A 144,179-nucleotide genomic window follows, 5' to 3' on the forward strand; every position below is an offset into this window, starting at 1 on the left:
AGCTTCTGCAATACAAACTACACGTGATTTCTGGCAACATTGGGGGTCATTCCGAGTTCATTGCTCGCTGCCGTTTTTCGCAGCGCAGCGATCAGGTTACTACTGCGCATGCCCATGCTCCGCAATGCGCAGGCGCGTCGTACGGGTACAAAGCGAATCGTTGTTGGGCGATGGATTTAACAAAGAATCCATTTGCACAGCCGATCGCAAGGAGGTTGACAGGAAGAGGGCGTTTGTGGGTGGCAACTGACCGTTTTCAGGGAGTGTTTAGCAAAACGCAGGCGTGTCCAAGCACTTGCAGGGCGGGTATCTGATGTCAATTTTGGGACCAAAAAGACTGAAGTGATCGCAGCGGCTGAGTAAGTCCTTGGCTACTCAGAAACTGCAAAAAACTTCTTCGTCCCGCTCAGCTGCATAAGTGTTTGCACACTTGCAAAATGAAAATATACTCCCCCGTGGGCGGCGACTATATGTTTGTACGGCTGCAAAAAGTAGCTAGCGAGCGATCAACTCGGAGTGAGGGCCATAGGGGGTCATTTCGAGTTGGTCGCTCACTAGCAGTTTTTAGCAGCCGAGCAAACGCATTGTCACCGCCCACTGGGGAGTGTATTTTAGCTTTGCAGAAGTGCGAACGCTTGTGCCGCAGTGCGCCTACAAAATGGTTTTGTGCAAAACAAGAGTAGCCCTGTAGTTACTCTTCGCGTACGTTGATTCTAACGATGGAGGGACGGCTTTTAACATCACACACCCGCCCAGCAAACGCCCAGCCATACCTGCGTTTTTTCAGCCACGCCTGCGTCAGTTGACACCCAGAAATGCCCACGTCATGTCAATCTTCCTGCGTTCGGCGGTGCGACAGGAATGTTCATTAGACTCTGTGCAAACCCACGATGCTCATTGTACCTGTATGACGCGCCTGCACATTGCGGTGCATACGCATGTGCAGAAATGCATATTTTTAGCCTGATTGCTGCGCTGCGAACAACGGCAGCTAGCGATCAACTCGAAATGACCCCCATAATGGCAACACTGCCCACTACATGTTATAACATGCAATACCAACTACAAACATCAGGTGGCAGTGCACTGTCAACAATGACAGCAGCTTGTGATGAGTTGCTGCAATACCAGCTACAGAGGAATGGTGGCAGTGTAACATCGACTCTGATAACTGCACATCCTTTTACACTTACTGCTATCAGCACTTAAGCTTTCCTGGCAACATGAACGGGTGAGAGGATTCCTGATCCGAATTCCTGATCCAGATTCACCTGCAGGTCCCCGGCAGATCGCTGCAGCTGACCGCAGCCCCCTGGCAGATCACTGATGCGGAGGCCCCAAGCACCCCCATGCCGGAAGGATCTCTGCAGCAGCTGCAGTAACCCTCCTTCTACTCGCAGCATAGGGAATGTCGCAGCCGAGTTCCCCCTGGTCCGGGTCTCTCATGTGTCTCTCTGACAGCAGCGGCACCCCATCTCTCCTGCACAAGCTGCCGTGTAAATGGTAAATTCAGGAACTGTTCGCTGTTTCACTTTCAAACTCCGAAAATAAAGTATTTTTGGAGTTTGATGAATGTCACAATTTCTACACCCCCTGGGGAGTGTAGAAATTGTGACATTTAAAGGGTAATGAATATGCTCCTAGGTGTGTGCGAAGTGGGCACTGCACATAGCAGTGCAGGATAGGGGGCGCCAGGGGTTAAAGTGAGCTGGAACGGGGCGGAACTGCGTTCCGTCAGTTCCACTTGGAGATGGAACGCAGTTCCGCCTCCTCCGGCTCACCTAACCCGATGTGTGCCCGGCACCGCAGGGAGGTGCTGGGCGCCCGGCTCTCTCTCCACAGCGGAAGCCGTCAGGAAGGAGCTCACTACTGAGCTCCAGCTTCTGGTTCTGTCTGTGCGTGCTATGGGAGAGACATCATGACTTCTCTCCCATAGTGCCGAGGAGCGGACGCCGGAAGGACCACAGCGGTCGGACGCAGGAGCGGAGCTTGGTGAGTATGGTGTGTTGTGGTTTTCTTTTTTTTAATGTGTGAGTGCTTCCACTGGGGGCAAACTACAAGGGGGCAAGCTACTGGGGGCAAACTACAAGGGGGCAAACTACTGGGGGCAAGTTACAAGGGGGCAAACTACAGGGGAGCATTACTACTGGGGGCATAACTACTTGGGGGCAAACTACAGGGGGGCTAAACTACTGGGGGCATAACTACTGAGGGCATTACTACAGGGGGGCTAAACTACAGGGGGCATTACTACTGGGGGCATTACTACAAGGGGGCTAAACTACTAGGGGCTAAACTACTGGGGCATCACTACTTGGGGGCATATCTACAGGGGCTAAACTACTGGGGGCATAACTACAGGGGCTAAACCACACATGACACACAGGCTGATTACTGTCCCCTCTGCGCTGCACCCTGTCAGGATTCTGCGGCTGGCCGGGAGCTACTCATCGCTGCCCTGAGTCAGAGGCAATCGCAAGGCAATGACAGCCTCGGCTGTCAGCCATGCACCAGCGCACTGCGGTGCCAGCGCATGCGCAGTTCAGACCTGATTGCTGCGCTGGGATGAACTGCAGCAAGTGATCAGGTCAGCATGACCCCCATAGGACGCTGCAGTAAAAGGTTGTTTCTCTAACGTCCTAGTGGATGCTGGGAACTCCGTAAGGACCATGGGGAATAGCGGGCTCCGAAGGAGGCTGGGCACTCTAAAAAGATCTTAGACTACCTGGTGTGCACTGGCCCCTCCCACTATGACCCTCCTCCAAGCCTCAGTTAGATTTCGTGCCCGGCCGAGGTTGGATGCACACTAGGGGCTCTCCTGAGCTCTTAGAAAGTTATAGTCTTAGAATTTGTTATTTTCAGTGAGACCTGCTGGCAACAGGCTCACTGCAGCGAGGGACTAAGGGGAGAAGAAGCGAACTCGCCTGCTTGCAGCCGGATTGGGCTTCTTAGGCTACTGGACACCATTAGCTCCAGAGGGATCGACCGCAGGCCCAGCCTTGATGTTCGGTCCCGGAGCCGCGCCGCCGTCCCCCTTACAGAGCCAGAAGCAAGAAGATGGTCCGGAAAATCGGCGGCATGAAGACTCTGTCTTCACCAAGGTAGCGCACAGCACTGCAGCTGTGCGCCATTGCTCCTCTCACACACTTCACACTCCGGTCACTGAGGGTGCAGGGCGCTGGGGGGGGCGCCCTGAGGCAGCAATAAAAACACCTTGGCTGGCTAAAATACCTCAATATATGGCCCCAGGGGCTATATATGAGGTAAATACCCCTGCCAGAATTCCATAAAAAACGGGAGAATAGGCCGCGAAAAAGGGGCGGAGCCTATCTCCTCAGCACACTGGCGCCATTTTTCCCTCACAGCTCGGCTGGAGGGAAGCTCCCTGGCTCTTCCCTGCAATTCTACAGTACAGTAAGAGGGAAAAGAGAGGGGGGGGGCATTAAAATTGGCACTGTATACAGTATATTATATAAAAGCTATTAGGGACATAACTCAGTTAGTCCCTGTATATATATAGCGCTCTGGTGTGTGCTGGCATACTCTTACTCTGTCCCCCCAAAGGGCTTTTGTGGGTCCTGTCCTCGTTTAGAGCATTCCCTGTGTGTCTGCGGTGTGTCGGTACGGCTGTGTCGACATGTTGAATGAGGAGGCTTATATGGTGACAGAACAGAGGCCGATATATGTGATGTCGCCCCCTGTGGGGCCGACACCAGAGTGGATGGATAGGTGAAAGGTATTAACCGACAGTGTCAACTCCTTACATAAAAGGGTGGATGACATAACAGCTGTGGGACAGCCGGCTTCGCAGCCCGCGCTTGCCCAGGCGTCTCAAAGGCCTTCAAACGCCCGCTCTCTCAGATGGCAGACACAGATGTCGACACGGAGTCTGACTCCAGTGTCGACAAGGTGGAGACATATACACAATCCACTAGGAACATCCGTGACGTGATCCCGGCAATAAAAAATGTGTTATACATTTCTGACTTTAACCCAAGCACCACTAAAAATGGGTATTAGGTTTGGGGAGAAAAAACAGGCAGTGTTTTGTTCCCCCATCAGATGAATAAATGAAGTGTGTGAAAGCGTGGGTTCCCCCGTTAAGAAACTGGTAATTTATAAAAAGTTACTGATGGCGTACCCTTTCCCGCCAGGTGGATAAGTTACGCTGGGAGATATCCCCTAGGGTGGATAAGGCGCTCACACGTTTGTCAAAAAAGGTGGCACTGCCGTCTTAGGATACGGCCACTTTAATAGGTACCTGTTGATAAAAAACAGGAGGCTATCCTGAAGTCTGTATTTACACACTCAGGTACTAGACTGAGACCTGCAGATAGTGCTGCTGCAGCGTGGTCGGTGACCCTGTCAAACAGGGATACTAGTTGGAAAACATAAAAACATATTAAAGACGTCGTCTTATATATGGGGGATGCACAGAGGGATATTTTGCCGGCTGGCATCCAAAATAAATGTAATGTCCATTCTGTCAGGAGGGTATTAGAGACCTGTCACTGGACAGGTGATGCTGACTTAAAAAGCGCATAGAGAGCCTTATAAGGGTGAGGAATTATTTGGGGATGGTCTCTGGGACCTCGTATCCACAGCAACTGCTGGGAAGAAATAATTTTACCTCAGGTTTCCTCACAGACAAAGGTACAGTCCTTTCGGCTTCAGAAAAGCAAGCTGGTCAAATGGCGCTTCCTTTCTGTACAGAGACAAGGGTAGAGGGAAAAAAGCTGCACCAGTCAGCCTGTTCCCAGAATCAAGATTCTTCCCCCGCCTCCTGTGAGGCCACACCATGACGCGGGTGCTCCACAGGTGTAGCCAGGTACGGTGGGGGGCCGTCTCAAAAATTTCAGCAATTAGTGGGCTCGCTCACAGGTGGATCCCTGTTTCTTTCAAGTAGTATTTCAGGGGTACAAGCTGGAATTCGAGATGTCTCCCCCCAGCCGTTTCCTAAAATATGCCTTGCTGACAACTCCCTCAGGCAGGGAGGCTGTGCTAGAGGCAATTAATAAGCGGTATTCCCAGCAGGTAATACTCAAGGTGCCCCTACTTCAACAAGGACGGGGTTACTATTCCACACGGGTTGGGGTACCGAAACCGCATGGTTCGGTGTGACCCATTTTATATTTAAAATCCTTGAACACAAAAATCGAGTTCAAGATGGAATCGCTCAGGGCGGTTATTCCAAGCCTGGACGAGGGGGATTACATGGTATCCTGGGACATCAAGGATGCTTACCTGCATGTCCCCATTTACCATCCTCGCCAGGAGTACCTCAGATTTGTGGTACAGGATTACCATTACCAAGTCCAGACACTGCCGTTTGGACTGTACATGGCACCGAGGGTGTTTTATCAAGGTAATGGCCGAAATGTTGATACTCCTTCAAAAAAAAAAAAAAAGGGAGTTGTAATTATCCCGTACTTGGATAATCTCGTTATAAGGGCGAGGTCCAAGGAGCAGTTGGTAGTCGGGGTAGCACTATTTTGGAAAGTGCTACAACAGCATGGTTGGATTCTAAACAGTCCAAAGTCACAGCTGGTTCCTATGACACGTCTACTGTTCCTGGGGATGGTTCTGGACATAAACCAGAAATAGTGTTTCTCCCGGAGGAGAAAGCCAAGGAGTTGTCATCTCTAGTCAGAGACCTCCTGAAGCCAAAATAGGTAGCGGTGCATCATTGCACGCGAGTCCTGGGAAAAATGGTAGCTTCCTACGAAGCAATCCCATTAGGCAGGTTCCATACAAGAACTTTTCAGAGGGACCTGTTGGACAAGTAGTCCGGATCGCATCTTCCGATGCATAGGCTGATAACCCTGTCTCCAAGGACCAGGGTATCTCTACGGTGGTGGCTGCAGAGTGCCCATCTTCAAGAGGGCCGCAGGTTCGGCATACAGGACTAGGTCCTAGTGACCATGGATTCCAGCCTTTGAGGCTGGGAGGCAGTCACACAGGGAAGAAATTTCCAGGGACTTTGGTCAAGTCAGGTTATTTCCCTACACATAAATATTCTGGACCTGAGGGCCATTTACAATGCCCTGAGGCCGGCAAGGCCTCTGCTTCAAAACCAGCCGGTACTGATCCAATCAGACAACATCACGGCAGTCGCCCATGTAAACCAACAGGGCGGCACAAGAAGCAGGATGGCGATGGCAGAAGCCACAAGGATTCTCCGATAGGCGGAAAATCATGTGTTAGCACTGTCAGCAGTGTTCATTCCCGGAGTGGACAACTGGGAAGCAGATCTTCTCAACAGACACGACCTCCACCCGGGAGAATGGGGATTTCCTCCAGAAGTCTTCCAATAGGATTGTACACCATTGGGAAAGGCCACAGGTGGACATGATGGCGTCCCGCCTCAACAAAAAGCTATAAAAGATATTGCATCGGGTCAAGGGACCCTCAGGCGATAGCTATGGACGCTCTGGTAACACCGTGGGTGTACCAGTCGGTTTATGTGTTCTCCCCTCTGCCTCTCATACCAAAGGTACTGAGAATAATAAGAAGGCGAGGAGTAAGAACGATACTCGTGGATGGCCAAGAAGAGCTTGGTACCCAGAACTTCAAGAATTTATATCAGAGGACCCATGGCCTCTGCCACTCAGACAGGACCTGCGGCAGCAGGGGCCCTGTCTGTTCCAAGACTTACCGCGGCTGCGTTTGTCGGCATGGCGGTTGAACGCCGGATCCTGAAGGAAAAGGGCATTCCGGAGGAAGTCATTCCTACGCTTACTAAAGCCAGGAAAGAGGTTACAGCAACTCATTATCACCGCATATGGCGAAAATATGTTGCATGGTGTGAGGCCGAAAGGGCCCCAACAGAGGAATTTCAACTAGGTCGATTTCTGCATTTCCTGCAAGCAGGAGTGACTATGGGCCTTAAATTGGGTTCCATTAAGGTACAGATCTCGGCTCTGTCGATTTTCTTTCAAAAAGAACTAGCTTCAGTACCTGAAGTTCAGACATTTATAAAAGGAGTGCTGCAGAGTCAGCCCCCGTTTGTGCCTCCTATGGCACCTTGGGATCTCAACGTGGTGTTGAGTTTCTTAAAATCACATTGGTTTGAACCACTAAAAACCGTGGATCTGAAATATCTCACGTGGAAGGTGGTTATGTTATTGGCCTTGGCTTCTGCCAGGCGAGTATCAAAATTGGCGGCTTTGTCTTGTAAAAGCCCTTATTTGAGATTTTCCATATGGATAGGGCAGAATTGAGGACTCGTCCCCAGTTTCTCCCAAAGGTGGTGTCAGCGTTTCACCTGAACCAGCCTATTGTGGTGCCTAGGCTACTAGGGACTTGGAGGACTCCAAGTTGCTAGACGTTGTCAGGGCACTGAAAATATATGTTTCCAGAACGGCTAGAGTCAGAAAATCTGACTCGCTGTTTATCCTATATGCACCTAACAAGCTGGGTGCTCCTGCTTCTAAGCAGACTATTGCTCGTTGGATTTGTAGTACAATTCAGCTTGCACATACTGTGGCAGGCCTGCCACAGCCAAAATCTGTCAATGCCCATTCCACAAGGAAGGTGGGCTCATCTTGGGCGGCTGCCCGAGAGGTCTCGGCTTTACAATTTTGCCGAGCAGCTACTTGGTCAGGGGCAAACACGTTTGCAAAAATTCTACAAATTTGATACCCTGGCTGAGGAGGACCTGGAGTTCTCGCATTCAGTGCTGCAGAGTCATCCGCACTCTCCCGCCCATTTGGGAGCTTTGGTATAATCCCCATGGTCCTTACGGAGTTCCCAGCATCCACTAGGACGTTAGAGAAAATAAGAATTTACTCACCGGTAATTCTATTTCTCGTAGTCCGTAGTGGATGCTGGGCGCCCATCCCAAGTGCGGTTTATCTGCAATACTTGTACATAGTTATGGTTAACTAAATCGGGTTATTGTTGAGCCATCTGTTGAGAGGCTCTATTGTTTCATACTGTTAACTGTGTTTCATATCACGAGTTGTACGGTGTGATTGGTGTGGCTGGTATGAGTCTTACCCGGGATTCAAAATCCTTCCTTATTGTGTACGCTCGTCCGGGCACAGTACCTAACTGAGGCTTGGAGGAGGGTCATAGTGGGAGGGGCCAGTGCACACCAGGTAGTCTAAGATCTTTCTAGAGTGCCCAGCCTCCTTCGGAGCCCGCTATTCCCCATGGTCCTTACGGAGTTCCCAGCATCCACTACGGACTACGAGAAATAGAATTACCGGTGAGTAAATTCTTATTTTTTTCCCCCCCTATCTACAGCGCAGAAACTTGCTGCAGATGCAGTGGCATACTCACCAGCTGGGCCTTTTTGGCAGGTACAGTACCTTTTTTTTATGGTCTGTACCGATGTTTGGCTCTCCAATCTTCCATTGAAAGTATAGGAAAAGGGGCGTGGCCACGCCACTGTTCCCGTGGCCACGCCCCTTTTCGAATTTGACCCGATTTTTATGTGTAAATTGTTGGAGGATATGTTGCTGCAGATGCAGTGGGCCTATTTTGTGGTGTGGAGCTGGAGCTGGAGCTCCATCAGCCCCATTGTTAATCCTGCTCTGGGAACACACAAACTTCAGCCTCGTCAGCAGCCAAAGGGTAGAGCCTCCCATTGGATGTAACCTGTGTGGGAGAGCATTTCTTGCCCAATCAGCTGTGGACTGGGTGTGATAGACCTGCTGCTAAACCAATGAGAGCTCCTTGCCACTCCCAGCGTTATCCACACAGTCACAGAGTGACTGTGACAGATCTGGGCAATTATATAGGAGATATATACACATACATGCACACAGCCAGAAAACACACAGAAAATAACATTGTGTGTGCATGTCTTTATAATATACTAGCTGGAGTACCCGGCGTTGCCCGGGATTTTAAGAATGTCTGTTTACAAAAAATAAATGTAAATATTATACAGACAGTATAAATAACATTGTAGATAGCTGAATACCCGTGCTTTGCTACGGGATCATGATGGTAAATTAGAATGACAGTTGTTTGTTAATTTACGTTGGTTGGAGATCTAGTATATAGGCATATCCTGCTTCCCTGACACACTTTGAGTAGTGTCCGGACCCGTTTTTGGTCCCCCAAGGGACCCTGCTCTTCCCACTATACAACTCTCAGTCTGTGGCTTCCTGCTGCCTCCATTCCCCTCCTCACATCATGTCAGTGCCCCTGTGAAATTATCAATTTATTTACAGTTTCTTATATAGCACAGCACACTATGTATCTCCTGATATACTCTGTGCTGCTGGGGGACCGTGCTACTTCCACTATATAACTCTCAGTGTGTGGGTTCGTGCTACCTCCATTCCCCTCCTCACATCATGTCACATGCAGCCCTGTCATCACTGACATATCATGCATGTCCTGATATAGTCTGTGCTGCTGGGCCACCCCTAGGGGTGCTAGTGGTGTGTTACCCCCACAGTGTTTGTTCCCAGAGTGTAAGTAATATGTGTAGCAAGTTTGGTGAAATTGCTCCAGGCATTCCAGAGTTATGCTGTCTGCTGAAAAACTCTGTGCTGCTGCCTCACCCCTAGGGGTACTAGGGGTGTCTTACCCCCACAGTGTTTGTTCCCAGCTTGTAAGTGATATGTGTACCAAATTTGTTGTAAATTGGTCTAGCCATTCGGGAGTTATGCTGTCTCCTGAAATACTCTGTGCTGCTGTCCCACCGCTAGGGGTGTCTAACTCCCACAGAGTTGTTCCAAGATTGTAAGTGAGATGTGTACAAAGTTAGATGTAAATTGCTCCAGGCCTTCTACAGTTTGCTGTCTCCTGAAAAACTCTGTGCTGCTGTCCCACCCCTAGGGGTGCTAGGGGTGTCTAACCCCCACAGAGTTTGTCCCCAGATTTTAAGTCATATGTGTACCAAGTGTGTTGTAAATTGCTCCAGGCCGTCCACAGTTTTGCTGTCTGCTGACATACTCTGTGCTGCTGTCCCACCCCTAGGGGTGCTAGGGGTGTCTGACCCACACAGTGTTTGTTTCCCGAGTGTAAGTCATATGTGTACCAAGTTTGATGTAAATTGGTGTAGCCAGTCGGGACTTATGCTGTTTCCTGAAATACTCTGTGCTGCTGTCCCACCCCTAGGGGTGTCTCACCCCCATAGAGTTTGTTCCCAGATTTAAGTCAGATGTGTACCAAGTTTGGTATACATTTCTCCAGGCCTTCCACAGTTTTGCTGTCTGCTGACATACTCAGTGCTGCTGACTCACCCCTAGGGGTGCTAGGGGTGTCTTCCTCCCACAGTGTTTGTTGCCAGATTGTAAGGCATAAGTGTACCAATTTTTTAGTATATTGCTTCAGCAATTCCGGAGTTATGCTGTCTCCTGATATACTCTGTGCAGCTGTCTGCCCCTCTAGGGGTGGTAGGGACTTCTAATTGTTTTAGTTGCCTCCGCCGTGTTAATACGCTTGTCTGTTAAATTTCATGATCTTCGCTTGTGAACTGTGGATTTGTATAGAAAGACAGAAGGACAGACAAATTTTCATTTTTATATATTAGATGTATAATTTTATATTTCTTCCATAAAGTCATGTTGTCCTTACACATATATACTGTATATATATATATATATATATATATGTCTGTGATCTGTGCTTGAAAATGCAGCATGCCCATATGCCCTCCAGCACAGGGAAGTACAAAGCAGCAAAAGCTGGCTCATGGGGGTCATTCCGAGTTGATCGCTCGCTGCCGATTTTCGCAGTGCAGCGTTTAAGTGAAAAAACTGCAAAAATGCGCATGCGCATTGTACGCAGCGCGCATGCGCTAAGTACTTTCACACAAAACTTTGTAGATTTACACAAGCTCGAGCAACGTTTTTTCTTCGCTCGAGTGATCGTAGTGTGATTGACAGGAAGTGGGTGTTTCTGGGCGGAAACTGGCCGTTTTCAGGGAGTGTACTAAAAAACGCAGGCGTGCCAGGTAAAAACGCAGGAGTGGCTGGAGAAATAGGGGAGTGGCTGGACGAACGCAGGGCGTGTTTGTGACGTCAAACCAGGAACTAAACGGACTGAGGTGATCGCAGTCTAGGAGTAGGTCTGGAGCTACTCAGAAACTGCAAGGAATTATTTAGTAGCAGGTCTGCTAATCTTTCGTTCGCACTTCTGCTAAGCTAAGATACACTCCCAGAGGGCGGCAGCCTAGCGTTTGCAATGCTGCTAAAAGCAGCTAGCGAGCGAACAACTCAGAATGAGGGCCCATGAGTCTTAATATACTGTGGTCGGTGTGCAAACACTCACAGTGGGCTTTCAAAATCTCCTATATAATAGCCCAGATCTGTGACTCTGCCTGTGTATGGTAGCGTCTAGTTTACCTTCGTGGAGAGGACCTTTCCCATAACCCCTTGGGTCCATGTCACAATCTATTTGGAATGGTAAAGTGTGGCGAGCGAAGCGGAGCGAGACACCGAGCCCGAAGCGTGGTGAGTCCGTGAGGGTCCAATGCTGCATAGAATTATTTTTTTTACCCCAAACAAACGGAGAATGAAGAAAACATTTAGGTGCTGTAAGGGTGGAAGTTCTCTCCTGCCCTCTCCTTTTGTCACTTCCAGGTCCAGAGTGCGAAGGTAACATAGACACAACCCTGTGTGGGTTGATACTAGATTCAAGTGGCCTAAGGGACCTTTTACGTCAGGGGAGGAGCCACGACACAAGGGGGAGGAGCTAGGCCAGCGGGATAGTTCCTCTACTATCCACACCACCAACTATTACCTTTAGTAATCAGGTGGTGAGCGAAGCGGATCGAGCCACCGAGCCCGAAGCGTGATGAGCGAAGTGAGCCCGCGAGGGTACTTTTCGGGTACCCTGTTCGGTCGTAGCTCCTCCCCCTGGTGAAGTGTCTCCTCCCCTAGTGACGTCAGAAGGTCCCTTCTCCCACTCCGATATAGAACCAACCATTAACAATGGGGTCGATCGAGCTGCAGCTCCAGGCCCACACCCCAAAATAGGCCCACTGCATCTGCAGCAACATACCCTCCAATAATTTACACATAAAAATCGGTACAAATTGGGTACAGTGGCATGGCCACACCCCTTTTCTATACTTTCAATGGAAATTTGGAGAGCCAGAAATCGGTACAGACCATAAAAAAAAGGTACTGTATCTGCCAAAAAGGTGCAGCTGGAGGGTATGCCACTGCATCTGCAGCAAGTCTCTGTGCTGTAGATAGGGAAAAAAATCAATTTACTGCCGCATCCTATGTCCTGCTGCCAGTCCGCCTGCCCCCTCCGGCATCAACAATCCCCACTCCCTAGCCGCGGCGCAGGTGGAACAAAAGCTGCTATGGACACCGGCATAGATGTGTATGAAAGCGGTGCAGCGGAAGGCTTTCATAGCCCTCCCTGCGCTGCATACTCTCTGAGCCCCGGAGCTTCCTCTGCGTGTGATGTCACAGAAGTGCCTCCCCGCCATAGCCACGCCCAGATTCCCAGAGGCCCTGACTCCGCAACACAGTACCTGGGCTGCCGGCCTGGAAGCCCCGAGATGGCTAATGTAATCGATAGAGTGGGTGATATCACGGAGGGTAATGTCTGGACGCTGAATCAATGTAAACGGTAACAGTGCACTGCACAGCACTCTCACCTTTTACATTGATTCAACAAGTCAGTCAATTCTGCCAGCCAGTCACTATTGTTAGCGCCGGTGTCCTAACGTGCAGCATTACAGGGAAGTAGACACACTAAATAAACTAGAGCTCTCAGCAGCCCTTAGCGCCAAGCGCCGAAGCATTCCGGCGCTAAGGCCTGCTGGGGGCTGTAGTTTATTGAGTGCATCTTCTTTCCTGTAATGCGGCGCGTTGAGACACTGGCGCTAACAATAGGGACTGGCTGTTTAGCTGCTGTGCGAGTCTCCAGGAGAGCCACTGCCAAAGGGATGACAGCAGCTTAGCTGCTTCCAGGAGGAAAAGCATTACCCGCCCCTCCCCCGCTCTCAGTACCTCCGAGCCCCATCTGCGGCACCCCCCCCCCCCTCCACCACCCACAGTGGCTCCGGAAAACACCTCCCCCACCCACAGCATCTTTGCAAAGAGCTACGAGGCTACGACGCCTTAACCATCGCACGCCCTTTGTCCGTGCAATATTTAACCACTTACACAATTATGATTGCAGGTAATACTCATATAATACAAGTATTACACACCACAAGGGTGTGCAAGGGTTAAGGGGGCGTAGCCCCTTACAATGATATGAAGAGCGCAATGAATTAACTAGTTCATATAAGAATTTTAATTTTGTTGCGGCCTGCACGCTCTTAGGGGTATATGCAATTGCGGTCGAATTCCCGAAATTGTTGAATTTCGGGAATTTTTCGCCAAAAAAAAACAAAAACGACAATGCAATTCAGTACTTTCCGACAAAAAAACGGACTTTCAAAATTTGACTTTTTGAAATTCGACTTTTGACAAATTCGACTTTTTTGCAAAGATACACATGCTGCAATTCGACCAAAGTCTATTCAATGGAAGTTTGGAAATTCGACAACAGTGCTTTTAGACAGTAAATTCGTCATTTTCAATCCGCCACACTTTGGTGGGTGAAACTAATAAAAAAAAATTAAAACATGTTTTTTTTGTGTTTTTTTTTCTTGGTAATATCATATCTATTTATATTAGAAGGGATTAGGTACTTGGTTTGTCTTTTTTGGAGGCACAAGTATTATTTATATATTTTAAAATTTATTTTTATTTTTATTTTTTTATTTTTATGGAATGGTAAAATCCCTGAAAAAAATGGCGTGGGGTCCCCCCTCCAAAGCATAACCAGCCTCGGGCTCTTCGAGCTGGTCCTGGTTCTAAAAATGCGGGGGGGGAAATTGACAGGGGTTCCCCCATATTTTTAAAACCAGCACCGGGCTCTGCGCCTGGTGCTGGTGCAAAAAATACGGGGGACAAAAAGAGTAGGGGTCCCCCGTATTTTTTACACCAGCATCGGGCTCCACTAGCTGGACAGATAATGCCACAGTCGGGGGTCACTTTTATACAGTGCCTTGCGGCCGTGGCATTAAATATCCAACTAGTCACCCCTGGCCGGGGTACCCTGGGGGAGTGGGGACCCCTTCAATCAAGGGGTCCCCCCCCCCCAGCCACCCAAGGGCCAGGGGTGAAGCCCGAGGCTGTCCCCCCCATCCAAGGGCTGCGGATGGGAGGCTGATAGCCTTGAGAAAAATGACAGAATATTGGTTTTTCCAGTAGTACTACAAGTCCCAGCAAGCCTCCCCCGCAAGCTGGTACTTGGAGAACCACAAGTACCAGCATGCGGGAGAAAAACGGGCCCGCTGGTACCTGTAGTTCTACTAGAAAAAAATACCCAAATAAAAACAGGAGACAGACATTGTGAAAGTAAAACTTTATTTCATACGTCGACCCACTTACCTATGTTCACACGCCGACATCGGTCCTCTTCTCCAAGTAGAATCCAGGGGTACCTGAAAAGAAAAGATAAATACACTCACCTTATCCATGTCCAGAGGTAAATCCACGAACTTGTCAAAAAAACAAACCAGACACCCGTACCACACGGACTGAAAGGGGTCACATGTTGACACATGGGACCCCTTTCCACGAATGCAGAGAGACCCCCCCGTGACAGCTGTCACTGAAAGGTCTCGTAAGCCAATCAGCGAGCGCAACGTCCTTGCACTCTGCTGATTGGCTCTGTGCGCGTCTGAGCTGACAGCGCATCGCAAAGCCTCTCCATTATATTCAATGGTGGGAACTTTGCGGCTAGCGGTGGGGTCACCCGCCGGTCAGCGGCTGACCGCGGGTAACCCCACCGCTGACGGCAAAGTTCCCACCATTGAAAGTAATGGAGAGGCTTTGCGATGCGCTGTCTGAGGTCACACGCGCACAGCCAATCAGGTGAGCGCCACGGAAGTAGCGCTTCCTGATTGGCTGAAGGGACCTCAGTGACAGGAGTCACGTGGTGTCCCGGCATTCGGGGAAAGGGGTCTGATGTGTAAACATGGGACCCCTTTCAGTCCGGCATGGTACGGGTGTTCGTGTTTTTTTTTTAACAAGTACGTGGATTATCTCCCGGACACTGGATTGAGGTGAGTCTAATTTTTTTCACAGGTACCTCGGATCGTCGGAGACTGTGGCAGTCGGCGTGTCAACATAGGTAAGTATGTGTGTGTCGGCAGTGTGTAATAAAGTTGTACTTGTCAAGGTGTGTGTCTCCTGTTTTTATTTGGGTATTTTTTTCCAGTAGTACTACAGGTACCAGCGGGCCCGTTTTTCTCCCGCATGCTGGTACTTGTGGTTCTCCAAGTACCAGCTTGCGGGGGAGGCTTGCTGGGACTTGTAGTACTACTGTAAAAAACAATATTCTGTCATTTTACTCAAGGCTATCAGCCTCCCATCCGCAGCCCTTGGATGGGGGGGACAGCCTCGGGCTTCACCCCTGGCCCTTGGGTGGCTGGGGGGGGGGACCCCTTGATTGAAGGGGTCCCCACTCCCCCAGGGTACCCCGGCCAGGGGTGACTAGTTGGATATTTAATGCCACGGCCGCAAGGCACTGTATAAAAGTGACCCCCGGCTCTGGCATTATCTGTCCAGCTAGTGGAGCCCGATGCTGGTGTATAAAATACGGGGGACCCCTACTCTTTTAGTCCCCCGTATTTTTTGCACCAGCATCAGGCGCAGAGCCCGGTGCTGGTTTTAAAAATACGGGGGATCCCATGTCAATTTTGTCCCCGCATTTTTAGAACCAGGACCAGCTCGAAGAGCCCGAGGCTGGTTATGCTTTGGAGGGGGGACCCCACGCCATTTTTTTCCGGGTTTTTTCCCATTTTTTTAATTCGCGGAAAAATCCGGCAAATCGGCCGTTTTTCGCCCGCGGGAATTTCGAATCCGTTTTTCATTGAATATGGTGAATTCCGGCAGCCACCTGCCGGAATTCACCTGTCGAATTGTGTCGAATTAAAAAACGGCGATAATTTGCCGCGATTTGCCGTGAATTGCATATACCCCTTAGACTTTGTCTATACAGCCCATTTGGGATTTTGAGTTTGACATGCCTGTTGCAGTTCTGTGTGGCACAAGTAGTATGTAGTGAGTTGTTCTGATCTGTATGCAAACCCTATGCTTCGCGCACATCTTTGATGGTGCGCATGGGCAGAACGGGTCCTGTGGATCGCATGCAGTGCCCTCTAATGGTGCATACACACTGGAGGTTTTGCCCAGCGTGTATGCAGAGCGATGATGTGAACATTGCTGGGCGGAAAATCGCACAGTGCATACACACTGAGCGATTTTCACCCGGCCCATCAATGTTCACGAGGGTGAACCACTTTCCACAGTAGGAGACTGTGGAAAGTGGTTCACTCGGCCGGTAAAACAGGCTGACCGACGGCGGCGGCCATTGATGATGCGGGAGTGCGCATCAGCGCTCATCACCCGGCCATACACACTAGGAGATTTTGAGCTCAAAGTAGCTCAAAATGCCAGAAGTGAGCTATTCTGAGCTCAAAATCGCCTAGTGTGTATGGGCCTTAAGACGCAGCCAGACTGACAGATGGCTAGCGTTTGAGGGCTGGAGGTGGACGGAGCTGGCCGGCATTTCCATGTCGCCACGTTTCCTGGGAGTGCCGAGGCCAGGGTCTGACTTCAGCAAAGCAATTCTGCTAGTCATTCTGAGTAAGCTTTGACTTACTCAGATGACCGATGCTGCCAACATTACGACCGATGGTTGTGCTAGTGATCCGATGCTGTGCCTTCATCCAAAGACGCAGCAGCAATGCGTTCTATGCTCATCTCTGAATAAGGCCCATAGCACATAGTTGCCGTACCCTCCCTCATTCTGCAGGAGACTCCCTGAAATAGCAGCATTCTCCCTCACTCCCTGAAAACTCCAGCAATCTCCTGATTGCACCTTAACCCCAATATGCAGCTGTTACATTCTTGGGGAAAAATAGAAAAATCAGAGACCCATTCATTCAAATGGGCTCATCAGTGCCATTTCCCTGCATTGGCTACATGCATTTTAAATAAGGTTTCTTGCGGCCACTTACAGTATATGGAACCTCTTGATAAACACAATACCTGAGCAAATTCAGCAAAATATCAGTGTCTTTTCTTCAACAAGTGGATCTTACTAACTTTGGGGCTCATTTACATTTGGATGTAAGTCATTTTCATGACACGACTCTCCGATGTAGCGGTACACGTCCACACTGATAGGTGTTACTTTCACGGTCTCCCTGAAATGCTTTTTCAAAAGTAGGCAAGTATGTTATAGCGTATATTCTAAGCGTTCTGTCCAGGTGGTGTAGTATATACTATGTTGTGCTGGTCTTTGTGGTGGGTGTAGTATGGCTGCTGTTCTGTCCAGGTGGTGTAGTATATATTGTGTTATGCTGGTCTTTGTAGTGGGTGTAGTTTGGGTGCTGTTTTGTCCAGGTGGTGTAATAGATATTGTGTTGTGCTGATCTTTGTGGTAGGTGTAGTTTGGCTGCTATTCTGTGCAGGTGGTGTAGTATATACTAGAGATGTGCACTTGAAATTTTTCGGGTTTTGGTTTTGGGTTCGGTTCCGCGGCCGTGTTTTGGGTTCGACCGCGTTTTGGCAAAACCTCACCGAATTTTTTTTGTCGGATTCGGGTGTGTTTTGGATTCGGGTGTTTTTTTCAAAAAACACTAAAAAACAGCTTAAATCATAGAATTTGGGGGTCATTTTGATCCCAAAGTATTATTAACCTCAAAAACCATAATTTCCACTCATTTTCAGTCTATTCTGAACACCTCACACCTCACAATATTATTTTTAGTCCTAAAATTTGCACCGAGGTCGCTGGATGACTAAGCTAAGCGACCCTAGTGGCCGACACAAACACCTGGCCCATCTAGGAGTGGCACTGCAGTGTCACGCAGGATGGCCCTTCCAAAAAACACTCCCCAAACAGCACATGACGCAAAGAAAAAAAGAGGCGCAATGAGGTAGCTGTGTGAGTAAGCTAAGCGACCCTAGTGGCCGACACAAACACCTGGCCCATCTAGGAGTGGCACTGCAGTGTCACGCAGGATGGCCCTTCCAAAAAATACTCCCCAAACAGCACATGACGCAAAGAAAAAAAGAGGCGCAATGAGGTAGCTGTGTGAGTAAGATAAGTGACCCTAGTGGCCGACACAAACACCTGGCCCATCTAGGAGTGGCACTGCAGTGTCACGCAGGATGGCCCTTCCAAAAAACACTCCCCAAACAGCACATGACGCAAAGAAAAAAAGAGGCGCAATGAGGTAGCTGTGTGAGTAAGCTAAGCGACCCTAGTGGCCGACACAAACACCTGGCCCATCTAGGAGTGGCACTGCAGTGTCACGCAGGATGGCCCTTCCAAAAAACACTCCCCAAACAGCACATGACGCAAAGAAAAATGAAAGAAAAAAGAGGTGCAAGATGGAATTGTCCTTGGGCCCTCCCATCCACCCTTATGTTGTATAAACAGGACATGCACACTTTAACCAACCCATCATTTCAGTGACAGGGTCTGCCACACGACTGTGACTGAAATGACGGGTTGGTTTGGACCCCCACCAAAAAAGAAGCAATTAATCTCTCCTTGCACAAACTGGCTCTACAGAGGCAAGATGTCCACCTCATCATCATCCTCCGATATATCACCGTGTACATCCCCCTCCTCACAGATTATCAATTCGTCCCCACTGGAATCCACCATCTCAGCTCCCTGTGTACTTTGTGGAGGCAATTGCTGCTGGTCAATGTCTCCACGGAGGAATTGATTATAATTCATTTTAATGAACATCATCTTCTCCACATTTTCTGGAAGTAACCTCGTACGCCGATTGCTGACAAGGTGAGCGGCGGCACTAAACACTCTTTCGGAGTACACACTTGTGGGAGGGCAACTTAGGTAGAATAAAGCCAGTTTGTGCAAGGGCCTCCAAATTGCCTCTTTTTCCTGCCAGTATAAGTACGGACTGTCTGACGTGCCTACTTGGATGCGGTCACTCATATAATCCTCCACCATTCTTTCAATGGGGAGAGAATCATATGCAGTGACAGTAGACGACATGTCCGTAATCGTTGTCAGGTCCTTCAGTCCGGACCAGATGTCAGCATCAGCAGTCGCTCCAGACTGCCCTGCATCACCGCCAGCAGGTGGGCTCGGAATTCTGAGCCTTTTCCTCGCACCCCCAGTTGCGGGAGAATGTGAAGGAGGAGATGTTGACAGGTCGCGTTCCGCTTGACTTGACAATTTTCTCACCAGCAGGTCTTTGAACCCCAGCAGACTTGTGTGTGCCGGAAAGAGAGATCCAAGGTAGGTTTTAAATCTAGGATCGAGCACGGTGGCCAAAATGTAGTGCTCTGATTTCAACAGATTGACCACCCGTGAATCCTTGTTAAGCGAATTAAGGGCTCCATCCACAAGTCCCACATGCCTAGCGGAATCGCTCTGTGTTAGCTCCTCCTTCAATGTCTCCAGCTTCTTCTGCAAAAGCCTGATGAGGGGAATGACCTGACTCAGGCTGGCAGTGTCTGAACTGACTTCACGTGTGGCAAGTTCAAAAGGTTGCAGAACCTTGCACAACGTTGAAATCATTCTCCACTGCGCTTGAGACAGGTGCATTCCACCTCCTATATCGTGCTCAATTGTATAGGCTTGAATGGCCTTTTGCTGCTCCTCCAACCTCTGAAGCATATATAGGGTTGAATTCCACCTCGTTACCACTTCTTGCTTCAGATGATGGCAGGGCAGGTTCAGGCGTTTTTGGTGGTGCTCCAGTCTTCTGTACGTGGTGCCTGTACGCCGAAAGTGTCCCGCAATTCTTCTGGCCACCGACAGCATCTCTTGCACGCCCCTCTCGTTTTTTAAATAATTCTGCACCACCAAATTCAAAGTATGTGCAAAACATGGGACATGCTGGAATTTGCCCAGATTTAATGCACACACAATATTGCTGGCGTTGTCCGATGCCACAAATCCACAGGAGAGTCCAATTGGGGTAAGCCATTCCGCGATGATCTTCCTCAGTTGCCGTAAGAGGTTTTCAGCTGTGTGCGTATTCTGGAAACCGGTGATACAAAGCGTAGCCTGCCTAGGAAAGAGTTGGCGTTTGCGAGATGCTGCTACTGGTGCCGCCGCTGCTGTTCTTGCGGCGGGAGTCCATACATCTACCCAGTGGGCTGTCACAGTCATATAGTCCTGACCCTGCCCTGCTCCACTTGTCCACATGTCCGTGGTTAAGTGGACATTGGGTACAACTGCATTTTTTAGGACACTGGTGAGTCTTTTTCTGACGTCCGTGTACATTCTCGGTATCGCCTGCCTAGAGAAGTGGAACCTAGATGGTATTTGGTAACGGGGGCACACTACCTCAAGAAATTGTCTAGTTCCCTGTGAACTAGCGGCGGATACCGGACGCACGTCTAACACCAACATAGTTGTCAAGGCCTCAGTTATCCGCTTTGCAACAGGATGACTGCTGTGATATTTCATCTTCCTCGCAAAGGACTGTTGGACAGTCAATTGCTTGGTGGAAGTAGTAAAAGTGGGCTTACGACTTCCCTCTGGGATGACCATCGACTCCCAGCAGCAACAACAGCAGCGCCAGCAGCAGTAGGCGTTACACGCAAGGATGCATCGGAGGAATCCCAGGCAGGAGAGGACTCGTCAGAATTGCCAGTGACATGGCCTGCAGGACTATTGGCATTCCTGGGGAAGGAGGAAATTGACACTGAGGGAGTTGGTGGGGTGGTTTGCGTGAGCTTGGTTACAAGAGGAAGGGATTTACTGGTCAGTGGACTGCTTCCGCTGTCGCCCAAAGTTTTTGAACTTGTCACTGACTTATTATGAATGCGCTGCAGGTGACGTATAAGGGAGGATGTTCCGAGGTGGTTAACGTCCTTACCCCTACTTATTACAGCTTGACAAAGGCAACACACGGCTTGACAAATGTTGTCCGCATTTCTGTTGAAATACTTCCACACCGAAGAGCTGATTTTTTTGGTATTTTCACCAGGCATGTCAATGGCCATATTCCTCCCACGGACAACAGGTGTCTCCCCGGGTGCCTGACTTAAACAAACCACCTCACCATCAGAATCCTCCTTGTCAATTTCCTCCCCAGCGCCAGCAACACCCATATCCACCTCATCCTGGTGTACTTCAACACTGACATCTTCAATCTGACTATCAGGAACTGGACTGCGGGTGCTCCTTCCAGCACTTGCAGGGGGCGTGCAAATGGTGGAAGGCGCATGCTCTTCACGTCCAGTGTTGGGAAGGTCAGGCATCGCAACCGACACAATTGGACTCTCCTTGTGGATTTGGGATTTCGAAGAACGCACAGTTCTTTGCTGTGCTTTTGCCAGCTTGAGTCTTTTCATTTTTCTAGCGAGAGGCTGAGTGCTTCCATCCTCATGTGAAGCTGAACCACTAGCCATGAACATAGGCCAGGGCCTCAGCCGTTCCTTGCCACTCCGTGTGGTAAATGGCATATTGGCAAGTTTACGCTTCTCCTCCGACAATTTTATTTTAGATTTTTGAGTCCTTTTTTTACTGATATTTGGTGTTTTGGATTTTACATGCTCTGTACTATGACATTGGGCATCGGCCTTGGCAGACGACGTTGCTGGCATTTCATCGTCTCGGCCATGACTAGTGGCAGCAGCTTCAGCACGAGGTGGAAGTCGATCTTGATCTTTCCCTATTTTTGGAACCTCAACATTTTTGTTCTCCATATTTTAATAGGCACAACTAAAAGGCACCTCAGGTAAACAATGGAGATGGATGGATACTAGTATACTTATGGATGACGAGCGACTGCCGACACAGAGGTAGCTACAGCCGTGGACTACCGTACTGTGTCTGCTGCTAATATAGACTGGATGATAATGAGATAAAATTAAAATATATATATATATATCACACTAGTACTGCAGCCGGACAGGTATATACTATGTAATGACGGACCTGCTGGACACTGTCTGTCAGACTCAGCACTGCAGACTCCTAAAGTAAGCTACTAGTATCAAGAAGATAGAAAAAAAAAACACCACGGGTAGGTGGTATACAATTATGGATGGACGAGCGACTGCCGACACAGAGGTAGCTACAACCGTGGACTACCGTACTGTGTCTGCTGCTAATATAGACTGGATGATAATGAGATAAAATTAAAATATATATATATATCACACTAGTACTGCAGCCGGACAGGTATATATTATGTAATGACGGACCTGCTGGACACTGTCTGTCAGCACTGCAGACTCCTAAAGTAAGCTACTAGTATCAAGAAGATAGAAAAAAAAAAACCACGGGTAGGTGGTATACAATTATGGATGGACGAGCGACTGCCGACACAGAGGTAGCTACAGCCGTGGACTACTGTACTGTGTCTGCTGCTAATATAGACTGGATGATAATGAGATAAAATTAAAATATATATATATATCACACTAGTACTGCAGCCGGACAGGTATATATTATGTAATGACGGACCTGCTGGACACTGTCTGTCAGACTCAGCACTGCAGACTCCTAAAGTAAGCTACTAGTATCAAGAAGATAGAAAAAAAAAACCACGGGTAGGTGGCATACAATTATGGATGGACGAGCGACTGCCGACACAGAGGTAGCTACAGCCGTGGACTACCGTACTGTGTCTGCTGCTAATATAGACTGGATGATAATGAGATAAAATTAAAATATATATATATCACACTAGTACTGCAGCCGGACAGGTATATATTATGTAATGACGGACCTGCTGGACACTGTCTGCAGAATGAGTTTATAAAAACACCACACGACGAGTGTTTAACTTTTTCAGGCAGACAATCACAATATACTGGTGGTCAGCAGACAATCACAATACTGGTGGTCAGTGGTCACTGGTCAGTCACACTGGCAGTGGCACTCTGGCAGCAAAAGTGTGCACTGTACTTAAAATATGTACTCCTGCTATAACTGCTCCCCAGTCTCCCCCACAATTAAGCTGTGTGAGCAGTGAGCACTCAGCACAGTCAGATAATGATAATATACAGTATTACATATGATGCAGCACACTGGGCTGAGCACAGATATGGTATGTGACTATCGTTTTTTTTCAGGCAGAGAACGGATTAATTAAACTGGTGGTCAGTGGTCACTGGTCACACTATCAGCAGCAAGTAGTACTCCTCCTAATAATATGCTCCCCAAAATTTGTGTCTCTCTCTAGTACTCTAGTCAAACGGAGAGGACGCCAGCCACGTCCTCTCCCTATCAATCTCAATGCACGTGTGAAAATGGCGGCGACGCGCGGCTCCTTATATAGAATCCGAGTCTCGCGATAGAATCCGAGCCTCGCGAGAATCCGACAGCGGGATGATGACGTTCGGGCGCGCTCGGGTTAACCGAGCAAGGCGGGAAGATCCGAGTCGCTCGGACCCGTGTAAAAAAACCTGAAGTTCGGGCGGGTTCGGATTCCGAGGAACCGAACCCGCTCATCTCTAGTATATACTGTGTTGTGCTGGTCATTGTGATGGGTGTAGTGTGGCTGCTGTTCTATCCAGGTGGTGTAGTATATACTGAGTTGTGCTGATCTATGTGATGGGTGTAGTGTGGGTGCTGTTCTGTCCAGGTGGTGTAGTATATATTGTGTTGTGCTGGTCTCTGTGGCGGGTGAAGGGACCTCAGTGACAGGAGTCACGTGGTGTCCCGGCATTCGGGGAAAGGGGTCTGATGTGTAAACATGGGACCCCTTTCAGTCCGGCATGGTACGGGTGTTCGTGTTTTTTTTTTTTAACAAGTACGTGGATTATCTCCCGGACACTGGATTGAGGTGAGTCTAATTTTTTTCACAGGTACCTCGGATCGTCGGAGACTGTGGCAGTCGGCGTGTCAACATAGGTAAGTATGTGTGTGTCGGCAGTGTGTAATAAAGTTGTACTTGTCAAGGTGTGTGTCTCCTGTTTTTATTTGGGTATTTTTTTTCCAGTAGTACTACAGGTACCAGCGGGCCCGTTTTTCTCCCGCATGCTGGTACTTGTGGTTCTCCAAGTACCAGCTTGCGGGGGAGGTTTGCTGGGACTTGTAGTACTACTGTAAAAAACAATATTCTGTCATTTTACTCAAGGCTATCAGCCTCCCATCCGCAGCCCTTGGATGGGGGGGGACAGCCTCGGGCTTCACCCCTGGCCCTTGGGTGGCTGGGGGGGGGACCCCTTGATTGAAGGGGTCCCCACTCCCCCAGGGTACCCCGGCCAGGGCTGACTAGTTGGATATTTAATGCCACGGCCGCAAGGCACTGTATAAAAGTGACCCCCGGCTGTGGCATTATCTGTCCAGCTAGTGGAGCCCGATGCTGATGTATAAAATACGGGGGACCCCTACTCTTTTAGTCCCCCGTATTTTTTGCACCAGCATCAGGCGCAGAGCCCGGTGCTGGTTTTAAAAATACGGGGGATCCCATGTCAATTTTGTCCCCGCATTTTTAGAACCAGGACCAGCTCGAAGAGCCCGAGGCTGGTTATGCTTTGGAGGGGGGACCCCACGCCATTTTTTTCCGGGTTTTTCCCGTTTTTTCCCATTTTTTTAATTTGCGGCAAAATCCGGCAAATCGGACGTTTTTCGCCCGCGGGAATGTCGAATCCGTTTTTCATTGAATATGGGCCCTCATTCCGAGTTGTTCGCTCGGTATTTTTCATCGCATCGCAGTGAAAATCCGCTTAGTACGCATGCGCAATGTTCGCACTGCGACTGCGCCAAGTAACTTTACTATGATGAAAGTATTTTTACTCACGGCTTTTTCTTCGCTCCGGCGATCGTAATGTGATTGACAGGAAATGGGTGTTACTGGGCGGAAACACAGCGTTTCAGGGGCGTGTGGCTGAAAACGCTACCGTTTCCGGAAAAAACGCAGGAGTGGCCGGAGAAACGGTGGGAGTGCCTGGGCGAACGCTGGGTGTGTTTGTGACGTCAACCAGGAACGACAAGCACTGAAATGATCGCACAGGCAGAGTAAGTCTGGAGCTACTCTGAAACTGCTAAGTAGTTAGTAATCGCAATATTGCGAATACATCGTTCGCAATTTTAAGAAGCTAAGATTCACTCCCAGTAGGCGGCGGCTTAGCGTGTGTAACTCTGCTAAATTCGCCTTGCGACCGATCAACTCGGAATGAGGGCCATGGTGAATTCCGGCAGCCACCTGCCGGAATTCACCTGTCGAATTGTGTCGAATTAAAAAACGGCGATAATTTGCCGCGATTCGCTGTGAATTGCATATACCCCTTAGACTTTGACTATACAGCCCATTTGGGATTTTGAGTTTGACATGCCTGTTGCAGTTCTGTGTGGCACAAGTAGTATGTAGTGAGTTGTTCTGATCTGTATGCAAACCCTATGCTTCGCGCACATCTTTGATGGTGCGCATGGGCAGAACGGGTCCTGTGGATCGCATGCAGTGCCCTCTAATGGTGCATACACACTGGAGGTTTTGCCCAGCGTGTATGCAGAGCGATGATGTGAACATTGCTGGGCGGAAAATCGCACAGTGCATACACACTGAGCGATTTTCACCCGGCCCATCAATGTTCACGAGGGTGAACCACTTTCCACAGTAGGAGACTGTGGAAAGTGGTTCACTCGGCCGGTAAAACAGGCTGACCGACGGCGGCGGCCATTGATGATGCGGGAGTGCGCACCAGCGCTCATCACCCGGCCATACACACTAGGAGATTTTGAGCTCAAAGTAGCTCAAAATGCCAGAAGTGAGCTATTCTGAGCTCAAAATCGCCTAGTGTGTATGGGCCTTAAGACGCAGCCAGACTGACAGATGGCTAGCGTTTGAGGGCTGGAGGTGGACGGAGCTGGCCGGCATTCCCATGTCGCCACATTTCCTGGGAGTGCCGAGGCCAGGGTCTGACCCCAGCAAAGCAATTCTGCTAGTCATTCTGAGTAAGCTTTGACTTACTCAGATGACCGATGCTGCCAACATTACGACCGATGGTTGTGCTAGTGATCCGATGCGGACGTGAAAGTAAAACTTTATTTCATACGTCGACACACACATACTTACCTATGTTCACACGCCGACATCGGTCCTCTTCTCCAAGTAGAATCCAGGGGTACCTGAAAAGAAAAGATAAATACACTCACCTTATCCATGTCCAGAGGTAAATCCACGAACTTGTCAAAAAAACAAACCAGACACCCGTACCACACGGACTGAAAGGGGTCCCATGTTGACACATGGGACCCCTTTCCACGAATGCAGAGAGACCCCCCCCCCCGTGACAGCTGTCACTGAAAGGTCTCGTAAGCCAATCAGCGAGCGCAACGTCCTTGCACTCTGCTGATTGGCTCTGTGCGCGTCTGAGCTGACAGCGCATCGCAAAGCCTCTCCATTATATTCAATGGTGGGAACTTTGCGGCTAGCGGTGGGGTCACCCGCCGGTCAGCGGCTGACCGCGGGTAACCCCACCGCTGACGGCAAAGTTCCCACCATTGAAAGTAATGGAGAGGCTTTGCGATGCGCTGTCTGAGGTCACACGCGCACAGCCAATCAGGTGAGCGCCACGGAAGTAGCGCTTCCTGATTGGCTGAAGGGACCTCAGTGACAGGAGTCACGTGGTGTCCCGGCATTCGGGGAAAGGGGTCTGATGTGTAAACATGGGACCCCTTTCAGTCCGGCATGGTACGGGTGTTCGTGTTTTTTTTTTAACAAGTACGTGGATTATCTCCCGGACACTGGATTGAGGTGAGTCTAATTTTTTTCACAGGTACCTCGGATCGTCGGAGACTGTGGCAGTCGGCGTGTCAACATAGGTAAGTATGTGTGTGTCGGCAGTGTGTAATAAAGTTGTACTTGTCAAGGTGTGTGTCTCCTGTTTTTATTTGGGTATTTTTTTCAGTAGTACTACAGGTACCAGCGGGCCCGTTTTTCTCCCGCATGCTGGTACTTGTGGTTCTCCAAGTACCAGCTTGCGGGGGAGGCTTGCTGGGACTTGTAGTACTACTGTAAAAAACAATATTCTGTCATTTTACTCAAGGCTATCAGCCTCCCATCCGCAGCCCTTGGATGGGGGGGACAGCCTCGGGCTTCACCCCTGGCCCTTGGGTGGCTGGGGGGGGGGACCCCTTGATTGAAGGGGTCCCCACTCCCCCAGGGTACCCCGGCCAGGGGTGACTAGTTGGATATTTAATGCCACGGCCGCAAGGCACTGTATAAAAGTGACCCCCGGCTCTGGCATTATCTGTCCAGCTAGTGGAGCCCGATGCTGGTGTATAAAATACGGGGGACCCCTACTCTTTTAGTCCCCCGTATTTTTTGCACCAGCATCAGGCGCAGAGCCCGGTGCTGGTTTTAAAAATACGGCGGATCCCATGTCAATTTTGTCCCCGCATTTTTAGAACCAGGACCAGCTCGAAGAGCCCGAGGCTGGTTATGCTTTGGAGGGGGGATCCCACGCCATTTTTTTCCGGGTTTTTTCTAGTGATGAGCGGGTTCGGTTTCTCGGAAACCGAACCCCCCTGAACTTCACGCTTTTTACACGGGTCCGAGGCAGACTCGGATCTTCCCGCCTTGCTCGGTTAACCCGAGCGCGCCCGAACGTCATCATCCCGCTGTCGGATTCTCGCGAGGCTCGGATTCTATCGCGAGACTCGGATTCTATATAAGGAGCCGCGCGTCGCCGCCATTTTCACACGTGCATTGAGATTGATAGGGAGAGGACGTGGCTGGCGTCCTCTCCGTTTAGAGTAGACTAGAGAGTAGTAGAGACACTTGATTTACTAATTTTGGGGAGCATATTAGGAGTACTACTTGCTGATAGTGTGACCAGTGACCACCAGTTTAATTAATCCGTTCTCTGCCTGAAAAAAAACGATACACAGTGTGACACAGTCACATACCATATCTGTGCTCAGCCTCAGTGTGCCCTCAGTGTGCTGCATCATCTATGTAATACTGTATATCTGACTGTGCTGAGTGCTCACTGCTCACACAGCTTAATTGTGGGGGAGACTGGGGAGCAGTTATAGCAGGAGTACATATTTTAACAGTGCACACTTTTGCTGCCAGAGTGCCACTGCCAGTGTGACTGACCAGTGACCACTGACCACCAGTATATTGTGATTGTCTGCCTGAAAAAGTTAAACACTCGTCGTGTGGTGTTTTTATTCTATAAACGCATTCTGCTGATAGTGTCCAGCAGGTCCGTCATTATATAATATATACCTGTCCGGCTGCAGTAGTGATATATATATATTTTTTATATCATTATCATCCAGTCTATATTAGCACTGCAGCAGACGCAGTACGGTAGTCCACGGCTGTAGCTACCTCTGTGTCGGCAGTCGCTCGTCCATCCATAATTGTATACCACCTACCCGTGGTGTTTTTTTTTTTTTCTATCTTCTTGATACTAGTAGCTTACTTTAGGAGTCTGCAGTGCTGAGCTGACAGTGTCCAGCAGGTCCGTCATTATATAATATATACCTGTCCGGCTGCAGTAGTGATATATATATATTTTTTATATCATTATCATCCAGTCTATATTAGCAGCAGACGCAGTACGGTAGTCCACGGCTGTAGCTACCTCTGTGTCGGCAGTCGCTCGTCCATCTATAATTGTATACCACCTACCCGTGGTGTTTTTTTTTTTTTTCTATCTTCTTGATACTAGTAGCTTACTTTAGGAGTCTGCAGTGCTGAGCTGACAGTGTCCAGCAGGTCCGTCATTATATAATATATACCTGTCCGGCTGCAGTAGTGATATATATATATTTTATATCTCATTATCATCCAGTCTATATTAGCAGCAGACGCAGTACGGTAGTCCACGGCTGTAGCTACCTCTGTGTCGGCAGTCGCTCGTCCATCCATAATTGTATACCACCTAACCGTGGTGTTTTTTTTTTTTTCTATCTTCTTGATACTAGTAGCTTACTTTAGGAGTCTGCAGTGCTGAGCTGACAGTGTCCAGCAGGTCCGTCATTATATAATATATACCTGTCCGGCTGCAGTAGTGATATATATATATTTTATATCTCATTATCATCCAGTCTATATTAGCAGCAGACGCAGTACGGTAGTCCACGGCTGTAGCTACCTCTGTGTCGGCAGTCGCTCATCCATCCATAATTGTATACCACCTACCCGTGGTGTTTTTTTTTTTTCTATCTTCTTGATACTAGTAGCTTACTTTAGGAGTCTGCAGTGCTGAGCTGACAGTGTCCAGCAGGTCCGTCATTATATGATATATACCTGTCCGGCTGCAGTAGTGATATATATATATTTTATATCTCATTATCATCCAGTCTATATTAGCAGCAGACGCAGTACGGTAGTCCACGGCTGTAGCTACCACTGTGTCGGCAGTCGCTCGTCCATCCATAATTGTATACCACCTACCTGTGGTGTGTGTTTTTTTTCTATCTTCTTGATACTACTAGTAGCTTACTTTAGGAGTCTGCAGTGCTGAGCTGACAGTGTCCAGCAGGTCCGTCATTATATAATATATACCTGTCCGGCTGCAGTAGTGATATATATATATTTTATATCTCATTATCATCCAGTCTATATTAGCAGCAGACGCAGTACGGTAGTCCACGGCTATAGCTACCTCTGTGTCGGCAGTCGCTCGTCCATCCATAATTGTATACCACCTACCCGTGGTGTTTTTTTTTTCTATCTTCTTGATACTAGTAGCTTACTTTAGGAGTCTGCAGTGCTGAGCTGACAGTGTCCAGCAGGTCCGTCATTATACAATATATACCTGTCCGGCTGCAGTAGTGATATATATATATATTTTTTATATCATTATCATCCAGTCTATATTAGCAGCAGACGCAGTACGGTAGTCCACGGCAGTAGCTACCTCTGTGTAGGCAGTCGCTCGTCCATCCATAATTGTATACCACCTACCTGTGGTGTTTTTTTTTTTTTCTATCTTCTTGATACTACTAGTAGCTTACTTTAGGAGTCTGCAGTGCTGAGCTGACAGTGTCCAGCAGGTCCGTCATTATATAATATATACCTGTCCGGCTGCAGTAGTGATATGTATATATTTTATATCTCATTATCATCCAGTCTACTAGTATCCATCCATCTCCATTGTTTACCTGAGGTGCCTTTTAGTTGTGCCTATTAAAATATGGAGAACAAAAATGTTGAGGTTCCAAAAATAGGGAAAGATCAAGATCGACTTCCACCTCGTGCTGAAGCTGCTGCCACTAGTCATGGCCGAGACGATGAAATGCCAGCAACGTCGTCTGCCAAGGCCGATGCCCAATGTCATAGTACAGAGCATGTAAAATCCAAAACACCAAATATCAGTAAAAAAAGGACTCAAAAATCTAAAATAAAATTGTCGGAGGAGAAGCGTAAACTTGCCAATATGCCATTTACCACACGGAGTGGCAAGGAACGGCTGAGGCCCTGGCCTATGTTCATGGCTAGTGGTTCAGCTTCACATGAGGATGGAAGCACTCAGCCTCTCGCTAGAAAAATGAAAAGACTCAAGCTGGCAAAAGCACAGCAAAGAACTGTGCGTTCTTCGAAATCACAAATCCACAAGGAGAGTCCAATTGTGTCGTTTGCGATGCCTGACCATCCCAACACTGGACGTGAAGAGCATGCGCCTTCCACCATTTGCACGCCCCCTGCAAGTGCTGGAAGGAGCACCCGCAGTCCAGTTCCTGATAGTCAGATTGAAGATGTCAGTGTTGAAGTACACCAGGATGAGGAGGATATGGGTGTTGCTGGCGCTGGGGAGGAAATTGACCAGGAGGATTCTGATGGTGAGGTGGTTTGTTTAAGTCAGGCACCCGGGGAGACACCTGTTGTCCGTGGGAGGAATAGGGCCATTGACATGCCTGGTGAAAATACCAAAAAAATCAGCTCTTCGGTGTGGAAGTATTTCAACAGAAATGCGGACAACATTTGTCAAGCCGTGTGTTGCCTTTGTCAAGCTGTAATAAGTAGGGGTAAGGACGTTAACCACCTCGGAACATCCTCCCTTATACGTCACCTGCAGCGCATTCATCATAAGTCAGTGACAAGTTCAAAAACTTTGGGCGACAGCGGAAGCAGTCCACTGACCAGTAAATCCCTTCCTCTTGTAACCAAGCTCACGCAAACCACCCCACCAACTCCCTCAGTGTCAATTTCCTCCTTCCCCAGGAATGCCAATAGTCCTGCAGGCCATGTCACTGGCAATTATGACGAGTCCTCTCCTGCCTGGGATTCCTCCGATGCATCCTTGCGTGTAACGCCTACTGCAGCTGGCGCTGCTGTTGTTGCTGCTGGGAGTCGATGGTCATCCCAGAGGGGAAGTTGTACTCGTAAGACCACTTTTACTACTTCCACCAAGCAATTGACTGTCCAACAGTCCTTTGCGAGGAAGATGAAATATCACAGCAGTCATCCTGCTGCAAAGCGGATAACTGAGGCCTTGGCATCCTGGGCGGTGAGAAACGTGGTTCCGGTATCCATCATTACTGCAGAGGCAACTAGAGACTTGTTGGAGGTACTGTGTCCCCGGTACCAAATACCATCTAGGTTCCATTTCTCTAGGCAGGCGATACCGAAAATGTACACAGACCTCAGAAAAAGACTCACCAGTGTCCTAAAAAATGCAGTTGTACCCAATGTCCACTTAACCACGGACATGTGGACAAGTGGAGCAGGGCAGGCTCAGGACTATATGACTGTGACAGCCCACTGGGTAGATGTATGGACTCCCGCCGCAAGAACAGCAGCGGCGGCACCAGTAGCAGCATCTCGCAAACGCCAACTCTTTCCTAGGCAGGCTACGCTTTGTATCACCGCTTTCCAGAATACGCACACAGCTAAAAACCTCTTACGGCAACTGAGGAAGATCATCGCAGAATGGCTTACCCCAATTGGACTCTCCTGTGGATTTGTGGCATCGGACAACGCTAGCAATATTGTGTGTGCATTAAATCTGGGCAAATTCCAGCACGTCCCATGTTTTGCACATACCTTGAATTTGGTGGTGCAGAATTATTTAAAAAACGAGAGGGGCGTGCAAGAGATGCTGTCGGTGGCCAGAAGAATTGCGGGACACTTTCGGCGTACAGGCACCACGTACAGAAGACTGGAGCACCACCAAAAACGCCTGAACCTGCCCTGCCATCATCTGAAGCAAGAAGTGGTAACGAGGTGGAATTCAACCCTCTATATGCTTCAGAGGTTGGAGGAGCAGCAAAAGGCCATTCAAGCCTATACAACTGAGCACGATATAGGAGGTGGAATGCACCTGTCTCAAGCGCAGTGGAGAATGATTTCAACGTTGTGCAAGGTTCTGCAACCTTTTGAACTTGCCACACGTGAAGTCAGTTCAGACACTGCCAGCCTGAGTCAGGTCATTCCCCTCATCAGGCTTTTGCAGAAGAAGCTGGAGACATTGAAGGAGGAGCTAACACAGAGCGATTCCGCTAGGCATGTGGGACTTGTGGATGGAGCCCTTAATTCGCTTAACAAGGATTCACGGGTGGTCAATCTGTTGAAATCAGAGCACTACATTTTGGCCACCGTGCTCGATCCTAGATTTAAAACCTACCTTGGATCTCTCTTTCCGGCAGACACAAGTCTGCTGGGGTTCAAAGAACTGCTGGTGACAAAATTGTCAAGTCAAGCGGAACGCGACCTGTCAACATCTCCTCCTTCACATTCTCCCGCAACTGGGGGTGCGAGGAAAAGGCTCAGAATTCCGAGCCCACCCGCTGGCGGTGATGCAGGGCAGTCTGGAGCGACTGCTGATGCTGACATCTGGTCCGGACTGAAGGACCTGACAACGATTACGGACATGTCGTCTGCTGTCACTGCATATGATTCTCTCCCCATTGAAAGAATGGTGGAGGATTATATGAGTGACCGCATCCAAGTAGGCACGTCAGACAGTCCGTACTTATACTGGCAGGAAAAAGAGGCAATTTGGAGGCCCTTGCACAAACTGGCTTTATTCTACCTAAGTTGCCCTCCCACAAGTGTGTACTCCGAAAGAGTGTTTAGTGCCGCCGCTCACCTTGTCAGCAATCGGCGTACGAGGTTACATCCAGAAAATGTGGAGAAGATGATGTTCATTAAAATGAATTATAATCAATTCCTCCGTGGAGACATTCACCAGCAGCAATTGCCTCCACAAAGTACACAGGGAGCTGAGATGGTGGATTCCAGTGGGGACGAATTGATAATCTGTGAGTAGGGGGATGTACACGGTGATATATCGGAGGATGATGATGAGGTGGACATCTTGCCTCTGTAGAGCCAGTTTGTGCAAGGAGAGATTAATTGCTTCTTTTTTGGTGGGGGTCCAAACCAACCCGTCATTTCAGTCACAGTCGTGTGGCAGACCCTGTCACTGAAATGATGGGTTGGTTAAAGTGTGCATGTCCTGTTTATACAACATAAGGGTGGGTGGGAGGGCCCAAGGACAATTCCATCTTGCACCTCTTTTTTCTTTCATTTTTCTTTGCGTCATGTGCTGTTTGGGGGGTGTTTTTTGGAAGGGCCATCCTGCGTGACACTGCAGTGCCACTCCTAGATGGGCCAGGTGTTTGTGTCGGCCACTAGGGTCGCTTAGCTTACTCACACAGCTACCTCATTGCGCCTCTTTTTTTCTTTGCGTCATGTGCTGTTTGGGGAGTGTTTTTTGGAAGGGCCATCCTGCGTGACACTGCAGTGCCACTCCTAGATGGGCCAGGTGTTTGTGTCGGCCACTAGGGTCGCTTAGCTTACTCACACAGCTACCTCATTGCGCCTCTTTTTTTCTTTGCGTCATGTGCTGTTTGGGGAGTGTTTTTTGGAAGGGCCACCCTGCGTGACACTGCAGTGCCACTCCTAGATGGGCCAGGTGTTTGTGTCGGCCACTAGGGTCGCTTAGCTTACTCACACAGCTACCTCATTGCGCCTCTTTTTTTCTTTGCGTCATGTGCTGTTTGGGGAGTGTTTTTTGGAAGGGCCATCCTGCGTGACACTGCAGTGCCACTCCTAGATGGGCCAGGTGTTTGTGTCGGCCACTAGGGTCGCTTAGCTTACTCACACAGCTACCTCATTGCGCCTCTTTTTTTCTTTGCGTCATGTGCTGTTTGGGGAGTGTTTTTTGGAAGGGCCATCCTGCGTGACACTGCAGTGCCACTCCTAGATGGGCCAGGTGTTTGTGTCGGCCACTTGGGTCGCTTAGCTTAGCCATCCAGCGACCTCGGTGCAAATTTTAGGACTAAAAATAATATTGCAAGGTGTTCAGAATAGACTGAAAATGAGTGGAAATTATGGTTATTGAGGTTAATAATACTTTGGGATCAAAATGACCCCCAAATTCTATGATTTAAGCTGTTTTTTAGTGTTTTTTGGAAAAAACACCCGAATCCAAAACACACCCGAATCCGACAAAAAAAATTCGGTGAGGTTTTACCAAAACGCGTTCGAACCCAAAACACGGCCGCGGAACCGAACCCAAAACCAAAACCCGAAAAATTTCCGGTGCTCATCACTAGTTTTTTCCCATTTTTTTAATTCGCGGCAAAATCCGGCAAATCGGACGTTTTTTGCCCGCGGGAATGTCGAATCCGTTTTTCATTGAATATGGTGAATTCCGGCAGCCACCTGCCGGAATTCACCTGTCGAATTGTGTCGAATTAAAAAACGGCGATAATTTGCCGCGATTCGCTGTGAATTGCATATACCCCTTAGACTTTGACTATACAGCCCATTTGGGATTTTGAGTTTAACATGCCTGTTGCAGTTCTGTGTGGCACAAGTAGTATGTAGTGAGTTGTTCTGATCTGTATGCAAACCCTATGCTTCGCGCACATCTTTGATGGTGCGCATGGGCAGAACGGGTCCTGTGGATCGCATGCAGTGCCCTCTAATGGTGCATACACACTGGAGGTTTTGCCCAGCGTGTATGCAGAGCGATGATGTGAACATTGCTGGGCGGAAAATCGCACAGTGCATACACACTGAGCGATTTTCACCCGGCCCATCAATGTTCACGAGGGTGAACCACTTTCCACAGTAGGAGACTGTGGAAAGTGGTTCACTCGGCCGGTAAAACAGGCTGACTGACGGCGGCGGCCATTGATGATGCGGGAGTGCGCATCAGCGCTCATCACCCGGCCATACACACTAGGAGATTTTGAGCTCAAAGTAGCTCAAAATGCCAGAAGTGAGCTATTCTGAGCTCAAAATCGCCTAGTGTGTATGGGCCTTAAGACGCAGCCAGACTGACAGATGGCTAGCGTTTGAGGGCTGGAGGTGGACGGAGCTGGCCGGCATTTCCATGTCGCCACGTTTCCTGGGAGTGCCGAGGCCAGGGTCTGACCCCAGCAAAGCAATTCTGCTAATCATTCTGAGTAAGCTTTGACTTACTCAGATGACCGATGCTGCCAACATTACGACCGATGGTTGTGCTAGTGATCCGATGCTGTGCCTTCATCCAAAGACACAGCAGCAATGCGTTCTATGCTCATCTCTGAATAAGGCCCATAGCACATAGTTGCCGCACCCTCCCTCATTCTGCAGGAGACTCCCTGAAATAGCAGCATTCTCCCTCACTCCCTGAAAACTCCAGCAATCTCCTGATTGCACCTTAACCCCAATATGCAGCTGTTACATTCTTGGGGAAAAATAGAAAAATCAGAGACCCATGCATTCAAATGGGCTCATCAGTGCCATTTCCCTGCATTGGCTACATGCATTTTAAATAAGGTTTCTTGCGGCCACTTACAGTATATGGAACCTCTTGATAAACACAATACCTGAGCAAATTCAGCAAAATATCAGTGTCTTTTCTTCAACAAGTGGATCTTACTAACTTTGGGGCTCATTTACATTTGGATGTAAGTCATTTTCATGACACGACTCTCCGATGTAGCGGTACACGTCCGCACTGATAGGTGTTACTTTCACGGTCTCCCTGAAATGCTTTTTCAAAAGTAGGCAAGTATGTTATAGCGTATATTCTAAGCGTTCTGTCCAGGTGGTGTAGTATATACTATGTTGTGCTGGTCTTTGTGGTGGGTGTAGTATGGCTGCTGTTCTGTCCAGGTGGTGTAGTATATACTATGTTGTGCTGGTCTTTGTGGTGGGTGTAGTATGGCTGCTGTTCTGTCCAGGTGGTGTAGTATATATTGTGTTATGCTGGTCTTTGTAGTGGGTGTAGTTTGGGTGCTGTTTTGTCCAGGTGGTGTAATAGATATTGTGTTGTGCTGATCTTTGTGGTGGGTGTAGTTTGGCTGCTGTTCTGTGCAGGTGGTGTAGTATATACTGTGTTGTGCTGGTCATTGTGGTGGGTGTAGTGTGGCTGCTGTTCTATCCAGGTGGTGTAGTATATACTGAGTTGTGCTGATCTATGTGATGGGTGTAGTGTGGGTGCTCTTCTGTCCAGGTGGTGTAGTATATATTGTGTTGTGCTGGTCTCTGTGGCGGGTAAAGGGACCTCAGTGACAGGAGTCACGTGGTGTCCCGGCATTCGGGGAAAGGGGTCTGATGTGTAAACATGGGACCCCTTTCAATCCGGCATGGTACGGGTGTTCGTGTTTTTTTTTTAACAAGTACGTGGATTATCTCCCGGACACTGGATTGAGGTGAGTCTAATTTTTTTCACAGGTACCTCGGATCGTCGGAGACTGTGGCAGTCGGCGTGTCAACATAGGTAAGTATGTGTGTGTCGGCAGTGTGTAATAAAGTTGTACTTGTCAAGGTGTGTGTCTCCTGTTTTTATTTGGGTATTTTTTTTCCAGTAGTACTACAGGTACCAGCGGGCCCGTTTTTCTCCCGCATGCTGGTACTTGTGGTTCTCCAAGTACCAGCTTGCGGGGGAGGCTTGCTGGGACTTGTAGTACTACTGTAAAAAACAATATTCTGTCATTTTACTCAAGGCTATCAGCCTCCCATCCGCAGCCCTTGGATGGGGGGGACAGCCTCGGGCTTCACCCCTGGCCCTTGGGTGGCTGGGGGGGGGGACCCCTTGATTGAAGGGGTCCCCACTCCCCCAGGGTACCCCGGCCAGGGGTGACTAGTTGGATATTTAATGCCATGGCCGCAAGGCACTGTATAAAAGTGACCCCCGGCTGTGGCATTATCTGTCCAGCTAGTGGAGCCCGATGCTGGTGTATAAAATACGGGGGACCCCTACTCTTTTAGTCCCCCGTATTTTTTGCACCAGCATCAGGCGCAGAGCCCGGTGCTGGTTTTAAAAATACGGGGGATCCCATGTCAATTTTGTCCCCGCATTTTTAGAACCAGGACCAGCTCGAAGAGCCCGAGGCTGGTTATGCTTTGGAGGGGGGACCCCACGCCATTTTTTTCCGTGTTTTTCCCGTTTTTTCCCATTTTTTTAATTCGCGGCAAAATCCGGCAAATCGGCCGTTTTTCGCCCGCGGGAATGTCGAATCCGTTTTTCATTGAATATGGTGAATTCCGGCAGCCACCTGCCGGAATTCACCTGTCGAATTGTGTCGAATTAAAAAACGGCGATAATTTGCCGCGATTCGCTGTGAATTGCATATACCCCTTAGACTTTGACTATACAGCCCATTTGGGATTTTGAGTTTGACATGCCTGTTGCAGTTCTGTGTGGCACAAGTAGTATGTAGTGAGTTGTTCTGATCTGTATGCAAACCCTATGCTTCGCGCACATCTTTGATGGTGCGCATGGGCAGAACGGGTCCTGTGGATCGCATGCAGTGCCCTCTAATGGTGCATACACACTGGAGGTTTTGCCCAGCGTGTATGCAGAGCGATGATGTGAACATTGCTGGGCGGAAAATCGCACAGTGCATACACACTGAGCGATTTTCACCCGGCCCATCAATGTTCACGAGGGTGAACCACTTTCCACAGTAGGAGACTGTGGAAAGTGGTTCACTCGGCCGGTAAAACAGGCTGACCGACGGCGGCGGCCATTGATGATGCGGGAGTGCGCATCAGCGCTCATCACCCGGCCATACACACTAGGAGATTTTGAGCTCAAAGTAGCTCAAAATGCCAGAAGTGAGCTATTCTGAGCTCAAAATCGCCTAGTGTGTATGGGCCTTAAGACGCAGCCAGACTGACAGATGGCTAGCGTTTGAGGGCTGGAGGTGGACGGAGCTGGCCGGCATTCCCATGTTGCCACATTTCCTGGGAGTGCCGAGGCCAGGGTCTGACCCCAGCAAAGCAATTCTGCTAGTCATTCTGAGTAAGCATTGACTTACTCAGATGACCCATGCTGCCAACATTACGACCGATGGTTGTGCTAGTGATCCGATGCTGTGCCTTCATCCAAAGACGCAGCAGCAATGCGTTCTATGCTCATCTCTGAATAAGGCCCATAGCACATAGTTGCCGTACCCTCCCTCATTCTGCAGGAGACTCCCTGAAATAGCAGCATTCTCCCTCACTCCCTGAAAACTCCAGCAATCTCCTGATTGCACCTTAACCCCATTATGCAGCTGTTACATTCTTGGGGAAAAATAGAAAAATCAGAGACACATGCATTCAAATGGGCTCATCAGTGCCATTTCCCTGCATTGGCTACATGCATTTTAAATAAGGTTTCTTGCGGCCACTTACAGTATATGGAACCTCTTCATAAACACAATACCTGAGCAAATTCAGCAAAATATCAGTGTCTTTTCTTCAACAAGTGGATCTTACTAACTTTGGGGCTCATTTACATTTGGATGTAAGTCATTTTCATGACACGACTCTCCGATGTAGCGGTACACGTCCGCACTGATAGGTGTTACTTTCACGGTCTCCCTGAAATGCTTTTTCAAAAGTAGGCAAGTATGTTATAGCGTATATTCTAAGCGTTCTGTCCAGGTGGTGTAGTATATACTATGTTGTGCTGGTCTTTGTGGTGGGTGTAGTATGGCTGCTGTTCTGTCCAGGTGGTGTAGTATATATTGTGTTATGCTGGTCTTTGTGGTGGGTGTAGTTTGGGTGCTGTTTTGTCCAGGTGGTGTAATAGATATTGTGTTGTGCTGATCTTTGTGGTGGGTGTAGTTTGGCTGCTGTTCTGTGCAGGTGGTGTAGTATATACTGTGTTGTGCTGGTCATTGTGGTGGGTGTAGTGTGGCTGCTGTTCTATCCAGGTGGTGTAGTATATACTGAGTTGTGCTGATCTATGTGATGGGTGTAGTGTGGGTGCTCTTCTGTCCAGGTGGTGTAGTATATATTGTGTTGTGCTGGTCTCTGTGGCGGGTCTAGTGTGGGTGCTGTTCTGTCCAGGTGGTGTAGTATATATTGTGTTGTGCTGGTCTTTGTGGCGGGTGTAGTGTGGCTGCTGTTCTATCCAGGTGGTGTAGTATATACTGAATTGTGCTGATCTTTGTGGTGGGTGTAGTGTGGGTGCTGTTCTGTCCAGGTGGTGTAGTGTATACTGTGTTGTGCTTGTCTTTGTGGTGGGTGTAGTGTGGATGCTGTTCTGTCCAGGTGGTGTCTAGTAGTATATACTAGAGATGTGCACCGGACACTTTTTGTGTTTTGTGTTTTGGTTTTGAATTCGGTTCCGTGGTCGTGTTTTGGATTCGGGCGCGTTTTGGGAAAACCTTCCTTTCTAATTTTTGTCGGATTCGGTTGCATTTTGGATACGGGTGTTTTTTTTCAAAAGACTATCAAAAACAGCTTAAATCATAGAATTTGGGGGTCATTTTGATCCTATAGTATTAGTAACCTCAATAACCATAATTTCCACTCATTTCCAGTCTATTCTGAACACCTCATAATATTATTTTTAGTCCTAAAATTTGCACCGAGGTCGCTGGATGACTAAGCTAAGCGACCCAAGTGGGTGGCACAAACACCTGGCCCATCTAGGAGTGGCACTGCAGTGTCAGACAGGATGGCACTTAAAAAAAATAGTCCCCAAGCAGCACATGATGCAAAGATAAATAAATAAAAAAGAGGTGCAAGATGGAATTGTCCTTGGGCCCTCCCACCCACTCTTATGTTGTATAAACAGGACACGCACACTTTAACAAACCCATCATTTCAGCGACAGGGTCTGAAATGACTGGTTGGTTTGGGTCCACACCAAAAAAGAAGCAATCAATCTCTTCTTGCACAAACTGGCTCTACAGAGGCAAGATGTCCACCTCATCCTCATCCCCCGATTCCTCACCCCTTTCACTGTGTACATCCTCCTCCTCACAGAGTATTAATTCGTTCCCACTGGAATCCACCATCACAGGTCCCTGTGTACTTTCTGGAGGCAATTGCTGGTAAATGTCTCCACGGAGGAATTTATTTTAATTCATTTTGATGAACATCATCTTCTCCACATTTTCTGGAAGTAACCTCCTACGCCGATCGCTGACAAGGTGACCGGCTGCACTAAACACTCTTTCGGAGTACACACTGGAGGGGGGCAACTTAGGTAAAATAAAGCCAGTTTGTGCAAGGGCCTCCAAATTGCCTCTTTTTCCTGCCAGTATACGTACGGACTGTCTGGCATGCCTACAGTGATGCTGTCACTCATATAATCCTCCACCATTCTTTTAATGGTTACAGAATCATATGCAGTGACAGTAGACGACATTTCAGTAATCGTTGGCAGGTCCTTCAGTCCGGACCAGATGTCAGCACTTGCTCCTGACTGCCCTGCATCACCGCCAGCGGGTGGTTTTGGAAATTTTATCCTTTTCCTGGCAGCTCCAGTGGTGGTAGAAAATGAAGGAGGAGCTGTTGACGGGTCACGTTCCGCTTTATTTGACAATTGTCTCACCAGCAGGTCTTTGAACATCTGCAGACTTGTGTCTGCCGGAAAGAGATATACAATGTAGGCTTTAAACCTAGGATCGAGCACGGTGGCCAAAATAGTGCTCTGATTTCAACAGATTGACCACCCGTGAATCCTGGTTAAGCGAATGAAGGGCTCCATCCACAAGTCCCACATGCCTAGCGGAATCGCTCCGTTTTAGCTCCTCCTTCAATCTCTCCAGCTGCTTCTGCAAAGCCTGATGAGGGGAATGACCTGACTTAGGATGGCAGTGTCTGAACTGACTTCACGTGTGGCAAGTTCAAAGGGTTGGAGAACCTTGCACAACATGGAAATCATTCTCCACTGCGCTTGAGTCAGGTGCATTCCCCCTCCTTTGCCTATATCGTAGGCAGATGTATAGGCTTGAATGGCCTTTTGCTGCTCCTCCATCCTCTGAAGAATATAGAGGGTTGAATTCCACCTCGTTACCACCTCTTGCTTCAGCTGATGGCAGGGCATGTTCATGAGTGTTTGCTGGTGCTCCAGTCTTCGGCACGCAGTGGCTGAATGCCGAAAGTGGCCCGCAATTTTTCGGGCTACCGACAGCATCTCCTGCACGCCCCTGTCGTTTTTCAAAAAAATCTGCACCACCAAATTAATTGTATGTGCAAAACATGGGACGTGCTGGAATTTGCCCACATGTAATGCACGCACAATATTGGTGGCGTTGTCCGATATCAAAAATCCCCAGGAGAGTCCATTTGGGGTTAGCCAATCTGCGATGATGTTCCTCAGTTTCCGTAAGAGGTTGTCAGCTGTGTGCCTCTTATGGAAAGCGGTGATACAAAGCGTAGCCTGCCTAGGAACGAGTTGGTGTTTGCGAGATGCTGCTACTGGTGCCGCCGCTGCTGTTCTTGCTGCGGGAGGCAATACATCTACCCAGTGGGCTGTCACAGTCATATAGTCCTGAGTCTGCCCTGCTCCACTTGTCCACATGTACATTCTCGGTATCGCCTGCCTAGAGATGTGGAACCTAGATGGGATTTGATACCGGGTACACACTACCTCAAGCAATTCTCTAAGTCCCTGTTAACTAACGGTGGATACCGGACGCACGTCTAACACCAACATAGTTGTCAAGGCCTGAGTTATCTGCTTTGCAACAGTTTCACTGCTGTGATATTTCATCTTCCTCACAAAGGACTGTTGGACAGTCAATTGCTTACTGGAAGTAGTACAAGCGGTCTTCCAACTTCCCCTCTGGGATGACGATCAATTCCCAGCAGCAACAACAGCAGCACCAGCAGCAGTAGGCGTTCCACTCAAGGATCCATTGGAGGAATCCCAGTTAGGAGAGGACTCGTCAGACTTGCCAGTGACATGGCCTGCAGGACTATTGGCGTTCCTGTCTAAGGAGGAAATTGACATTGAGGGAGTTGGTGGTGTGGTTTGCAGGAGCTTGGTTACAAGAGGAAGTAGGGATTTAGTTGTCAGTGGACTGCTTCCGCTGTCACCCAAAGTTTTTTAACTTATCAATGACATCTGATGAATGCGCTCCAGGTGACGTATAAGGGAGGATGTTCCTAGGTGGGTAACGTCCTTACCCCTACTTATTACAGCTTGACAAAGGCAACACACGACTTGACACCTGTTGTCTGCATTTCTGTTGAAATAATTCCACACTGAAGAGGTGATTTTTTATGTATTTTGACCAGGCATGTCAATGGCCTTAATCATCCCACGGACAACAGTTGTCTCCCCAAGTACCTGACTTAAGCAAACTACCTCACCATCAGAATCCTCCTCGTCAATTTCCACCTTAGCGTCAGCAACACCCATATCCTCATCCTGGTGTACTTCAACAGTGACATCTTCAATTTGAAGATCAGGAACTGGACTGTGGGTACTCCTTCCAGCACTTGCAGGGGGCGTGCAAATGGTGGAAGGCGCCACCTCTCCCCGTCCAGTGTTGGGAAGGTCAGGCATCGCAACCGACACAATTGGACTCTCCTTGGGGATTTGTGATTTAGAAGAACGCATCATGTGAAGCTGTACCACTAGTCATGAGGAACATAGGAGAGGGCCTCAGCCGTTCCTTGCCACTCTGTGTCGTAAATGGCATATTGGCAAGTTTACGCTTCTCCTCAGACGATTTTCATTTAGATTTTTGGGTCATTTTACTGAACTTTTGCTTTTTGGATTTTACATGCTCTCTACTATGACATTGGGCATCGGCCTTGGCAGACGTTGATGGCATTTCATCGTCTCTGCCATGACTAGTGGCAGCAACTTCAGCACTAGGTGGAAGTGGATCTTGATCTTTCCCTATTTTACCCTCCACATTTTTGTTCTCCATTTTTTAATGTGTGGAATTATATGCCAGTAATATATCTGGAATTAGACAGCGGTAATGTCTGGAATTAGATACCACTAGATAGATACAAGATACCACTGTGACTGGAATGATGATGACCTATGCACAGTGACAGGACACTACCACAGAACCCTACAGCAGCAAGATGCAGCACAAGACACTGGACTAGTATATTAGTAATGTACTGTAGTATTACTGAGCACCACAATGCAGCACAAGACAATGAGCAGTGGTACTGAGCACTGATGGGGATACTACTGAGAACTGACACTGAGCAGCAATATGCAGCACAAGACACTGGACTAGTATATTAGTAATGTACTGTAGTATTACTGAGCACCACAATGCAGCACAAGACAATGAGCAATGATACTGAGCACTGATGAGGATACTGCTGAGAACTGACACTGAGCAGCAAGATGCAGCACAAGACACTGGACTAGTATATTAGTAATGTACTGTAGTATTACTGAGCATCACAATGTAGCACAAGACAATGAGCAGTGGTACTGAGCACTGATGGTGATAATACTGAGAACTGACACTGAGCAGCAAGATGCAGCACAAGACACTGGACTAGTATATTAGTAATGTACTGTAGTATTACTGAGCACCACAATGCAGCACAAGACAATGAGCAGTGGTACTGAGCACTGATGGTGATAATACTGAGAACTGACACTGAGCAGCAAGGTGCAGCACAAGACACTGGACTAGTATATTAGTAATGTACTGTAGTATTACTGAGCACCACAATGCAGCACAAGACAATGAGCAATGATACTGAGCACTGATGGGGATACTACTGAGAACTGACACTGAGCAGCAATATGCAGCACAAGACACTGGACTAGTATATTAGTAATGTACTGTAGTATTACTGAGCACCACAATGCAGCACAAGACAATGAGCAGTGATACTGAGCACTGATGAGGATACTGCTGAGAACTGACACTGAGCAGCAAGATGCAGCACAAGACACTGGACTAGTATATTAGTAATGTACTGTAGTATTACTGAGCATCACAATGTAGCACAAGACAATGAGCAGTGGTACTGAGCACTGATGGTGATAATACTGAGAACTGACACTGAGCAGCAAGATGCAGCACAAGACACTGGACTAGTATATTAGTAATGTACTGTAGTATTACTGAGCATCACAATGTAGCACAAGACAATGAGCAGTGGTACTGAGCACTGATGGTGATAATACTGAGAACTGACACTGAGCAGCAAGATGCAGCACAAGACACTGGACTAGTATATTAGTAATGTACTGTAGTATTACTGATCACCACAATGCAGCACAAGACAATGAGCAGTGATACTGAGCACTGATGGGGATACTACTGAGAACTGACACTGAGCAGCAATATGCAGCACAAGACACTGGACTAGTATATTAGTAATGTACTGTAGTATTACTGAGCACCACAATGCAGCACAAGACAATGAGCAGTGATACTGAGCACTGATGAGGATACTGCTGAGAACTGACACTGAGCAGCAAGATGCAGCACAAGACACTGGACTAGTATATTAGTAATGTACTGTAGTATTACTGAGCATCACAATGTAGCACAAGACAATGAGCAGTGGTACTGAGCACTGATGGTGATAATACTGAGAACTGACACTGAGCAGCAAGATGCAGCACAAGACACTGGACTAGTATATTAGTAATGTACTGTAGTATTACTGAGCATCACAATGTAGCACAAGACAATGAGCAGTGGTACTGAGCACTGATGGTGATAATACTGAGAACTGACACTGAGCAGCAAGATGCAGCACAAGACACTGGACTAGTATATTAGTAATGTACTGTAGTATTACTGAGCACCACAATACAGCACAAGACAATGAGCAGTGATACTGAGCACTGATGATGATACTACTGAGAACTGACACTGAGCAGCAATATGCACAAGAGAGACAAACTACTAGTACTAATACTAATGAGCAGCAATAAGTAAGCACTGATACTGAGCACTGATATATTGAGATTTGCCACTGAGAGAATGTAGCCACGTCCTCTCTGCTCTCTCTACAATGCACGAGTGAAAATGTCGGCGACGCGCGGCTCTTTATATGGAATCCGAATCTCGCGAGAATCCGACAGCGGGATGATGACGTTTGCCTCGTTTGGGTTTTCCGAGTCAGGCGGGAATAACCGAGCCTGCCTCGGACCCGTGTAAACCACGTGGAGTTCGGAGGGTTTGGTACTCGAAAAACCGAACCTGCTCATCTCTAGTATATACTGTGTTGTGCTGGTCTTTGTGGCGGGTGTAGTGTGGGTGCTGTTCTGTCCAGGTGGTGTAGTATATACTGTGTTGTGCTGGTCTTTGTGGCGGGTGTAGTGTGGGTGCTGTTCTGTCCAGGTGGTGTAGTATATACTGTGTTGTGCTGATCTTTGGGGTGGGTGTAGTGTGGGTGCTGTTCTGTCCAGGTGGTGTAGTATATACTGTGTTATGCTGATCTTTGGGGTGGGTGTAGTGTGGGTGCTGTTCTGTCCAGGTGGTATAGTATATATTGTGTTGTGCTGGTCTTTGTGGCGGGTGTAGTGTGGGTACTGTTCTGTCCAGGTGGTGTAGTATATACTGTGTTGTGCTGATCTTTGGGGTGGGTGTAGTGTGGGTGCTGTTCTGTCCAGGTGGTGTAGTATATACTGTGTTGTGCTGGTCTTTGGGGTGGGTGTAGTGTGGGTGCTGTTCTGTCCAGGTGGTATAGTATATATTGTGTTGTGCTGGTCTCTGTGGTGGATGTAGTGTGGCTGCTGCTCTGTGCAGAGGGTGTAGTGTATGTGTTGTGCTGCTCTTTGCAGAGGGCTTAGTGTGTGTGATGTGTCTGTGCAGTGCAGTGGGAGTAGCATGTAGTGTATTGTGCTTCCCTCTGGGTGTGTGTTGGGGGCCATACTATTGGTCTGACTCATTGCACACAAGTTGCTACAGGAACAGCTGTACACTTGGAGAGAGAATCAGGATGTGACATCACTTGCAGGAAAAAAAAGAACAGTTCTTGAAAGCAAACTTCATAAAGTATCTCCGTGTGACAGGAGCTGGGAGGATTCTCTGCATCTCCTAAATGTTGTCTGACACATCCCGAGGACCCCGGAGTGAGGTGAGGGTCCATATATATATTATATATACACATACACACAAATATAAGTACAGACGCAGAGAGGCAGAAATATACCGTATGATCAGGCTTTAATATAGATTTATAGGCATTGATATTTATTCATGGGGCTGCCGCAGTTCCCACGTGAAAGTTGTCTAACTGGATATTACAGCTTGTTTGAACTTGAATTGTGACGATTCAGATTAACTGTCTTTGTGGAAGATGTATCAAGCATTGGAGAGAGATAAAGTACCAACCAATCAGTTTCTGTCATTTTACAGGTTGTCCTAGAAAAGTTACAGAAGCTGATTGGTTGTTACTCTATGGCTGGGTACGGAGCAGACAATATATAATCCAATCCCACATATCGTGGAGTAATATCGTACACATCGTCTGATTGCACGCTCCTGTCTGCCGACATTGGGGTTGTCACATCTGATGTTCCGCACATCAGATGCGACGACCCGACGGCAAGCATTCTCAATGCGGCCATGAACGATCTATCGCGCAGTCGCATGATATGTCATTTATCCAGGGCTTCTCTCTCCAAGGCTTGAAACCTACCCCCTATTGTGACCTGTGAATTTATAAGACCAATGTATTGCACACAGCTCACACTCCGTCCACTATAAAGTGATACTGTCACTTTAAATTAACCAATAATGACTCCAAATTTCAGCATAAATGACATATCTACCACCTGCACCCACCAGCCGGTGCTGTGTAGACTGCCAGCTGCATTTGATACAGTTTAGAGCAGTGATGGGGAACCTTCAGCCCTCCAGCTGTTGTTGAACTATACATACCAGCATGCCTTGCTACAGTTTTTCTATTTAGCCATGCAAAAACTGTTGCAGGGCATGCTGGGATGTGTAGTTCAACAACAGCTGGAGGGCCGAAGGTTCCCCATCCCCGGTTTAGAGGGAGGCAAGAGAATGAGCAGTATTATATTAGTTAAAAAAAAAAATATGCTGCCTATAAATTGTCTTTTCTGTACAGAATTTTGGGAATGGAAATTAAGGGGGACATGTACTAAGCAGTGATAAAAATGGAGAAGTGAGCCAGTGGAGAAGTTGCCCATGGCAACCAATCAGCATTGATGTAACATTTATAATTTGTATACTATAAAAGTAGACAGAGCAGCTGATTGGTTGCCATGGACAGCTTCTCCACTGGCTCAGTTCTCCACTTTTATCACTGCTTAGTACATGTCCCCCTAAGAGTTAAGTTTCCACTAACTTTAGGTTTTGCCTGTAGCATACTTACCTACTCTCCCGGAAGCTGCGGGAGGCTCCCGTTTTTTGGGGTAGCCCCCCGCACCCCTGGAAGAGTGGGCAGGTCTCCCGCATCCTGCTCGCACCCTAGTGATGCGAGCAGAATGGAGAGAAAATCTCCCGTATTCGCGGGTCCGTCGGGTGGAGAAGGGGTTAAAATGGCGCAAATTGCGTCTTTTAGCCCCGCCCCCTTCCCGCGGATCCACGAATAGCGGCATTTCCCGATGTGGGGGCGGGGCTTAGCGATGTCACAGTCCAGCCCCCCCCCCCCCCCTCCCCAAATACTCCTGCAGCGTCTCCTCTCCGGCCTTCTCCCGGAGAGGAGAAATAGAATGTAGGCAAGTATGGCCTGTAGTGATGTGTCCTGGGTCCTGGGTGACTTAATATATTGATGTTGTCCCCATTCAGACAGGAAGTGACACCTCCATCGCAGCTCTCCTCTCTCTGATTAAAGGTTTTCTATCAGATGACATCATTCACACAATCAGGTTAAGCATAGCTACTCCAACAGAAATCATGGCACCCATTTTTTTAGGGCCCTCATCCCCACAGCGTTTCTTCAGCCCTAACCCCCACAGCGTTCCTTCAGCCCTAACCCCCACAGCATCCTTCCAGCTAGATCCACAGCGTAACGACAGCCAGTCCCACATTGTCCTTCCAGTCAGCCCCACAGTGTCCTTCCTATCCAGCCCCCCCCCCCCCCGTGTCCCTCCAGCTGCCTTCTTTCTCTTCAACCCTAGCACCCACAGCATCCCTCTAGCCAGTGTCGAACGGAGCCTTGAAGTGCCCACCAGAGGAATGTAGCGGTGGGGGCCCATGTGTAGGGGTGTGGTCAGTCTCCAGAGGAGGTGTTGCCAACCACTACAGAGGGATGGCTAACCATTAGAGAGTGCATGGTCTGGGCCCCATCATAAATATATACAGTAAACACTCGTAGTCCATGCATGATAATGTACCAGATTAATAACAGCAACGCACTGTAGAGAATACACCAGTCACGATCACGGCGGTCAGGATCCCAGCTGTCAAAATACCAACACCGGAATCCTGACACTGATCAGAATGCCGGCACCAGCATCCCGACACCCAGGATCCCGATCGATACACTGACGGGCCGCCGGAGAGGTAAGCCGTGCGGGGGAGGTTAGGTTTTGGCTGTGGGGGGAGGGTTTGGCTGTGGGGAGGGGCGTTAGGTTCAGGCACCTAGGCTGCAGGGAGGGGAAGGGTTATGGTTAGACACTGATGGGAGGGTTAGGGTTAGGCTGCGGGGGAAGTGGAGGTGTTAGGGGGGCATTGGGGGAAGGTAAGTACACCACTATACTTCCCCTGTCGGGATTCTGAACATTGGGATGCTGCGGTCGGTATTCTGTCGGCCGGCATCCTGTCAGCCGGCATTTCAGTCCTGACCCCTGTGCAGTATAGTGTAATATGTGTAACATGTGCACAGTCTGGAACCTAATCCCTAGAGGAGGAGGTATGCAGCTATGCAGTAATGCCTACCGGGGGTTTCCCCTGTACCACTGTGGGCCAGTCCAACCCTGCCTCTAGCCAGCCGCATAATGGGGGTAATTCTGAGTTGATCGCAGCAGCAAGTTTGTTAGCAATTGGGCAAAGCCATATGCACTGCAGGGGGGGGGGGGGGGGGGGGGGTTGTAGATATAACATTTGCAGAGAGAGTTAGATTTGGGTGGGTTATTTTGTTTCTGTGCAGGGTAAATACCGGCTGCTTTATTTTTACACTGCAAATTAGATTTCAGTTTGAACACACCCCACCCAAATCTAACTCTCTCTGCACATGTTATATCTGTCTCCACTGCAGTGCACATGGTTTTGCCCAATTTCTAACAAACTTGCTGCTGCGATCAACTCAGAATTAGGCCCAATGTCCCTCCAACCCATACGTACCTGCTTCTATGTATTCTCCTGCCCACCACGGCTCCTCTGCTGTCATTCAGCAGTGCGGTGCTGCGTGACATCATGATGTAATGCTCTCTGCAATAACAAAGAAAACATTATTGCACTGGTAGTGGTCGGCCGGTGAAATAATGCTACACTACAGCATCTGCCGGACGGGCCCTCTACCTGCCTCATACTTGCCTACCTGACCCTCTCCATGAGGGAGAAAATGCTCTGTTCCTGGACTTTCCTGGTAATGTATGATTGCCATCACCTGAAGGGAAACACCTTTCTTATCAATTACCTAGCTCACCACAGGTGATAGCAATCATACATTAGTAGGAAAGCCCAGGAACAGAGCATTTTCTCCCTCATGGAGAGGGTCAGGTAGGCAAGTATGACCTGCCTGCGCTCTGCTGAACATGCAGTCACTCCTATATGAGAAAGTACCTGGGGTTTTCTTGCCGTGCTTTCAATATGAACTATGTAAAAACATATCACTGCAGATACTCATGGCGAACAATGCAATTGCAGCTGGATCCTGTCATGTGACTTCTTGCCTCTAATAATAACAACCAGCAAATGACAGAAACAATGGAACGCTACATGCCAAAAATAGAGTGAGCTGCTTTAATAACTATACATTGTATATGATGTACACAGGCAGCAGCTGTATCTAGATTCTCACACAAAATAAATATTACAACAGAGACAGAAACATACACAGGGGGAGATGTATGTTTCTTGAAGTGAGATAAAGTAGAGAGTACCACAACCAATCAGCTTCTGTCCGTTTACAGGCTGTGTTTCAAAAGCGTCAGGACTGATTGGTTGGTACTTTATCTCTCTCCAAACGTTTTTGTTACATCTCCCCCCTATAAAGATTTAAAATTTACTAAGCGCCAGATTGTAAACCACCGGCAGTTCTGTGGTGGTTTGGTGGCGGTTTTTGAATACGGCGAAACCGCAGGAAAATCACACTGTAGAATAGAATAAAACAAAATTGAATATCAAAGCACAATCAATGTTTTAGACCATAGAAAGAATAAAATAGAAACCCCAGATTTATGAAGCAGCTGGTTGGAAAAAAGACCAGGTAGCTGGAGCGCCAGGACAGGTGGTTCTGGAGCGCTGTGCCCGGCACGCTGATCCGTAAATAAGAGCCAGGGTCAGTGGCTTAAATGCAAGTCGTGGCTGCAGCAGCAGCTTCCCAACTAGACACCCATATCTCTGAGCCTGGCCATGGCGCAGCTGTATCATATCTACCTACCTACCCACCCATGCCACCCCACCGGGCCACAGTATCCCACCAGCCAGACTGCCCATCCTGGCTCGGCAATGTGACAGCTCCAGAGACTGGGTTAGGGTGAGAAGCTTCTTCCGCCAGCAGGGAGTCTGTGAGATGTGACCTGAGCGGCCACCTCGGGTTTCTGCTGTGTTTCATGGAGCTCCCAGCTGTTCATCCCAGTGCGCCCTGACTCCTGGTGTCCTCCCTATTGGGTGGGGTGGAGGGTGCCAAAATGGGTGTGGATCATTAGATCGACAGTGTCTAGGACGACCACTATAGGTCGACAGTCACTAGGTCGCAAGGGTTTGAAGGTTGACAGGGTTTGAAGGTCGATATGTTCTAGGTCGACAGGTCAAAAGGTCGACATGAGTTTTTCATGTTCTTTTGGTGTCGTTTTCTCCGTACAGTGACCGGGAAGCCCAATTAGTGCACCATGTCCCCTCGCATGGCTCGCTTCGCTCACCATACTTCGGGCAGGTTACTATTCCCACTCGTAGTCCGCGTGGATTGTTAAGTATGAAAAAGTTAAAAAAAAGATTTTTTTTTTTTGAAAAACTCATGTCGACATTTTGACCTAGAAACCCTGTCGACCTAGTGACTGTCGACATATAGTGGTCAACCTAAACTTTGTCGACCTAGACACTGTCGATCTTCAGACCGGATCCCGCCAAAATACTGCCTTGCCCTGGGTGACTAGTTTCGGCCCTGCAGGGATATATAAAAGATCACATGTAAGGGCAGAGCTTGCGAGAAAGTTCTGTCCTGCTAATCCATTTACCGCAATTTTCAGGGTAGTTTTTGTGAAAAATACACTGAGATTGTGTCTGTGCATGCACCGCCACTGGCTATCCCCCCTCCGATTACACTTACCTGCAGCCAGGACCGGTGATCTGGGAGGGCTCCCGGTCATCTGATTCTGTGCTCCACTGTGATCCCCGGTGCTGTAAAGTGAGATGTCCCTTTGCAGCATCACCGGATCACAGACCCCTGGGTGCAGGTATTATAGTTTTTTTCTCTAACTTTTGGTACAGATGTACCATGTACCATAGAGGAATCTCAGTTGATATCTCTGATTTCTGCAATCCCTCCATTATCGTTCTCAAATGCAGCTTCCATAGGATTCTGTGCAGGCTTTTTCTTTGACCATATCCGATTGTTTTTAATGTGACAACAAGCCGGGAATCAGTGTTGGGGCTGGCGATCCCGGCGGGCGATCGCCAGGTGATTACCTCGCCCTGCTCCATCACTTGCCCCCCCTGCACCTTCCCCCCTGCTCCCACTTCAATTTGAAAACACATACCCCAGGGTGTGTTATTAAATGAAAAACCTGCCACTGAAGGGATAAATGGGAACAAACTCTGGGTGCGCTCTCTGACGAGCAGTGGACACAGATATTGGGTTCCATCAAATATACTACACCTTGTATAAGGTACCAGCAAGTATTTTTTTTAAACTATTTTACAGGGTGTACCGTACCCCGATATCACTCCATCAGGTGGGGTTGAGATCTGACATGTTTTGTCCACAATGTAGGGTAGAGTGTGCTCATTTTTGGCATTTGCTATGGTCGTGTCCAAATGTTTCTTCCTTCTGGTCTGATATTTGGGCTGATGTGGTCCTAACGGAACCATCACTTCCTCCATTGAGTCCTGGAGTTCGCCTGTCCAGCCTAGATGTCGAGGAGACACACTCATTGGCTATATACCGTTATGTTTTGTGCAGTGGTGCAAGTAGAAATATTTTCTTAGTGGAACTGAGTGTCGAAAAATGGGCGTGGCCATGTGTTGTGAGGGGGCGTGGCCACATTCTGCTAGTGGGAGTGGCTACGTGACACTAGCGTCGTGGCCACACGACACAGCCCCTTTTTTGGGGGGAATATGGAGGCAAGGCTAAAAATGTATAGTAATGCCTCCAGTATAATAGAAAAATATATAGTGATACCTCCAGTATAATAGAAATATATAGTAATGCCCCCAATTTAATAACAATATACAGTAATGCCTCCATTATAACAGGAAAATACAGCCACTGTCGCACTCCCAGTAACCCTGACAAAGTGGGAGGAGCCGTCATGCTGCCAAGCACCATGGTCCTGTTGCTTTGTGGCACATTATAATTGTGGTAATGGCAAAGTGTGTGGCAGGTGGTACTGCGTAGCCGCTGCCAAATTCTTAAGGGTACTCCGTACCTGAGCGTACCCGCATACTTTCACCGCAGGTTTTGTGTCTGACTATTCTTTGCAGCGCTATTGCCCCGCCGCCTGCGCTGGAGGGCACTTGTAAATGAGGAAACAGGTCATGAGATACAGATGTTTAGGAGGGGATGCAGTTCATTTGCCGGCAGTCGGGATCCCAGCAGTAAAGAAACCTTATACATTATACTTATTTTGTATGACCAAGTCAAGAACGCTCACAATGTACTGTACAAATGCTTTATTTTTCTTTTCTTTCAATTGCTGTTACTGCGGTTATGTTTTCTATAAAACTTCAATCAAAAAATGACACAATTGAAAAAAAAAACGTAATATTACATATTTCCCTTCTTTGCTAAATCTAAATCTAATAAACCAAAAAACAGAAGTCAGAATGCTACTTGTACTTTGGTTGTGTATAGGAAACCCCCTATGTGATGGGGAACACGTCCTGCAACCCCTGAGCCAGTGCTGCATCACTATTTGACTAAAAGGAATTTATCAGGGAGTTAAAAATACTGCACTTCTGAGACATTTGTAGCCCCTAGAGTGGAGGTGCACCCTAGAGGTTGACAAAATAGGTCTACAAGACTCTACGTCACGTTAACGGTATAATGTGTTGCAGCCAGGTGTTTTGCACATTCATCTAAACCTTTTTTACTGGTGAAAATAGCCTATAGAAACAGGGCCGTCGAGAGCAGTGATGGGCCTGGAGTTCCTCCCAGAATGAGAAACATAAGTAAATACTATGCGCTGGGATGTACGGTGAATTTGTGGCCTTTACTCAGGTGGCAGATCCAAGGTTGGGGGGCTGACGAACAGCGCAATCCCCCTTCCTGGACCCACCACAGCCCAGTCTACTACTGTCCCAGGCCCCCATAGGTTCCCACCAGCTAGCCCAGGCCTGGGTAAGTAGTGCACGTTCCTCCCACCCCCCTCTGTGCCTCTGTGAATAGAAAGCCTAATGGTCTAATCACAGCCCCTACTTCTTGTAGCAGGACTGCTGATATAGACTCTGGGCCTGAATGGCCATTTTGCCTTCTTGCTGTGGAGCGTCAAGCACTGGGACAGTCTCTACTCAAGATAGAACATGTCTCCTCCTTAACTTCTCCCCACTCTTTTATTGAAGGTTCCTCACCTCTAAGTAGTTCATAAAGGGGCTTTTAACGTAAGATATGCACCCCCCAGAAATATGCACAAGTCTTGGACTGGTCATGGTATGGTCATGGTATGGTCATGGTATGGTCATGGTATGGTCATGGTTGTTTCAGCCATTGCTGCACCTCAGGTAGCCTTAATACCATGACCTATCTTAGCTCGCATTAAAATGACCTCTGACTGAGCCAAGAATGTCTTATGAGGGCTCAATTTGAGTCCTGCACGTAGAAGGAAACCTAACAATTCCTGTAGGAGAATCTTCCTCCATAGGGGTCGATCCTATTACCCGCAAAGGGTGTGATGTCTTGCACCCTTCATGGGCTGATTTTTGGCTGAATTCGCACCAAAGTGCTCGGCTGCCGTAAAAGTGCGTCCGCTGCCGCAATGATTCGCACCTACGAAATCATTGCGGCTAATAGGATCGACCACATAGTCTCTAACACCTTTAAATACAATATTATCAATTAGGAGGAGTGTAGCAGAAGAAACCCACTATGGGCCCTATTCAGCACTGAATGCGTTCGCATTTCATCGGTTTCATTGTCAGCGCGCATCTCGGTGGTGCGAAAGCCTCGGCCTGATTGATAGGCAGAGGCGTTCGTTGGGCGGTCGAGGGCGGCAACGCGGTATTGCGAAGGTGGGTCGGTGGCGTTTTCTTGGAGGCCGCATGACATTACTCGTGGCTGCTGCAATGTGGAAAATGGCGGCGGCCTGGCAGCCAGGCTGCGGAGGCAGAGTGACTTCACTTATTCAGCGATGTGAACGCAATTAGCGTGCTGGGCGGCCCCAAGCATGCGAGTGATAACCGTTGCAGTTTTGCTAGCTTATTTAAACAGCAACATATCTTGGATTTTCAATGTCATTCAGAATTCTAGATATTGTATTAACTCTCCCAGTACAGAACACGTCTTCTCAATGCCATTAGCTTCTGACTGTAAGGACACTGAAATACCCTTCACAAAAGTACTACAGCTGCAGTAAATCCATATCGTGATCTTATGTTATTAAAGCAAGGCACTGTACATGGAATACATACGATTTACTGATGGCCGGGATCCTGGCTGTCATGATGCCGACAGCGGGATCCCGGCCACCAGTATGCCGGCAGCGGGGCGAGTGCTAGAAAGACACAGTGGCTCGCTGCATCACCACAGGTTATATTTTCCCTCTATGGGTGTCGTGGAAACCCATAGAGGGAGATAAGCCTGTAGCGCCAGTATTCCGTTGGCGGCATTTCAATGCCTGTCAGGATTCCGGTGTCGGCATTGTGACCGCCGGGATCCCAACAGGCAGTCTCATGGTCGCCTCCCCTGTACATAGCTTCTGTATCACCAATAGCTATCTGCTTGGTATAATAGGTGTATCGCAGGGCAACAAGTCTTATAAGCTGCTCAGCCAATCACAAGCTTGTTCCCACTCTAGCCACAATGTGTTGGCCGGGTGGCTAGTGACACTTCTGGGTAATTCAGGACACGGTCATTCAGAGTCCAGTGCACTGTAATTAGGCTTTACTTACCCCTTACAGTAAGTCTGTGAGCTCAATGCCAGCCGGTGAGTGCGGCACAGGAGCCCTGGTTGGTTTGCTTTAGTTTGTGCATACTGAGCTTTAATGACAACCTTAGACCTGGGCCAATGCAGCTCAGCTGCCTTGGTATTGTATTTACCTTGTGTAATTTCTATTTCTCCTCCAGGACCTCCACCACCCAACATCTGTCTGCTGATCCTCAGCCCCCTGGAGACTATGGCACTATGCCTTACGCAGGTATTCAATAAAGACAGAACTTTTCGTCCGAGGAAGAGGTTTGAGCCGGGGACCCAGCGCTTTGAGCTGTACAAAAAGGCTCAGGCGTCCCTGAAATCAGGCCTGGACCTGAAGACGGTGGTCCAGCTGCCACCTGGGGAGAACATCAATGACTGGATAGCTGTTCATGTTGTGGACTTTTTCAATAGGATTAACCTGATCTATGGAACCATGTCTGAGTTCTGCACAGAAAGGAGCTGCCCCGTCATGTCTGGGGGGCTGAGATATGAATACAGGTGGCAAGATGAGCACAAGTTTAAGAAGCCCACCAAGGTGTCTGCTCCACTGTACATGAACATGCTGATGGAGTGGATTGAAACCTTGATAAACAATGAGGACATATTTCCAACCAGAATGGGTAAGTCTGGTGTAGCAACAACTGATCACAGTGATTTAGAGTAAACAAGTCCATTTGTGGGCGGATGCCTAGGGCTAGGGGCACTGTGGTTGCTTCTATACCGGTCCTGGTCACTAATGCCAGGTACATCCATTTCCTATACCTTCCAGCGTGACACCTGTATGTACAGCAGAACCTGATCTTCACTGGCTCAGCTACTTTCATCTCCCAAACCTACTACTCACTGGTCGTCCCATGTTCTGCTGCACGGTGGCTGAGTTGTAGCACTTATAGGCAGAGCAGTAGAGAGCCGGGCTGGGCCCCGGTACTTTTCGGGGGGCGTGGTCTAATCATAGGAGGCGTGATCATGCACCCTTAGAAAAAAAATAATGAAATAAATTGTATTTTAAGGGTCTCCATGGCCACACTGCAGCCCAGGACACAACAGCGTGTGCTGGGCTGAGGAGAAGAGCTGCTGCTGCTGCTGCCAGGTAAGGGGGCCCGGCCCCCACTGGACCCTCACTGGGCCCCTCGATCAGACTTGGGCCCAGGTAATGTGTACCCTCTCCCCCCTCTCTCGACACCACTCCTTATAGGGGTCTATTCATGAAGCATTGAAAAGAGTAGAAAAGTGAGCCAGTGGAGAAGTTGCCCATGGCAACCAATCAGCTTTTAAGTAACATTTGTCAAGTGCGTTCTATAAAATTATATGTAGCAGCTGATTTGCCCATTGGCTCACTTGTCCACTCTTTTCACTGATTTATGAATAGACCCCATAGTATATTATAGTATTAGTACGATTTAATTTACTGTTCTAATTTGATGGTCATCAAGGTTTTATTGTTTTACTGGTGATCACTGTGTGTAAATGTCAGTTGCTTCATTGCTCAAATGAATCCGAGATCCCAGAATTAACATATATGTGTAGTAGCTGGTTCATCGTCCATAGATGAGAGCATAGACAAGCTGTATCTTGTTCATAGATGAGAACATAGATAGTCTGTAGATTATTCATACATGTAGATGAGTATATGGAAATACTGTAGATCGCCCATAGATTAGAGTTTATATAGAGGCTGTTTCTGAATCAGGAGTGTAGCAAAAACAAAATGGCCGTAACGTTGCACCTGGTAAACTCATGCTACCCTGCAGGAAGAGCAGATGTAACATGTGCAGAGAGATGTAGATGTGGGAAGGGTGTGTCCAAACTCAGATATTGCAGTGTAAAAATAAAGCTGTTCAGCATTTGTTGGCTACACCAGTGTAATACCTCACAACATTTTGATTCTGAAACTCAGGACCCCTGTGCGTGTCTTCGTTGTGTGTGCCTGAAAGGGGTACTGGCCTTATGGGAAGGGGACATGGCCTTGTGACACGTCCTAGTTTTCCTTACTCTGGGGGGCATGACCTGCACTCCCAGAGATGCTCAGCTGCCCCCCAGGCTATTCCCCTTACTGTGGACAGATGCGTGCTCCCCAAACCGCGGGACAGCCCCTTGTTCCCCAAAAACAGGACTGTCCCGCTGAAAGTGGAACATTTAGGAGGAATGCAGTATTAATACTGCATGCAAAGTATTGCAAAATGTTTTTGCCGCCACTCCCTGTAATCACCCCCAGGTGAAGGTCCCTGTCAGTCACTGCAAATAAATCTTCACTGCAACCGTCGTGGCAAGATCATCGTGGTACCTGCGCAGTGTGACTTAGATGCGTCGGCTAATAATCCGGCTCAGCGAAGGTTATATATATATGTGCCTACTTTACTTCTGCAGTGATCAGTATTATATGCACCTGTTTTATGCCAGGAGATGTGGGTGGCAAGGGTAGGAAATGCAGAATGACAGCACACAACTCATGCACACAACATATACAGTATAACAGGACAGTGACAGTAATAACTAATAACGTTTCATTTACAGTGTAAAAGGAAATTAGAATAGGACGCAAAGACAAAAAGGAAGTAATACTACGCACAACACATCTGTCTCCTCCCCAGTAGTAGATGAAGTGTAATTATGCCATATTGCTGCAGACTGATTGCAGCTATCACTGTATCATCACAACACTATGGGATCGATATGCGTGATTGACATCCACAATGCCGACAATCAGAGGAGGGGGGGGGGGGCAGCGTGATGTTGAACCCGGCATGCCGACATGATACTAATGATGTAAAGTGCTGTAACCATGGGCCTAATTCAGACATGATGGCTAGGCTGCGTTTTCGTACAGCGGGCGAGCAGGTCTAAACAGCGCATGTGTATGCACCGCAGTGCGCAGGCGCGTTGCATGGGTACAAAGCGGATCGACGATCAGCGATGGGTTTGTGCAAAGGATCCGTTAGCAAGGAGAGTGACAGGGAGAAGGCGTTTGTGGGTGGCAACTGACCGTTTTCTGGGAGTGGTTGGAAAAACGCAGGCGTGTCCAAGCGTTTGCAGGGAGGGTTCCTGACGTCAATTCCGGTCCCGGACAGGCTGAAGTGATCGCAGCGGCTGAGTAAGTCCTGGGCTACTCAGAAACTGCACAAAATCTGTTTGTACAGCTCTGCTACACATGCGATCGCACACTTGCAAAGTGAAAATACACTCCCCTGTGGGCGGCGACTATGCAATCGCAGGACTGCAAAAAAAACCTAGCGAGCGAACAGGTCTGAATTAGCCCCCATGTTGGATTTTACAACTTTGAACATGATCGTAAAGCAGAGAGTGTAGAATGCATCTCATCAGACATGGGGCCTGATTCAGACCTGATTGCTGTAGTGCGAATTCGCACAGCGGCTGATTATCGAATGACTGCACATGCGTATGCACCGCAATGTGCAGGCGCATCGCCAAACAGCAACAGGATGGTGCAAAAATCACAAGGCTTTCGCAAGGTGATTGACAGTAAGTGGGCATTTGGGGTGGTAACTGCCCGTTTTCTGGGAGTGTCAGGGAAAACGCAGGTGTGCCTAAGCATTGATAAAGCTACATATTTATCTTATTTAAAACCCTTTAAGAGGCCTAAGAACACTGTACGCTATTGACGTATGGAGTACCGTAAGGGTACGCACGTTGCGTAACAATCTCTTAGCCGTGGTCGAGACGCTCAAGCGTCACGTTCGCTCACGGCCAAGAGATCACAGGCAGGCACGCTATTGGCTGCTGACTAACGTAATGGTTCGCTATAGCGTAGCGGACGCTCGGGACCACGAGGAGATCACCAGCGGCGCAGACGCTCACAATGTTAAACCTTTATATCTAAACCATAAACAATATAATATGCAGTAAAACCTTAGTGTAGAGATAGGGTGTAGATGCAACACAGTGTAACCTTATTAACTTAAAAGCTGTTCGAGCGTCACCGACGCTCTGAGAATACTTAACACTATAAGAAATACACAGATACCGTGCTTAGGGTCTAACGCCTTATATGAATGTTATTACTTGCAAAAAGAATAATACAATACAAGTCACACACTACAATATAACATAGACTAACTAACCAGATAACTACACAGGAAATACAATATAATACAATTACGTTTGCAGGAAAATTATGAGAGAAAGGGGAGAAGAGAGAGAGAGAGAAATGGCCCACAATAACAAGAAATACAATATGATTGCGGAGAAAAACTTACGCACAAAGGGGAACGATCGCATGCGCCTCTGGACATCCAGCTCCCGATTATCAGCAATGAGAACCGTTGAAGAGTGAGAGCTGGATGTGATCGGCTTGTCTATTTATGCCCCACACACAATACAATTCAATGGTCCCTACAATCTCATTGTTCATTGGACACAGGAATTCCTCCTCGCATTATAACAAAAGGTCATAGGTTGATTCATACAGGTGGGCTGTGACAATTTCCAACTGCTCAGGTGGGTGGGAAACTAGGTTTGCCGCCGCATGGATAAGTAAGTGCAAATAATAGTAAATGGACATAAACTTCTTATGTCCATAACTATTCGCACGAGCGATTAATTCGCTTCAAACCAACACCGGAATATTGCTAATTAAATACTCTTCCGATGGATACTAAACACCACTGTATTACTCCTGTCTGACCCTTCGTATCAAACAAAGAGGGATTTCTCCGTCCATGAACATTCTACATTAACCAAACTTTCAGATTCTATCAAAGGGACCATAATCTACAAAGTACATTATATGGTGAAAATATGTAACGAAAGAGTCGCCCGCTAGACGCATACAATCTCTACCGTAAATGCGCATACCGTGCGCCTGCGGGTGCCCGCAACAGCGAGTATGCGCACGCACGGGAGAGCGCACGCATGCGCAGCAGGGACACATATGAGGTGCAAATATGGCAGTGTGCATCGTGATATTTTTCTGACTTTGACAGCATTTTCAGGGAGGGTGTGTGACGTCAGCTCCGGCCGATCAGCCTGTTTGTATCGCACTGTAGGAGTAAGCCCTGGGCTGCGCACAGACTGCACACACTGGACAAATCATTTGATGGTGAGTGAGTTGCGAACGGATTTGCAGCTGTCTGGCGGAATTTTCACACGCCGTGCACATGCATTCGCACACTTGCACGGGGTGGGGTTCACTCTCCATGGGCGGCGGCTGTCTGATCGCAGACCGCTGCAAAAAACACACAGCAGCGATCAGGTCTGAATCGGGCCCATAGCTAAGGATGCAGAAAAAGTTTATGGCCCTCATTCCGAGTTGTTCGCTCGCAAGCTGCTTTTAGCAGCATTGCACACGCTAAGCCGCCGCCTACTGGGAGTGAATCTTAGCTTAGCAAAATTGCGAACGAAAGATTTGCAATATTGCGAAAAGACTTCTCTGTGCAGTATCTGAGTAGCTCGAGACTTACTCTGCCAGTGCGATCAGTTCAGTGCTTGTCATTCCTGGTTTGACGTCACAAACACACCCAGCGTTCGCCCAGACACTCCTCCGTTTCTCCAGCCACTCCCGCGTTTTTCCCAGAAACGGCAGTGTTTTTTCACACACTCCCATAAAACGGCCTGTTTCCGCCCAGAAACACCCACTTCCTGTCAATCACACTCCGATCACCAGAACAAAGAAAAAACCTCGTAATGCCGTGAGTAAAATACCTAACTGCATAGCAAATTTACTTGGCGCAGTCGCAGTGCGAACATTGCGCATGCACAATTACCGGAAAATCGATGCGATGCGAAGAAAATTACCGAGCGAACAACTCGGAATGACCACCTATGTGCACAGAAATAAAAAATCACAAATTGATAAAAAATAACACGTATATTGCATTTGCATCCAACTCTACTTTAGCCCCTGGATATATACAGTATATATAGTAGAAAATTCAAGACTGTAAAAATATACATTTAATATATATATATTATTTATGAGTCTCAACTATACTGCACATCTATTTCTAGCTCTACCCAATATGTACAGTATATACTGCACATCTATTTCTAGCTCTACCTAATATGTATATACTGCATTTAATATTATTGCACACCCTCCAGCTGTACCTTTTTGGCAGGTGCAGTCCCTTTTTTCAATGGTCTGTACCGATTTTTGGCTCTCCAAACTTCCATTGAAAGTATAGAAAAGGGGCGTGGTTTTACCCTCGGCCACGCCCCCTTTTCGCATTTGAACCAATTTTTATGTGTAAAATGTTGGAGGGTATGTTATTGACGGTTTAAATTTCGGGGTCAAACCAGCCGAGATTAGGCGGCTTGTAAAGCCCATGCTTAGTACATCTAGCCAAGAATGTATAAAAGTATTAGACCAGAGTTGCTTGTTCGTGTTTCACGCTGACATTCACTTTTGCTTCCTCTATGAGGGTTGGCTTCATGTATAATGACGCAGATGGTTCCTTCCTTCCGTGTGACAGGGTTTGTCATCTTTTGAAGTGGATTGTTATCTTGAAGGGCTGAACACTAAAGATTGCCTGAAAGCGGAAAGAGTGCTGTGTGGTTAACTAGAACAGTCTCTGGGAAAAAGAATAAAACATTGGGGGTCATTCCGAGTTGTTCGCTCGTTATTTTTTTTCGCAACGGAGCGATTAGTCGCTAATGCGCATGCGCAATGTCCGCAGTGCGACTGCGCCAAGTAAATTTGCTATGCAGTTAGGTATTTTACTCACGGTTTTTTCTTCGTTCTGGTGATCGTAATGTGATTGACAGGAAGTGGGTGTTTGTGGGCGGAAACTGTCCGTTTTATGGGAGTATGTGCGAAAAAACGCTACCGTTTCTGGGAAAAACGCGGGAGTGGCTGGACAAACGGAGGAGTGTCTGGGCGAACGCTGGGTGTGTTTGTGACGTCAAACCAGGAACGACAAGCACTGAACTGATCGCAGTGGCAGAGTAAGTCTCGAGCTACTCAGAAACTGCACAGAGAAGTCTTTTCGCAATATTGCAAATTTTTCGTTCGCAATTTTGCTAAGCTAAGATTCACTCCCAGTAGGCGGCGGCTTAGCGTGTGCAAAGCTGCTAAAAGCAGCTTGCGAGCGAACAACTCGGAATGAGGGCCATTGTGGATACATTTTCCCAAGATCATTGCAATAAGGGTTTCAGTAGTTTGGTTTTATCTATGTTGCAGCATCTTGTAGTATGAAGAGATGGTTGTAGTACATTATGGAACATGGCGCTGTAAGTCTATGCCCAGCTATCCTGGAAGGGCCATGTAAGGTCTTGGGAGCGTAATTAATAATGTAATTATGCATCCATTTTAGGGGGATAGCTGCAAAATGATGGCTGCGACCGCAATGTGATTGACAGGCGAGGCCGTTGTGGGGGTGGAGTTTTGGCATAGGAGGGGCGGCGCCGGGAAAACGGGGCAGCCGGGACCGCTTTCGGGGCAGCTGCGTGGGTGGCCTTCCCCTGTGCTGGGTGGGCCTCAGCATGTGCAGAGATGAACTCAGATCTGGCTGCATATGCAGCCATCTTCATTCATCTCTGAATAACCCCCTGTATCTTATAGTCCACACACTGCAAATGTTGGCCGCTCGCACATTGTGTGATTTAATGATGGCACATGTGCAGCAGTACGGACGGCCACTGAACCAGCATGTAAAGTGATCACATCTGTGAGGATCCGGATTTTTCTGTGTGTGTGAATTTAGTGTGGGTTCAACATTTTCAATAGACTTAGTATGGGTCCGACTTTTCTGTCAGTGTGTGTCTGAATTTAGGGCCTAATTCAGGGGGTCATTCCGAGTTGTTCGCTCGTTGCCGATTTTCGCTATACTGCGATTAGTCGCTTACTGCGCATGCGCAAGGTTCGCAGAGCGCATGCGCTTAGTTATTTTACACAAAAGTTAGGTATTTTACTCACGGCATAACGAAGCTTTTTCATCGCTGTGCTGATCGTAGTGTGATTGACAGGAAATGGGTGTTTCTGGGCGGAAACTGGCCGTTTTATGGGAGTGTGCGGAAAAACGCAGGCGTTCTAGTTGCAAAACGCAGGAGTGGCTGGAGAAACGGGGGAGTGGTTGGGCAAACGCTGGGCGTGTTTATGACGTCAAACAAGGAACGAAAAGGACTGAGCTGATCGCAATCTAGGAGTAGGTCTGGAGCTACTCAGAAACTGCAAATAATTATTTAGTAGCAATTCTGCTAATCTTTCGTTCGCAATTCTGCTAAGATACACTCCCAGAGGGCGGCGGCCTAGCGTGTGCAATGCTGCTAAAAGCAGCTAGCGAGCGAACAACTCGGAATCACCCCCTCAGAGCTGATCGTAGATGTACGAAAAAACGATCAAAATCTCTGACACGTGGGGAGACGCCCAGCATATGACTAGTCCGCCCGCATGCCAGGTCCTACCTCCCATAGAGGTGTGACAGCGTCGCACAGCGGTAATTTTTTCGCACCAGGCGAGCAGCTCCCTGGTTACGCAGCCTAGCTGCAGAGGCATATGGCTACCCGCCATGTTTTTGGTCGCAACGGCTGCGTGTGACATCACGCAGCCGGCGTGACACGCCCCAGCAACGGTCCAGACACGCCTGTATTGTCCGGACCGCGCCCCTCCAACGTTGTCCGAACGCCGCCGGCACGCCCCCTCCCGCCGCTGCCGGTCAAGTAGGCAGAGGCGATTGCACCAGTGAGATGCTTTCATCTTGTGTGCTGCTGGGCATGCACACAAGACATAGGGCTTCAGCTGCGATCTCTGCCATTGCAGCGACCAGGTCTGAATTAGGCCCAAAGGGGGACATTTACTAAGCAGTGGTAAGAGTGGAGAAGTGAGCCAGTGGAGAAGTTGCCCGCCCCCATCATCAATCAGCAGCTCTGTATAATTTTACAGTATGCAAATTATAGCTGTTACTTCAGTGCTGATTGGTTGCCATGGGCAACTTCTCCACTGGCTCACTTCTCCGCTCTTATCACTGCTTAGTAAATGTGTGGATCTGGCTTTTTCAGTGTAGTGTAGATCCAGCTTTTCTGGGACTGTTTGTGACAATACTGTAGATCTAGTGAATGGTATCTGGTCACATAGTCGAGAGTAACCATGTTGACGATGCTGATCCTAGAATGTCGGCATGTCCACAATGTCGCCATGTCAAATGTCGCCAACACAGAATGCTAGCTGTTAGTGTAAGGTGCCGTCAGCAGGGATAGTGTCAGCCTGTTGGGGAAGGTTAGGGCTAGCCTGTGGGGGTGGGGGTGTGTGTTAGAGTTAGCCTGCGGGGAGGGGGGGTTAGGATAAGGCAGTAGGGGGAGGGTCAGGGTCAGCCTGTGGGTAGTGTTCCTTCTAGGCCGTTTCAGCAGGGTGCTGCACCCTGCCCATTTTTCAAATGTGAAAAAGCACCCTGCCCTTTTTCAGTGCACCCTGCGGGATCAGAAATCACCCCCTTGTATACAGAATACAACATTCAGAGTGCATGTTACAATGCAGTGGTCTACTCCTTGCCCATCTCTGAAATCGGAACACAATTTCTGTCCTCTGCGAATGGGATATTAGAGGAGGAAATGACATCACTGATGTGGCTGCCTGTATATCACAGCATTCTGATAAAGAGGGAAAGAACAGGGTAAGCAGTCAGTATGTACTGCTTACACTATTTCCCTAGTAGAAGAACAGACTTATTTTGTACCTATATATTTTAACCCTCTGCTTAACCTTTCATAAGGATTAGAACTACTTCAGTACTGGAAGAAACCTTCATTATCTACTTATTATTTATATGCTACAGCCGTTCTTTCATTAAGACTGGACATATACAGTATTTTTCTCAGTACAGATGTTGGGTGTTACATGGGTCTCCTATATGTATGTATCGGTATATGATACACTAAAATATATGTATAACAACTACAGACATATGCGCTACGCTTTGTGTGCAAAGCGTCACACCAAAAATGTGCCTTTCAAAATAAAAATGTGCCCTCCTCAGTGATCAGCACCCTGCCCTAAAAAAATCCTAAAGTGAACACTACTGTGGTGGAAGGTTAGGGTTAGCCTGTGGGGGTGGGGGTGTGTGTTAGAGTTAGCCTGTGGGGGGGGGGGGGGGGGGGTTTAGGGTAAGGCACTAGGGGGAGGGTCAGGGTCAGCCTGTGGGGGAAGGTTAGGGTTAGCCTGCGGGGGGGGCGTGGGGGGGGGGGGGGGTTAGAGTTAGCCTGCGGGGTAGTGTGTGGGGGGTGGTAGGGTAAGGCACTAGGGGGAGGGTCAAGGTCAGCCTGTGGGGAAGGTTAGGGTTAGCCTGCGAGGGTGGGGTGTGTGTTAGGGTTGGCCTGTGGGGTGGATGGGGGTGTTAGGGTTAGGCACTAGGGGGAAGGTTAAGGTCAGCCTGTGGGGGAAGGTTAGGGTTAGCCTGCGGGGGTGTGGGTGTGTGTTAGGGTTGGCCTGTGGGGGTGTGTGTTAGGGTTAGCCTGGGGAGGGGTGTTAGGGTTAGGCACTAGGGGGAGGGTCAGGGTCAGACTGTGGGGGAAGGTTAGGGTTAGCCTGTGGGGGTGTGTGTTAGAGTTAGCCTGCGGGGTGGGGTGGGGGGGGGGGTGTTAGGGTAAGGCACTAGGGGGAGGGTCAGGGTCAGCCTGTGGGGGAAGGTTAGGGTTAGCCTGCAGGGGTGTGGGTGTGTGTTAGGGTTAGCCCTCGGAAGGGTGTTAGGGTTAGGCACTAGGGGGAGGGTTAAGGTCAGCCTGTGGGGGAAAGTTAGGGTTAGCCTGCGGGGGTGTGGGTGTGTGTTAGGGTTGGCCTGTGGGGGTGTGTGTTAGGGTTAGCCTGCGGAAGGGTGTTAGGGTTAGGCACTAGGGGGAGGGTTAAGGTCAGCCTGTGGGGGAAGGTTAGGGTTAGCCTGCGGGGGGGTGTTAGGGTTAGTCTGCGGAGTGGGTGGGGGATGTTAGGGTTAGGCACTAGGGGGAAGGTTAAGGTCAGCCTGTGGGGGAAGGTTAGGGTTAGCCTGCGGGGGTGTGGGTGTGTGTTAGGGTTGGCCTGTGGGGGTGTGTGTTAGGGTTAGCCTGGGGAGGGGTGTTAGGGTTAGGCACTAGGGGGAGGGTTAAGGTCAGCCTGTGGGGGAAGGTTAGGGTTAGCCTGTGGGGGTGTGTGTTAGGGTTAGTCTGCGGAGTGGGTGGGGGATGTTAGGGTTAAGGGGGGTACACACGGAGAGATCCGTGCTTAAAATCTAAGCAATCTTGCTAGATTGCTTAGATTTTAAGCACGGATCTGCCGTGTGTATGCCCTCCAGCGATAGCGATGCGCGGCCCCGCACATCGCTATCGCCGATGCTAGATTGAGCTGCATGCAGGCTCAATCTAGCGGGTCGCTCACTTCACCGTTGTGTGAAGTGAGCGGCCCCCCGTCGGCTTTCCTCCTCGCTCAGCACATCGCGCTGTGCTGAGCGGGGTGAGAGATGTGTTAAGATCGCTCAGCACACATCTCTCCCGTGAGTACCCCCCTTTAGGCACTAGAGGGTGGGTTAGCATGTTAGCTGTGGAGGAAGGTTAGGGTTAGCATGCGGGGTGTGTGTGTGTGTTAGGGTTAGCCTGTGGGGTGGATGGGAGTGTTAGGGTTAGACAATAGGGGGAGGGTTAAGGTCAGCCTGTGGGGGAAGGTTAGGGTTAGCCTGTGGGGATGGGTGTGTGTGTTAAGGTTAGTCTGCGGAGTGGATGGAGGTGTTAGGGTTAGGCACTAGGGGGATGGCTAGGGTCAGCCTGTGGGGGAAAATTAGTACTGGTCTGCAGGGTTGGGGTGTGTTAGGGTTAGGCACTAGGGGGAAAAGGTAATTGACTGCTGGGCCACCATCGACAAGCTGCATTCCGACACTGCGACCATGTCATCATTCTCATGTCAACCTGATGCATCTCGGCCTAACATGCCGCACCCATTGTGAACATGGCAGATCCAGCATATGGCACATCACAGGGAAGTAACACGCTGAATATCATCATAATGTAGAGATCACAGACGGCTGCTACAGCAGTGACCGTAGTTCCTCTCTAAGCAGTTTCTTTTTATATAGATCTCCTATGTTCTGACAGTCTTGTGTTATTGTTCATATCCACAGGGGTCCCTTTTCCAAAGAACTTCCAGCAAGTCTGCAACAAGATCCTGACCCGGCTTTTCCGGGTGTTTGTCCATGTGTACATTCATCACTTTGATGGGATCATAAGTGTGGGAGCCGAAGCCCATGTCAACACCTGCTATAAGCATTTCTACTACTTCATCACAGAGTTCAGCCTGGTAAATCACCGGGAGCTGCAGCCGCTGGTAAGAGACAATGGCAGAAGTGCAGTAGCTTGTGATACAGGTGTGTGACCCGTACACTGGGGATTCCTCTATTTATTAAGGTATCAATGGGAGTCCCACCACGTTCTTCACCGTGATCATTAGCTTATAAAAGCTGTCTGTGATAGGAAGGCCATTAACGACTATGTCAACGTCTTGGTGCTTGTTGTTCTCTTATGATATTAGACTATATTTGTAAACAGATTTCAGGTTCTTTATCTGATCCTCAGTGTCCACTATTGCCTCCATGCTGACTAATAACCTGCTTATAGTAATTAACACCTTTATCTCTTCTGTTACCACTGTCCTCTCTTGTCTTAAGCTTGTAACGGTCACAGCAATATGGAGACGTAGCCCTAGCCCAGAGGTTCTCAAACGTGGTCCTCAAGGCACCCCGATGGTCCAGGTTTTAAGTATATCCACGTTTGGCCACAGGTGACTTAATTAGTACCTCAGTCAATTTGATTTAACCACCTGTGCTGAGCCATGGATATACTTAAAACCTGGACCATTGGGGTGCCTTGAGGACCGCATTTAAGAACCTCTGCCCTAGCCCCATCATGCTTGTCCTTCATCCTGTTGCTTTGTAATCATGGATCCCTGTAGACATTATCACATAATCCTGCTAGCCCTAGTTATTAACAAAAACATTATATACCCCTGCTTTTTATACAGTTGAGAAAACCAGGCACGTAATAAGTAAATAACTGCTATTGTAATCAGGGCCGGTGCAAGGTTTCTCAGCACCCTAGGCAAATCTTCAGCTGACTCCCCCCCCCCCTCCCCCATACCCAGCCCCTCAGGTAAAAAAGTGCGAAGTCGGCATCTTATAAGTGTCACTTACAATATATATATATATATATATATATATATACACATTAATGTTTTGCCATGCTATTTTGGCCATCTACAGCCAGCTGACACCTCTCAGGCACTACAGAGGCGCTGTTGCTGAAAATCTCCTGCCGGTCACATGAATGACAGCCAGCTGAGGTGCGAGGCACTGACTATGGTTGTCCTTCTGGCTGATGCTGTGGCTCTGGTGAGGGCGGAAAGCGGGCGGATAGTGCCCTTTAAAATGCACTTGTGCACGGGGTAGAGATTGCCAGGCTTGGACTCCCTGTCGCTGGGCCGGCTGGGAGGGGGGGCAGATCATCTGCTGTTTTACAAAGCCCTTGCCACCCTGGGTGCAGTCGTGGCCTCCTCCTCGGAGTCCAACAGCTCCCCGCAAGGCTGAGGGAGTGGATCTTCTTTCCAGTCATTGGGTTGAGGGAAAGAGCATCGCAGGAGGGGGCGGGAATGGGGGGTGAGGGGCAGACAGGCACCGGACATGCGGCTCCACATATATATATATATATATATATATATATATATGATGTATGCAGTCTAATTTATTATTTATGCACACAGGTAAATTATCAATATGCCATATCATGGTGGGGGTGGCGCCGGCACTGAGTATAAGATGTAATACTTAAAAACCATTATCTAAAATTAATATTGAATGAAATACAGTAAGATAAAAAAAAAAAAAGATCAAATGGGTACCAGGCAAATATCCTAAATAACAGTGCCCATGTATCTCTAATAATAAATAAATGCCACAATAGGAATAAGTTATTCAATACAATACTATAGAATTTTCATTATAAGTTCAGGTTTCAAGGAGGATCTGGAACTTAGCAATAAATTAAACTCCTTTTACTTCAGCAACAATTTAACTTTACATATAACTTATAGATGCTTAGTTCATGTTTTATGGGACCATGATTTCATCTAAGAGCCTTTGTATTCAGGTGTAGCCATGTTAGAAGTTATAACACCCGCACGGCATACTTACCTACATTGTAAGTCTCCTCTCCGGGAGAAGCCCGGAGAGGAGATGCAGCAGGTGTCTTTGGGGGGCGGGGCCGGACTGTGACACCACTAAGCCCCGCCCCCACATCGGGAAATGGGGTGGGGCTAAAATGACGCGATTTGCGTCATTTTAACCCCTTCTCCACCCGACGGACCCGCGAATGCGGGAGGTTATCTCCATCCTGCTCGCATCACTAAGATGCGAGCAGGATGCGGGAGACCTGCCCACTCTTCCGGGGGAGTAGGTAAGTATGCCGCACGGTTAAACTGCTCCAAGCAGCATTATTCCCAAAACAACACAGATGAGTGTTCCAAAGCACTCATCTGTGTTGTTTTGGGAATAATGCTGCTTGAAGCAGTTTAACCGTGCGGGTGTTGTAACTAGAAATTCTTCAAAGGACTTTGCGCTTTGGACCACTCATCTGTGTTGAATGTGGGGGGGAATGTGGTGAGTAACACTGGAGCCTGCACTCGTGGCGGGTCCCACACCCGCCACGAGTGTAGGTTCCAGTGTGTCACTCACCACATAACACGCTGGTGCGGGAGTGTTAATAACACGCTGGAGCGAGGGGGGGGGAGGGTGTTAATAACATTAATAACACGCTGGAGTCTGTCATGGGGTGTCTCGGTGGCTGGGAGTAACACGCGGGGGGGGGGGGGGGGGCAGCGGGAGACCAATAGCTGTGAGTGCCAGTGCTGATCAGATGAGGGACCAAGTCGCGGGATTGCATGGAGAGGGGGAGCGCGGATGATAACAAGTTGCAGTCGATTGTACGGGGAGGTGGCGCTGGAGCGGTAATACAATGCGGCAGCGGAGCGGACCAGGCCAGCGGGTGACTGCTTAATTTGCCCAAATGCAGGGGAGATGGGGGGGGACACCGGAGCGGGAGACAATCGCGTGGGGGAGCGGCAGTCAGTGATAGCTCATAATGTGGGACCCCGGACTCAGGAGCACATGCGGCAGGTGGCAGCAGCCTGAACATAATACATTCCACTATGTGGGCTATCGCAGAGGTGGGGGGGCGGCACGGCAGGCTTGCAGAATCATGGACTCACACACAGTCAGTCAACACACTCACGTTTGAAGACAGACAGACGTGGTGGGCGCTCACGAGCTGCTCCTCTGTCTCTTAAAGAATAGGAGGAGTCTGGCTGGGCTGAGGCGAGGCAGATGATAAAGTGTTCTCTTTCATTCACTGTGCAGTGCCGCCCTCCAGTGGTCGCTGCCCATAGGCAGCTGCCTAGTGGTAGCGCCGGCCCTGATTGTAATGCATGAACACATAGACTTGGATAGACTTGGATCATTTCAAAATGTCAGAGGCCCTCAAATATATTTGTGGTACAATTGGCCCGTTTGGTTATGTTCAACTGCTCGGGCCATCACCTGGCCTTTTGGACTTCGATCTCCTCCTTGTGTTTGCAATTTAAAGTTCTAGGTTTTTCTTAAAAACAGTAAAATATGACTCTGTATATGACTATAAATATGACTCTCTCTCACTATATATAGTGATGTGCGGTGGGGTGAGGCAGAGCCTTTCCTGTCATACTTGCGTTTAAACCAGAGTTTTGACTGAATGAAGCATATGAAAAATACTATTAATTTGTTTCAAATATCTTCTTTGCGTTATTCTAATAATTTTTATAGCCCAAACTCTGGAGTAAAAAGTCTATGGCAGGGGAGGCACTGCCTATCTTTTCCGCACATCTCTGATCAAAACTCACCAAATTTCCAGGAGTTTATACTGCTGCACCTGTGTATAATGCTCACATGTATCCTTTGGCTCATATATTGCATGGAATTCTGGCTCTGGGGTTAGCCAGTGCCTCCTGAGCCATTTATAGAGAGAGAGAAAAAAGAGAGAACCACTTTGATACACTTCAGAGGGGCATATTTGTTAAACAATATTTGCAGGCTATCCCCTGGAAACAAACTTTTTTTGAGGGGGAAGGGGCGGTGGGGGTTACCTGCAAATATTAGGATATCTCTGATATCTGGCGCAGTCCCTTCACTTCTAACCGCAAAGCAGCACCCATAGGTATTAGCCTATGGGCTAATACTTGGCAAATTGTACCAGTGAGGGTTCCTCCAGATCGCTTTCTGTCAGCCCCCCAATGACACATGAGCCGGCTAACAGCCACAAAGTGGAGGACCCAAACCAGGCAGTGGAGCGATAGCACAGTGCAAGTTGTGATAACTAGGACCCACTGTCTATAACCTTGAGGAGCACTGATAATCAGTAAAATAAAGAAGGGCATAATAGATTCAATATAGCCAAAGGCAGGGATCATTTCTTAATGTGATTTTCTTTATATTTTAGACCCAATTGGGGCAGATGTATTAAGCCTGGAGAAGGCATAAAGAATTGATTAAGCAGTGATAAGTGGAAGGTGATCAGCTCATAACTAGCAATTTACATATTGGAGCTGATTGGCTGGTGCGTTATTATCACCTTGTACTTATCACCACTTTATCACTTCTTTATGCCTTCATACCTCCCAACATGACCCTCTCCAGGAGGGACAGAATGCTCTGCTGCTGGACTGCCCTCTGAATTTATGATTGCCCTCACTTGTGGTGAAACACCTTTCTTATTCATTAACCTGTTCATCACAGGTGCCGGCAATCATACATTAAGAGAGAAGTCCAGAAGCAGAGCATTGTGTCCCTCCTGGAGAGGGTCATGTTGGGAGGTATGTGCCTTCTCCAGGCTTAATACATCTGCCCCATATGCTCCAGATAATAAAACCAAAAAGCTCTAATATTCGGCTAATAGACTTCATCTACACACAGCTAAGAATGTATAGGCAGCACAGTGTCACATTGGTTAGCATTGCTGTCTCGCATGTTTGATTGCACTTAGTGTTGATTTATGGAATCTTATATAACATATATTTATTATATCATATATTGATATAATGGTTTATGTATTTTATATCTGCAAATATATTATAATAGGCTTACAAATAGGTGGGCTCATAACAAAAGGGGTGATGTTTAGTACTGGTCCAATCACACAATATGTAATGCGTGGACGTTCCTATTTTCATACCTGTGATTGGCTCAGATTAAAGGAGCTATATCTCTACTGTCCAGGAAATATTTCCAGGCAAAGCCTAAATATACTTTACAGAGATATATAATCCTGGCTCATTGAACATATAAGTACTATACTTTGACTACAAGTCAGTTGTCCCAACTTGCAGAGCCTTATATAATATATGCAGATTTCATGTATAACTTTAGTGATTCCGAAAATGAGTTCAAGACTTGGAATACCAGCTCTATTTTGTCTAGTACATTTATTATAGGTGATACAAATTACAAGATAAGATAACACAATGATAATAAATCTTATAATTTATCTAAACTTCCTTAACCATGGTACATACATAAAACACAAACAGTTTTACAAACTTAAACAATTAATACACATACTATACACTTGCAAGAATATGTGAGGGCATAATTCATAGCTACCGTCTTAGGATCCTGACTCCCTCTGGACTTTGTTCCTTCCTCCTCTCCTTCTAACTCTCTATCTATCAGACTGCCCCTTATATCCTATATTCTACCAATTCAAAACTAGTATATGCCCACAGTTTCCAATGGAGTACATAATTATAGGTTTTGACAGATTCCAAAGTGTAATAAAACGTTCTCTGCTAACTCCGTCCCACGGTGGTGAGCATGTAGAGAATTTTGGGATCATAAAGTTTGGTATTCCTTTATCCATCAGAGATCTACCTTTGTATGGATGTGTAAACGATCTATTTCGCCTAGGCCCTAGGGTGTTAGCATAAATGATTGTGACCTGTTTATAGTGCGTTTGATCCTATATTATCATTGCCTCTGGCCAGCAGTATAACTGGACAATAGGCCAGCTGGTTGATGTACTCTCTAAAGGTATGAAGATCTTTGATTGTGAATTCCAATGTACCCTGTTCATACCAGTAACTGTTTGCATATTATGAGACCTGAGCTAGGTGACCTATTGACTTTATCCACCAAGTTATGATTATTTATTTGCTGTGTGTGAATCAAGTATACAGTATACATATATCTACATATCATGTAAACTTTGATTTAATTGTACTTGGTATAGCGCAGATCAGACGTTAATCCTTTGATTAATACAGATATGAATAATGGCATGGAAGGGATGAATTTGTGTAATGCTCAATGTATTGTGTATTCTGGCTATATGGCTTACACAGAGAAAACCTGTCTCTTACATAATGACCCATAATCTTGCAGTAAAACACACAGAAATACATGCTACTAAATTCTCAAAACATAAGACTAATACATTCAAACCTATTTAAGTTATACCTTACAATAATATATATACACACACACTCTTAACTGGTTAAAATCACATTGGGTAATAAATCATATTATTTAATTTACATAATTTGTTCTAACTTTGGTACCTACTAAATTATATTGTTATGTAATGGTCTATATGGCAACAGTCGCCCCCTTGTGGCCGTGAGAATTGATGATGATGGCCACACATACATTAACATAATAATTGCTTATATCTTGCATCTACCAGTTTTTCTAGCTTACTGCGTTCCTGCCTTATAAGGCGCTTAAGCCACAATATCAGTGAAATTAAAATGATTAGCAAGATTGTTTGACCGATCAGCAAGCCCTTTAAACCAATCTCCAGCCAGGTGTTTGTCATGGTTATTTCAAAATCTCCATCATGCAGTAATTTATTTAGTGTGGCATCTGCCTTCTCAACCATGTTATTAATTTGAACTATGTGTGTGTCTTTCCTATCCAGGAGTTTCTGTAAATCTAAGGTTAAACTATCTATGTGTATGTTGAACACAGGTATATATTCTCCAAGGTTTGAGATTTCTGGTTCACTATCTATATTTATGTCCTCTTCATAAACGGGGATTGGGGTGATAACCGTCTGACCAATGGTGGTATACTCATGTGGGCTAAAGCAGAAATTTGGGTTTGGCACTGGACATGACTTTTCCCCATACAAGAACTCTCCGTGATTTGTGACTATGCAGTACTGTCCATTCATGTTGTATGTAACCTTCACCGCTGGAGTTCTCCATTTTGTTAGCTGCACTGGACAAGCAATGTCTCTGGCTGTATAGCTGGTTGATGTATTTGGCTTTGCACTGTGTTCAGGTCCTCCCATATCCATATCTTTGCTGGGAATGGTGGCAAGTTCATTTATATCTGTGATTAGGGTACTTGGTTTACTTGATTCTAGGCCGCAGATTGGCGTCTCAATTTCGAAAACATTGCAGCGACACAAGTATTGGTTTCCCTTGACTGCACAGCAAGCAGTATGTGGAACTTTCCAGATGTCGTCGACTCGGACCAGTAGTTCTGGTAGGTCCAGCCGCTCTTTGTAAATGTCCTTTTCCAAATATCCAATGGAGTGAACTGTAGACAGTTTGTCAAATAAAGACTTGCTTGGGTCGAACACAGGTAGAGAAATGGTAAAGGAGACATATAGGATATCGCTGACTGCACAAGGTTGCTGCTTGTTGTAACAACGGGGTGAACCTCTATTTGGGTGGGGGGTCACAGTGCCTAAATTCCTAATTGTGGAGATGGGCAGAGGTCTGCAACCATCTCTTGGGGTATTTTCCCCATGCCCAATGTCAGATTGCGAGCAATACCAATTGGTCAGGTCATTATCTCTTAAAATGTCAGGTATTCTACCAGATTGTAGGTCTCTAATTACATGTGTGATTGCGTTGAGGACATAATTACCATATGCAGTGCATATTATTTCTTTCCCCACCTGATTTTGTCTGGCTTCTCTATTGTTCAGTTCAATGATTTCGTTTATCTTGGCTTGGGTCTCTGAAAACAATCTTGCTATATCATGCATGTTATAAACAGTAAATTTTTCTTCACTGGCCAGACCCTCAATGCCCTGCAGGACAGGCTTCAAAACATATTGCCCCTCTTTCTGCTCAAAATTGCCTATGTGTCTGCGGATGACTTCCAAATCCGCCCTATTCCAAATTGACATCCCGGAACCAAACAGTCCAGGGATGGATCCAATGATCCCATCTAAGCTTTGTAATTTCCTGGATCTAAAAATACCTTTTTGGTTAGGGGTTGCCTGTCCTGTGTATGGGTCTTGAGTTCTGCTCTGGTGAGAAGCAACAATATCTACTAGTAATGAAGCATAGAATAAAGAAACATTACTATTTACACAATAACCAAATTCTGCCATATTCCATTTTGATAGATTTAGGACTACTGGTACATGTATATATTGTACATTGTTTATCAAGGAACCAGGAATGGAGGTGGCAGTAAGGCCACTTGTGGGTCCTTCACTTGTTGGTGGGCACTCAGCTGTTTTAGTAGATGGCAGTGATTTAGCCTTTGTTGTGGTACTTGGGGGAGTAGGGTCTCTTTTCTGGGACACATTCAGTGTGATGCTCCCAGGAACATAAGTCCTCTTTACTGTGGGTGGATTCCCATACATGGGAATGGGGATGATAAAACCATATATCCAGGTTCCTGTGTCTGTAGGGTTTGCATGGCTAAGCAATAGTGATCCATTTGGAAAAACATGTATTCTACCCATGTAATGTGGTGAGTTTCCTGCGTTTCCATTATCCCAGGCTTTAATTTCTTTGTCTGCTGGGCCCCACCAGGATACCTGTTTCCCTGTTGTGCCTTGTACTGACACTGGAAGGAGGATGGATTCTCCCTCTTTACAGTGAATCGGATTGGCTTCCACTCTAATTGAAATGTTGACCTCACTGGTACACTGGATCTGGAGGCCCACCACGAAGGACAGGACCAAAGTTGGGATTCTCATTTTTCTGAAAAACCAAAACAAAACAAAATAAAATTATAAGAAAGAAAGAGATGCGCTACTCAGTTGACCCTTCTCCTTTGTACAGTTTCATCTGATTGGCATGTACCCATTTGTCCTGCACTTTCTTTGCATCGTTGATTCTTAATTTGTATACTGAGGGACTCAGTCTGTCCACTATTGAAAATGGTCCTCTCCATTTCTTGCCCAGACCATGGTCTGTGGGTCGGAGTTCTAGAAACATGACCCTTTCTCCAACTTCCCAACAATTTTCTCTTACACCTTTGTCAAAATAAGCCTTTGCTTTTCTCTGTGCTTTCCCTAACTGCTGTGCTGCAAACAGATGAACCTCTGTGAGTGCTTTTTGCAGTTTTGTAAGGTACTGATCCATTGATAGTCTATCAATAGTAGGGGTGTGTAGATCTATCCAAAGGTGCTCTGGCAATCTCATTTGCCTGCCTGTCATTAATTCAAAGGGGGTCAATCGGGTCGCTGATGAAGGTGTGGCCCTTATTGCCATTGCCACTAGGGGTAGCAAATTATCCCAGTTCTTACCATTTATGCCAACAAACTTTCTCAACATAGTTTTGATCTGTCTGTTGGCACGTTCCACCTGTCCAGAAGATTCAGGATGAAAAGGGACATGGAAGCTTTGTTTTATTCCCAGCATTTCCAGGCATGTTTGCATCACATTACCTGTGAAATGTGAACCTTGGTCTGATTCAACCGATGTTGGAAGGCCCCACCGTGTGAATATCTGATCAACCAGAATTTTTGCTGTGCTCAGGGCTGTGTTACTTTTAGAGGGAAAAATTTCTACCCATTTTGAAAATAGGTCAGTCACAACCAACACGTATTTGTTATTTTTAGCTGTGGCAGGCAGAGGGCCCATGTAATCAATTTGTAAGGCATTCCAGGGACCTTCCCTTCTCTGGATTCTCAGTGGAGCATTTATCTTTCTAGGTGCTGGGTTAACTTGGGCACATACCACACAGTTGTCACAGTATTGCTGTACATCTTTTACCATATCTGGCCACCAACCTATTGTTTTTAGTCTCTGCTGTGTCTTTTCTACACCCTGGTGTCCACCTGTGGGGAGGTCGTGTACAAGATATATCATTTCATTCCTGTACTCTTTTGGGACTACCCATGTTGTATCTTCCCCATTGTGGATAAGCATTTCCTTGTCCTCTGTTAGTGTTAGATTTGGTGTGTGTTTTGCCAATGTATTTCCCTCTGTTAAGTCCAACTCCTCATTCCTCAACTTTTGTATGATTTCTTTAATTTCAGGGTCCTGCATTTGGATCTCTGAAATGTCTGGTGCATTTATCATCTCTGGCCTTTTTGCCACTGCACATACAAGAGGGCACACTTTTGGCTCTGGGCTTGCTTTCGGTATCTGCCACAGCTCCCCCTCTTGTGCCCCTTGTTTGGCTAAAAGGTCAGACATTTCATTCTGTTCATGGTGTGGTGATGCAGGTGAATGCCCTTTGACTTTACAGACCCAGGGGACATGTGTTAGACTCTGTGCCAGGGAAACTATGTACTGGAGAAGGTCTGCATATTTAAGAGGGCTTCCATCAGATGAGGTATACTGATGAGTTTGCCAAAAGGGCAAAAATTCAGTAAGGGCATTACACACCCATGCTGAGTCCGAGTACAATGCGATTTCATGTTTGTGGTCTTGGAATAATTCAAGGGCATGTGCTACTGCTGCCAGCTCAGCGTACTGTGCAGACTTTACATCACAAGATCGAAAAACAGATTGTGGTGTGGTTTGGGGATGCATTATGTACAGACCAAAACCTGCATGGGGTGACCCATGTACATAAAAACATGAACCATCTGTAAAGATCTGGGTGGTTTGTTCAGGGGCTGTAGCCTCCTGTGGCATTGCTCTAAACAAATGTTTTGAATGGTCAGCTGGGAGTAAGTCACATGTGTGTGTCAGTCCCTGGTATATTAGTCCATATGCACAGGTGGATGGACTGTTAGTTGCCTTCACTGTTATATCTCGATCCTGCAACAAAAGGGCCCAATGTGCTAACCTGGCATTAGAGACATTCCCATCTTTGATTCTGTCTGTGAGGAGGAACCTTGTTGGTGTGTGCGTGGAATGTAAGATGATAGGGTTCAGGCCTATCATGTATGTGAACTGTTTTACTGCCCAAAATGTGGCAAGAAGGTGTTTTTCACACACAGAGTATTTTAATTCCACTGGTGTCAGTAACTTTGATGCATAAGCTATGGGCCTTTGCTGTGCATGTATTTCCTGTGACAGGACTGCAGACATGGCTGTTTCTGTTGCTGCTGTCTCTAAGTGAAAGGGTAACTGTGGGTCTGGATTTGCAAGGGCAGGGGCACTAGCTAGTGCTTCTTTTAATGTTTCTACTGCCTTTGTGTGACTGGGGGTCCATTCCCATTTTATATCCTTTTTGAGGAGAGAATAGAGAGGTGCAGATATTTGTGAAAAATCAGAAATGAAGGACCTAGAGTAATTTACCAACCCCAGGAAGGATCTCAGTGTAGGTATGCTGACAGGAAGGGGTAAACGAAGGATGGTTTTTACCTTATCTGCCGATATTGTTCTCCCATCAGCCGTAACACTGATCCCCAGGAAGGAAACAGATTCCCGTAAAATCTGAGCTTTAGATGGGTTACACTTCAAACCTGCGTCTTTGAGGATGCCAAGGAGTTCTCCCAGTAGCTGAAGATGCTCTTCCTTTGTCTCTGTTGCTAGTAAGAGATCATCTACATACTGCAATAAATTCTTGTGGGAAGAAAAATCAGTTAAAATTTCTCTCATCGTAGTATGGAAAAATGATGGAGAATTATGGAAGCCCTGTGGAAGACATGTAAACGTGTATTGCTTTCCCAGAAATGTGAAGGCAAATTTGTATTGACACTCTTCAGATAGAGGCAGAGACCAAAACCCATTTGAAATATCTAAAACTGTGAACCATTTATGCTCTGGGCTTAACATTTTTAGAATGTCTGGCATTGACGCAACAGTGGGTGCGCAGCTAAGCGTAAGGCCATTAAGTTTGCGGTAGTCAATTGTGAGCCGCCAGGAACCATCCGGTTTCCGTACTGGCCATATTGGCGCATTGTTAGTGGATACACATGGTCTGATTACACGCTGCTCTAACAGAGAGTCAATTGTTTCTTGAATGAAGCTTATGGCCTCCTGTGGGAAATTGTACTGCTTCTGTGGGGGAGGGTCAAGACCACTGACTTCAATCACCTTGTTTACCTTCCCACAGTCATGTTTGTGTTTAGCAAAAGCATCCTGAAACTGTTCAAGTAATGGTAATACCAAATCTTTGTCAGGATGATCAACATTAGCCTTAAGCACATCATATTTCGCATTATTGGGTTTTACAGCAGCAATTACATGGGAATCTGGTATAATTACAACCTCAGGTGTTACATTAGGAGAACTCTGCAGAAGTAAAAGGTTAGTCAGATCCAATATACACCCATTAGGGATCATAAAGTCAGACCCTAATAAATTAGTTTCACTTGGCAGTGAGGCTAATGCAAATGTGTGAATTGCAGATACATCTCCTATTTGTATTTGGAGAGGGTTTGACAGCACTGTATCTACCTTATTCCCTGCAAAGCTTTGGAGATGTATTGTTTTTCCTGCTGACAGAGGAGAGTGATGTGGCTGATCATCATGTAGGATTGATATGGCGGCACCGGTGTCTAGTAACATTGTGTGCTGGTGGCCCCTGACCAGAACCGAGACTTGAGGGCGCCCGCACCTATCTAAAGTGATTGGTGCAACTATCCTTGGGGCCACTGACTGTCAATTTTTCTCCTTTTGTGTGTCAGCTTGCTGCACTTTGTTTGCTTTTTCTAAATTCTCATACTTCTCTTTTATGGCCTGTAGCTGGTGTCTTAGCTCTGTGTAAGTGGGACCCTGGTGTTTAAACTCTGTGTCCTTTCCTCTGTTCCCAAAATGTTGTGAGTAACCCATGTGTCTATTCCAAGCTCCATCATTTGAATGTCCTTGGTATCCTCTACCTCCACCTCTAAAAATGGATCTCTCTTTAAACATTCCCCCTCTCCTTTGTGACCCTGTGTTCCATCGTGGGTTAAATGGTGTGTTTACCTCCCCTGGAATGTGGGGCCCTTCAACCACCATTGGTTTACCTTCTGACTCTAATGCTGCAACCCTCTTTATAACACATTTCTCATTCCTTTCTGCCATCTTACGTTGCTTACTGGCCTGTACTGCTTGAAAGGACCGCTGCATTAATCCCATTATTTTATCATAGCTATGCTTTACGGTATCTATCAAGTGTTCACACTTAGCTTTAATTGTGGGGTGCGAGTTATGCACCAACAAGTTTTTGAAATCTTTGCTGTTTTTCTGACTGTTGTCATTTTTGCTGTTTCCTGCACTATATGCTGCCCACAATCTATTTGCATATATTAATGGGTTCTCCTCACTTTGCTGTTTGATTTCATATGCAACCATTGTGCCTGCTACTGAAGGGTTAATTATCTTTTGTAGCTCCTCTACAGTTTCTTCATATGTACCTTTACCTTCTTTAATCAGATCTGGCAAAGCGCTCCAAGCAGCTAATGGAATTGTTAATTGCAGTACCTTAACCTGATCAGTGAGATTTCTAATTCCTAGAAGTTCACACCTCTGCTGAACATTAGCTGCATGGGAGGTGATGTGTTCTCCTGAACTCATTTTTCCAATCATATCTGCCACTCCCATAAGTGTTTTTATGGGTTGTGGGGGATGATTGGCACTAGGGGCCCTTGAGTGAATGGCCTCTCCTTCACTATTGAATCCCAATAGGGTGTTCCTACTCTCAGTGAGGAATGCTGGCTGTTTATGAGCCCTGTGTGCCTCAATTTCTGTCTGTACTTCTTCATCACTACTATCTGTGCCTATTAATATAGAGCACTCCCTATTCGCTGCTGATTCTGCAAACTCTCCCATTGCTATGGGTACCCTGAGGGTAGATTCAGTAGAATTCCCCTCTCCCCAGCAGTCCTCTCTGTCCTCATGATTTGTGTCCCATTGTTCTCTTTCATATGCATAGATAGGATATGGGGCAGTGGCTGCAGTTCCTATCCTAATGTTTGCAGCAATATGTCCTTTCAGAACAGATATCTCTTGCATAAGCTGCATCTCCCTGTCCACACAAGGGGTATGGTCAATTGCTTTCCCTTTCATACATTCTGTGAGCTGTCCCTGCATAACTTTATATGCACTTATTATCTCATCTCTCTCTGTTGTAACCTCTGTTAGAGCTCTCCTACATTCTGTGGATTCCCTCTGAGCATTTTTATGTTTCTGTAACACTTCATCCTGGGAGATTTTACCCATGTCATTAAGTGTTGTTAAAGTTTTAATTTGGATATTTAGCTGATCTATTTTTTCCTTGCTTTCTGTTTCTTTTAAATTAGATTCTTCTCTACATTTTTGTAGGGTTTTAGCTAAACTGCTTAATTTAGCATCCATAGCCAAACAGGCTGCATACAAGCCTGCAATGGCTATTCCTTTCTGTTTCCTTTTCTTTGATGATTTAATTTCATCATCAAACAAACCCTGGACATAGCTCCATGGGTTTTCTTTTAATTTGGCATCACAAGCAAAGTCTGTACACTTTTGCTTTGTGATGTATTTCACTACAATGCTGTCTATATTTGACATTGTAGCCATTTTACAGATTTATTCCCTTTCGTTATATGTATTCTATCACTGAGAATTACAAACTTTTAGTATTTGGGAACAATATTTCCTATATTTTGCACGTGGTATCCTCCCTTATCTGTTCGCTAGCCTGATAAGTTAAACTCTAACACCCGTGTTTTTTTAATTTCTTACTTTAGGCCTTTTTTAGAAAATAAAATTCTCTAGTCATTTGCAACTTATTCCACTGTGATCTTGTATTTTGCCCAGCGGGCTTATAGCCCTTGCGCTGCCCCTAAATATTGTATTTAGTCAAAATTGATACTGAATAATTCCAAGTCCCTTCCGTGGTCGCCAATGTTGATTTATGGAATCTTATATAACATATATTTATTATATCATATATTGATATAATGGTTTATGTATTTTATATCTGCAAATATATTATAATAGGCTTACAAATAGGTGGGCTCATAACAAAAGGGGTGATGTTTAGTACTGGTCCAATCACACAATATGTAATGCGTGGACGTTCCTATTTTCATACCTGTGATTGGCTCAGATTAAAGGAGCTATATCTCTACTGTCCAGGAAATATTTCCAGGCAAAGCCTAAATATACTTTACAGAGATATATAATCCTGGCTCATTGAACATATAAGTACTATACTTTGACTACAAGTCAGTTGTCCCAACTTGCAGAGCCTTATATAATATATGCAGATTTCATGTATAACTTTAGTGATTCCGAAAATGAGTTCAAGACTTGGAATACCAGCTCTATTTTGTCTAGTACATTTATTATAGGTGATACAAATTACAAGATAAGATAACACAATGATAATAAATCTTATAATTTATCTAAACTTCCTTAACCATGGTACATACATAAAACACAAACAGTTTTACAAACTTAAACAATTAATACACATACTATACACTTGCAAGAATATGTGAGGGCATAATTCATAGCTACCGTCTTAGGATCCTGACTCCCTCTGGACTTTGTTCCTTCCTCCTCTCCTTCTAACTCTCTATCTATCAGACTGCCCCTTATATCCTATATTCTACCAATTCAAAACTAGTATATGCCCACAGTTTCCAATGGAGTACATAATTATAGGTTTTGACAGATTCCAAAGTGTAATAAAACGTTCTCTGCTAACTCCGTCCCACGGTGGTGAGCATGTAGAGAATTTTGGGATCATAAAGTTTGGTATTCCTTTATCCATCAGAGATCTACCTTTGTATGGATGTGTAAACGATCTATTTCGCCTAGGCCCTAGGGTGTTAGCATAAATGATTGTGACCTGTTTATAGTGCGTTTGATCCTATATTATCATTGCCTCTGGCCAGCAGTATAACTGGACAATAGGCCAGCTGGTTGATGTACTCTCTAAAGGTATGAAGATCTTTGATTGTGAATTCCAATGTACCCTGTTCATACCAGTAACTGTTTGCATATTATGAGACCTGAGCTAGGTGACCTATTGACTTTATCCACCAAGTTATGATTATTTATTTGCTGTGTGTGAATCAAGTATACAGTATACATATATCTACATATCATGTAAACTTTGATTTAATTGTACTTGGTATAGCGCAGATCAGACGTTAATCCTTTGATTAATACAGATATGAATAATGGCATGGAAGGGATGAATTTGTGTAATGCTCAATGTATTGTGTATTCTGGCTATATGGCTTACACAGAGAAAACCTGTCTCTTACATAATGACCCATAATCTTGCAGTAAAACACACAGAAATACATGCTACTAAATTCTCAAAACATAAGACTAATACATTCAAACCTATTTAAGTTATACCTTACAATAATATATATACACACACACTCTTAACTGGTTAAAATCACATTGGGTAATAAATCATATTATTTAATTTACATAATTTGTTCTAACTTTGGTACCTACTAAATTATATTGTTATGTAATGGTCTATATGGCAACATTAGGGCACTATCAATGTGTATTTGATATGTTCTCCTCTTATTTGCTTAGCGTCTCTCCCACAGTCCAAAAACATGCTGGAAGGTAATTGATGATAAAATGAGTCCTAGATGGTTACAGGTGTGGTAGATCATTTAGGGGGAGATATACTAAAGCTGGACATACATTATCTGTCAGATAATCTGCCAGATATGGCGGGTTGGAATGAAAATCTAGTAACGGATGAGAGCAAATGACAATCGACCATTTGCTTCCAAACGCTGGATAATGGGCAAAACCTGTCAGTGATTTAACCAATTTGTATGACCGACAGGTTTTGTCCGTTTTCCAGTGTTTGGGAGCAAATGGTCAATTGTCATTTACTCTTATCCGTTACCAGATTTTCATTCCAACCAGCCAGATCTGGCAGATTATTTGACAGATTATTGTATAGTGCAGTAGTTCTCAAACTGTGGGGGTCATTCCGAGTTGTTCGCTCGCAAGCTGCTTTTAGCAGCTTTGCACACGCTAAGCCGCCGCCTACTGGGAGTGAATCTTAGCTTATCAAAATTGCGAACGAAAGATTAGCAGAATTGCGAATAGACACTTCTTAGCAGTTTCTGAGCAGCTCCAAACTTACTCGGCATCTGCGATCATTTCAGTGCTTGTCGTTCCTGGTTTGACGTCACAAACACACCCAGCGTTCGGCCAGACACTCCTCCGTTTCTTCAGCCACTCCCGCGTTTTTCCCAGAATCGGTAGCGTTTTTTCGCACACACCCATAAAACGGCCAGTTTCCGCCCAGAAACACCCACTTCCTGTCAATCACATTACGATCACCAGAACGAAGAAAAAACCTCTTAATGCCGTGAGTAAAAAACCTAACTGCATAGCAAATTTACTTGGCGCAGTCGCACTGCGGACATTGCGCATGCGCATTAGCGACTAATCGCTCCGTTGCGAGAAAAAAATAACGAGCGAACAACTCGGAATGACCCCCTGTGTGCCGTGGCACCCTGGGGCATACCTCCCAACATGACCCTCTCCAGGAGGGACACAGTGCTCTGCTTCTGGACTTTTCTCTTAATTTATGATTTCCGGCACCTGTTTTGAACAAGTTAATGAATAAGAAATGTGTTTCAGCACAGGTGATGGCAATCATAAATTAGGAGGGAAGTGCAGGAGCACAGAATTCTGTCCCTCCTGGAGAGGGTAATGTTGGGAGGAATGCCCTGGAGTTGCCTCAGTACACTTGCAGGGGTGCTTCAGGTTGGTGGTCCAGGACCAATTCAAATTATTTATGGTCAATGTAATAGGCAAAATCAGTGCTGGTGGCTGCCAATCATAAACTATGTGCACAAACAGAAGCAAATCTTGTCCCTCATCACACAACTGACCTAAGGATGACAAATAAACACAATTTACTTCATTCAATATTTTGTTTCTAAATTTCTTAGAAATAAACTTTTGGCCCAGGGGTGCCATGAAAAAAAATCTGATACTCTAGGGCACAGGTTCTCAAACTCGGTCCTCAGGACCCCACACAGTGCATGTTTTGCAGGTCTCCTCACAGAATCACAAGTGAAATAATTAGCTCCACCTGTGGACCTTTTAAAATGTGTCAGTGAGTAATTAATACACCTGTGCACTTGCTGGGTTACCTGCAAAACATGCACTGTGTGGGGTCCTGAGGACCGAGTTTGAGAACCTCTGCTCTAGGGCAGTGTTTCCCAACCGCGGTCCTCAAGGCACACTAACAGTCCTGGTTTTAGTGATATCCAGGCTTGAACACAGGTGACTAAATTAGTACCTCAGTTATTTTGATTTAACCATCTGTGCTGAAGCCTGGATATCACTAAAACCTGCACTGTTGGTGTGCCTTCAGGACCGCGGTTGGGAATGCCTGCTCTAGGGTGCCGTGATTCAAAAAAGTTTGAGAACCACTGGTATAGTGCACAGGTTCTCAAACTCGGTCCTCAGGACCCCACACAGTGCATGTTTTGCAGGACTCCTCACAAAATCACAAGTGAAATAATTAGCTCCACCTGTGGACCTTTTAAAATATGTCAGTGAGTAATTAATACACCTGTGCACCTGCTGGGTTACCTGCAAAACATGCACTGTGTGGGGTCCTGAGGACCGAGTTTGAGAACCACTGGTATAGTGTGTATGTCCAGCTTTAGAGCGTGATTTATTGGCTGTGTTTGAAAAATGACAGGAGCTGATTGGTTGGTACTATCCATCAGATTTAACAACGAGTAATATACTTTTTATCACTCGTTTCAAATGTTAAATGGTGCTCCAGCCAATCAGCTCATAACTGTCAATAACATGAGCTGATTGGCTGGAGCACCATTTCTTATTCGTAACGAGTGATAACAAGTATGTCACTCATTGTTAAATCTGCCCACTTTATCTCTCTCCAAGGCTTAGTACATAAACAAGAGATACTCAAACACGGTCCTCAAGGCACCCCAAACGGTCCAGGTTTTACGTTTTTCCATGCTTGACCACAGGTGACTTAATTAGCACCTCAGTCAATTTGATTTAACCATCTGTGCTGATCCATGGATATACATAAAACCTGGACCATTGGGGTGCCTTGAGGACCGCGTTTGATAATCTCTAACATAGACCATTATATCTCCAAGGTCATAGCTATCATAGGTGCAGGGAGTGCAGCTGCTATGCGACCCAGAATTGGAAGGGGCCCATCTTACCTTTCAAAGTCATGTGTCATATATATTTTTCACCATAGGTTGGTATATTGGTCCTTACAAACATTTGCATTGGGGCCTACAAATATTTAATTTTGTCCCCAGACCTGTGCATTGTAATATGAACTATGGGGCATTATAATGTTACCTAATATGAACTTGAGCACAGAATGTGACACAATATGAAGTGGAAGCACAGTAATGTGACACAATATGAAGTGGAAGCACAGTAATGTGACACAATATGAAGTGGAAGCACAGTAATGTGACACAATATGAAGTGGAGGCACAGTAATGTGACACAATATGAAGTGGAGGCACAGTAATGTGACACAATATGAAGTGGAGGCACAGTAATGTGACACAATATGAAGTGGAGGCACTGTATGTCATAATGTGAATTAGGGGTACTATGTTGCATAATGTGCACTGACAACCCTACAATGTGACATTCATGTGAACTAGAAGCATTGTGACAGGGCCACTTCAAAATGTTGTCATGGGGCCCACAAAGTTCTGGCTACGTTCCTGTTTATCTCTCTCCACTTTATCACTCGCCAAGGCTTTATACATCTGCCCTTAGACTGTAAGCTCCAATGGTTAAAGGACTGATGTGAATGGCTAAATCAATATTCTCTGTTAAGTTCTGCATATAATTATAGCAATACATACAGTACATACTATAATAGTAGCTACTGTATATAGCTATTTAGTGCTGATCAGTACCTACACCTTGCATTATACTAGTGAGTCTCAAAGTCAGTCCTCGGGACCAAGGGCGTAGCTACAATAGGTACGGGCAGTGCAGCTGCTATGGGGCCCAGAGCTGAGAAAGGGCCACCTTCCCTGTCAAATTTACTTGTGACCTATACATTTTCCACCATTGGAGGTATATAGTGGCATTTACAAACTTTTTTTTGCGTACTTTTGGACCCAGGACCTTCTCTTTGTTATGTGGTTTAAAATGAACTGGAGGGCACTATATTGTGGCATAATATGAACTGGGGCACTGTAAGGAGGCATAATATGAACTGGGGACACTGTATGTCATAATGTGAATTGTGGGTACTGTATGGCATAATGTGTACTGGCAGCACTACAATGTGACATAATGTAAATTAGGGCACTATTATGGGGCAGAAAATAAACTAGGGCCATACTATGGTTCAGAATATGAAATAGGTCATTACTATGGGGCATAAAATTAACACCTCTGGTGGAGAGGTGTCTCTCTAGAAACATTGGGACAGGGGCCCCTTCAAAATGTTTCTATGGGGCCCACAAAGTTCTGGCTACGCCCCTGCTCGAGACCCCACACAGCTAGCTTTTTCCAGGTCACCCAGAGTAATGTAGTCATTACTCACTGATACATTTTAAAAGATCCACATGTGGAGCTAATCATTTCACTTAAGATTCTGTGAGGAGATCTGGAAAACATGAACTGTGGACCGAGATTGAGAACCTACTGTATGCATTATACAATTCATAGGACTACACAGTACAGAGATTATAATACAGATAAACATAAAAAAAGGAGTTCCTGATTCTCTAATTAGGGGGGTAATTCCAAGTTGATTGCAGCAGGATTTTTTTTTAGCAATTGGGCAAAACCATGTGCACTGCAGGGGAGGCAGATATAACATGTGCAGAGACAGTTAAGCCCAGTACCCACGGGCCGATGCAGGAGAGATGTGTGCTGAGCGAACCGCTCAGCACACATCTCTCCTGCCGCTCAGCACAGCGCGATCTGTGCTGAGCGTGCGGGGGGAGACGGGGGGCCGCTCATTTCACGCAGCGGGTGAAGTGAGCGACCCGCTAGATTGGCCTGCATGCAGGCCAATCTAGCAGCAGCGATAGCGATGTGCGGGGCCGCGCATCGCTATCGCTGAGGGGGCTACACACGGAGCGATCATGCTGATATTCTAAGCAATCTAGTCAGATTGCTTAGAATATCACTCCCCTTTAGATTTGGGAGGGTTATATTGTTTCTGTGCAGGGTAAATACTGGCTGCTTTATTTTTACACTGCAAATTAGATTGCAGATTGAACACACCCCACCCAAATCTAACTCTCTCTGCACATGTTATATCTGCCTCCCCTGCAGTGCACATGGTTTTGCCCGATTACTAACAAAAATCCTGCTGCGATCAACTTGGAATTGCCCCCTTGGTTAGGAAAATAAGCAGTAGGTGATCAACATAACTGGATCCAAAGGGGTCAATTTACTACGGTGGGTGTTTTTCAGAACTACTAATGTTGCCCATAACAACCAATCAGATATCTATTACCTTCTAGAACAGGGGTGGGCAACCTCCGGCCCACGGGCCATATAAGGCTCGCAAAGCCATTTGTTCTGGCCCACCCACTGCTGTGTGTGTCAGTGAGACACGCCACCCCTCAGTCCAGCGGTAGCGTGTCTTAGCTGTCAGGGCAGGGAGGAGAGCGCAGCTATGTCCGGCAGCAGCGGCGGGTACGATCTCAAACCAGCCGCCGGTTCATGAGCCAATCAAAGCTCGTGGACCAGCAGCCAATCAGGAGCTGCGAGCTCTGATTGGCTCACGAACCAGCGGCTGGTTTGAGGTCCTACACACCGACGCCGCCCGACATAGCTGCGCTCTCCTCCCTACCCTGACCCCTGACACACGATGCCGCCGGATGGAGCACTAAGGGGCAGGAGAGGCGCACGCTACGCTCTCTTCCCCTCCCCTGACACACAGCAGCAGCGGAGAGCAGCACAATGGGGTGGGGGGCCATGTGTGGGGAAATGTATATCTGGCACTGTGGGGCAATGTGTATCTGGCCATGTGGGGCATTTGTGTATCTGGCACTCTGGGGCATTTGTGTATCTGGCACTGTGGCGGCATACTGTATGTGTATCTGGCACTGCACTGGCATATGTGTATCTGGCACTGCACTATTGGGGGCATATGTGTATCACATCCCATTTCTGCAGTGGGATACACTGGTATTCCACACGGAATAACATTGGGGTGTAGAGTTGGATCTTGATCCGAGGCACCAACAGGCTAAAGCTTTGACTTTTCCCAGGATGCACTGCACACCCACCTCTATAGCCCCGCCTCCAGGCACTGGAGCTCAGTTTGTAAGTTTGTGACTGCAGTGCAAGTCACTAACGGGGGGGGGGCTGCGCTAGGCAGCCATGAAAAAAATTTTTTAAGAAGAATTCAAGGGCCGTAGCACTTTTATGTCATTCTGACATGCTGTGCTGCAGCTCCATCACCTTCCTCAGCGGCGCTGCATACTCCCGCAGCCTGGTTCCCCGATACTTGCAGTGGGGACGCACCGGTTTCTAGGCACACAGGGAGGAGGTAAGAGGGTCCCCTAGATGGGACCTGCCAGTAAATCGCGATCTGGTTGCGGTCCCAGGAGACGGACCGTGCAGCTGGCGTGGACACTGTGGCCGTGCTGCATCTCTCTCTCTCTCTCTCTCTCCCTCACTGCCTGATGAGATTTTGGCGCCATTACATAGCTGGGCTGATCTCTGGGACTGCTGGGCACGGTCTCCTCTGTAAAACCGCCTGTCTTGTCAGCGCTGTGTATTTACAGACACTTAAGTAATCTACATGTCATTTTATACAGTGTTAGTTAAGAAAAAGTGTACTGCTATATGAATATTTAGTACAAGTATACGGTGATATACATCCAGTGTTTACTGTGCATTGTTATATCTGTACACATACATATCTATATGTAGATTCACTAGCCCAGTGCAGTTTTATTGTTTATTTGTAATCATTTCTGCATTGTACCTGTGACTGTGTGTGCCTAAGCTGCTGTGTGGATTCTATTCTGTGTATCAAACGTATTGCTATCACTATATTTTGTACCCTGGGGGACTAAGTGCGTCATGATCTCATTTCAAATATAGTGTCTCACAGGATAAACTGTTTTGTATTTTTCACTGTGTGTTTCAGTCACCTCACACCGCTTAAATCCTCTGTTTTGTGCTTTGCATTTGCTATCACATAACACAGAGTTTTTTTTGCAGGTATTGTGTTTGTCTGGCTATATTGTACTGCTGCACCCTACGGCTACATTCCCAATAATGTCTGCTACTCAGGGTGGGAAATCTGCAGACGCTCCTGCATCATGCAGTGCTGGCGCTACAGATTTGTCTGAGGAAAAGGTTTCAGCTGAGGGTTCAGGTACTGCGTGCCCTGCACCTTCCAGTCAGTTTGCAGCACCTGTGGCAAATCAAAACCCACCTTGGGCTGCTTTTTCAAATATGCTATCGATGCTTCTAACACGACTTATGCCCCCTGTGGGACCTCCTGTGCCATTGCAGTCACATATTGTCCCTGTAGTTAACCCGCCTTGGCGAATGTTCTGTCTACCCAGTTACAACAATTAAATCAGTATTTGGTTAGACAAAAACCTACCCCTCGCCCTGCTGGGGCCAAGAGGTCATCTAAAAGGGCCATTTCTTCCTCACAATCCACTAATATTTCGGATTATTCGTCCGATAAGGATGGGGATTATACTGATCCGTCAGACACTGATACAGTTGCTTCTGATGAGGAATCTACAACTCAAGTTGATGTTCCTGACCTAGTGGAGGCTATCAAGCTGATTCTCCAGATTGATGATGGAGGACAAACCAGAAGAGATGAAGGCTGGAACCAAGTGTCTCATGGTTAAGGTGAAAAGATGATACCACCTTAGTTAAATAACCAGGACAAGTTAGAAGAACTGCCCGGTCACGGTAAAAAAATCAGAAAGGGTGAACGACAGGACAAAGCGCCTAAGTCTGACACCCTTCTAGCAGAGGCAAAAGCCAACAGAAACATGACCTTAAGCGTAAGGCATTTAAGGTCCACAGACTCAAGACGTTCAAATGGAGACTCTTGCAGGGCATTTAAGATGACAGACAGATCCCATGGAGCCATAGGAGGGACATAGTGAGGCTGAATCCATAGAACACCCTGAGTGAAAGTGTGAACGTCAGGAAGAGACGCAATTTGTCTCTGAAACCACACCAACAAGGCAGATATATGAACCTTGAGGGAGGCCAGACGAAGGCCCAAGTCTAGGCCTTGTGATAGAAAAGCCAAAAGTCTGGAAGTTTGTAAAGTATATGCATCATAATTCTTAGCAGCACACCATGTGAAGTAAGAATTCCAGACCCTGTAATAATCCGAGCTGAAGCTGGTTTACGGGCTTTCAACATAGTTTGAATGACCACCTCAGGTGGTCAACATAGTTTGAATCACCTTTGCTCTCAGGAGTGATGCTTCAAGAGCCGCCTTGATGATTTATGTATGCCACCGTGGTGGTGTTGTCTGATTGTACTTCAACAGGCCTGTTCTGTACCAGAGGCAGGGCCAGTGTCAACGCATTGAACACTGCCCGCAATTCCAGAATGTTTATTGGGAGGAGAGATTCCTCCCTGGTTCACCGACCCTGGAGAGAGTGTTGCTCCAACACCGCACCCCAATCTCGCAGACTGGTGTCCGTTGTCAAGAGGACTCAGTTGGAGATCTAGAAAGGACGGCCTCTGCTCAACTGTTGGTCCTGTAACCACCAGCTCAGTGACAGACGAACTTCCGGAGTCAAGGAGATCGATTGAGACCTGATCCGGTGAGGCAGGTTGTCCCACTGGCAAAGGATTAACCTCTGCAGAGGGTGGGAATGAAATTTAGCGTACTCTACCATGTCGAATGCCGACACCATAGTACTTGCATCGCCGAGTGTACTGACACTTTCTGGTGAGAGAGGAAGTATCTGATCCTGTCCTGAAGTTTCAGGATCTTTTCAGGAGACAAGAACAATCGTTGGTTGTGTGTGTCCAACAATGCCCCCAGGTGCACCATGCCCTGAGCAGGGACCAGCGAGGACTTCTTCCAGTTGATGAGCCACCCGTGGGCTTGTAGGAATTGGACCGCCAGTTCCAGATGACTGAGGGGAACCTCTGGGGAGTTCATCAGGATCAGCAAGTCGTCCAGATACGGCATGATCCTGACACCCTGACGGCGAAGAAGAGCCGTCATGACTGCCATGACCTTGGTGAATATCCGAGGAGCTGTGGTCAGTCCGAAAGGCAAGGCCTTGAATTGATAATGTAGGTTGCCAATAGCAAACCACAGATATTGCTGTTGCGACATGGCAATAGGAATGTGCAGGTAAGCATCCTGTATGTCCAGGGATACCATATAGTCCATGGGTTCCTTGGCCAGTACAATGGAACGCAGAGTTTCCATACAGAATTTGGATACCCTCACAAATTTGTTCAAAGATTTGAGGTTGAGTATATGCCGGGAGGACCCATTTAGTTTCGGGACTAGAAACAGACTCTAATAGTAGCCCCTGCTCTTTGAGGCAGAGTTACCGGCACAATGACTCCAGTATCTAGGAGAGATTGTACAACCAAGTGTAAAGTCAGTGCTTTCAGCGGATCCGAAAGGATAACCGTCGAGCAGAACTGGTGAGGGGGACGTCTTGAAGGAGAACGCGTACCCGTGAGAGGCAACTTCCTGCACCCAGGCATCTGAAGTGGTCTTTAACCAGGCCATGGCCGCCATTACGCCTGCATCAGAGGCCGCCTCCTGAATATAGTGAGAGGCTGTGGTAATATACGACAGATATTGTCTGGCAGTATCAGAAAAATTTAGAGGTAGCTCATCCTCTATAGCCTGAACCCATGCTTCAATAGCTTTTGCAGCCCAAGAGGCTGCCATAGTGGGTCTATGCACAGCAACGGTAATTGTGTAAATAGACTTCAGGCATCCCCCCACACGCTTATCCGTCGGTTCCTTCAGTGAGGTGACGGTGGTGACAGGCAGAGTAGAAGATACCACTAGACGGGCGACATGAGAGTCCACCGGCGGTGGAGTTTCCCACTTGTTACTCAACTCTGCATATTTTTGGACAGAGAATTTCTTCCCTGGAGATGACCAGGATTCCTGACGTATGTCAATTAAAAGATCAGAATGCGGTAAAACTACTTTAGCAACCTTCTGGCGTTTAAACTTATCAGGTTTCTTAGATATGATGTACCTCGCAGAAGGAGATTTAACAAAGGTAAGTCTAACATAATTCTCCTTTTTAATTGGCTACATAAATTTTTTGGCGCGCAGTACCACTAAGGGGCATAACTACTGGGGAAATAACTACTGGGTGGAGGGCAGGGTCATTTTTAAGTTGATCTTTTTTGTATAGCCCCCGAAGGAGTTTATAAATATCCAAATGGCTCTTGGTAGAAAAAAAGGTTCCCCACTCCTGTTCTAGAAGCAGCTAGATAATGTTACGTAAAATATGATTGGTTGCCTTGAGCAACATCACCAGTTCTAAAAAAGACTCCCACCTTAGTAAATTTACCCCAAAGTATATATTGATTAAAATATCACTTTTAATGTTACTGGTTCATATGAATAATACAACAGATTGGACACACAAGAAACACAAGACATGGAATATATGTATGCAGGGTACCTGCACCAGTCCGGGTTGGTACTCGGAATACAATGTGCAAATAAATTGGTGAGAGTACAGAAGAGGGACAGATTTCCCTGAGGAGAAGGTGGAGATATTAATATAATAGTTTCATGGTGAATCTATAATTAACACACTATAGAATGCTGTGTGTGAAATGTGGGAACAATACTGCATGTACGCCTGTATACCCTGATCTTCTGTAGATGGGCACAGATCTGTCACCTGTGCATGCTTCTTGGGCAGAGCTGGCCAAACCAGTCCTCGAGATCTACCAACAGTTCACATTTTCCAGACCTCCTAGCTGGTGCTCAGGTGTAGTCATTACTAATTAAGATGTGCTGCATTCATTCCTAACTGACAATTCTACAGATCTCCAGGAGGCCTGGAAAACATGAACTGTTGGTAGATCTCGAGGACCGGTTTGGCCAGCCCTGTTCTAGGGTATAGGTTCTCAAACTCAGTCCTCAGGACCCCACACAGTGCATGTTTTGCAGGTAACCCAGCAGGTGAACAGGTGTATTAATTACTCACTGACACATTGTCCACAGGTGGAGCTAATTATTTCACTTGTGATTCTGTGAGGAGACCTGCAAAACATGAACTGTGTGGGGTCCTGAGGACCGAGTTTGAGAACCTGTGTTCTAGGGGAAAGGTTGACCAAACATCAACCTGACATAAGTAGATAAAACATACTTGCCTGCTTTTGAAAAAAAATTCAGGTAGATTGTGAAAGTGACGTGTACTGCACATCTGAGAGGCGTGTCATGAAAATTGCTTACATCCAAACTTAAATGAGCCCCAAAGTTAGTATACTGTATACACATACACTGCAAGTGGCCATGAAAAAATAAGAATTTACTCACCGGTAATTCTATTTCTCGTAGTCCGTAGTGGATGCTGGGAACTCCGTAAGGACCATGGGGAATAGACGGGCTCCGCAGGAGACTGGGCACTCTAAAAGAAAGATTAGGTACTATCTGGTGTGCACTGGCTCCTCCCTCTATGCCCCTCCTCCAGACCTCAGTTAAGGAAACTGTGCCCGGAAGAGCTGACACAACAAGGAAAGGATTTGGAATCCAGGGCAAGACTCATACCAGCCATACCAATCACACCGTACAACTCGTGATAACCATACCCAGTTAACAGTATGAACAACAACTGAGCCTCAGTAACAGATGGCTCATAACAATAACCCTTTAGTTAAGCAATAACTATATACATGTATTGCAGAGAGTCCGCACTTGGGACGGGCGCCCAGCATCCACTACGGACTACGAGAAATAGAATTACCGGTGAGTAAATTCTTATTTTCTCTGACGTCCTAGTGGATGCTGGGAACTCCGTAAGGACCATGGGGATTATATCAAAGCTCCCAAACGGGCGGGAGAGTGCGGATGACTCTGCAGCACCGAATGAGCAAAGGCAAGGTCCTCCTCAGCCAGGGTATCAAACTTGTAGAACTTAGCAAATGTGTTTGAACCCGACCAAGTAGCAGCTCGGCAAAGCTGTAAAGCCGAGACCCCTCGGGCAGCCGCCCAAGAAGAGCCCACCTTCCTTGTGGAATGGGCTTTCACTGATTTAGGATGCAGCAATCCTGCCGCAGAATGAGCTTGCTGAATCGTGTTACAGATCCAGCGCGCAATAGTTTGCTTTGAAGCAGGAGCACCCAGCTTGTTGGGTGCATGCAGGATAAACAGCGAGTCAGTTTTCCTGACTCCAGCCGTCCTGGCTACATAGATTTTCAAAGCCCTGACTACATCTAGTAACTTGGAGTCCTCCAAGTCCCGAGTAGCCGCAGGCACCACAATAGGTTGGTTCAAATGAAACGCTGATACCACCTTAGGGAGAAATTGGGGACGGGTCCTCAATTCTGCCCTGTCCATATGGAAGATCAGATAAGGGCTTTTACAAGACAAAGCCGCCAATTCTGACACACGCCTAGCCGAAGCTAAGGCCAATAGCATGACCACTTTCCACGTGAGATATGTTAGCTCCACGGTCTTAAGTGGCTCAAACCAGTGGGATTTCAGGAAACCCAACACAACGTTCAGATCCCAAGGTGCCACTGGAGGCACAAAAGGGGGCTGAATATGCAGCACTCCCTTAACAAACGTCTGAACTTCAGGCAGTGAAGCCAGTTCTTTTTGAAAGAAAATAGATAGGGCCGAAATCTGGACCTTTATGGATCCTAATTTTAGGCCCATAGTCACTCCTGACTGTAGGAAGTGCAGGAATCGACCCAGCTGGAATTCCTCTGTAGGGGCCTTCCTGGCCTCACACCAAGCAACATATTTTCGCCATATACGGTGATAATGTTGTGCTGTCACGTCTTTCCTAGCCTTTATCAGCGTAGGAATCACTTCATCTGGAATGCCCTTTTCCGTTAGGATCTGGCGTTCAACCGCCATGCCGTCAAACGCAGCCGCGGTAAGTCTTGGAACAGACAGGGCCCCTGCTGTAACAGTTCCTGTCTGAGAGGCAGAGGCCATGGTTCCTCTGAGATCATTTCTTGTAGTTCTGGGTACCAAGTTCTTCTTGGCCAATCCGGAACGATGAGTATAGTTCTTACTCCTCTCTTTCTTACTATCCTCAGTACCTTGGGTATGAGAGGAAGAGGAGGGAACACATAAACCGACTGGTACACCCACGGTGTCACTAGTGCGTCCACAGCTATCGCCTGAGGGTCCCTTGACCTGGCGCAATATTTTTTTAGCTGTTTGTTGAGCCGGGACGCCATCATGTCCACCTGTGGCCGTTCCCAACGGTTTACAATCTGCGTGAAGACTTCTGGATGAAGTCCCCACTCTCCCGGGTGTAGGTCGTGCCTGCTGAGGAAGTCTGCTTCCCAGTTGTCCACTCCCGGAATGAACACTGCTGACAGTGCTAGCACGCGATTTTCCGCCCATCGGAGAATCCTTGTGGCTTCTGCCATCGCCATCCTGCTTCTTGTGCCGCCCTGTCGGTTTACATGGGCGACCGCCGTGATGTTGTCTGATTGAATCAGCACTGGTTGGTTCTGAAGCAGGGGCTCTGCTTGACTCAGGGCATTGTAAATGGCCCTTAGTTCCAGTATATTTATGTGTAGTGAAGTCTCCTGACTTGACCACAGTCCCTGGAAGTTCCTTCCCTGAGTGACTGCCCCCCATCCTCGGAGGCTTGCGTCCGTGGTCACCAGGACCCAGTCCTGTATGCCGAATCTGCGGCCCTCGAGAAGATGAGCACTCTGCAGCCACCACAGCACAGACACCCTGGCCCTTGGGGACAGGGTGATCAGCCGATGCATCTGAAGATGCGATCCGGACCATTTGTCTAACAGATCCCACTGAAAGATCCTTGCATGGAACCTGCCGAAGGGAATTGCTTCGTAAGAAGCCACCATCTTTCCCAGGACTCGCGTGCAGTGATGCACCGACACCTGTTTTGGTTTCAGGAGGTCCCTGACCAGAGATGACAATTCCTGGGCCTTCTCTACCGGGAGAAACACCTTCTTCTGTTCTGTGTCCAGAATCATGCCCAGGAAGAGCAGACGCGTCGCAGGAATTAGCTGCGACTTTGGGATATTCAGAATCCAGCCGTGCTGTAGCAACACTTCCCGAGAAAGTGCTACGCTGACTAACAACTGTTCTCTGGACCTCGCCTTTATAAGGAGATCGTCCAAGTACGGGATAATTATAACTCCCTTCTTCCAAAGGAGTATCATCATTTCGGCCATTACCTTGGTAAATACTCTCGGTGCCGTTGACAGACCAAACGGCAACGTCTGGAATTGGTAATGACAATCCTGTACCACAAACCTGAGGTACTCCTGGTGAGGTGGGTAAACGGGGACATGCAAGTAAGCATCCTTGATGTCCAGCGACACCATAAAATCCCCCTCTTCCAGGCTTGCAATAACCACCCTGAGCGATTCCATTTTGAACTTGAACTTCCTTATACAGGTTGAGTATCCCATATCCAAATATTCCGAAATACGGAATATTCCGAAATACGGACTTTTTTGAGTGAGGGTGAGATAGTGAAACCTTTGTTTTTTGATGGCTCAATATACACAAACTTTGTTTAATACACAAATGTATTAAAACTATTGAATTAAATGACCTTCAGGCTGTGTGTATAAGGTGTATATGAAACATAAATGAATTGTGTGAATGTAGACACACTTTGTTTAATGCACAAAGTTATAAAAAATATTGGCTAAAATTACCTTCAGGCTGTGTGTATAAGGTGTATATGAAACATAAATGCATTCTGTGCTTAGATTTAGGTCCCATCACCATGATATCTCATTATGCTATGCAATCATTCCAAAATACGGAAAAATCCCATATCGAAAATACCTCTGGTCCCAAGCATTTTGGATAAGGGATACTCAACCTGTATAAGTGTTCAAGGATTTTAAATTTAGAATGGGTCTCACCGAACCGTCTGGTTTCGGTACCACAAACATTGTGGAATAGTAACCCCGTCCCTGTTGAAGGAGGGGAACCTTGATTATCACCTGCTGGAGGTACAGCTTGTGAATTGCCGCCAGTACTACCTCCCTTTCCCTGGGAGCAGCTGGCAAGGCTGATTTGATGTAACGGCGAGGGGGAGTCGCCTCGAACTCCAGCTTGTATCCCTGAGATACGATTTGAACAGCCCAGAGATCCACTTGTGAGCGAACCCACTGGTTGCTGAAGTGTCGGAGAGGCGCCCTCACCGCACCCGGCTCCGCCTGTGGAGCCCCAGCGTCATGCGGTAAACTTAGTGGAAGCGGGGGAGGATTTTTGTTCCTGGGAACTGGCTGCCTGGTGCAGCTTCTTTCCTCTACCCCTGCCACTGGGCAGAAAGGATGCGCCTCTGATCCGCTTGCCTTTCTGAGGCCGAAAGGACTGTACATGATAATACGGTGCTTTCTTAGGCTGTGAGGGAACCTGAGGTAAAAAAGTTGACTTCCCGGCTGTTGCCGTGGATACGAGGTCCGAGAGACCGTCCCCAAACAATTCCTCACCCTTATAAGGCAAAACCTCCATGTGTCTTTTAGAATCAGCATCACCTGTCCACTGCCGAGTCCATAATACTCTCCTGGCAGAAATGGACATTGCATTAATTCTAGATGCCAGCAGGCAAATGTCCCTCTGTGCATCCCGCATATATAAGACGACGTCTTTTATATGTTCTATGGTTAGCAAAACAGTATCCCTGTCGAGGGAATCAATGTTGTCTGACAGGGTATCAGACCATGCGGCTGCAGCACTACACATCCATGCTGAAGCAATAGCAGGTCTCAGTATAGTACCTGAGTGTGTATACACAGACTTTAGGATAGCTTCCTGCTTTCTATCTGCAGGCTCCTTTAAGGCGGCCGTATCCTGAGACAGCAGTGCCACCTTTTTTGATAAGCCTGTGAGCGCTTTGTCCACCCTAGGGGATGTTTCCCAACGTAACCTATCCGTTGGCGGGAAAGGGTACGCCATCAGTAACCTCTTAGAAATCACTAGTTTCTTATCGGGGGAACTCCATGCTTCCTCACACAATTCATTTAATTCATCGGATGGGGGAAAAGTCACTGGCTGCTTTTTCTCCCCAAACATAATACCCTTCTTGGTAGTAACCGGGTTAATATCAGAAATGTGCAATACATTTTTCATTGCAGTAATCATGCATCGGATGGCTTTAGTAGACTGTGCATTTGTCTCATCCTCATCTACACTGGAGTCAGACTCCGTGTCGACATCTGTGTCTACCATCTGAGCTAGCGGGCGTTTATGAGCCCCTGATGGCCTCTGAGATGCCTGTGCAGGCGCGGGTTGAGATCCCGGCTGTCCCAAGGCTGCTGCGTCATCGAACCTTTTATGTAAGGAGTTGACACTGTTAAGACCTTCCACATATCCATCCAATCCGGTGTCGGCCCCGTCGGGGGCGACACCACACTTATCTGCCCTTGCTCCGCCTCCACGTAACCCTCCTCATCAAACATGTCGACACAGCCGTACCGACACACCGCACACACACAGGGAATGCTCTGACTGAGGACAGGACCCCACAAAGTCCTAAGGGGAGACAGAGAGAGAGAGTATGCCAGCACACACCACAGCGCTATATAACACAGGGATTTTCACTATAATGAGTGATTTTTCTCAATAGCTGCTTAATATATATTATTTGTGCCTAAATTTATGTGCCCCCCCTCTCTTTTTTACCCTTCTTGTATCAGGAATACTGCAGGGGAGAGCCTGGGGAGCTGCTTCCAGCGGAACTGTGAAGGAAAAATGGCGCTGGTGTGCTGAGGAAGAAGGCCCCGCCCCCTCAGCGGCGGGCTTCTCCCTGCAGTTTCTGACTGAAAAATGGCGGGGGTTTTACACATATACAGTCAGACTGTATTATGTGTATTTTTATGCCAAAAGGTATTTTATTGCTGCCAAGGGCGCCTCCCCCCCAGCGCCCTGCACCCTACAGTGACCGGAGTGTGTGGTGTGCAGTGGGAGCAATGGCGCACAGCTGCAGTGCTGTGCGCTACCTTAATGAAGACCGGAGTCTTCTGCCGCCGATTTCATCTCCTTCTCTTCTGGCTTTGCAAGGGGGACGGCGGCGCGGCTCCGGGAACGGACGATTGAGGTCAGGCCCTGTGTTCGAACCCTCTGTAGCTAATGGTGCCCAGTAGCCTAAGAAGCACAAGCTAGCTGCACGCAGGTAGGTTTGCTTCTCTCCCCTCAGTCCCACGTAGCAGTGAGTCTGTTGCCAGCAGATCTCACTGAAAATAAAAAACCTAACAAATACTTTCTTTTCTAGCAAGCTCAGGAGAGCCCACTAGATGCATCCAGCTCTGGCCGAGCACAGATTCTAACTGGGGTCTGGAGGAGGGGCATAGAGGGAGGAGCCAGTGCACACCAGATAGTACCTAATCTTTCTTTTAGAGTGCCCAGTCTCCTGCGGAGCCCGTCTATTCCCCATGGTCCTTACGGAGTTCCCAGCATCCACTAGGACGTCAGAGAAACCTTATTTAAAATGCATGTAGCCATAGGGATCATTGGGGCAGATGTATTAACCTGGAGAAGGCATAAGGAAGTGATAAACCATTGATAAGTGTAAGGTGATAAAGGAACCAGCCAATCAGATCCTAACTGTTATTTTACATATTGGAGCTGATTGGCTGGTGTCTTTCACCTTGCATTTATCACTGGTTCCTTATACCTTCTCCAGGTTAATACATCTGCCCCATTGTGCCTTATAACCAATACAGGGATATGCCACTGATGATCCCATTTCAATGGATATATCTCTGATTTATTGTTCCCCCCCAAGAATGTAACAGCTACATAATGGGGGTAAGGTACAATGAGGGAGATTGCTGGACTATTCAGGGAGGTAGGGAGATTGCTGCTATTTCAGGGAGTCTCCTGCAGAATGAGGGAGGGTAGGCAATTGTAAGATAAGTCTGTAGTTATGAATGAGAGAACAATGAGCAGACTGAAGCTGTACAAAGTTGAGGCCACAGTGCACACACACAGACTGGTCACCATTGTGTTAAACTGGGTGCAAGCTATCAGTGACGGAGCTGGTATAACAGGTGTATTAGTCGTGGATCATGAGACCAGCTGCATACTTCACACGTGTGTCCACTCTATGTACAGGATTATGTAACGGATCTATCAATAACACGATGACTCAGCCATCCTATCAGATGTTTCCGGCTGAGACATGCACGCTGTGTTATTTACAGCTGCGAGATAGGCGCATTGAACTGTACCGATAACACAGAATATTCCACAGCTACATTATATGATGCAATGTCAGTATGGGGCCGGATGCACACGTTTATTTTAGTGTTCCACCTTTCCTTACTGCGCATGCACACAAAACGTCTTGCACCTTTATGTATATACACAGTCCATCACATATTACGCTTAGGACTTGTTACGCTTACAAGGGCGCAATGGGGGAGGAAGTAGCAGCCGCTTCTGATTGGCTGGGCGTGCATTGATAGCTGCTGCAGTCTGTTCTCATTCGTTCATATTTGCGTTCGGTCCACAGCAGAAATTAAGATTGCCATTTGAGTTTCAAAGTGGAAACTACAGATGATATAGTATCCCCCCCGCTGGTTCAGCTCGGTGCTCGTAATTGGAGAACAGGGGGAACCCCAAGCCGTTTTTTTTCACCTATCTTCTAATACCAGTTATTGATTTTGGGGGGTGACCCCTTGATTCCCCCCCCCCCCCCAATTTAACTATTTCTATACTTTGAAAACCAACAAGGCCAGATCATAGTGACTTGTGTATTGCTTCACCTGAATTCTCCTCCCGCAGACAGGTCTGTTGTTTATACTCTATTCCACAGTGGTTCCAGTAGAAACAGCCACCGAATAGAACACGCCACAGCGGGTTGTCATTTAGAAGCCACCAGGGTTTGATAGAGAATTCGGTTTAGGCACCAAAACTGCCACATAATAATACTTCCAATTAGACATGGAAATCGCTGCCAATTCGCAGTGGTTTCTAGCAATTTCTAAATGACACATGATCCATTGGTTAGTAAATTTAGCCCATTGGACACACACATGCGTGGGACTCACGTGTAGAACAGAGAATGATAATGACATCCAATATGCAGAATCTGTTTCTATTAGTAAAGAACCAGCCCCTGGCAAATTAGTAGAACTTGTTTGTTCACTCTGATGAAGGGAATACAATTTTACCAGAACATCAGTTTCAGGTGAATTAACTACCCCTTTATAGTGCGTCTCCTTAATACCCCTTTCACACCGCTTCGACCTGGGTTATTGCTGAGTTACCCTGGGTCGTGACCCAGAAACCCCCTGGACCAGTGACCAGGAAATCCAACCCGGGTAGCTTGCAGGGTTGGATATGGAAAGTACCTGGGTTAAGGGACAGTGTGAAAGGGCAACCTGGGTCATCCAAGCTGGGTCCCGTTTACAGCATAGGGAGAGACGGATTTCTAGCACCCGTCGGCAGAACAGTTTCACGGCTCCCGTATGAAGTGTAAATGGCGCCAAACCCGAGAATAACCCAGTCGGAGCCAAGGTGTATAGGGTCTGTCCCAGGACAGAGCTGGATTGGATCCATGTTCCAAATCCTGGGTCAGACCCAGGATTTTTGGTGTGAAAAGGGTATTACTGACTCATACAAGCTGCAGCCATTTTTCTGGAGACCAAAATGCACTCAAGTAGTTATTAGTAAAAGCAAACAGAACAGTGAATCCATTTGTAAAATGTTTGCTGGGCTAATTCAGTCCAAATGTAATCCATCAGAAGTACGATGCTTTTGTATTTGTGCGGGGGTGACTGACATGCGGGGCGGACTAGCCCTGTGCTGGGCGTCTCCCCGCATGTCAGGGAAGATGATCGTAAGCTATGATCAACTCGGAATGACCCCCATAGCCACATAAATCTTTGTTTGGACACAAATGCATTCAAACTAAGCACCAGACCCTTTATGGGCATCAGTGTGTCCGTTGTGTTCCCCTTCCTTCCTATACAGCTTGGACAACCTGTAACTAGTTAGGGCTTGTGGCGTCATAACATCTGGAGAACCACAACCCATCCAGGCCTTCCTAATCTCTGCATATGCATATTCTGACCACTGTGAAGTACAGTGGCACAGTGGCTAGCATTGTTGCGTAAGCACTGCGTTCATGAGTTCACTTTTTAACCAGAATACTATGGGTGTGGAGTTTGTATGTTCTCTCTGCTTACCTGCAGTTCCTCTGGGTACTTTAGTCTCCACCCACACTCCAGAAGCATTCTACATAGGCTATTGGCTGCTAAATAAAATGTACCCTAGTGTGTGCTTGTGTGTTACACACGTCAGACTGTAAGCTCCAATGGGACAAGATGGACGTCAGTGACAAAGTTTCTCTCTGTACACTGCTACTGAATTGGCGGTGCTATATGAACAATAGTAATAATACTGATGTATTTCATTGTAAGCCTGTGCTGAAGACCTTTTACCATATTATTTACTGACACTGTTTTATACTCTTGTACTTTTTCCTTTGTTTCTATAGAGAGAAATGACTGAGAGAATCTGCCACTGACACGGACCCAGATCTCCTCTTTTAATGTGACCGATCCATTCAATGTGAATCCCATAAGAGCCTCAATATTACTGATTCATGGAACTTGCAGCAACCAAAATGAGGACCCAGTTTATTTATTAAATAGTTCCCCCGTGATCAGATCACAGACTTTCACGGAATTAAGACATGAACAGCATCAATGCAAAACCCTGATAATGAAAGGGTGAAATGAAGGCGGCATGAATGTCTGATTGGAGCAACAGATGGTGGGGGTCATATTTACTAAAACGAACAAGTAATTACCCCTTCTAATACTCCCTTACACTGTGATGAAAGTAAATGGTCCGGTGTAGAATCCTATTACCTGGCATAGCCACAGAAATGATGTTATGACTTAGTATGGACTCCCAGCATCCAGAAGCAATGCCCTATAGCCTGGGGTGCTCTTGTAGCAGGGAAATCTGCAGTGGACGCTTACGTTCTTCTCTGTTATTTACATCAGATCATTTTATCCTCCGGGATCTGGATAAAGTAGTGCGACATCCATTCTACATACACTGGGCAGTGTTAAGAGTTGCACGTATTTGGCACTTGTGACATTTTGGAAAAGGCACATACGTGAATGGAGTACAGTACGGGGTGTGATCTCGCGGGTAAAGCATGCCCCCTTCAGATGGCACTTGTTTTGCAATACACAGATCTTGAAATTCATAAACTGAGTGCAGGTTTGGAAGCTGATGGTGACTATTGACGCATCTTTTCTCTGGTCACTTCTATAGTCTATAGATATAACAGCTGTGCAATTCTACAACAGATGTGGAACCACACGTCTACACAAAAGGGGCATCAAAGTAAGGCCCATAGTCCAAATGATTTACTTCTCATAGATACAGGAGGTAACATTCCTGGATTGTGCCAGTGCCCTGATGAAAGAAATGTGCTCTTTCGTCAAGGCTAGTGCTTTCGGGTATGGGTCGACCCAACTTAGGTCGACAATCATTAGGTTGACCACTGAAGGTCGACATTGCCATTAGGTCGACATGGGCATTAGGTCGACAGGTTAAAAGGTCGACATGAGGTTTCTGACTGTTTTTGGTGTTGTTTTCTCCGTAAAGTGACGGGGAACCCAAATTAGTGCACCGTGTCCCCTCGCATGGCTACCGTTCCAATCGTAGTCCACGTGGATCGTTAAGTATGAAAAAATCCAAAAAATGAAGAAAAAAAATGTGAAAAACTCATGTCGACCTTTTGACCTGTCGACCTAACGACCACGTCAACCTAATGAGTGTCGACCTAACGACTGTAACCCGTGCTTTCATAGGGCCTTATAGTGTGTACACACGGTGGGATTCCGGCTATGCCTGATTCTCACGGTGCGACAGGGACTGTGGTCGGTATCGTAAGCCTAGATGACCGTGCTTGTAATACTGGCTATGTGTGATTTTGGCTAAAGCTAGGTACACACTATACAATTATTGGTCCGATTTGCCAATAATTGGGACATCGGCCTGATTTATTGTATAGGGTGTTCGAACGATCGTGTTGGCGTTTCGATGATAATTCGGGAAAATCTTGCACACACCCGAATGATCGATTTTCCGATCAATCGGCCGAGAACCAAATTATCTGCCACGATCTCCTGATATGGAGCAGTGTGTGTATGTTCTCAATAATCTGCCCATATTTCCTATGGTTTCCGGTGACTATGTCATCCTCCATGCGGGCGGACATATGCAAATGCGGTGTGATGTGTAGCTCAGATATTGGTGCCTACAATTTCCTGAAAAATCCAATTGTCGGGCAGACCAGAAAAAAATCTGACAGTGTGTAAGTAGTTTTAGTGTCAATTTTGACTATACTTTTATACTAGATAGTCAAAATTGACGTGCCTGCACAGTCTATCTAGGCTTGTGATACCGGCCTCGCAGGACCGCGCATCGGCATTGCGATTGCAAGGTGACTTTCACCTTGCTATCTGCAGTAACTTTCCTTGCGAGTTTGACTATATAGTCAAAATCGCAAGTAAAAATCTCACCGTGTGTACACACCTTTAGTGTGTGACACATTTTGTGCTTTGAAGGTAGGCATAGAGATTCTGGCACAAAGAAACACTTAGTAACAAGTATATGTTGAGCCACGCGTTTCGCCAAGTACTGTATGTCAAACTTTAAAGCCACATTATTGCTGTGCAGGCATAAAAACTATAAATTATTCTGCCAAGTAGTTTTTTAACCTGCCATTCACCGGATACCCCAGAGAAAAGACCATGTGACTCAACCCACGACGGTGTCTGGAGTCCCAATAAATAGGCAATGATGCTGCTTTGATTTATCCTGCTGAGATAGAGGCCCTCATTCAGCTTGGATTGCTAATGTCCGAAATTTGCGAACGGGTGGTTTTGGGACATTTGCGCATGCGCGGACCTTTACAGTACGTTGCATTCCTGAAAAATCTCTGGAAAAGGGGGAAGTTGTTCACTAAGGTGGGTCCATCTAAAAAGTTATTTTTCATAGACACAAGATCACTGCAGCCATTATGAACGCAGGCGTGGCATTTATTTAGCTGCAGGGTATAACCCCCAGGCACACATGCTAATGTATGTCTGTATGTACAGGATACTGAGAGTCTTTGAGGCACTCAGCTGAGGATCCTCTAACAGTAACCGTATTCCCAGAATGCACCTTTTTTACTCCTCACTATGATATGGGTAAGATTTGCCTTACATGCGGCTCTCCCTGTTTGTTTACTATCCTAGCATCACAGAACCCAGCTGGATGGATGTAGACCTTAGGTCAGGACAGTCTACAGTAACCCTAGAATTTTACGCGGTGATGGGATTTCATTGGTAGCATAATGTCTCAGCCATTTTCTCAGTTGTTACAACGTATTTCTTGTTATATCACATAGCGCTAACAGTTTTTTCAGGGATCTGGTCTCTAGGTCGACAGTAACTAGGTCGACCACTATTGGTCAACAAAAACTAGTTTGACAGGGTCTCTAGGTCGACATGTTCTAGGTTGACAGGTCAAAAGGTCGACATGTTTTTCACAATTTTTTTCTTTTTTTTACCTTTTTCATACTTAACGATCCACGCGGACTACGAATGGGAATAGTAACCTGTGTCGAACGCAGTGGAGCAAGGCACCTTGCCCAAAGCATGGCGAGTGCTAACACGAGCGAACATGGTGCACTAATTGGGATCCCCGGTCACTGTACGGAGAAAACAACACAAAACCCCCCCCCCATAAAAAACCTCATGTCGACCTTTTGACCTGTCGATCTAGTTACTGTCGACCTTGCACACCACACCCGTTTTTTCATATGTGTATTTAGCTCACTCACAATATATGTGCAGCTACAATTGTATACTCATAAACCATTTTTCCTCTTAAGGGCCCCATACACTAGGACTGTGGTTTCCAAACTTTTTTGAATCACGGCGCCCTAGAATATCAGAATTTTTTTCACGGCACCCCTAGGCCAAAAATTTCTTATTGAGAAATTTAGAAAGAAATATTACATTAAGTAGATCGCGTTTATATGTCATCCTTAGGGTCAGCTGTGTGGTGAGGGACAAGATTTGCTTCTGTTTGGCCACACATTTTATGACTGGCAGCCACCAGCTCTGGTTCTGCCTATTATATTGACCATGAATAATTTGAATTGGTCCTGGAACACCAACCCAGGGCACCCCTGCAAGTGTCCAGAGGTACCCCAGGGAGCCACGGCACACAGTTTAGGAACCTCTGCACTAGGACGATAATGCCCGATTTCATTCGATTTCGGGCATTTGGCCCGATATATCGGATGAAATTGGGCATTTGAGGCGTTTCCGAGCCGATGCACGTTTTCCTGAGCATCGGATCCTCCAGATTGAATGTGCTGCACATTCAATCTGGTCCAACCCTACAGGCATGGCTGGGATCGTCCAGGATCGTCCAAGATATATTGTATGCAAAAGGACAGCATACGATGTATCTTGGGCGATCCTGCCCCCCCGGGAGGCTGCCGGGGGTGCACATTATGACTTCTGTTGTCCTACATGAGGAGGGAGAGAGTGGACGCAAATAGACTCCCTCCCCACCCCCCATCGTTCTGCCTTGGACCAACTAAAGCTTTTGTGTAACGGGAACATCTGTAAAATTTTGTTACATTATATTTGTTTTATTCCTTTGTAAAATCTTCTGCAGTTTTCAGCAGTGAAGCTAGGGAAAATGAGCCCACAAGCCAACAAATAACTGCTAAATATTCCACTTTCTGATTCTTTTTGTCTAAGCGTTGGTTCTCATCCAAGCAGCTGACTCTGTTTCCTGTTTCACAACTTCTATTTTGTCTAGAAGTACATTTGTTTCATTGTTTCTGCTATTGTTATATTTTTACATATAAAAACCTCAAAATGTCTTCTATTGATTCTTGTCATCATTTTCGCTGAAGGGCGGCAGAGAATAGGTGAGTTTTTCTGATTCTGGCACTATAATGCGTTGCGGCCATTTCTTTATTAACATTTATTTATATAGCGCCACCATATTCCTTTGTGCTTTTTACAATTAGGAAGAATCCAGTAATAAAACAAAAAAAGTGTAAACTTGTTTACCAAGAGGCGCTGCTTATATGATTTGTTTTAATAAACAGATTTAACAAAATAATATATATAAATTAAATTTATTACAGGCATATATGGCCATATAAAAATTACATATACGCACATTTCATAAACATATAATAAGATTTTACTTACCGGTAAATCTATTTCTCGTAGTCCGTAGTGGATGCTGGGGACTCCGTAAGGACCATGGGGAATAGACGGGCTCCGCAGGAGACATGGGCACTTTAAGAAAGAATTTAGATTCTGGTATGCTCTAGCTCCTCCCTCTATGTCCCTCCTCCAGACCTCAGTTAGAGAAACTGTGCCCGGAAGAGCTGACAGTACAAGGAAAGGATTTTGGTAATCCAGGGCAAGATACATACCAGCCACACCAATCACACCGTATAACTTGTGATAAACTTACCCAGTCAACAGTATGAACAACAACAGAGCATCAGTACAACCCTGATGCAACTATAACATAACCCTTATTTAAGCAATAACTATATACAAGTATTGCAGAAGAAGTCCGCACTTGGGACGGGCGCCCAGCATCCACTACGGACTACGAGAAATAGATTTACCGGTAAGTAAAATCTTATTTTCTCTAACGTCCTAGTGGATGCTGGGGACTCCGTAAGGACCATGGAGATTATACCAAAGCTCCCAAACGGGCGGGAGAGTGCGGATGACTCTGCAGCACCGATTGAGCAAACACAAGGTCCTCCTCAGCCAGGGTATCAAACTTATAGAACTTTGCAAAAGTGTTTGAACCTGACCAAGTAGCCGCTCGGCACAGCTGTAATGCCGAGACCCCTCGGGCAGCCGCCCAAGAAGAGCCCATCTTCCTAGTGGAATGGGCCTTAACTGATTTTGGCAGCGGCAATCCAGCCGCGGAATGAGCCTGCTGAATCGTATTACAGATCCAGCGAGCAATAGTTTGCTTTGAAGCAGGCGCCCCAAGCTTGTTGGAAGCATACAGGATAAACAAAGATTCTGTTTTCCTGACCCTAGCCGTTCTGGCTACATAAACCTTCAAAGCCCTGACCACATCAAGTAACTCGGAATCCTCCAAGTCAGTAGTAGCCACAGGCACTACAATAGGTTGGTTTATATGAAAGGATGAAACCACTTTCGGCAGAAACTGTGGGCGGGTCCGCAATCCTGCTCTATCCGCATGGAAAACCAGATAGGGGCTTTTATGTGACAAAAGCCGCTAATTCTGACACACGCCTAGCCGAAGCCAAGGCTAGCAGCATGACCACCTTCCACGTGAGACATTTCAATTCCATCGTTTTGAGTGGTTCAAACCAGTGGGATTTCAGGAAACTCAACACCACGTTAAGATCCCAAGGTGCCACTGGAGGCACAAAAGGGGGCTGAATATGCAGCACTCCCTTTACAGCGTCTGAACTTCAGGTAGAGAAGTCAACTCCTTTTGAAAGAAAATGGATAGGGCCGAAAGCTGGACCTTAATGGACCCCAATTTTAGGCCCAAATTCACTCCTGACTGTAGGACGTGACGAAAACGGCCCAGCTGGAATTCCTCCGTAGGGGCATTCCTGGCCTCACACCAAGCAACATAATTTCACCATATACGGTGATAATGTTGAGTTGTCACGTCCTTCCTAGCCTTTATCAGCGTAGGAATTACCTCATCTGGAATGCCTTTTTCTGCTAGGATCCGGCATTCAACCGCCATGCCGTCAAATGCAGCCGCGGTAAATCTTGGAACAGACAGGGCCCCTGTTGCAACAAGTCCTGTCTTAGAGGCAGAGGCCACGGGTCCTCTGTGAGCATTTCTTGCAGATCTGGATACCAAGTCCTTGGCCAATCCGGAACAATGAGTATTGTTCTCACTCCTCTTTTTCTTATGATTCTCAGCACCTTGGGTATGAGAGGAAGAAATACATAGACCGACTGGAACACCCACGGTGACACCAGTGCGTCCACAGCTATCGCCTGAGGGTCTCATGACCTGGCGCAATACCTCTGTAGCTCTTTGTTGAGGCGGGATGACATCACGTCCACCTGTGGCAGTTCCCACCGACTTGCAATCTGCGTGAAGACTTCTTGATTAAGTCCCCACTCTCCCGGGTGGAGGTCGTGCCTGCTGAGGAAGTCTGCTTCCCAGCTGTCCACTCCCGGGATGAACACTGCTGACAGTGCGCTTACGTGATTCTCCACCCAGCGAAGAATTCTGGTGGCTTCTGACTGAATCAGAACCGGTTGGTCGCGAAGCAGGGTCTCCGCTTGACGTAGGGCGTTGTATACGGCCCTTAATTCCAGGATGGTGATGTGAAGGCAAGTCTCCCGACTTGACCACAGACCTTGGAAATTCCTTCCCTGTGCGACTGCTCCCCACCCTCGGAGGCTTGCATCCGTGGTCACCAGAACCCAGTCCTGAATGCCGAATCTGCGGCCCTCGAGAAGGTGAGCACTCTGCAGCCACCACAGGAGAGACACCCTGGCCCTGGGGGATAGGGTGATTAACCGATGCATCTGAAGATGTGATCCGGACCACTTGTCCAGTAAGTCCCATTGAAAAGGTCCTCGTATGGAACCTGCCGAAGGGAATGGCCTCTTATGATGCCACCATCCTTCCCAGGACTCGAGTGCAGTGATGCACTGACACCTGTTTTGGTTTTAATAGGTTCCTGACCAGTGTCATGAGCTCCTGAGCTCTCTCTATCGGGAGATAAACCCTTTTCTGGTCTGTGTCTAGAATCATGCCTAGGAAAGGCAGATGAGCCGTAGGAACCAACTGCGACTTTGGAATATTTAGAATCCAGCCGTGTTGCCGTTACACTTCCAGAGAAAGTGATACGCTGTTCAGCAACTGCTCTCTTAATCTCGCTTTTATGAGATCGTCCAAGTACTGGATAATTGTGACACCTTACTTCCGCAGGAGCACCATCATTTCCGCCATTACCTTGGTGAAGATTCTCGGGGCCGTGGGGAGACCAAACGGCAACGTCTGAAATTGGTAATGACAATCCTGTACCACAAATCTGAGGTACGCCTGATGAGGTGGATAAATGGGGACATGAAGGTATGCATCCTTTATGTCCAGAGACACCATAAAATCTCCCCCTTTCAGGCTTGCGATGACCGCTCTTAGCGATTCCATCTTGAACTTGAACCTTTTCAGGTATATGTTCAGGGATTTTAAATTCAATATGGGTCTGACCGAACCGTCCGGTTTCGGGATTACAACATGGTCGAATAATAACCCCCTCCTTGTTGAAGGAGGGGAACCTTGACCACCACCTGTTGAAGATACAATTTGTGAATTCCAGTTAACACTATTTCCCTCTCGTGGGGGGAAGCCGGCAGGGCCGTCGGTGAGGGGGCATCTCCTCAAAGTCCAGCTTGTATCCCTGAGACACAATATCAATTGCCCAGGGATCCAACAGGGAGTGAACCCACTTGTGGCTGAAATTACGAAGACGTGCCCCCACCGGGCCTAGCTCCGTCTGTGGAGCCCCAGCGACATGCGGTGGATTTTGTAGAGGCCGGGGAGGACATCTGTTCCTGGGAACTAGCTGTGTTGTGCAGCTTCTTTCCTCTGCCCCTACCTCTGGCAAGAAAGGACGCACCTCGGACTTTCTTGTTTCTTTGTGATCAAAAGGCTGCATTTGATAATGTCGTGCTTTCCTAGGCTGTGCAGGAATATAAGGCAAAAGATCAGAATTACCAGCTATAGCTGTGGAGACCAGGTCCTAGATCCCTTCTCCACACAATTCTCAGCCTTCCATATGCCTCTTAAGTCGGCATCACCTGTCCATTGCATATTCTACAGGACACATCAAGCAGAAATCGACATAGCGTTGACTCTAGAACCCAGTAGACTAATATCTCTTTGGGCATGTTTTATATATATATATATCTTAAGACAGCATCTTTAATATATATATCTATATATATATATATATATATATACATACATACTAGGGTCTCAATCTCTGCTGATAAGGTACCTGACCACGCTGCTACAGCGCTATAAACCCATGCCGACACAATCGCCGGTCTGAGTAGTGTACCAGAATGTGCACGCTATCTGCAGGATCCTGAGGATAGCTGTTAAGTCAGGGCTACCTTCTGGGCAAACGTGACACCCTAGGGGAAGATTCCCATCGTATCCTGGCCCTAGTAGGGAAAGGATACTCCCTGAGAATTCTTTGTGGGAAACTGCAGTCTCTTGTCTGGAGATTCACGCTCTTTTTCATCATGAGAGGAGGGAAATTTACCTCAGCTTTCTTCCCCTTAAACATGTGTACCCTTGTGTCAGGGACAGATGAGTCATCAGTGATATGCAAATCATCTTTTATTACAATAATCATATATTGAATACTTTCCTGCTATTTTGGCTGTAACTTTGCATTATCGTAGTCGACACTGGAGTCAGACTCCGTGTCGATATCAGTGTCTATTATTTTGGATAGTGATCATTGAGAGACTCTGAAGGTCTCTGCGACATAGGGACAGACATGGGTAGATTCTCTGTCTGTTCTCTAATCTTTTGTGCAATAATTTCACCTTAGCACTTAATTACACATATCCAAACAGGTGTCGGCGTTGTCGACGGAGACACCCCTCACACACACATTTGCTCCATCTTCTCCTTAGGGGAGCCTTTTACCTCAGACATGTCGACACACACGTACCGACACACCACACACTCAGGGAATGCTCATCTGAAGACAATTCCCCCACAAGGCCCTTTGGAGAGACAGAGAGAGAGTATGCCAGCACACACCCCAGCGCTATTAACCCAGGAATAACACAGTAACTTAATGTTAACCCAGTAGCTGCTGTTTATATTGATTTTTGCGCCTAATTATGTGCTCCCCCTCTCTTTTTACCCTCTTCTACTGTGTATCTGCAGGGGAGAGGCTGGGGAGCTTCCTCTCAGCGGTGCTGTGGAGAAAAAACATGGCGCTGGTGAGTGCTGAGGAAGAAGCCCCGGCCCCCTCGACGGCGGGCTTCTGTCCCGCTTAAAATAAGATTTTACTTACCGATAAATCTATTTCTCGTAGTCCGTAGTGGATGCTGGGACTCCGTCAGGACCATGGGGAATAGCGGCTCCGCAGGAGACAGGGCACAAAATTTAAAAGTTTGACCACTAGGTGGTGTGTACTGGCTCCTCCCCCTATGACCCTCCTCCAAGCCTCAGTTAGGATACTGTGCCCGGACGAGCGTACACAATAAGGAAGGATTTTGAATCCCGGGTAAGACTCATACCAGCCACACCAATCACACCGTACAACTTGTGATCTGAACCCAGTTAACAGTATGACAAACGTAGGAGCCTCTGAACAGACGGCTCACAACAATTACAACCCGATTTTTTTGTAACAGTAACTATGTACAAGTATTGCAGACAATCCGCACTTGGGATGGGCGCCCAGCATCCACTACGGACTACGAGAAATAGATTTATCGGTAAGTAAAATCTTATTTTCTCTGACGTCCTAGTGGATGCTGGGACTCCGTCAGGACCATGGGGATTATACCAAAGCTCCCAAACGGGCGGGAGAGTGCGGATGACTCTGCAGCACCGAATGAGAGAACTCCAGGTCCTCCTTAGCCAGGGTATCAAATTTGTAGAATTTTACAAACGTGTTCTCCCCTGACCACGTAGCTGCTCGGCAGAGTTGTAATGCCGAGACCCCTCGGGCAGCCGCCCAAGATGAGCCCACCTTCCTTGTGGAATGGGCCTTGACAGATTTAGGCTGTGGCAGGCCTGCCACAGAATGTGCAAGTTGAATTGTGCTACAAATCCAACGAGCAATCGTCTGCTTAGAAGCAGGAGCACCCAGCTTGTTGGGTGCATACAGTATAAACAGCGAGTCAGATTTTCTGACTCCAGCCGTCCTTGAAATATATATTTTCAATGCTCTGACAACGTCCAGCAACTTGGAATCCTCCAAATCGCTAGTAGCCGCAGGCACCACAATAGGCTGGTTCAGGTGAAACGCTGAAACCACCTTAGGCAGAAAGTGAGGACGCGTCCGCAGTTCTGCCCTGTCCGAATGGAAAATCAGATATGGGCTTTTATACGATAAAGCCGCCAATTCTGACACTCTCCTGGCTGAAGCCAGGGCCAGTAGCATGGTTACTTTCCATGTAAGATATTTCAAATCCACCGATTTGAGTGGCTCAAACCAATGGGATTTGAGAAAATCCAAAACTACATTAAGATCCCACGGTGCCACTGGGGGCACAACCGGGGGCTGTATATGTAGTACTCCTTTTACAAAAGTCTGGACTTCAGGAACTGAAGCCAATTCTTTCTGGAAGAAAATCGACAGGGCCGAAATTTGAACCTTAATGGACCCTAATTTGAGGCCCATAGACAATCCTGTTTGCAGGAAATGTAGGAATCGACCCAGTTGAAATTCCTCCGTCGGGGCCTTCCTGGTTTCACACCACGCAACATATTTTCTCCAAATGCGGTGATAATGTTGTGCAGTCACCTCCTTCCTGGCTTTTACCAGGGTAGGGATGACCTCTTCCGGAATGCCTTTTTCCCTTAGGATTCGGCGTTCAACCGCCATGCCGTCAAACGCAGCCGCGGTAAGTCTTGGAATAGACACGGTCCCTGCTGAAGCAGGTCCCGTCTTAGAGGCAGAGGCCACGGATCTTCCGTGAGCATCTCCTGAAGTTCCGGGTACCAAGTTCTTCTTGGCCAATCCGGAGCCACGAGTATCGTTCTTACTCCCCTTTGCCGTATAATTCTCAGTACTTTTGGTATGAGAGGCAGAGGAGGAAACACATACACTGACTGGTACACCCATGGTGTTACCAGAGCGTCTACAGCTATTGCCTGAGGGTCTCTTGACCTGGCGCAATACCTGTCCAGTTTTTTGTTGAGGCGGGACGCCATCATGTCCACCATTGGTCTTTCCCAATGGACCACAATCATGTGGAAGACTTCTGGATGAAGTCCCCACTCTCCCGGGTGCAGATCGTGTATGCTGAGGAAGTCTGCTTCCCAGTTGTCCACTCCCGGGATGAACACAGCTGACAGTGCTAACACATGATTTTCTGCCCAGCGGAGAATCCTTGCAGCTTCTGCCATTGCCCTCCTGCTTCTTGTGCCGCCCTGTCTGTTTACGTGGGCGACTGCCGTGATGTTGTCCGACTGAATCAACACCGGCTGACCCTGAAGCAGAGGTTTTGCCAGGCTTAGAGCATTGTAGATTGCTCTTAGCTCCAGTATATTTATGTGAAGAGACGTCTCCAGGCTTGACCACACGCCCTGGAAGTTTCTTCCCTGTGTGACCGCTCCCCAGCCTCTCAGGCTGGCATCCGTGGTCACTAGGACCCAGTTCTGTATGCCGAATCTGCGGCCCTCTAACAGATGAGCACTCTGCAACCACCATAGCAGAGACACTCTTGTCCTTGTGGACAATTTTATCCGCTGATGCATCTGCAGATGCGATCCGGACCATTTGTCCAGCAGATCCCACTGAAAAGTTCGTGCATGGAATCTGCCGAATGGAATCGCTTCGTAAGAAGCTACCATTTTTCCCAGGACTCTTGTGCATTGATGCACAGATACTTTTCCTGGTTTTAGGAGGTTCCTGACTAGATCGGATAACTCCCTGGCTTTCTCCTCCGGAAGAAATACCTTTTTCTGAACAGTGTCCAGAATCATCCCTAGGAACAACAGACGTGTCGTCGGGATCAGTTGGGATTTTGGAAAATTCAGAATCCACCCGTGTTGTTGGAGCACTACTTGGGTTAGTGCTACTCCGACCTCCAGCTGTTCTCTGGATCTTGCCCTTATCAGGAGATCGTCCAAGTAAGGGATAATTAAGACGCCTTCTCTTCGAAGAAGGATCATCATTTCGGCCATTACCTTGGTAAAGACCCGGGGTGCCGTGGACAATCCAAACGGCAGCGTCTGAAACTGATAATGACAGTTTTGGACCACTAACCTGAGGTACCCTTGGTGTAGGAGGGGTACCTTGACTATCACCTGCTGAGAATACAGCTTGTGAATGGCCTCCAATACCGTCGCCCTGTCGGAGGGAGACGTTGGCAAAGCAGACTTTAGGAAACGGCGAGGAGGGGACTTCTCGAATTCCAACCTGTAACCCTGAGATACTACCTGCAGGATCCAGGGGTCCACCTGCGAGTGAGCCCACTGTGCGCTGAAATGTTTGAGGCGACCCCCCACCGCCCCTGAGTCTGCTTGTAAGGTCCCAGCGTCATTCTGACGCCTTTGTAGAAGCCGGGGAGGGCTTCTGCTCCTGGGAAGGAGCTGCTTGTTGCAGTCTCTTACCCTTTCCTTTGCCTCGGGGCAAATAGGAATGTCCTTTTGCTCGTTTGTTCTTATAGGAACGAAAGGACTGCGGCTGAAAAGCCTGCGGCTTTTTCTGCTGGGAGGTGACCTGGGGTAAAAAGGTGGATTTTCCGGCCGTTGCCGTGGCCACCAGATCCGATAGACCGACCCCAAATAATTCCTCCCCCTTATACGGCAATACTTCCATATGTCGTTTGGAATCCGCATCACCTGACCACTGGCGCGTCCATAAACTTCTTCTGGCAGATATGGACATCGCACTTACTCTTGATGCCAGAGTGCAAATATCTCTCTGTGCATCTCGCATATAAAGAAATGCATCCTTTAACTGCTCTATAGTCAGTAAAATACTGTCCCTATCCAGGGTATCAATATTTTCAGACAGTGACTCCGACCAAGCCACGCCAGCACTGCACATCCAGGCTGAGGCGATTGCTGGTCTCAGTATAACACCCGTATGTGTGTATAATGTGTATATACTTTTTAATGTATTCTCCAGCCTCCTATCAGCTGGATCCTTGAGGGCGGCCGTATCAGGAGACGGTAACGCCACTTGCTTTGATAAGCGTGTGAGCGCCTTATCCACCCTAGGAGGTGTTTCCCAGCGCGCCCTAACCTCTGGCGGGAAAGGGTATAATGCCAATAACTTCTTTGAAATTAGCAGTTTTCTATCTGGGGTAACCCACGCTTCATCACACACTTCATTCAGTTCCTCTGATTCAGGAAAAACTATCGGTAGTTTTTTCACACCCCACATAATACCCCTTTTTGTGGTACTTGCAGTATCAGAGATATGCAAAGCCTCCTTCATTGCCGTGATCATATAACGTGTGGCCCTACTGGAAAATACGTTTGTTTCTTCACCGTCGACACTGGATTCAGTGTCAGTGTCTGTGTCGACCGACTGAGGTAAAGGGCGTTTTACAGCCCCTGACGGTGTCTGAGACGCCTGGACAGGTACTAACTGGTTTGCCGGCTGTCTCATGTCGTCAACCGACTTTTGTAGCGTGCTGACACTATCCCGTAATTCCATAAACAAAGCCATCCATTCTGGTGTCGACTCCCTAGGGGCTGACATCACCATTACAGGCAATTGCTCCGCCTCCACGCCAACATCGTCCTCATACATGTCGACACACACGTACCGACACACAGCAGACACACAGGGAATGCTCTGATAGAAGACAGGACCCCACTAGCCCTTTGGGGAGACAGAGGGAGAGTTTGCCAGCACACACCCAAGCGCTATAAATATATATAGGGACAACCTTAATAAGTGTGTTCCCTTTATAGCAGCTCAAATATTAGAAATATCGCCAATAAGTGCCCCCCCTCTCTGTTTTTACCCTGTTTCTGTAGTGCAGTGCAGGGGAGAGTCCTGGGAGCCTTCCTCGCAGCGGAGCTGGGCAGGAAAATGGCGCTGTGTGCTGAGGAGAATAGGCCCCGCCCCCTTTTCGACGGGCTTCTTCTCCCGGTTTTTTTGGAACCTGGCAGGGGTTAAATACATCCATATAGCCCCAGGGGCTATATGTGATATATTTTAGCCAGAATAGGTATATTACATTGCTGCCCAGGGCGCCCCCCCCAGCGCCCTGCACCCTCAGTGACCGCTGGTGTGAAGTGTGCGGAGAGCAATGGCGCACAGCTGCAGTGCTGTGCGCTACCTCATGAAGACTGAGACGTCTTCTGCCGCCGGTTTCTGGACCTCTTCTCTATTCGGCATCTGCAAGGGGGTCGGCGGCGCGGCTCCGGTGACCCATCCAGGCTGTACCTGTGATCGTCCCTTTGGAGCTAGTGTCCAGTAGCCTAAGAAGCAAATCCATCCTGCACGCAGGTGAGTTCACTTCTTCTCCCCTAAGTCCCTCGTTGCAGTGAGCCTGTTGCCAGCAGGACTCACTGAAAATAAAAAACCTAACAAACTTTTTCTAAGCAGCTCTTTAGGAGAGCCACCTAGATTGCACCCTGCTCGGACGGGCACAAAAACCTAACTGAGGCTTGGAGGAGGGTCATAGGGGGAGGAGCCAGTACACACCACCTAGTGGTCAAACTTTTAAATTTTGTGCCCTGTCTCCTGCGGAGCCGCTATTCCCCATGGTCCTGACGGAGTCCCAGCATCCACTAGGACGTCAGAGAAATATACATTTTCTTGGCGGGGGCTCATACATATATACAGTGCCCAACTGTATATATGCTAAACTTTTGCCAAAGAGGTCCCAATTGCTGCCCAGGGCGCCCCCCCCCCCCTCCCTGCAGCCTGCACCCTTACAGTGACCGGAGTATGTGAGGTGTGTGTGGGAGCAATGGCGCACAGCTGCAGTGCTGTGCGCTACCTCAGTGAAGACCGGAGTCTTCTGCCGCCGATTTCGAAGTCTTCTTGCTTCTCGTGCTCACCCGGCTTCTGTCTTCCGGCTCTGCGAGGGGGACGGCGGCGCGGCTCCGGGATCGGACGACGAGGGTGAGATCCTGTGTACGATCACTCTGGAGCTAATGGTGTCCAGTAGCCTAAGAAGCAGGTCCTAGCTTCAGAGAGTAGGGCTGCTTCTCTCCCCTCTGTCCCACGATGCAGGGAGTCTGTTGCCAGCAGAGCTCCCTGAAAATAAAAAACCTAACAAAATACTTTCTCACAGCAAGCTCAGGAGAGCTCACTGAACAGCACCCAGCTCGTCCGGGCACAGATTCAAACTGAGGTCTGGAGGAGGGACATAGAGGGAGGAGCCAGAGCACACCAGAATCTAAATTCTTTCTTAAAGTGCCCATGTCTCCTGCGGAGCCCGTCTATTCCCCATGGTCCCATACGGAGTCCCCAGCATCCACTAGGACGTTAGAGAAAAATAAATACATATACAATGGGGTATATTCAATAAGGGTCGGGTCCATTCCGACATGCAGTTGTCGGAATGGACCCGTCAAACCCTATTCAAAGAGCGGCCAAATCCGACTGTCGGATTTGGCCGTTCCCTGTGTCCTGTCCTGCTGCTGCGGTCAACGGCTGCCGGGTGTGCTGACAGCAGCAGCGGGGGGAGCAGTGTGCGGCGGCCGGTGTGGGAGAAGTGTGCGGTGGCCGGCGGGGGAACTTCCAGCGGCGGCCGAAGCTGGCAGCTCCCCATCTCCTCACCTATCGGATTTGGCCCCGTTTCCGACAGCAGCAGGTGGATCGGCCGGTATTCCGTCGATCCAACTGCTTTCCGACAAGTCGGGTTTCCCAACTTGTCGGAGAAAATGTGCCCCTATTGAATAGGTCGGAACCCCTCCCGACCTATTCCAGTCGGAAACTGACGTCTTTCCGACAAGACGGCAGTTTCCGACTCTTATTGAATACAGCCCAATGTCAGGCTCCTCAGAATCCTTAATAGATTAATAGATGTATTATTAGTAATTAGTAGTCACCCAGTTTATCCAGGTTAGTAATTAGTAGTCAGATTAATACAATTTAGCTCCTCACGCTGTTCGTATGATTAGTTGCTTGTAAATTCTATTAGTGCGGTCACTTAAATTATAAGCATATCTCCATATAGATTATGGCTGTCTCCTCATGCTGTACATATGGTCAGAATGCGCATACATTATGTTAGTACAGTCATACACAAACTGCAATACTGTATATATATATTATGGCAGTCATATTTCACTCCCTTCCTTGTATTGCATGGGAGTGCCATTTGGGTACCGAAACGGGTCACTTTTCGCACATTTCAGCTGGCCAGCACAAGGTGAAGGGGCTGCGAACTGAAATGTGCCTCCCCGGGGCTCATTGTGCCCAAATGCAGCAAGAAGTTTGAAATCTATTATTGCCTAAAGTGCACATCACTACAATGAAATATGGGTTTATACATTTCTACAACCGTGTACACTTCCAGGACTCAATCACTTTAGCGCTGCAGCACATAATATTAACCAGCGCGCCAGTGCCACACATTAATTATACCATGTATATAAAGACGCACATAAACATACTTCACACAATAATAACTACATATTCAATCCACAGTAGCACACACATCTCCCTTAGATGGCGCGACAGCACAGGAAATGGGATTACTGAAACAAGGTAAAAAGGTGGAGTGGTCACATTTATATCATACTTCTCTGCCATCCTAAATATGGGGGAATCCTCTGGGCAGAGTAGGCCACCCTCTGCTTTTGTATCTGCTGTGATCATGCCTCCTGCCGTTGGTCCAAAAGGTAGGCAAGTGTATGGGCATTCCTTCTGTGCAAAGGGTGTGCATAAACATTTCCACTGCAAAGTATCCCAGTGCTGGCCATGTTTGGGTCTCACCCTTTACCTTCATGTTACACTGAAGAGTGTACATCTGTTATGGTGTTTCTTATACCGCTTTCACACCAGAAATGCAGGGGTCTTACCCGGGAATACGGCCCCTGGATCATGCAGGGACATTCCCGGGTAAGACCCCTTGCATACTGCAGTCAGCAGCCCGGTATATTGCCAGGTTGCTGACGTCAGCGGTGGGGCGGCGCAAGAGATCACATGATCTCCAAGCGCTGCCTGCTACAGCCGGGGCACATTGACCTGGCTCCCGTTCACACTAACCAGGTTCCCGGGAAGATCTTGGGACCAACCCTGGTCGATTGCAGGGTTGAAATGCCGGGGCAGGAATCCTGGGATTTTGACCCTGTACCCTTTCACACTGAGAAATTTCCCGGGTTGGTGCACGTTCATGTGCAATAACCCGGGAAATTTTGGTCTGTGTGAAAGGGGTATCACTCTGCAGAGGTATCACTCTGTAGGTGATGAGGACATTTCCACTAGCCAGCATTGATGGTCTGAAGACAATGGTAATTAGTTTTGCAATCGATGGGAGGCCAGTGATCAGTGATTATGAACATCAGTGGCGGAGTCCCGATGGTTAATGCTAACTGTAGTCTGTGCATGTGCGAAGTTAAACCACAGATGGCTTAATCATCGATAGTCAATAGTTTAAAACCATTGGTAATAAGCTATCAATGGCAGAGCCACCGATGGTCAACTTCAGCTTTCCAAGGTGTGGGGGTCATTTCCACTAAGTAGTATCCTAGAGCTGGCAGTCGTCCAGTCTCATCCTCTAACTTCCTGTTACGCTGGCGGAGAGGGAACATCTGTATGGGCATTCCTAGCTGTGTGGAATGGGGTGTGCAGCCATTTCTCATCCTATAGCTTCATGTTCCATTGCCGGAGATAACAATGTCTGTGCACAGTCCAATCCATCTCCCCATAAATCAGGCAGAATATTAGTAGAAAGATGGAAGCATTTAATGAAAGGATTGCTAGTAAAGTGGTAAGGTTTACGCCTCTACACCTTCAGATAGCAGGGAGAAGACACATTTTATACAAACACCGCTGTATAAATAAGCCCCACACTGCAGCAAAACTAGGGCCTAATTCCGACCTGATCGCTCCTCTGCGTTTTTGCACAGGTCTGCGGATAGATAGCCGCCGGCCATTGTGAGTGAAAACCTGCCATGTGCAAGTGTACGAATGCTTGCGTACGCCGTGCAAAAACTTCGCCAGACAGTGGACATCTGCAAATCCGTTTGCAACTCACTCACCATCGAATGATTTCTCCAGTCTGTGCGTAGCCCAGGACTTACTCCTACAGTACGATACAAACAGGCCGATCAGGGCTGGAGCTGACGTCACACACCCTCCCAGAAAATGCTTGGAAACGCCTGCGTTTTTCCTGACACTCCAAGAAAACAGGCAGTTACCACGTCCTCTTCCTGTCAATCAACTTGCGTACGTCTAGTGATCGATATTTTCGCACCATTCTCTCGCAGTCTGCATACCCTCCAACATTTTACACATACAAATTGGTACAAATGTGAAAAGGGGGCGTGGCCACAGGAGCTTTCCTATACTTTCAATGGAAATTTGGAGAGCCAAAAATCGATACAGACCATAAAAATTTTTTAAATCTATTTCTCGTAGTCTGTAGTGGATGCTGGGGACTCCGTAAGGACCATGGGGAATAGACGGGCTCCGCAGGAGACTGGGCACTCTAAAGAAAGATTTAGTACTACCTGGTGTGCACTGGCTCCTCCCTCTATGCCCCTCCTCCAGACCTCAGTTAAGGAAACTGTGCCCGGAAGAGCTGACATTACAAGGAAAGGATTTTGGAATCCAGGGTAAGACTCATACCAGCCACACCAATCACACCGTATAACTCGTGATAAATTTACCCAGTTAACAGTATGAACAACAAACAAGCATCACTCAACTGATGCCACATAACATAACCCTTTAGTAAGCAATAACTATATACACGTATTGCAGAAAGTCCACACTTGGGACGGGCGCCCAGCATCCACTACGGACTACGAGAAAATAAGAATTTACTTACCGATAATTCTATTTCTCGGAGTCCGTAGTGGATGCTGGGGTTCCTGAAAGGACCATGGGGAATAGCGGCTCCGCAGGAGACAGGGCACAAAAAGTAAAGCTTTAGGATCAGGTGGTGTGCACTGGCTCCTCCCCCTATGACCCTCCTCCAAGCCTCAGTTAGGATACTGTGCCCGGACGAGCGTACACAATAAGGAAGGATTTATGAATCCCGGGTAAGACTCATACCAGCCACACCAATCACACTGTACAACCTGTGATCTGAACCCAGTTAACAGTATGATAACAGCGGAGCCTCTGAAAAGATGGCTCACAACAAATAATAACCCGATTTTTGTAACTATGTACAAGTAATGCAGATAATCCGCACTTGGGATGGGCGCCCAGCATCCACTACGGACTCCGAGAAATAGAATTATCGGTAAGTAAATTCTTATTTTCTCTATCGTCCTAGTGGATGCTGGGGTTCCTGAAAGGACCATGGGGATTATACCAAAGCTCCCAAACGGGCGGGAGAGTGCGGATGACTCTGCAGCACCGAATGAGAGAACTCCAGGTCCTCCTTAGCCAGGGTATCAAATTTGTAGGATTTTACAAACGTGTTTGCCCCTGACTAAATAGCCGCTCGGCAAAGTTGTAAAGCCGAGACCCCTCGGGCAGCCGCCCAAGATGAGCCCACCTTCCTTGTGGAATGGGCATTTACATATTTTGGCTGTGGCAGGCCTGCCACAGAATGTGCAAGCTGAATTGTATTACACATCCAACTAGCAAAAGTCTGCTTAGAAGCAAGAGCACCCAGTTTGTTGGGTGCATACAGGATAACAGCAAGTCAGTTTTCCTGACTCCAGCCGTCCTGGAACCTATATTTTCAGGGCCCTGACCACATCTAGCAACTTGGAGTCCTCCAAGTCCCTAGTAGGCGCAAGACACCACAATAAGCTGGTTTAGGTGAAACACTGACACCACCTTAGGGAGAGAACTGGGGACGAGTCCGCAGCTCTGCCCTGTCCGAATGGACAAACAGATATGGGCTTTTTTGAGAAAAAAACCACCAATTTGACACTCGCCTGGTCCAGGCCAGGTCCAAGAGCATGTTCACTTTTCATGTGAGATGCTTCAAATCCACAGATTTGACTGGTTTTAAACCAATGTGTTTTGAGGAATCCCAGAACTACGTTGAGATCCCACAGTGCCACTGGAGGCACAAAAGGGGGTTGTATATGCAATACTCCCTTGACAAACTTCTGGACTTCAGGAACTGAAGCCAATTCTTTCTGGAAGAAAAATCGACAGGGCCGAAATTTGAACCTTAATGGACCCCAATTTGAGGCCCATAGACACTCCTGTTTGCAGGAAATGCAGGAATCGACCGAGTTGAAATTTCTTCGTGGGGCCTTCCTGGCCTCACACCACGCAACATATTTTCGCCACATGTGGTGATAATGTTGTGCGGTCACCTCCTTTCTGGCTTTGACCAGGGTAGGAATGACCTCTTCCTGAATGCCTTTTCCCTTAGGATCCGGCGTTCCACCGCCATGCCGTCAAACGCAGCTGCGGTAAGTCTTGGAACAGACATGGTACTTGCTGAAACAAGTCCCTTCTTAGCGGCAGAGGCCATAAGTCCTCTGTGAGCATCTCTTGAAGTTCCGGGTACCAAGTCCTTCTTGGCCAATCCGGAGCCATGAGTATAGTTCTTACTCCTCTACGTCTTATAATTCTCAGTACCTTAGGTATGAAAAGCAGAGGATGGAACACATACACCGACTGGTACACCCACGGTGTTACCAGAACGTCCACAGCTATTGCCTGAGGGTCTCTTAACCTGGCGCAATACCTGTCCCGTTTTTTGTTCAGACGGGACGCCATCATGTCCACCTTTGGTAATTCCCAACGGTTTACAATCATGTGGAAAACTTCCCCATGAAGTTCCCACTCTGCCGGGTGGAGGTCGTGCCTACTGAGGAAGTCTGCTTCCCAGTTTCCATTCCCGGAATGAAACACTGCTGACAGTGCTATCACATGATTTTCCGCCCAGCGAAAAGTCCTTGCAGTTTTTGCCACTGCCCTCCTGCTTCTTGTGCCGCCCTGTCTATTTACGTGGGCGACTGCCGTGATGTTTTATCCCACTGGATCAATACCGGCTGACCTTGAAGCAGAGGTCTTGCTAAGCTTAGAGCATTATAAATTTACCCTTAGCTATATGTTTGTGGAGAAAAGTCTCCAGACTTGATCACACTCTCTGGAAATTTTTTCCTTGTGTGACTGCTCCCCAGCCTCTCGGGCTGGCCTCCGTGGTCACCAACATCCAAAACTGAATGCCGAATCTGCGGCCCTCTAGAAGATGAGCACTCTGTAACCACCACAGGAGAGACACCCTTGTCCTTGGATATAGGGTTATCCGCTGATGCATCTGAAGATGCGATCCGGACCATTTGTCCAGCAGATCCCACTGAAAAGTTCTTGCATGAAATCTGCCGACTGGAATTGCTTCGAAGGAAGTCACCATTTTTTTTACCATGGCCCTTGTGCAATGATGCACTGATTTTAGGAGGTTCCTGACTAGCTCGGATAACTCCCTGGCTTTCTCTTCCGGGAGAAACACCTTTTTCTGGACTGTGTCCAGAATCATCCCTAAGCACAGGAGACTTGTTGTCGGGATCAGCTGCGATTTTGGAATATTTAAAATCCACCCCTGCTGTTGTAACAGTATCCGAGATAGTGCTACTCCGACCTCCAACTGTTCCCTGGACTTTGCCCTTATCAGGAGATCGTCCAAGTAAGGGATAATTAAGACGCCTTTTCTTCGAAGAAGAACCATCATTTCGGCCATTACCTTGGTAAAGACCCGGGGTGCCGTGGACAATCCAAACGGCAGCTTCTGAAACTGATAGTGACAGTTCTGTACCACGAACCTGAGGTACCCTTAGTGATAAGGGCAAATTTGGGACATGGAGGTAAGCATCCCTGATGTCTCGGGACACCATATAGTCCCCTTCTTCCCGGTTCGTTATCACTGCTCTGAGTGACTCCATCTTGATTTGAACCTTTGTAAGTGTTCAAATTTTTTTAGATTTAGAATAGGTCTCACCTAGCCTTCTGGCTTCAGTACCACAATATAGGCCCTCATTCCGAGTTGATCGGTCGCAAGGCGAATTTAGCAGAGTTACACACGCTAAGCCGCCGCCTACTGGGAGTGAATCTTAGCTTCTTAAAATTGCGACCGATGTATTCGCAATATTGCGATTACTAACTACTTAGCAGTTTCTGAGTAGCTCCAGACTTACTCTGCCTGTGCGATCATTTCAGTGCTTATCGTTCCTGGTTGACGTCACAAACACACCCAGCGTTCGCCCAGGCACTCCCACCGTTTCCCCGGCCACTCCTGCGTTTTTTCCGGAAACGGTAGCGTTTTCAGCCACACGCCCCTGAAACGCCGTGTTTCCGCCCAGTAACACCCATTTCCTGTCAATCACATTACGATCGCCGGAGCGAAGAAAAAGCCGTGAGTAAAATTACTTTCTTCATAGTAAAGTTACTTGGCGCAGTCGCAGTGCGAACATTGCGCATGCGTACTAAGCGGATTTTCACTGCGATGCGATGAAAAATACCGAGCGAACAACTCGGAATGAGGGCCCTAGTGTGGAATAATACCCCTTTTCTTGTTGTAGGAGGGGTAATTTAATTATCACCTGCTGGAAATACAGCTCGTGAATTGTTTCCCATACTGCCTCCTTGTCGGAGGGAGACCTTGGTAAAGCAGACTTCAGGAGCCTGCGCAGGAGAAACGTCTCGACATTCCAATCTGTACCCCTGGGATACTACTTGTAGGATCCAGGGGTCCTGTACGGTCTCAGCGTCATGCTGAGAGCTTGTCAGAAGCGGTGGAACGCTTCTGTTCCTGGGAATGGGCTGCCTGCTGCAGTCTTCTTCCCTTTCCTCTATCCCTGGGCAGATATGACTCTTATAGGGACGAAAGGACTGAAGCTGAAAAGACGGTGTCTTTTTCTGCAGAGATGTGACTTAGGGTAAAAACGGTGGATTTTCCAGCAGTTGCCGTGGCCACCAGGTCCGATGGACCGACCCCAAATAACTCCTCTTCCTTTATACGGCAATACACCTTTGTGCCGTTTGGAATCTGCATCACCTGACCACTGTCGTGTCCATAAACATCTTCTGGCAGATATGGACATCGCACTTACTCTTGATGCCAGAGTGCAAATATCCCTCTGTGCATCTCGCATATATAGAAATGCATCCTTTAAATGCTCTATAGTCAATAAAATACTGTCCCTGTCAAGGGTATCAATATTTTTAGTCAGGGAATCCGACCAAGCCACCCCAGCTCTGCACATCCAGGCTGAGGCGATCGCTGGTCGCAGTATAACACCAGTATGTGTGTATATACTTTTTATGATATTTTCCAGCCTCCTGTCAGCTGGCTCCTTGAGGACGGCCCTATCTATAGACGGTACCGCCACTTGTTCTGATAAGCGTGTGAGCGCCTTATCCACCCTAAGGGGTGTTTCCCAACGCGCCCTAACTTCTGGCGGGAAAGGGTATACCGCCCATATTTTCTATCGGGGGGAACCCACGCATCATCACACACTTCATTTAATTTATCTGATTCAGGAAAAACTACGGTAGTTTTTTCACATTCCACATAATACCCTCTTTTGTGGTACTTGTAGTATCAGAAATATGTAACACCTCCTTCATTGCCCTTAACGTGTGGCCCTAATAAGGAATACGTTTGTTTATTCACCGTCGACACTGGATTCAGTGTCCCTGTCTGTGTCTGTGTCGACCGACTAAAGTAAACGGGCGTTTTAAAACCCCTGACGGTGTTTTTGAGACGTCTGGACCGGTACTAATTGTTTGTCGGCCGTCTCATGTCGTCAACCGACCTTGCCGCGTGTTGACATTATCACGTAATTCCCTAAATAAGCCATCCATTTCGGTGTCGACTCCCTAGAGAGTGACATCACCATTACAGGCAATTGCTCCGCCTCCTCACCAACATCGTCCTCATACATGTCGACACACACGTACCGACACACAGCACACACACAGGGAATGCTCTGATAGAGGACAGGACCTACTAGCCCTTTGGAGAGACAGAGGGAGAGTTTGCCAGCACACACCAAAAACGCTATAATTATATAGGGACAACCTTATATAAGTGTTTTCCCTTATAGCATCTTTTTTATATATTTTTAACGCCAAATTAGTGCCCCCCCTCTCTGTTTTAACCCTGTTTCTGTAGTGCAGTGCAGGGGAGAGCCTGGGAGCCTTCCCTCCAGCCTTTCTGTGAGGGAAAATGGCGCTGTGTGCTGAGGAGATAGGCCCCGCCCCTTTTTCGGCGGCCTCGTCTCCCGCTCTTAACGGATTCTGGCAGGGGTTAAATATCTCCATATAGCCCCCGGAGGCTATATGTGAGGTATTTTTAGCCAAAAATAGGTTTTCATTGCCTCCCAGGGCGCCCCCCTCCCAGCGCCCTGCACCCTCAGTGACTGCCGTGTGAAGTGTGCTGAGAGGAAATGGCGCACAGCTGCAGTGCTGTGCGCTACCTTAAGAAGACTGAGGAGTCTTCATGCCGCCGATTCTGGACCTTCTTCTTGTTTCAGCATCTGCAAGGGGGCCGGCGGCGAGGCTCCGGTGACCATCCAGGCTGTACCTGTGATCGTCCCTCTGGAGCTAATGTCCAGTAGCCAAAGAAGCCAATCCATCCTGCACGCAGGTGAGTTCACTTCTTCTCCCCTAAGTCCCTCGTTGCAGTGATCCTGTTGCCAGCAGGACTCACTGTAAAATAAAAAACCTAAGCTAAACTTTTCTAAGCAGCTCTTTAGGAGAGCCACCTAGATTGCACCCTTCTCGGCCGGGCACAAAAATCTAACTGAGGCTTGGAGGAGGGTCATAGGGGGAGGAGCCAGTGCACACCACCTGATCCTAAAGCTTTACTTTTTGTGCCCTGTCTCCTGCGGAGCCGCTATTCCCCATGGTCCTTTCAGGAACCCCAGCATCCACTAGGACGATAGAGAAATAGATTTACCGGTGAGTAAAATCTTATTTTCTCTAACGTCCTAGTGGATGCTGGGGACTCCGTAAGGACCATGGGGATTATACCAAAGCTCCCAAACGGGCGGGAGAGTGCGGATGACTCTGCAGCACCGAATGGGCAAACTCAAGGTCCTCCTCAGCCAGGGTATCAAACTTGTAGAACTTTGCAAATGTGTTTGAACCCGACCAAGTAGCAGCTCGGCAAAGCTGTAATGCCGAGACCCCTCGGGCAGCCGCCCAAGAAGAGCCCACTTTTCTCGTGGAATGGGCTTTTACTGATTTTGGATGCGGCAACCCAGCCGCAGAATGAGCCTGCTGAATCGTGTTACAGATCCAGTGAGCAATAGTTTGCTTTGAAGCAGGAGCACCCAGCTTGTTGGATGCATACAGGACAAACAGCGAGTCAGTCTTCCTGACTCCAGCCGCTCTGGCTACATAAATCTTCAAAGCCCGGACTACGTCCAGCAACTTGGAATCCTCCAAGTCACCAGTAGCCGCAGGCACCACAATAGGTTGGTTCACATGAAAAGATGACACCACCTTTGGCAGAAATTGCGGACGAGTCCGTAATTCTGCCCTGTCCATATGGAAAACCAGATAGGGGCTTTTACATGACAAAGCCGCCAATTTTTGACCACTTTCCACGTGAGATATTTTAACTCCACGGTCTTAAGCGGCTCAAACCAGTGAGATTTCAGGAAACTCAACACCACGTTAAGATCCCAAGGTGCCACTGTTGGCACAAAAAAGGGGCTGAATATGCAGCACTCCCTTTACAAACGTCTGAACTTCAGTAGAGAAGCTAGTTTTTGTATGAAGAAAATGGATCGGGCCGAAATCTGGACCTTAATCGACCCCAATTCTAGGCCCAAAGTCACTCCCGACTGTAGGAAGTGAAGGAAACGGCCCAGCTGGACTTCCTCTGTAGAGGCATTCCTGGCCTCACACCCAGCAACATATTTTCGCCGTATACGGTGATAATGTTTAGCCGTCACGTCCTTCCTAGCCCTTATCAGCGCAGGAATAACCTCATCCGGAATCCCTCTTTTCTACTAGGATCCGGCGTCCAACCGCCATGCCGTCAAACGCAGCTGCGGTAAGTCTTGGAACATACAAGGTCCCTGCTGCAACAGATCCTGCCCTAGAGGCAGAGGCCATGGGTCCTCTGTGAGCATTTCTTGCAGCTCTGGATACCAAGTCCTTCTTGGCCAATCCGGAACAATGAGTATTGTTCTCACTCCTCTTTTCCTTATGATTCTCAGCACCTTGGGTAAGAGAGGAAAAGGAGGAAATACATAAACCGACTGGAACATCCACGGTGTCACCAGTGCGTCTACAGCTATCGCCTGAGAGTCTCTTGACCTGGCGCAATACCTCTGTAGCTTTTTGTTGAGGCGGGATGCCATCATGTCCACCTGTGGCAGTTCCCACCGACCTACAAGCTGCGCGAAGACTTCTTGATGAAGTCCCCACTCTCCCGGGTGGAGGTCGTGCCTGCTGAGGAAGTCTGCTTCCCAGTTGTCCACTCCCGGAATGAACACTGCTGACAGTGCGCTTACGTGATTCTCCGCCCAGCGAAGAATTATGGTGGCTTCTACCATCGCCACCCTGCTCCTTGTGCCGCCTTGGCGGTTTACATGAGCCACTGTGGTGATATTGTCTGACTGAATCAGAACCGGTTGGTCGCGAAGCAGGGTCTCTGCTTGACTTAGGGCGTTGTATATGGCCCTTAGTTCCAGGATATTGATGTGAAGGCAAGTTTCCTGCCTTGACCACAGCCCTTGGAAATTTCTTCCCTGTGTGACTGCCCCCCACCCTCGGAGGCTTGCATCCGTGGTCACCAGGACCCAGTCCTGAATGCCGAATCTGCGACCTTCGAGAAGGTGAGCACTCTGCAGCCACCACAGGAGAGACACCCTGGCTCTGGGGGATATGGTGATTAACCGATGCATCTGAAGATGTGATCCGGACCACTTGTCCAGTTAGTCCCATTGGAAGGTCCTCGTATGGAACCCGCCGAAGGGAATGGCCTCGTATGATGCCACCCTCCTTCCCAGGACCCGAGTGCAGTGATGCACTGACACCTGTTTTGGTTTTAATAGATTCCTGACCAGTGTCACGAGCTCCTGAGCTCTCTCTATCGGGAGATAAACCCTTTTCTGTTCTGTGTCTAGGATCATGCCTAGGAGAGGCAGATGAGCTGTAAGAACCAACTGCGACTTTGGAATATATAGAATCCAGCCGTGTTGCCGTTACACTTCCAGAGAAAGTGATACGCTGTTCAACAACTGCTCTCTTGATCTCGCTTTTATGAGGAGATCGTCCAAGTACGTGATAATAGTGACACCTTGCTTCCGCAGGAGCACCATCATTTCCGCCATTACCTTGGTGAATATTCTCAAGGCCGTGGAGAGACCAAACGGCAACGTCTGAAATTGGTAATGACAATCCCGTACCGCAATTCTGAGGTACGCCTGATGAGGTGGATAAATGGGGACATGAAGGTATGCATCCTTTATGTCCCGAGTCACCATAAAATCTCCCCCTTTCAGGCTTGTAATAACCGCTCTTAGCGATTCCATCCTGAACTTGAACCTTTTCAGGTATATGTTCAGGGATTTTAAATTCAATATGGGTCCGACCGAACCGTCTGGTTTCGGGACTACAACATGGTCGAATAATAACCCCCTCCTTGTTGAAGGAGGGGAACCTTGACCACCACCTGTTGAAGATACAATTTGTGAATTGCAGTTAACACTGTTTCCCTCTCGTGGGGGGAAGCCGGCAGGGCCGTCGGTGAGGGGGCATCTTCTCAAAGTCCAGTTTGTATCCCTGAGACACAATATCTATTGCCCAGGGATCTAACAGGGAGTGAACCCACTTGTGGCTGAACTTACGAAGGCGTGCCCCCACCGGGCCTAGCTCCGCCTGTGGAGCCCCAGCGACATGCGGTGGATCTTTGTAGAGGCCGGGGAGGACTTCTGTTCCTGGGAACTAGCTGTGTTGTGCAGCTTCTTTCCTCTGCCCCCGCCTCTGGCAAGAAAGGACGCACCTCGGACTTTCTTGTTTCTTTATTCGAAAGGCTGCATTTGATAATGTCGTGCTTTCCTAGGCTGTGCAGGAATATAAGGCAAAATATCAGAATTACCAGCTACAGCTGTGGAGACCAGGTCCGAGAACCCTTCTCCACACAATCCTCAGCCTTCCATATGCCTCTTAAGTCGGCATCATCTGTCCATTGCACATTCTACAGGACACGTCAAGCAGAAATCGACATAGCTTTGACTCTAGGACCCAGTATACTCATGTCTCTTTGGGCATGTTTTATATATATATATATATATATATATATATATATATATATATATACTGCTGATAAGGTTACTGTCCACGCTGCCACAGCGCTATAAACCCATGCCGACACAATCGCCGGTCTGAGTAGTGTACTAGAATGTGCACGCTATCTGCAGGATCCCTGAGAATAGCTAGTGCTACCTTCTGTGCAAACGTGACTCCCTAAGGGAAGATTCCCATCACATCCTGGCCCTAGTGGGGAAAGGATACTGCCTGAGAATTTTTTGTGGGAAGCTGCAGTCTCTTGTCTGGAGATTCCCGCTCTTTTTCCTCATGAGAGGAGGGAAATTTACCTCAGCTTTCTTCCCCTTAACATGTGTACCCTTGTGTCAGGGACAAATGAGTCATCAGTGATATGCAAATCATCTTTTATTACAATAATCATATATTGAATACCTTTCAGCCATTTTGGCTGTAACTTTGCATTATCGTAGTCGACACTGGAGTCAAACTCCGTGTCGATATCAGTGTTTATTATTTTGGATAGTGAGCATTGTGAGACTCTGAAGGTCTCTGTGACATAGGGACAGACATGGGTAGATTTCCTGTCTGTTCTCTAATCTTTTGTGCAATAAATTCACCTCAGCACTTACACATATCCAAACAGGTGTCGGCGTTGTCGACGGAGACACCCTCTCACACACATATTTGCTCTATCTCCTCCTTAGGGGAGCCTTTTACCTCAGACATGTCGACACACACGTACCGACACACCACACACACAGGGGATGCTCTATTTGAAGACAGTTCCCCCATAAGGCCCTTTGGAGAGACAGAGAGAGAGTATGCCAGCACACACCCCAGCGCTATATGACCCAGGAATCACACAGTAACTTAGTGTTAACCCAGTAGCTGCTGTATATATTGTTTTTACGCCAAATTTATGTGCCCCCCCTCTCTTTTTCACCCTCTCTATCGTGCTTCTGCAGGGGAGAGCCCTGGGGAGCTTCCTCTCAGCGGAGCTGTGGAGAGAAAATGGCGCTGGTGAGTGCTGAGGAAGAAGGCCCCGCCCCCTCAGCGGCGGGCTTCTCCCGCGATTTTGTGTAAAATTAATGGCGGGGGCTCATGCATATAACAGTGTCCAACTGTATATATGCTGCTTTTTGCCAGGAGGTAATCAATTGCTGCCCAGGGCGCCCCCCCTGCGCCCTACAGTGACCGGAGTGTGTGGGTTAGTGTGGGCGCAATGGCGCACAGCTGCAGTGCTGTGCGCTACCTCATATGAAGAGAGGAGTCTTCTGCCGCCGATTTTGACGTCTTCTTGCTTCAACCCGCCGGCTTCTGACTTCTGGCTCTGCGAGGGGGACGGCGGCGCGGCTCCGGGAACGGACAAGGTCAGATCCTGTGTTCGATCCCTCTGGAGCTAATGGTGTCCAGTAGCCTAAGAAGCGCAACCTAGCCGCAGTTAGTAGGTTTGCTTCTCTCCCCTCAGTCCCACGTAGCAGAGAGTCTGTTGCCAGCAGAAGCTCTCTGAAAATAAAAAAACCTAACTAAAATACTTTCTTATTAGCAAGCTCAGGAGAGCTCACTAAAAGCACCCAGCTCTGGCCGGGCACAGATTCTAACTGAGGTCTGGAGGAGGGGCATAGAGGGAGGAGCCAGTGCACACCAGGTAGTACTAAATCTTTCTTTAGAGTGCCCAGTCTCCTGCGGAGACCGTCTATTCCCCATGGTCCTTACGGAGTCCCCAGCATCCACTAGGACGTTAGAGAAATAAGATTTTACTCACCGGTAAATCTATTTCTCGTAGTCCGTAGTGGATGCTGGGGACTCCGTAAGGACCATGGGGAATAGACGGGCTCCGCAGGAGACAGGGCACTCTAAGAAAGAATTAGGACTACTGGTGTGCACTGGCTCCTCCCTCTATGCCCCTCCTCCAGACCTCAGTTAAGGAAACTGTGCCCGGAAGAGCTGACATTACAAGGAAAGGATTTTGGAATCCAGGGTAAGACTCATACCAGCCACACCAATCACACTGTATAACTTGTGATAACATACCCAGTCAACAGTATGAACAACAACAGAGCATCAAACAAACGGATGCCAACATAACATAACCCTTAATTAAGCAATAACTATATACAGGTTGAGTATCCCTTATCCAAAATGCTTGGGACCAGAGGTATTTTGGATATGGGATTTTTCCGTATTTTGGAATAATTGCATACCATAATGAGATATCATGGCGATGGGACCTAGGTGTAAGCACACAGTGCATTTATGTTTCATCTACACCTTATACACAGCCTGAAGGTAATTTTAGCCAATATTTTTGATAACTTTGTGCATTAAACAAAGTGTATCTGCAGTCACAAAATTCATTTATGTTTCATATACACCTTATACACACAGCCTGAAGGTCATTTAACACAATATTTTTAATAACTGTGTGTATTAAACAAAGTTTGTGTACATTGAGCCATCAGAAAACAAAAGTTTCACTATCTCACTCTCACTCAAAAAGTCCGTATTTCGGAATATTCCGTTTTTCGGATATTTGGATATGGGATACTCAACCTGTACAAGTATTGCAGAAGAAGTCCGCACTTGGGACGGGCGCCCAGCATCCACTACTGACTACGAGAAATAGATTTACCGGTGAGTAAAATCTTATTTTCTCTAACGTCCTAGTGGATGCTGGGGACTCCGTAAGGACCACGGGGATTATACCAAAGCTCCCAAACGGGCGGGAGAGTGCGGATGACTCTGCAGCACCGAATGGGCAAACACAAGGTCCTCCTCAGCCAGGGTATCAACCTTGTAGAATTTTGCAAAAGTGTTTGAACCCGACCAAGTAGCTGCTCGGCAAAGCTGTAATGCCGAGACCCCTCGGGCAGCCGCCCAAGAAGAGCCCACCTTCCTTGTGGAATGGGCTTTCACTGGTTTTGGATTGGGTAATCCAGCCGCAGAATGAGCTTGCTGAATCGTGTTACAGATCCAGCGAGCAATAGTTTGCTTTGAAGCAGGAGCACCCAGCTTGTTGGATGCATACAGGACAAACAGCGAGTCAGTCTTCCTGACTCCAGCCGTTCTGGTTACATAAATCTTCAAAGCCCTGACTACATCTAGCAACTTGATAATTCTGCCCTGTCCAAATGGAAAACCAGATAGGGGCTTTTACATGACAAAGCCGCCAATTCTGACACACGCCTAGCCGAAGCTAAGGCCAATAGCATGACCACTTTCCACGTGAGATACTTTAGCTCCACGGTCTTAAGTGGCTCAAACCAGTGAGATTTCAGGAAACTCAACACCACGTTAAGATCCCATGGTGCCACTGGTGGCTGAATATGCAGCACTCCCTTTACAAATGTCTGAACCTCAGGAAGTGAAGCCAGTTCCTTTTGAAAGAAAATGGATAGGGACGAAATCTGGACCTTTATGGACCCTAAGTTTAAGCCCATAGTCACTCCTGATTGTAGGAAGTGCAGGAACCGGCCCGGCTGGAATTCCTCTGTAGGGGCCTTCCTGGCCTCACACCAAGCAACATATTTTCGCCATATACGGTGATAATGTTTTGCTGTCACGTCCTTCCTAGCCTTTATCAGCGTAGGAATAACTTCATCCGGAATGCCTTTTTCCGCTAGGATCCGGCGTTCAACCGCCATGCCGTCAAACGCAGCCGCGGTAAGTCTTGGAACAGACAGGGCCCTTGTTGCAACAGATCCTGTCTGAGAGGCAGAGGCCATGGGTCCTCTGTGAGCATTTCTTGCAGTTCCGGGTACCAAGTCCTTCTTGGCCAATCCGGAACAATGAGTATTGTTCTCACTCCTCTTTTTCTTACGATTCTCAGCACCTTGGGTATGAGAGGAAGAGGAGGAAACACATAGACCGATTGGAACACCCACGGTGTTACTAGTGCGTCCACAGTTATCGCCTGAGGGTCTCTTGACCTGGCGCAATACCTTTGTAGCTTTTTTGTTGAGGCGGGATGCCATCATGTCCACCTGTGGCAGTTCCCATCGATTTGTAATCTGTGTGAAGACTTCTTGATGAAGTCCCCACTCTCCCGGGTGGAGGTCGTGCCTGCTGAGGAAGTCTGCTTCCCAGTTGTCCACTCCCGGAATGAACACTGCTGACAGTGCTTGCACGCGATTCTCCGCCCAACGAAGAATTCTGGTGGCTTCCGCCATTGCCACCCTGCTTCTTGGCCGCCCTGGCGGTTTACATGAGCCACTGCGGTGATGTTGTCTGACTGAATCAGCACCGGTTGGTTGCGAAGCAGAGGCTCCGCTTGACTCAGGGCGTTGTATATGGCCCTTAGTTCCAGGATATTGATGTGCAGACAAGTCTCCTGACTTGACCACAGCCCTTGGAAGTTTCTTCCCTGAGTGACTGCCCCCCATCCTTGGAGGCTTGCATCCGTGGTCACCAGGACCCAGTCCTGTATGCCGAACCTGCGGCCCTCGAGAAGGTGAGCACTCTGCAGCCACCACAGAAGAGACACCCTGGCCCTGGTGGATAGGGTGATCAGCCGATGCATCTGAAGATGCGATCCGGACCACTTGTCCAACAGGTCCCACTGAAAGTTCCTCGCATGGAACCTGCCGAAGGGAATGGCTTCGTATGACGCCACCATCTTTCCCAGGACTCGCGTGCATTGATGCACCGACACCTGTTTTGGTTTTAAGAGGTCTCTGACCAGAGTCACGAGCTCCTGAGCCTTCTCCGCCGGGAGAAACAACTTCTTCTGGTCCGTGTCCAGAATCATGCCCAGGAAGGGCAGACGCGTCGTAGGAATCAGCTGCGACTTTGGAATATTCAGAGTCCAGCCATGCTGTTGCAACACTTCCTGAGAGTGTGCTACGCTGATCAGCAACTGCTCTCTGGACCTTGCCTTTATGAGGAGATCGTCCAAGTATGGGATAATTGTGACTCCTTGCTTTCGTAGGAGCACCATCATTTCCGCCATTACCTTGGTAAATATTCTCGGTGCCGTGGTGTCACGATCCAGGTAATTCCTTATTAGTATTTACCTTCCAAATGCCTCCTGAGACTGTCCCAGTGTCCCAAGCCTGGATTCCATCTGCGCTGTCTGTGTGCAGCATGCTGCATCTCATTGTCTCAAATCTCTTTACTGTGATTCTGGCAGCTTCATGGTTAAACTCACATGCAAGTTACAAACAGTCTTTCCCTCCAAGTTCAAACATGGGCGCAGCCATGTTTGTTTTCATCACATGTTACTTTTCAGCCAATCAGCTGCACTCTGCTCCCAGCCTGATTACACAGCAGCTGCACTCTGGTCTCTGGTTAATTGCCCACCAATCCCTGCTAACCTGTGGGTTTAAATAGCCTGTCCCAGCACTGAAGGATGTCAGTGCTTCAATGGTCTTCAGTGTTTCCAGTGAGCAGTTCTTCCATGGACTTTCTCTGCAGTGCTTCATTTGTCTCCAGTGGTTTCTGTGTGCAGTCTTCTACAGATTCTCCAGTGAACTCTCCTGCATTCAAGCCTGACTCCTCTGTGTTACACTCTGTGGTGTAACACGACACCTCTGTGATTAACCCTCTACAACATCACCTTACTCACCTGTGTCTGTATTCCGGCTTTCCAGCAGCCACTCTTCAACAACTACAGTTTTCCAGCGAACCCTAGTTCATTTACAGTTTACAGAACTTTTCTCTACATTCCAGGTTACTGGTATTAACCAGTTGCACGCCTAAATTTCCACTTGTGACTTTCTATTGTTTTTGCAAGTTTTATGACTTTTCATTTAATAAAATCACTGAAAGATATTTCCAGTTGTCGTGGTCACGCCTTCGGGCATCCTTGCTACTGTCTTTACGCATGTCCAGGAGTCACATGGCTCCTCCTAAGTTCAAGTACCCGTCAGCCCCTACAGCTGAGGCTCCCAGCCACGGTCATCAGCCCTCAGTTGTGACAGTAAGCACTGACCTAATGGATCTGGCCGGAGACCAGGCCCAAGCGTTTAACCCGATGCAACGACTTGCAGCACGCTTAGAACTTCTGGAGGCTGCACAGGGTCAAGTTTTTCGCTGTCTCCAGGGCCTTTCCACCCGGCTGGATGGAATCCAAGTAACCCTTAATGGTTCAGGGGCATCCAGTGTCCTGACTTTCAGTCAACTGTTGGTTCAGTTACAAGACCTTCTCTCTAGCATCGTTCCAGTTATTTCAAAGTGTCTCTGTGATACTCCTATTATCTCTGCTCCCATCTCCATGAAAGCCTGCCCACAGTTTGCTGAGAACACAGATGCAACAGCTGCCAATCTCTCTATGTCCAATTCGTTTCCCCTTGCTCCAAGTAAAGATAAGTTCCGGAGTAAGCCACGGTCTAGACTTTCTGAAGAGGAACGCAAGCGTCGCATGCAGTTTCAACTCTGCTTCTACTGTGGGGGTTCTGATCACTTTATTAATGACTGTTCTCTCCGTAAGCCAAGGAAGTGGGATAGATCTCCACATCACAGCATTCTTAGTTTCCAACCTTCCTATGTGGAATCTTCAGCTCCTTCTGAGCCGGTCAAGAAAAATATAAAAGTTGATCAAAGAAAAACCCAATTCTACAATTGGGGTCCTGTGTCCAGGAGCCCCATTTCCAATTCTGGGAAACAAAAGAGATTTAATGAGACTTTCTTCACCAAAGGGAAATCCAATTCCGCAGCCCAAGACGGGGCGTCTGTTTCTGCAGCCCAAGACGGGGCGTCTGTTTCTACAGCTCCAGGAAAGGTATCCAATGTTCAAGCTCTACTAGGGGCATATGAGTCTTCTCAAAAAGGAGTTTCTGATCTGTTAACCCCAGGAGGGGTGCTGGAGAAAACAACCCTGAGAGAGGTGTCTGATTCGTCAACCCCAGGAGGGGTCACCGAAATTTCAGCCCCAAGGGAAGTATCCAGAGCCAAGTTCCCAGATGGAAATTTTTGTGCTACAGATGCAGTTATGAACTCCTGTTTGCCGTTTTCAGAGAGCACCACCCTGTTGGCATCCAGCATGGACCAGGTCCAGGATGGTCTAACTGAACACTTGGATACCACTCATTCCGGTTCCAACCGGATTCTGACTCCTTCGGTTCCAGCCGATTCCAGTAAGCCTCCTTCAGTTCCAGCCGATTCCAGCACCTTCAAATCTAATCAAGTCCTATCCGTTAGTCCAAAGACTCCTCTGGTTCCAGCCAGTTCAAGTTCATCAGGATTCAATTCAGGTTCCGAAGGTGAATTTGTTGATGACTCAAGCTACATTATGGGAGGTCCTGCTCTTTCCTGTTATGCTTTCACGCATGAAGAGGTTCCAGAATTACCAAAAAGTTCTACAGGTCTCTGTATGAAAAGTCCTCGTTCTAGAACAAGATTTAATTTAACACTTATTGGAGTGCTAGCTTCAAAAGCACGATTTTCTCGTACTTCTAATCCAGGAAAGGGACCTTCTACATGTTATTCCTCAGTCCTTTCAGATGAAGAAGATTGGGAGGACTTCTAGCAATCCAGTTGCTTCAGGCTTTCCACGCCAGATTTCCTCCTCAAGCCTAAGAAGTGTCCTGGGGCCACTCCTAAAGGGGAGGGTACTGTCACGATCCAGGTAATTCCTTATTAGTATTTACCTTCCAAATGCCTCCTGAGACTGTCCCAGTGTCCCAAGCCTGGATTCCATCTGCGCTGTCTGTGTGCAGCATGCTGCATCTCATTGTCTCAAATCTCTTTACTGTGATTCTGGCAGCTTCATGGTTAAACTCACATGCAAGTTACAAACAGTCTTTCCCTCCAAGTTCAAACATGGGCGCAGCCATGTTTGTTTTCATCACATGTTACTTTTCAGCCAATCAGCTGCACTCTGCTCCCAGCCTGATTACACAGCAGCTGCACTCTGGTCTCTGGTTAATTGCCCACCAATCCCTGCTAACCTGTGGGTTTAAATAGCCTGTCCCAGCACTGAAGGATGTCAGTGCTTCAATGGTCTTCAGTGTTTCCAGTGAGCAGTTCTTCCATGGACTTTCTCTGCAGTGCTTCATTTGTCTCCAGTGGTTTCTGTGTGCAGTCTTCTACAGATTCTCCAGTGAACTCTCCTGCATTCAAGCCTGACTCCTCTGTGTTACACTCTGTGGTGTAACACGACACCTCTGTGATTAACCCTCTACAACATCACCTTACTCACCTGTGTCTGTATTCCGGCTTTCCAGCAGCCACTCTTCAACAACTACAGTTTTCCAGCGAACCCTAGTTCATTTACAGTTTACAGAACTTTTCTCTACATTCCAGGTTACTGGTATTAACCAGTTGCACGCCTAAATTTCCACTTGTGACTTTCTATTGTTTTTGCAAGTTTTATGACTTTTCATTTAATAAAATCACTGAAAGATATTTCCAGTTGTCGTGGTCACGCCTTCGGGCATCCTTGCTACTGTCTTTACGCATGTCCAGGAGTCACATGGCTCCTCCTAAGTTCAAGTACCCGTCAGCCCCTACAGCTGAGGCTCCCAGCCACGGTCATCAGCCCTCAGTTGTGACACGTGGACAGACCAAACGGCAACGTCTGGAATTGGTAATGGCAGTCCTGTACCACAAATCTGAGGTACTCCTGATGAGGTGGATAAATGGGGACATGCAGGTAAGCATCCTTTATGTCCAGAGACACCATAAAATCCCCCTCTTCCAGGATTGCAATTACCGCTCTCAGCGATTCCATCTTGAACTTGAACCTTTTCAGGTAAATGTTCAGGGATTTTAAATTCAATATGGGTCTGACCGAACCGTCTGGTTTCGGTACCACAAACATTGTGGAATAGTAACCCCTTCCCTGTTGAAGGAGGGGAACCTTTACCACCACCTGCTGGAGATATAATTTGTGAATTGCCGCTAACACTACCTCCCTTTCTATGGGGGAAGCTGGCAGGGCCGATTTGAGGAAGCGGTGAGGGGGCATCACTTCGAATTCCAGCTTGTATCCCTGAGACACAATCTGTATAGCCCAAGGATCCACCTGTGAGCGAACCCACTGGTGGCTGAAATTTCGGAGACGCGCCCCCACCGCTCCCGGCTCCACCTGTGGAGCCCCAGCGTCATGCGGTGGATTTAGAGGAAGCCGGGGAGGATTTCTGTTCATGGGAACTAGCTGTATTGTGCAGCTTCTTTCCTCTACCCCTGCCTCTGGCAAGAAAGGACACACCTCTGACTTTCTTGCCTTTTTGTGATCGAAAGGACTGCATTTGGTAATACGGTGCTTTCTTAGGCTGTGAGCGAATATATGGCAAAAAATTTGACTTCCCAGCCGTAGCTGTGGAAACTAGGTCCAAGAGACCATCCCCAAACAATTCCTCACCCTTATAAGCTAAAACCTCCATGTGCTTTTTTGAGTCGGCATCACCTGTCCATTGCCGAGTCCACAGGACCCTTCTGGCAGAAATCGACATTGCATTTATTCTAGAGCCCAGTAAGCAAATGTCCCTCTGGGCATCCCTCATATATAGGACAGCGTCCTTTATATGCCCCAGGGTCAGTAAAATAGTATCCTTGTCCAAGGTATCCAGTTCCTCAGACAGAGTATCTGTCCATGCAGCTACAGCACTACACATCCAGGCCGACGCAATTGCCGGCCTCAGTATGGTACCGGAATGTGTATAAACAGACTTCAGGATAACTTCCTGCTTCCTATCCGCATGATCCTTTAGGGAGGCCGTATCCTGTGACGGCAGGGCCACCTTCTTAGATAAGCGTGTCAAAGCTTTGTCTACTCTAGGGGATGATTCCCAGCGTATCCTGTCCGTTGGCGGGAAAGGATACGCCATAAGCAACCGTTTGGGAATCTGCACTTTCCTATCAGGAGAATCCCAAGCTTTTTCACATAACTCATTTAACTCATGTGAAGGGGGAAAAGTCACTTCTTGCCTTTTTCCCCCAAACATATAAACCCTCTTGTCAGGGACAGGGTTTACCTCTGAAATGTGCAATACATCCTTCATTGCTATAATCATGTAGCGGATGGCTTTAGCCATTTTAGGCTGCAACTTTGCATCATCGCCATCGACACTGGAGTCAGAGTCCGTGTCGATATCTGTGTCAACAATCTGGGATAGTGGGCGCTTCTGAGACCCTGACGGCCTCTGCGCTGTAGGATCAGGCATGGGTTGAGACCCTGACTGTCCCAAGGCTTCAGCTTTATCCAACCTTTTATGCAAGGAGTTTACATTATCATTTAACACCTTCCACATATCCATCCAATCAGGTGTCGGTGCCGTCGGCGGAGACACCACATTCAACTGCACCTGTTCTGCTTCCACATAGCTTTCCTCGTCAAACATGTCGACACAATCGTACCGACACACCACACACACAGGGGATGCTCTATTTGAGGACAGAACCCCCACAAGGCCTTTTGGAGAGACAGAGAGAGAGTATGCCAGCACACACCCCAGCGCTATATAACCCAGGAATTACACAGTAACTTAGTGTTTACCCAGTAGCTGCTGTATTAGTGAATTTGCGCTAAATTTATGTGCCCCCCCTCTCTTTTTACCCTCTTTCTACCGTGATTCTGCAGGGGAGAGCCTGGGGAGCTTCCTCTCAGCGGAGCTGTTGAGAGAAAATGGCGCTGGTGAGTGCTGAGGAAGAAGCCCCGCCCCCTCAGCGGCAGGCTTCTGTCCCGCGATTTTGTGAAAAATAATGGCGGGGGCTCATGCATATATACAGTGCCCAGCTGTATATATGCTCTATTTTGCCAGAAGGTACTCAATTGCTGCCCAGGGCGCCCCCCCTGCGCCCTACAGTGACCGGAGTGTGTGGGAGCAATGGCGCACAGCTGCAGTGCTGTGCGCTACCTCATATGAAGACAGGAGTCTTCTGCCGCCGATTTTGATGTCTTCTTGCTTCACTCGCCGGCTTCTGTCTTCTGGCTCTCCGAGGGGGACGGCGGCGCGGCTCCGGGAACGGACGACCAAGGGTGAGTTCCTGTGTTCGATCCCTCTGGAGCTAATGGTGTCCAGTAGCCTAAGAAGCGCAACCTAGCCGCAGTTAGTAGGTTTGCTTCTCTCCCCTCAGTCCCACGTAGCAGAGAGTCTGTTGCCAGCAGATCTCTCTGAAAATAAAAAACCTAACAAAATACTTTCTTATTAGCAAGCTCAGGAGAGCTCACTAAAATGCACCCAGCTCCGTTCAGGCACAGATTCTAACTGAGGTCTGGAGGAGGGGCATAGAGGGAGGAGCCAGTGCACACCAGTAGTCCTAATTCTTTCTTAGAGTGCCCTGTCTCCTGCGGAGCCCGTCTATTCCCCATGGTCCTTACGGAGTCCCCAGCATCCACTAGGACGTTAGAGAAAAGGTACTGTACCTGCCAAAAAGGTACAGCTGGAGGGTAGGAGTTTGGCCTTGTGCTTGCGCATTGCGATCCACAGT

The 144,179-nt window shown here is 47.5% G+C and overlaps 1 protein-coding gene across 1 annotated transcript; it reads left to right on the forward strand.

Moving 5' to 3' along the window:
• Positions 1-45,984: 45,984 nt before the first annotated feature.
• Positions 45,985-108,602, forward strand: MOB3C (MOB kinase activator 3C). The gene is made up of 4 exons (XM_063939511.1): positions 45,985-46,141; positions 55,640-56,107; positions 67,520-67,722; positions 104,190-108,602. The coding sequence occupies exons 2-4, from the start codon at positions 55,690-55,692 to the stop codon at positions 104,217-104,219; spliced, it is 651 nt and encodes a 216-aa protein (XP_063795581.1). The 5' UTR covers positions 45,985-46,141; positions 55,640-55,689; the 3' UTR covers positions 104,220-108,602.
• The last annotated feature ends 35,577 nt before the right edge of the window (positions 108,603-144,179 follow it).

The sequence above is a fragment of the Pseudophryne corroboree genome, chromosome 9, assembly GCF_028390025.1.
Source record: "Pseudophryne corroboree isolate aPseCor3 chromosome 9, aPseCor3.hap2, whole genome shotgun sequence".
In the NCBI taxonomy this organism is placed as follows: Eukaryota; Metazoa; Chordata; class Amphibia; order Anura; family Myobatrachidae; genus Pseudophryne; species Pseudophryne corroboree.

Coding starts and splice junctions, on each gene's coding strand:
- MOB3C (XM_063939511.1), top strand. CDS start 55,690: ATGGCACTATGCCTTACGCAGGTATTCAATAAAGACAGAACTTTTCGT. Junction 56,108..67,519: donor CATATTTCCAACCAGAATGG/GTAAGTCTGGTG, acceptor TCATATCCACAG/GGGTCCCTTTTCCAAAGAAC. Junction 67,723..104,189: donor ACCGGGAGCTGCAGCCGCTG/GTAAGAGACAAT, acceptor TTGTTTCTATAG/AGAGAAATGACTGAGAGAAT.